Genomic DNA, 119829 nt, shown 5'->3' with positions numbered 1-119829 from the left:
GGACCATGAAAAGCCACACAAGAATGCTCAGATACCCACACCCAACTGAGCTGAAAAGCAGCAGCTCTTGGAGAGAAGGTCGAGACACCGAGGAGCAGTGCCTGCCCCCCACCTCCCTCCCCTCCACAGAGGTTCTGGCGAGAGTCCTCACTTGGCTTTCCAAGTGAAAGCCACTACCCACAGCACTGAATTACTGAAAAATGGATGTTTATTGTCCCCGTGGGGTGCAGCTGAGCGAGCTGCTGGGGCTCCTCACAAGACCAAAAATGCCTGTTGAATGAACCATGCTCCCGCCCTTTTTTTTCATTATTTTAAATTTTTTTTTTTAAGTTTAATTGAATGTGGGAGAGACAGGTTTGGAACTGCTTTTGGGTGATGGCAGAGGAACTTCTCTTAAGTAATCTGGGGTGGTTCCAAAAGGCATTCCAGTTCTCAGAAAAATAGGTATTACTAGTCATTGCTTATATGCTGTGAGTTGAAAGATTAATAATTTTCTCTGCCAAAGTTTACAGGCAGCCTTTACCATGACAGGGTAGATCAAATGCATGTTCTTGCCTGGGCAGCTGACCTGGTTTGAACTCTCTAAGTGTGGCTCTCAGTGATGACTACAGTTTTGGAACAAATACTCCGCTCTGCTTTTTAAAGCAGCCTTCCCCCTGTAAAGCATTAACCAGACTCCCAAGGCCATTCCAGGCACCTCGTGCCTTTGGTGCCTTGGCGAATTATCCAGACCCAGTAGGTGCAAGCAGCCAGATGTCAGAACTGGATTGAGACGAGAGATAAGGGAGTAGCTGGCCCGTTTTTCAGTCAGACCTTCCCCTCAATAAGGACAACTCCCAGCTGGTGCCAATGGGAAAAACAACTTGATCCTTTCGTTTATTCCTCTGCACTCCATTCCTCTTCCTTTTTCACTCTTGGCTTGCGTGCTGCAAAAAGACAGTTTAGAAATAGCTGTTCTTACATGCTCAGGCTGTTTGATTTTGGAATTTGGCATTGGTTTTACTGGAGACAGAAGAGCACCCACGAACACAGAATAAAACAGCCCAAACCCAGGCAGAGCTGCAGCAGAAGGGAGGAGTGAAAGGTACAGGAGCTGAGCATCATCCCCTCCTTAATCAGAGTTTCTATTGAAGTCAATGACCCAGATTTCCCTGACTTCAAATGGCTGCTTTCAGCGAGCTTGCCGGAGGCATGGTGCTGGGGAAGGTCAGGCAGAATTTTGCCTGAAGAATTCCACAAGCATAGGCTTATCAGCTCGGGATCTGTACAGCTTGATACTGCAAACCCATGCTCTGCAGCGAGCTGTCTCAAAGTCACTGAAGTGATTGCTGCCCTGGGCTTCAGGCTTGCTAGGCTGCCCTAAGCTTGGGATTTCTTTCTGCGATTACTTCTGTGACATCCACCTTGCTCCCAGGTTTCCCTCTCGAAAAAGCAAAATGCAGAAAGCACAGACCAGTTCTTAATTGTATGGGTTTAAATTATTAAGAACCCAGAAATGTGATAAACCTTTCTTATCTTTGGCAGAAAAGCCTGACCTTCTGTGGAAGACTGGGAAAATTCCAACAGACAAAAATCAGGCTTCTAAACATAAAGGCAATAAAAGTCATGGTATGTCTTTTAATGAAAGAATTACTGTTACAGCAGCAAGTCGTGCAGAAATGCACATTATTAATTGTATGCAGTTTATCCTGCAGGTTTATATTAATTAAATGTTGGTTTTGAGACTGGGGGTGTTCTTTTTCCCCTCTTTTTTAATGCACTCCCCCTCTCAGTTCCATGCAGTACCCGAGCAGATTCCTGACACTGCTGCCAGCCCACAGTGCCCTTCCTGGGTACCCCAGGTACACCCAGCCAGGGCATTCTGCTAAATTGCCACCACTCTTATGGCCCATTTTGTTCTATTTAAATCTCTCATCAGGAATTTCAGCTGGTAACTAGTTGCCATATCATATCAGAATATGTTAAATATCAGCCTACCAGGCTTCCCAGGTTTTTGAAAACCTGCTTATGCAAATATCAGTGCAACACAGAGACTGAACACTGACTTGAGAGGCAAATGCACCCTGGATTCTGAGTGTATCTCCCTACTTTGTTTGATATAGAAATGTCTAATCAGACCTCTAAAGATTACAGTTTAAAAAGGCCTGGAAAAATAGAGTAAGTTGGACTTTTTTTAAAATTTATATTCCAACCCAAATGCAGCTTTACTGATAGAAAGCATTCCAAGGCTGGATTTCAGCGGCATGGCTGGGTGTTTATCAAAGGAAAAGGTGATATTTTCCCATAATCATGTGTTGGCTTTGTCCTACCAGCATCCAGGGTGATGCAGGACGGAGCAGCTGCACCCTGCAGGCTGTGCTCCGAGGGACAGGGACAGAGCAGAGCCCTCCTCCCCTCCTCTGCTGGAGCAAGCAGCTCTGCAGAGTCCTGGTGGCTCCTCTGCCAGCCCAGGCTCACTGCTTGGGTCTCCTGCAAGGACAGGTGTGCACAGTGACTGAAAGAGACACCTCGTGTTTGCCATGCCAAGCAGCACTCAGCTGCGTAAAGTTTTTCTGCATTAAAGTGAAATGTTTAAGTTAACTGAGATGAATACAGTGATAGCTGGCAGCTGTATCTTAACAACCCCTCAACATACACAGGCACAAGGAAGGAGAGCAGCCCTGCTATTATTTGTTGCTTTGTTCTGCCTTTGACTTTTTTTTTTTTTTTAATGCCACGATTTCTTTTAAAGTTATCTGCTCTGATCTGCAGCAATGTGGGAGCATAACTGACTGTATTTGGACTAAAGATATTCTTGTCTGTATGTTTTCCTGGCCAGGCATTTAGACTACAAGCTGTATGGAAAGCATCAGGCAGTAAGTTATGCAGAAAACATCAGACAGAACTGTTTTAATATTAAACCAGCTTTGTAATATTTTTATTCCCATTAATTTTTAAAGCCTTTAAAAAAACCCTTTACTTAATTGGCTTGAAGAGTAAGTTAGTTTTGAAGGCTTAAAACTGGCTTTTTCATAACAAGTTTCTTGGGTTTGGGGTTTTTTGTTTGGTTGGTTTTTTTAACTGCCAAAGGGCATAAACATATAATTTTCTATAGCCACCTGACAGCATCCATGCAGGGAGATAAAGATGTTCTCCTCCTGTGTTTTCCCTCAAATGACTTTGACCTGGAGAATACATTATGTTGATTGGCATGAGAAAGAAGGCTGTGATCTTATTTTTACTGTTTGTTATAGCGGCTTCAAACTTATCAAAGAAAGAAATAGAGGCTTTTTAGATGGCTGCTTGCCAACAGCACTAATCAGAATTTTAATGAGATTTTTTGAGGTCTAAATTAGGTCTAATTAACAATGTATAAAGCTAATGTATAATGCGATATAGAAGGATGTAGCCTACTGCATATAGAATGGGTTCTGATCTCTTTACAAATAGAAATGTTGAACAAAGTGCACACTTTTATGCAGGTTTACATATATGTAGCACCCTGGTATTTCTACTGCTATGCCTTATTAACAAATTGCCTTTGGAAAATGTGGCCCTCAACTTCACAACAACTTTGCCATCCCTTCAAGGGGATACAATGCAGGTTCTTATGGCTGAGCCCCCTGTGTGGTTCCCGTGACTGACACAGACTCCCGGGTCCTGCAGTGCTCCCTTTGCTGTCCTCCTGTCTCCCTGTGGCCCAGTGTTCCCATTGTTTGTGGGAGAGAACTGGCCTGGGACTCCCATTTCCCAACCAGCACTGAAGGCAGGGTTATATTTAGTCCACACACACTGTTTTTCTGCAAGCATTTAAGACAGAAAATTATTAACAACTCCAAAACGTCATCCTCAAAGCATGGCCTTGTTTCTGCCCCCAAAGGGTATTTTGTGCAAGGAGAGATGAACTAAAAGGATTTTTCTCTATACAGGAGTTTGCAGTTATTTATGCTACCGCAATTCATTTTTCTCTTTGTCTGGCTGAACTGTTACATATAAACTATTAAAAAAATAAATCTTGTATCCCAGTTGCTCATATGAAGCTTAATGCAATTAAACACCTCAAAGTATGGAATTGTTGCTTCTGCCCAAGTAAATATTTTTATTCACATACTCAGACCATTAACTGGGAACCTTCTTGTAAAGCCTCTTTCCAAATTTCATGTTTAGTAAACAAATCTCATTTCTTTATGCCAGAAAAATCAATACCTCTTCTGATTCATTTAGCTCATGACAGATGACCAGCAGCAGTAACAATGGGGGCAAAGAGCCCACTGAAACAGGCCAGAACAGAATGAATACAAACCCCAAAATAAACTCTGCCCCTCTCACAAACTCAGGCTCATCACTGGGCTGAAGTGTTCAGAACATTTGAATGGGACTTTAGGTGCTGCTCCAGAACAGGTTTATCTGCAAAGCTGCAACCAGAGCTTACACTAATTAATAGAATCTGTCGTTAATGAGGCAGTCTGTCAACTGACCATAAACGTTGAACCAACATCAGACACACTCCAAGGAAGCTTAAATAGCCATTTCAGATGTGTATTTCTTGAAGTGTTTAAATAAATATATTCACATCAAGTTTAAGGAAAGAGCCAAACCACAGGGCAGAGGGAGCCAGAATCGTTTTGCATCTGTTACAACACTCAGAATAATGTTTGGGTTGATTTATAGGGGAAATATTTGTTTTTGAGCTGGAATTTTGGTAACTCGGAACAGATGTTCACAGTGTTGAAATACTGTCTGCCCATGCAGCTCTGTTAAATCAAGTGCTGTTACACATTTAAACTAATCTAGGAAAAAAATTAATATACTGTGAAATTGCTAATCCTACAAAAGGTACATACTAATAGGATTCCAATTTGGTTATCTTTCCATTTTATTGGAATCTCAAGCCATACAATAACACCTGCGAAAAATTACCAGAGCAGTGAGATTTCATCTGGTTTGTGACCCCGAATGGAGAGGAAGTGCTTGTCTATCACTATTTTTTTTTCAAAGCATTTTTCAAAGTGTTGCACCAAATCAGCTTTCTGACTTTTTTCCCACCTTCGCCGAGCCAGGGGATATTTAAACAATGCGGAGAGAAGAAGGTTCTTGTAATGACAGCGTTATTTGTGCCTCCTAAAATCATTAAGAATTCTGTATAATATTTTTTAAAGTCCTATTTCTATCTCTTAAAGACCTGTGACTGCAGAAGCCGTGACCGCAGCTGTGTTTCCCCAGGGATTCACTGACACCCATTCACTGACACTGATTCACCACCAGCCGGAGCAGCGAGAGGGTCTCTCCAGCCTCGCTCCCTTGGCCGGGGGAGGAGCGGGTCTGAAACCCAGACACGGCTTTGCATGAGCCCCTCAGCTCCCAAGCAAATGGCACTCCTCTCGCTTTGCAGAGGCTGCCCTTTTGCCTTTCCCCTTTCTTCCTAGGCAGGCAGGCTGCAGTCTCTGCAAGCGCAAGCATCCCGAACTATTTGCTGATGCGAATTCCAGGCTGCCAGCAGAGCCCTGCCTGATGTCTTTACGAGGGCTGCGATTCCTTCTAGGAACTTTCAGATATTCTACTGCTGTGTTCTGCCTTCCCGGGAGAGATCCAGGTGAGGTGGTGTGCAGCTGTTTAATGGCTATCCCATTTGCAGCCACCTCTTCCTCCTGTGCCATCACTCTGTTCTTAGTGACCGATGGCACTGCCCTTGCCAGGGGCTTGTTCCTGAGTGAAGCAAACATTTTAAATTACTGTAAGCTGAGCTCTTGCAGTTGTACCCAGCCACCTTCCCTCCCTGCTCTGGTGCCCTCGTGGCGTGGCATGATCCCTCCCTCGGCCCGGGGTGTGCTGCCACTGCCGGGGTGCGATGAGCAGGGGGACTGTGGGGTCTCTCCTGTTCCACACCACTATGTCATAGCACTGGGAGCACTGGGAGAAATGGTGTCTCAAGCTTGTTGTGCAAACACGGTACAAATGCAGATTTTACTCGTGTGCTCTTTGCAGGCAAGTTTGTATTTATAGTGGTGCCATGAGTCACCTCCTCAGCTGCCATGGATACAGAGTCCCATCCGCTGGCTCCATTCAGCACATTCAGCCCCTCACAATACTCTGCATTTGTGCTTCTACAACTCGGGGATTGTTTTTCTCCTTGGGGAACTCCTTCCTCTTTGTCCTGGAGCCATCGGGCAGGGCAATCCCTCCATGGCCAAGAAGCTTCCATGCAACAGAAACAAAACGTCGGCTGCTGCAGACTTTTAGACAAGATTTTGGGAACATTTCTCTGATGCTTTGCTCAGATATCCAGCATCATTATTTTGTCTTGGTCATTATCTAACTGACTTGTCAACTATTCTGTTTGAATTCTTTCCTGGAAAACTTGTCCTTTCTGCAAGAAGCTCATATTGTCTTATTATTTTTATTTTCTTGAGCAGGAGATTAAAAAGTTATAAACCCAGTTGGATTTGGGGGTTTTGATCCTGACAGGTGCTGGGGGTTGTTGAGAGCTGAGCCACCCTCAGCCCCTGGGAGCAGGGGACGTGGCTGTTGGGGGTCCGGGGACACTGTGAGATGCTGTCCTGCAAGAAAACACCTTGACTGGTCTGTGTTGTGAGTAGGTGAGACTGATTTACTTAAGAGTTGCATTGAGGTCCTTTGGAAGTCAGTCAAAGGCTTTGTTATGCTAAGATTAGTTGCTCTTGATCTCTACTACAACAATTCACTCTCACTGTTAAAAGGCAGCTGCTACAGCTCCCTGCCACAGCGACCGGGTTTGAAATGCAAAGAAATCTGTGGAAATGTCTTATTTCTGGCATAAGGGCCAGACAAGGGTCTAGGGTGGTCCATACCACTGCAAAGGGAACACTGGGAACACCGGCTTTATAATAAACACAGGATTTGCTGTCGTCTGAGTGTGCTTGTCAATTTGAATAAAAAGTAAAACATGCACGAGTCCACGGGAGAGGACCATGTAACTAACACACACTGTGGTTGCAGACATAAAATGCTGTGGTTTTGCTTTATTTAGAGAACAAGGTTGTCAGCAGAGACCCCTTTGTGATACAGCAGCAGCACCAACAGCACCAACAGATGGGAGTTTGAAATCAACTGAAAAACCCATTAGGCTTTCCTAGGAGATATAATTTCTTTTTAATATTTTTAACACTTCCCCTCAAAATTACAAAAATCGGACTGATTTTTATTCCAGTTTGCAGGTTCTCCAGGCAAAGGACTCTGTCTACAAGAACTGAGAACCCTGGCAGCCTCTCCCTGGCTCACGGAGTGGGGCTGAGACAGAGGATGGCAGGAGCTATTCTGAGCTCAGAAGTCCTCCCTAATGTCACTTTCATTCAGGCACAGATTTCTCTTTTCTGTTGCACTAGCTGCTATTCCCTTTTCAAAGAAAGATCTCAGCTGGGTTTTCTGTAGCAGAGCTGGCTCTGCTCGAGCCCTGTGTGCCAGCAGTCCCCTGGTTTTTAGGTGCTGTTTTACAGATGTTCAAGTGGCTGCTGTAAAGACCAGAGGGACAGCCTGGCACAGGGCTAATCCATCAAAATATTGGGTTTTTCAAGAGCAGTGAAATCTCACTCCAGCTCTGGATCTCACCAAAGCAGATGAGGTTTCCTGACTTTGTGTGCCTCAGTGTATGGATGATAAAGATAATGTTTGCCTGCCTTGAGAGCTGCAGAGGAATGATGGTGTTCCCACGAGGATCAACCTTGCTGAGAGCACGAGTGAGGCTTCCCTGGAAATGTGCTACCATTCCAAGTGGAGACTCCGGGGAGAAGCCTGCCAGCAGCCTTTTCATCTTCCCTGCAGCCTGGCTCATGAATAACCATAGGCAGAGAGGGAGGAGATGAAAAGCAGCCCGGACGGCGTTGCTGTGGATCTTCCCGGGCAGTGCCTACACGCGGCTCCTCTCTTTCGGGGCAGCCCGGGGTTTGTGCAGGTGTTCCCGCGGCTCCCCGAAGGAAGCAGAGCAGCCCACGGCACCCACGTGCTAAAGCAGCTCCCGCTGATTTTAGCTCACATTAACAGCAAAGCTGGGGATTTGCTCTGCTCCCTCTGCCGCCGCGGCTCCGAGCGTCAGCCGCGTCTGATCTGCCTTCAAGGGAGGCTGGAATCTGCTCCAATGCCACTGTTACCTGCGATTTTAACACGTACTGCACCTCCCAGAGCTGTGTGAACCGGCACACGGCTATTGTGTGCAATAGTCTTAAGAGTGTTGGCAAGTAAACTTTGAAGAAAATCTCTGGTTAGGCAGTAGTTCCTGCTAGCAATTACCAGGCTTTTATCTGTAGCTGTCAGTGCACTGTAAAAAGTGGCAGTTACTCCCATTTTACAGAAGAAGCAGATGTTCTAGGGACATCTGAATAGATTTAATGCAGAAATTGCATGCCTAAAAGGTGTTCTAGAAAATCCCATCATTATCACATGACTGATTTTATTCAGTGCACCCAGGAATTCAGATCAGCTGGCTGTGCTTTGCTTATTTGTTTTAAAGCAATAGTTCTGAAGTTTTAATTTTGTTCCCCTGTTGAGGCAGAGGAAGAGCTGCAATAAGACTTTTTTTTTTTTTTTTAGGCAAACTTTCAGGTATGGATTTATTCAGAACTTCTTGAAGTTTAATTTGGTTTTGTGATCAAGAGGCACAGAAGTCACATTTGTGAAATCCAATTAGGCTCCAGCCCTGGCAGAGACACGACATGAGGCACGTACATCCATCCAAGTCCCTGTGCCTCCCTGCTTCTAAAGCCTTCAGCCTCCACGGCAGAGCTGTGCTTCTTATCTCAGGTATTTGGGATTACTGCAAACTCAATTTACCCACTTGGGAGCTGTTAGAGCTGCAGTCCTTCCCTGGGAAACACGGCAGTGACAGGGAGAGTGAGCTGAGCACTGCTCTGCTCCAGAGCAGGGATCAGATCAGAACTGGGCAGGAGAGCTGTAGATGGAGGGATCCAGGAACAATTTTTGGGTGCAGTGGGCACAGAGGGAGGAGGCTGAGCCGTGGCCTTGGCTTTGGCCAGGAATTACAGCCTGCTCTGCCCACCTCTGCTCATTCACCTCCCTGCCTGCAGCTGCAGCTTGTTGGTGCCTTTGCAGAGCACACTGGTTTTTGGATTGAGGGCTTTCCACTACAATGAGCTAAAAGTTGTCAGAGCAAGGAAGAGCTCCCCTGGTAACACTCCCTAGGACCCAGCTCCTGAGCTCAGGGAGGTGGTGGTGCCCCTGGCAGGGTGCCCTTGTCCTCACTTCAGCCCCTGAGCCCTTGGCTCCAGCCACAGAGCCCTTTTCCTTCTGGCTGTAGCAAAAAAAGGAACTCAGTCCTTCTCCTTACCTGGAGGGCTCCAATTTCCCTCAGCCACATCAGAAGCTGAATTGCTAATTCCCCCCATGCTCCAGGCAAGTGTCCTGGGCCCAGAACAGCTCTCTGGGAGCAGCCATTGGTGCTCTTCAAAACGTCAGTCAGGATGACTACTGAGTTTTCTTATAAAGGAGAACCTGCATTTTTATGAATGTGGTGAAATTACCAGGGCCTTTTCCTCCAGTTTCCTGTAGGTGGGTTGAATTGTGTATCCAAAACACTGGGACAAGCAACAATAACAAACCTGGTCTGAAACAGACTTCAGGGTTTTGTACCAAACAACCTCTGAGCACAGCAGTAAAACATGTTTCTGTTATCCTCAGCCAGCCACAGGAGTTTTCCTGTTAGTGAACATTTACTATTGATTTCATTTTTGCCTTTTGTATCGTTCTCTGCAGGGCTCTAAGTGGTTGTTGGAAACAGCAGAGCCTGCAGGACTCTGCTGCTTCAGCATCTGCAGCCAGAATGGGTGAAGCACAGCAGAGCTCAAGGGGCTGGACTGCATGCCCAAAGCTGAGCAGGGAAAGGAGTAAGATATAATTACATTTACACATTTTCAGTTAGTACCAAAATTCCTTTTGGTTGCATCTTTCAATTAGCCAAATAACAAGACAGCCATACTTCAACAGTTAGGGCCTATTTCCTGATCCTCTGTGTTTTTATTATTTACAACAGTTCTGCATTTGATTGGTGGTGTAAGATGTCTGAGGGTGCCAGGCAGGCTCTTACTGGGCCTCTCTGGTCCTGCTCATGCCATGCCATCAGTGATGAGCAGCTGTCTTTAGCTTGGAACACATAAGCCCCACAGTGACCAATTACAGCCCCTCAGTGACTAATTACAGCCCCTAATGATGGGTCCCCAGTGGCTCAGTCTGGAGATTAAAATGTGCAGCTCAGCCAGGGCCTGAGATCTCCCCTGTCCCTGGAGAACTCCATGCTCCTGCTGTTGTCAGGAACAGTGGGGCTGGAAAGGAACAGGGATGCATCGCCAGCCTTTGGAGTGAAAATGGAAACATCAGCAGGCACCCCAATACTTTGCTTTCCTTGGATCCTTTCCCTTTCCCATATAAGTGCTGTTATTGTTACATTTCTATTTCAGGCAAGAAACATAATTTTATTTCTTTTTCCATTTCAATAATTTTTAATGAATTCTCTTCACATACAAGAGCAAGGATAGTTCTTGATGATAACAATAATTGGACCACAGGGAAATACTGCCTTGTGGGTAGGTGACAGGCAGGGTACTTGAGAGGAGATGAAGACATTTCTGATCAGAGTGTGGCTTTGGGGGGTCAGGGTGAAACAGTGACTTATGCGAAACAGCAGCAAAACTACTGATTTTTCATGGTTTGCTTTTAGCCAAGAAGCCTAACAATAAAACCAAAATTCCCCATAGTGACTGGCTGGAGAAACTGCATTCCTCCTCATCAGGATGAGGGGTCATTTCAGCAGCCTCCCTCACTGGAGCCCTCAGTGAATAATAAGGATTGTGTAGCTGCAGTTCAATGTCTCTATCAACACCCTTCTTAAGGTGAAGGAAGAACACAGCTTATGCAGTGAATAATGATTGTGTAGCTGCAGTTCAATGTCTCTATCAATACCCTTCTTAAGGTGAAGGAAGAAAGCTTTCCAAAGCTTCTCTGTGCTTTGGAAAAATGCTGGACTAAATTCTCTGGAGTCTTGAGCACTGCTGTAAACAGCATATTATCTTGCAATAAAATAACTAAAATAACAGCTGTATTATCTTGTAATAAAATAACTTATCTTAGATGAGTGTTGTGAAAGTACCAACCTATTAAATCCATGCCAACATCAGCACAGTTGGTGAAAAAAAAATCTAGAATGAGCAATAAATAATCAAGCCACCAGAAAATATGAGCAGAGGCTGGATGGTACAACCTGTGAGCTAGGCTGGAGAAACTGCATTCCTCCTCATCAGGATGAGGGGTCATTTCAGCAGCCTCCCTCACTGGAGCCCTCAGTGAATAATAAGGATTGTGTAGCTGCAGTTCAATGTCTCTATCAACACCCTTCTTAAGGTGAAGGAAGAACACAGCTTATGTGTGCTTTGGAAAAATGCTGGACTAAATTCTCTGGAGTCTTGAGCACTGCTGTAAACAGCATATTATCTTGCAATAAAATAACTAAAATAACAGCTGTATTATCTTATAATAGAATAACTTAGATGAGTGTTGTGAAAGTACCAACCTATTAAATCCATGCCAACATCAGCACAGTTGGTGGAAAAAAAAATCTAGAATGAGCAATAAATAATCAAGCCACCAGAAAATATGAGCAGAGGCTGGATGGTACAACCTGTGAGCTAGCTGGTATTTTTAGTGTCATATGAAAAGAACCCTCAGGGAAAGGCAAAGCTGGTTACAGAGGACAAAGGTCAGGCTTTAGTCACTGGTATTTGATTTTTGGTGCACTATCACTGCAAGCAGCCAGGGGAAAGATTTACTAAGGTATTTAGGTACCTAAACATGCCTAGCAGCATTTATAGCAGCATCTAAGTAGGTTAGGTGCCTAATTCCCATTAACTCCACGAACTTGTTTAAGCTGCTGAACATCTCTGCAAAGCTGGCCCCAGTGCCTGGCCTGCCAGGTGCCAGTCTGAACTGGTGTGACTGGGCTCAGGACTCCAGGGCCTCTGGGTGGGGAGTGTGGGTAACACACAAGGACCACAAGCACAGAACTCAGCAAAGGCTCCTGAGCTGACTTAAATTTTTGCTGCTGACTTTAAAAATAGTCACACCAAAGTCACTCAGAGCAGCACTTGCAAAAAGGCCACTGAATTTTGGAGCTGGGTTTGGAGTCCTGTGTGTCTTGAGCTGAGGGTGAAGAATCCCATCAGCTCCCAGAAAATGGAACATTTTACAACCCAAGCCAGAGCAGCATTTCCTGAGCTCCTGGAGAGTCTTGCCCACAGTCAGCCCTGCACAGCCCAGCCTGCTCCACAACCACAAATATTTTTCTTAAAGGATTTTCCTTTCCTTACCTCAGTGGCACCAGGTACCTCCTGAGTGTCAGAAATGAACCAAACCATTCCTAAAGCAGTCTGTTACAAGAGGCTTTTCAACAGATGGAGAATGTTATGTGGGACAGATTCATTACAATAAAAAGGTGTACTTTTATTAATTTAAAGGCTGTCACATGCACTTTAGTATCTTTTCCACTTAATTTATTAATTCAGGAATAAAAATGAAAATTTGCTGTTTACAGTGTTGCCTATGTTGAAAATTGCCCTTTACAAATTCTGTTCCAAGTTATACTAGAACCATTTTCTCAATATACACAGTTCAGCTTAAGCAAATAATTTTCACAAAATTATTTCACATAAAGGAAGAGATAAAGGGAGATCAAGAGAAATAACCTAGGAAACAAGTATACCAGTGTACAAAAATAGATTGGAACATTTGGAGATTGTAGGTAAGAAAATGTATTCTCAACCCCAGAGAATGTGAACGGGTGGATTATCTGAGGAGGGAAACGCTCACTGGAGCAGCTGAAGAGATGCAGAGATCTATTTCTAACATCTTTAATTTCTAGGCAAGTTTATAAGAGAGAGAGAGAGGAAGAGGCTGCAGGTTTGTGTCACCCTGGGGTCTGGGGGAGGTGGCAGTGAGGGCAGCAGGCAGGTTGTCCCCATGCACAGCAGCTGCACACCCGGGAAGGGCAGAGCTGTCCCCAACACGAGGACAGCTCTGAGCTGCTCCCCAAGGAGCCCTGCTCGTGCACAGCCTGCCTGGGCCACAGTCCCCAGCCCTAAGAGCTGCTCCCCTTTGGAGCACCCACCAGGCTGCAGGAGGCAAGTGGGGGCTCAAACCTCTCCTGAGCAGAAGTGGGGAGCTGGAATCTGTGTGCAGGCTGGATATCCCTGAAGCATGAACAGAAAGTGCTGTCACAAAGCATCCAAGTTACTGCTACAGCAAATACCACAAGGAATTCAGATGACATCTCTGTAGGTCATGAGTCTGTGCCAATCTGAGAAAAGGGTTTTAAATAAAAATGATTCTGGAGTGTCCAAGTCTGAAACTGAAGCACACACTCTGTCCCTTTGGCTTGAGCTCTCTGGGAGCACAAAGGAGGCTGTGGTGGAGCATGCAGGAGCCACTGGAGCAAATATGGCTAAACCATTCATGTGTTATTCCTAGGAGAAGTTTTCTTAGAAATGTAAGTTACTGTGGGTCTGCTGAGCAAGCTTTTTTCCCCTAATCCACACCACCTGTGTAGATTCACAGATAATTTGGGTCTGACCTAGTTGAAAGTACAAAACAAATTTTTCCTATTTGCTTATTCAATATACCCTGACATCTACTTCCTGCAAAGGCCTCTTTTGTGAGCTTCAGGAAGAACATTTGGTGATGTGCTCTCCAGCTCTCTGGCCAAGCGCAGGAGATTACTGGGCTGCTATTCAGAGGCCTGACTTGGATTTCAAAAAAAGGTGAATTATTTTGGTTCAAAAGGATCAACTGTTCCAGTGAGCCTGACCTGGCACAGCTCTGCACTGCTGAGGACAGGGAGCATGGTCAAGGCACCAGAACTCAGAGTGAGTCTGGTTTTGATATTCATTCCTCAGAGGACAAGGATTCTTAACTCCAGTGCCACACCTGCTGAATGCCAATGCCAGACCTCAAAAAATGTGACTGCAGCCTGTGCCTTCCTCACACTGCCACAATCCCTTCTCCCTCCTGGACTGAAGCAGAGATGAAGATTTCCTTTGGCATATCCATCAGTGCTTCTGCAGCTTCAGGTCTGTCTCATTCATTAGTAACACCCACCATTATATACAACACACATATAAAGAGCCTCCAGAAAAATGTAGCACAGAATCATACAAAGCTGACATCAGACATTGTGCTGTGAATAATGAGATTTAAAATATCCTGTGCTACTGAGGTACACAGAAACCTGTTCATTTAACTTGCACTAGCACCCCCCATAATTTTCTTTATCCTCTTTAAAACATCACCGATGTGTACAAAATGATTTTGTTCTACTTAAAAGACCAGTTCTGAGGAGGTAAGTGACTTCTGCTGATCCTGGAGGTGGTTTCACAGGTTTCATTGTACTTGAAACTTCACAGCTTCCACTGAAGTATTTGATGTGTGTTTGTATCAGTTTAGCAGAATACAAAAGTAGAATAATTTTCATATTGCCTCATCTTGTTGTCAGAGTATGATGTCCTCTATGAAAACTTTCTTTTTACTTGACAACTTATCAAAGACACATTTTCTAAAGCTCAACAACCAATCTTAGTAAGTATTTGTTTAAAAAGTCATCAGGGCTCCAATATTTGTAATAGATCACTAAATTTCCAGTAGCAAAACTTATTTGAAGATTTCTCCCATAGAAATAAGAATTTTCAGTTAAGTAATGTCCATTATTCTCACTAGCATTGGCTCAAAAACCCCACCCCCAGACACATTTTCTAAAGCTCAACAACCAATCTTAGTAAGTATTTGTTTAAAAAGTCTCCAATATTTGTAATAGATCACTAAATTTCCAGTAGCAAAACTTATTTGAAGATTTCTCCCATAGAAATAAGAATTTTCAGTTAAGTAATGTCCATTATTCTCACTAGCATTGGCTCAAAAACCCCACCTCACTTTGCATCTCTCAGTCAGCTGGAATCTACCACCAGTGGTCCCATCTTAAATCTCATATTGCTCAGAGCTGTGAAAATTTCAGCTGATCTGGAAAATTCAGCTTCAGGTCAGGGAAGTTATGGGTCTGTGGGGAAATCATGTAAAGATGGGACTGGGCCCTAAGGTGAGATTGCCCCACTCCTGTGGCACCTGCATCCTTTGTAGCACACATCAACAAACCCATCTCAAAACCAGCAGAACTTCCTCCAGCTTGCTGAGGAGAAACGTCACCAGGTACTCCTACATCACACTAGGAACCAGGTAGACTAAAACCTGTGCATCTGCTCACTAAGGGACTAAAACCAGACAAATACTCTCTGTGCACAGCTGTCCTCAGCTCCTGGGCCCGGGGAGGTCTCCGATGCCATCCTCCTCCTCCTGGGAGCACAGCAGGCTCAGAGCGCTGGTGACCGGATGGATCCAGGACGTTGTCTGGGTCACGTGGCTGAAAAGCAACAAGAAATGCTATCAGCAACCCAACAGAGGCTTACCCACCCCAAAGCAAGGAATTCCAGGTGGAGTCTGGGGTTGTAACAACCATTATGACACCTTCAAACACAGAATTGTCTTTTTCTTGCTAACTGCAAGATTTTTAAAAACAAAATGTGGAGTCTTCAGACAGCCAGAACCTGGAGTGGAGGTTCCAATTCCCCATGCAATAAAGAGAATGCTTTTGTATGAGACTCCTGACACAGACTGGTGACATTTCTTGTTAATTACTGGAGCTGCAGACAATTAACACAGCAGGATATTAACATGGCCATCTCACTGGTTACAGCCTGAGGTAGGCAGGGTGGTCAAGGGGAAGTTGAGCAAATGTGGAATCACAGCGGAGAAACACACTCAGCTCTGCAGGACATGAACCCTGCAAGTGTCCAGGGTCAGGCTGGCTGGGATGGTGGAAGGAGCCCCTGTCCATGGCAGGGGGTTGGAATGAGGGGGTATTTAAGATAATTTCTACCCAAACAACTCCATGATTACTATTCGAGCATCATTAACTAATTTCTCTTCTTGCAGAAAGAATTAAAAAAGTTTTTTACATGTCCTCTAGCCCGAAATCTGGACATGCTCCCACAGCCTTTACCCACACCATCAAAGGCCATCAGTGCTGATTTTTAAGGTTTAAACCCTACACTTGACATGTCTAAGCTGCTTTATAGTCTCTGGAAAGCTTCTGTGTGAATGGGAAGAGCCCAAGCAGGGCTCAGTAAGGACAGACACACGGACAGCTTTGGAGTGTGTGGTGAGAACACTGCACACCTTGTGAGTGCTGTGTGCATGTGAGCCATGCTGTGCGTGGGCAGCACACTGCCTCTTCTCCCTTCTGGAATAATGTGTTCTTGGGAAAGGAAATAGCTTCTTTTCACTTGGAAAAAAAAATCTCGCTAATAAATTCACAGCTTTTATAGTAAAGTCAGTGCAAAGATTAATTTTGTAATGTAAGTTCACTACAAGAACAAGCTGAAAAATATTGTAGGTATAATAAATGCCACAAAGGACAAATGGCTCTTCTCACATGTCCTAAGTGTCCCTAAAGCCCAGCTCTGTATTCACTTTCCAGGTGCACTGGTTTAATTAAATTTGAAGGAACTACACTGGATTTACCTTTTCAAGTGAGAACAGGTTTTGTCTTTCTCAGTGTGAGAACACTCCCTTGAATAACTGATTACAGGAACAGATATATTGAAGTAGGAATTTGAGTCAATGTTCCACCGCACTGAGTGATGGGTTTGAGATCACTGCTCTCACCACCAGGATCAAACTATTCACACCTTTCAGCTGAGGGCACTGAGCTTAGAATCACCTGGGTGTGATGAGAATGATGCTGTTCACCAAAATAGGTAAATATAATCCTAATGGAAATCCCTGCTCTGAACAGGCAACCTGGGAATTCAGGCACCACTTCAGCTGAGGCAACACCTGAGCAAGGAGCACACAAGGAACACAAAGTGGAACACAAAGGCCACACCCTCTATTCTCATAAATAAAATAAAATAAAATAAAATAAAATAAAATAAAATAAAATAAAATAAAAATCAAACCCCAAGGCTGAAGCTAGGTGTAAAACCAATTCAGAAGTGCTCTTTTGGTGGGGGCAGCACTGGATGGACTCCATTCCTTCTTTTGTTACAAAAATATGCATTACTGGGGTTGTAGGATCAGTTTCACAGGAGTTAAAACAAAAGAAAAAATGAAAAACACATTCCTACAGAAAACACACTGCAGCAGACAATGACCACTCTTAAGGACAGTAATTCTTTCATTCCAAGAAAGCAAATGTACTTTTTTTACTAGGAATAAGAGCAACTTGCCAAACATTTCCAGTGTTTACCTTTAGAAAGTCAGGTGACAGCCAACATGAACATGAAGAGTTGTTTTACAATGTTTCATGAGAGACTTGGTAATAAAGCCTGTGCAACCAAGAACACTGTTCCCATTATTCCACAACACAGGGAAATGTATGCATTCATATTTATATTATGAATATATTTACATTTGTAAACATACTCAGAAAAATATCTTTGCTGCATATTTGTGCGATGGTTTCTACAATGTCAGGAAATGCCTTGTTTCCCAATTAATTTATTCAGTCAATATGGCTTAGTTTTGGAGATGTGCTCCCAAATGAAGTCCCAGCATGTGATTTATTGGTATAACACACAGAACTTCTTCCAATACCTGCAGAATTATGGGAGCTGAATGAACTGGAGTCCATCCATTCCACCTCTGCCAATGCAAGACTTATGCCTCCAGCACTATTTTAAGTGTTTATATTGCCTACTTTTATCAAACCATTTCTGAGCAATCCATTGCTGAATTTAAATAAGAACAAAATGATTTTAGAGTATTTTTCTTTTTCCCATTTTATTTCCTCATGTGTACCTGAAGCCCTGGCTCCATTTTCTCCTGAGCATGCAGCATCACCCCTGTGAAATGGGAGAGACTGCACAGGAGTGAAGAGTTACATGGAAAGGCATCCACAGATCTTTGACATATCCAACTAAAAATTCTTTGTAAAGTGTATCTTTTTCAGAAGATTTTTCTCCTACATTCTTCAGGGCCAGGAGGCAAATGACAGCATGCCCAACTTCCTGCTACTGCTGTAAGAACTTCAGTCTGCTCTCACACAAATTAAATGCACAGAATTCCCAGATCTTTAACACTGCAAAACTGTGGCACTGAAATCTGGGTTACCTTTCTCTGTATTTGGTGGCATAAGATGGTTTCATCACTGTCAAGAAAGAAAAGAACCAGTTTCCATTCATTTTCCAGACACGTGGGGCCCAGTTTTGCTCTGTTGTCAAGCTGCTGCTGCAAACACTTCTGGTTTGAACCCAGCTCCTTTCAACTTGCTCTAGACTTTATCCCATGGGTGATTCTCTTAAGACAGTTTGGTTTAAACCCTTTGCCAAAATCCTTCCTAGGAAAAGAGCTCTTATAAATAAACACTAAGTCCAGATACCATGTCTCACATTGTAGACAGACACACACAATACGTGCAGATTATTTAGGTAGAGAATAAATGTATAAACCCTGCTGCTGTTTATTTTTAGCTCTCCAAAAGTGCTGTGACTAAAGAGCTTTGACATAATCAGTCCGAAGAGATAATCCCAGATTTACTGGTTTGGAGAACATTCTTGCATTAGAAACACATCCTCTCTGATTTGTGTGTTAGCAATAAAAAGTGAGAGGGAGTCCAAATCTACCTCTAGGTTTTGCTTAACTGATTTGAATATTAAAGGAATATTTGGAAAACCAGCATTACAAAGTTTAAATGTACAACATCTTCCATTTGCAAATGTTCCTGTTCACAAGTCTAATTTAACATTTTCAGAGCAATTAGCAACATTTAAAGATTTTTAGGTTTTCAAACAAATCACTGCTATCGGAGGGCAGCCAAATTTATTGCTAGAAAACAGAAACATTTGATCTGGAAATATGTCAGTAGATTAGTCTGTCTTTTTAACATTAGCAAACTGCAGGACAAATTTCAGAGCTTGGGAAAACAAAACATGAGAACAGAGGGATGTTTTGGCAAAGAAATAGTAGTGGATTATTTCAAATGCCATTATAATTACTCTCCTTATGGCTGTTCCTTCTTCACATGGAAAATTATTTCTTTTAAAACTACAACCTCAGACAATCTTTTAAGAAAAGAATAACTCAAAAATTCACAAGTAAGCTAATGGAAAAATATCTGCACTTTTTTTTTTTTAAGATTTTTAAGCATTATCAAGACATCTTTTTCACCTTAAATTGTGATCTCCAGCCAGGGCCAAAATCTGGAGCCTAACAGGGAACTGTGAAGTCTTGCAGACACCACAAGTGCTGTGGGTCTCAGTGCAGGATGTTGCCCTACAACCTGACATGCATTATTGCAAGTTGCTTTTCCCCCCTTTGGACATGGGACGACATTCACACCACCTGGCTCAGTGCTTCCACTGCACCAGGGCTCCTGAGCTTTAAAAGGAGCCACCTTGGGCAAGACCCATTTGTTTGAGATCATTTCAGGAGAGGAGATGCCACCTTAAGCAATTACTCAGTCAAACTCTCCTAATGAACAGGGACCAAAAAGGATTTAGCTGTACCTGAACTTAAAATGCCAAATTCTGGCCTCAGATGAGGCCTGTTCTTCTCTACCAAACTGAGAAGTATGGCAGATGAAAGTGAAACTCTGCTCATGTAAAACAACACAAACCCCATGTTCTCCTCCTTAATGAGCATACCCCATAAACTAAATCCATGTAATCCATAGCAGTAATTTCACTAAACTTTTAATCTGCCCTTGCTTTTTGATTTCTCAATCTTCATTAGCCCTTTAATGTACAAGAGTGCTCAGCTGAAGAACACTGATGCTTGATGAAGCTGTTCCTGATCTCTCAAAAGCTCTGCAAAGGCTTGGTGGCCCCCAGTGCTGCTGAGAGCCAGGGACACTGCACACCCTGAGAGCTTCAGCTTTTGGTGCTTTCACTGTTGCTACACACCCTGAGAGCTTCAGCCTTTGGTGCTTTCACTGTTGCTACTGCAATAATCATTAAAAATGCAGCAAAAAGCACTGCTAGATGCAGATGCAATGGATTTGAAGGGGACATGCTCTACACTACCCAGGAATATATTCCACATTGTGCTTTGGAGTTGCTGTGAAAGGAGTGTGTGCCATCTGCCAGAGGACAGGGAACACCAGCTCCTCACTCCCTCCTTACCCACTGGCATGCAGCACTGCTGGACTGGAGGCTAATGAGGGCCAGAACTGCAGGAAAATAAAGAACAATGCCTCTGAATGAAGATTCTGAAGATTAATCCATCATGCAGAGGCTCTGCCACCCTCCCTGCCTGCTCTAGCACAGGCTGTGTCACTCTGTGCTGGACTCCACGTGGCTTCACAGATTTGCAGGAATTACTGCCTTTGGCTTTTGTTTTCAGGCCTTTCTGTTCCTGCTCCCCTTGTGCTGGAGACAGCCCTCCCCTTTACTCTGCAAGGATCCTTTATCCCTTTCAAACCCACTGTCTCAAATTTCACACCTCAGAAAAGGCTCTCAGCTCTTATTCTCATTCTTCTCTAAAGCAACTCTCTTAAGCCATGATCAAAATTCCTTGGGCACATTTGGAAATGTTGCATAATTAGAAAATATACAATCAAACATAGATCCTGCACAATAGTGGAGCTGTCCCAGCTGGCAGCAGCATCTTGAGGACCTTCACATGCTGGCAGGGAAAGAGAATCACCCTTCCCTATCAGAGCAGGGCACAATGAGCAGAGGTTCCAGGGAGCTGCTGCTCCACAAGTCCATGGGCTCATGGCAATAGCTGGCCTTCAGTTACAGCCAGGCTCCCTCACATGGCTGTGGAGTTCAGATAAATACAGCAATGTTTGGTGGGCACGATGGCCAAAGTGCTGGAAATGGGTCAATTCTGTCTCCCTCAAATCTCACCTGCTTCTAAATCACTCTACAATTCTATTAAATATAATATGGAGCTGCTGGTCTGCACCTTACACATTTTAGGAATGCACTCCCAACTTCAACTATTTCTCAGCTTTCCAGAGCCAGTGCTTTTAACACTTTGCTGTTGTCCCTTAGGAATTTAAACCTGGTATTCATATTTTGTTTCTTCAGCCCTTGGAGGCAGCACACACCTGCAGAGCCAGCCAAGGTGTCTGGAATCCCCTTTGGAAAGGCCAGTGGTTGGAAAGCAGATACTAAATGCTGTCAAGCACTGGAAAACTCTTGCTATTTTGAAGAGCAAATGCTGGGAGGATCTGCCAGGAATAACTTATTCTGAGCTGTAACTAAAGCATTTTAATTTAGCGGGTAAGCAATTAGAGCAAAATAAAACAACTGAGTGACTTTGATGCAAGTATTATCTATCAATCAATCAATCAATCACTCAATCAATCCTGAGAGCACCTGAGGATGACAGGTACCAGACACAAATCCTAAAGGCAGCTTGAGAAGGGTTTTTGCACTGCATTTATCAAGATAGGATTATCTGAACAGAAACATTCAATTTTTCTTTTTCCTTTTTTGTTAAAATTCATTTAAGTCTGTACCTTCTTACAAGACATTTCAAAAGGAACATGCAACCTCTAATAGTACCCCAGGGGATGCTGGGCAGGTCCTGGAAAATGTCAGTGACCTTAATTTTACTGGTGTAATAAGATCAAGAGCACTTGTCACCTCATGGAGCTGTGTCCTGAGGCAACATAAATGTTTCTTGTATTTCCCTCTGGGATTGCAGATTTTGCTTGAGTATTAATTAAAGATTGAGGGATATAAAGTGAAACCCCAGAAGACAGTCTTGCTATTTATTCCTTGATTAAACCAATTAAACCCTTGTCTACTCAGAAAAATCTATGAGCCATTTCAGAGGGCAGTAATCACTAGGAAGAAGATTTATCCAGCCAAATAGTGTGTGCTGCATCATTAAAAATTGTCAACAATAACAAATTGCCCAAACTAAAATAAAACTGTAACAACAGCAGGATCTCAGCCAAGGCTGAATCAGAACTAAGGTTTGAGTGACAGCACAGGCACTTCTCAGCTTGACAGTACTACCTGAAATCTGTCTCCCCCAGCATCACCAAGTGCAGCTCCTCTGGAAGTGCTGGTTCAACGTGTGCCGTTACTCACAGTCCTGTCTCTGAGTGAGCTGCATAAAAATTCTGGTGCTGTGTACTTGCAAATGCATCAGAGCACGTTCAAGGCTTTTGTTTAAACTCCTTGTGCATTAAACTGATATGAACCTGGAGCAGTGACTGCTCCAGATGAAGCACATCCTGAAAAACCTTGCTGTGTGCTTTGATCTGCTTCCGATGGCCCTCCCAAAACCCAGGGAGCAAAATAATTTCCCTTTCTTGTGTTTTCTCACAGAAGAAATTTTAACAGATGCCTTCTGTGACAGGCCAGAAGCTGGACAGAGTGTGCAGTATCTGTGGAAGCTGAAAGAATGTTTCTCCATTTTGGTTCTTGATATTAAAAAACAAACAACCTCCCAGGAAAAAAAAAAGATTGCCCAACCAAAAGCAGCTTAAGGTCTTAACATTCTTGTATTACAAGCTCATGTTATCATAAAATCCAATGCCAAGTTTCCTACTTCTACATCTGAGATTATTTTCCTCGTAGCCATGCAAAATGATTTCAGTGAGAATCAGAGAAACTGAATTCTAAAAATCCAAGAGAAACATGTCAGGACTACCCAGATTCACATGGCTTCCTCAGAAGGTGTGTGAAGATGCTAAGCTGATGGATGGAGACAGCTCTGGATCCCTGCAGTTTAAACAGCAATAATAGCAGATAGCCCTTGGTCAGTGCTCAGCCAGTTCCATTTAAATATTTGCCATTTCTTGTGACTATATAACTATTTTTTATTTTCATTCAGGAGAATTTGAGGATGACAGGTAAAAGGAATTATTTTCAAAAACAACCTCTTTTTTAAAAATTAAATGTAAAATAGGAAAAGTCCAAATTTTATGAGATGCAAAGTAACTGCAGCTTTCTTTGAACTTGGTGGAACCAGAACTGCATGCCTCAAATCACCCATCCCTACCCACAAAACATCAGAGTTAAGATGGGGACACCTACAATGATGACTTGATAACTGCTAATTTTGGTGCAAGTAACTTGCCAACTGCTTTACCAGGAGCTGGGAGCAGAGCTGGCACTGGATTCAGTCCAGGGGAATTTCAATTCCATGCTGAAATCAGTATGGCAGATCATGGGTTTTCTTAGTTTGCTGCTCTGAAGTGACTGAAAACTAAGTGGAACATACAGAGATTTACTTCTACATAAGGTGTGCTGTGATTTGAACTTAACTGATTTCTCCTAGCAAGGGCCACAACCCTTGCCAGAGATAACCTGCAGATAAGCAGGATATTGCAATACACCAGAGCACTCAGGAATGAGCTGAACACACCTCAGTGTGCTGGGGTTTGCATCCCTCATTTATAAAGCAGTAGAAATGTGCAGAGAACATTTAGAAACAGAACAAATTTATATTTTCAAGTTACCATGCAGTAAGTAAAATCAATTGTGACTTATTTCCTTTTATGATGATACCTTTAACTCCAGTGCTGTAAAACATCAGTGTTTATACTACAGAAGTGCTTCATCTATCACACATGCTCTGCTATTCTTAGCTCAGCTAAAATGATAAACACTTCATATGAATGCCCAGGTTTCAATAAAGTGAATGGTGTCTCTTTCCTAAGAAAGAACAAACAAAATAAAATGATATAGTATCTAAATAGAATGTGTTTGCTCTCCAAGTAGAAACCTGATTTGTTAGGCATGATTTAAAAATCCACTGGAACACATAATGTATGGTTTTTATTAATCTCTATTTTCTAAGTATTGACTTTAGGCTTCTACTTAACCTGGAGCAAATTCTCTCCTTCCAATGGAGCACCTGAAGTACACAATGCCTCCATGGGTAACTTCTGATTTTTAGATAAATTGCTGAAAGATAACCCTAAACAAAGCATTACTGTTTCTCCTTTGTTGCAAGGTAGAACACATCACAGGCTTTAATACATCTATGGGGAAAGATGCCAAAAGTTTTAAAATATTTAAAATATTTGAACTTCTACTGGAAAATTTAAGATAAGCATTCTTGAGGAAAATAGCTGCTAATGTAGAATATTTGAAATCTAGTCCTATTAAAATGCTAGAGAAGCAGTGTTTACAGGGGCAAAATTCACAGCTGGTCCTTACAAACCACATACATATGCAAGGAGTGGGTGGGAGTGGGAGGGAGCATAGCAAGGGCCTGCCTAATTTTAGGTGCCAGCCTTATGATACAGAGCTGCCATATGTTAAAGGTGAACACAGTGGGAGGATGGAAGAGATTAACTAGAATGGGTTTTCTGGGGAAAAATTAGTGTGTCCCAGCTATGGGGTTTTATGCTCTTCTTGTGTGATTTTAAACTATCAGGATGAAACCATTAATTAGCAGATATGGTGCCTTCCTGGGAGGGCAGTTCTGCATAGAGTCTTTCACCTATTTGAACATCAAACCCAGAAATTCCTAATTCACAAAATCAGTTCAGTGGTAGAATGAATAGACACTTTGCACTGCTGGATTTTAGTGCTAGAGCATACAGCAAAAGTGAGATTTTGTTCTAGTGGTGGTCAGTCACAACACTGTAAACTCATTTAATGCCTGAACTAAGCCTGGGCAAAAGCAGCCACATGAAAACTTTAAAAGTGAATAAGATGGCCTTTCCCTCTTTACAAAACTTTTCCCATCCTAATGTCTCCCAGCTGACTGTAAGTGCTCTCACACTCAGCTGGGTGTAGGTGATGCTTTATGAGGACTCATTAGCCCCTTTGTGTTTCTGGGACAGAAATGTCTATTAGAAAATCAGTAACTTAAAAAACGCCTTCATTAATCACCTCATAGTAAAATTAATTGATGAACCTTTTTACCTTATTAGGTGGGGTCTCTTCAATGCACTGATCCTCCAAGTTCAAAAGAGAGAATAGAAAAATGGGGGAGGATCCAGGAGGGTCACCAAGGTGATGAGAGGGTTGGAGAACTTGGCACATGAAGAAATGTTGAAGGAATTGGGTTTAGTCAGCCCACTCTTCTCATAAAGATGTTGGGCACAGTCAAGAAGCAGTGAGCACAAGTTGCTTCAGGGGAAATTTTGTCTAGGTTAACAAAATATTCTTCATTGTGAGAACAACTAAACATTAGAACAGGATACCCAGCCAGTATAAAAAGGATTGAGATTCCAAATGTAAATTGGTGAGGAAATAGGCACCAGTGCTCTGCTTCTCTTGATGGGGCATGAATCTGGTGCCATGTGTGAATGACTGGTAGCACTGCTACATAAAAATACAACAGTGCTTGTCCTCTGTGTTATTTTAATGTACAAGTTATCTTAAAACATATTTGGGCCCAAATTCCACCTTTACTGCCTGGCAGGAGGGAAGTTTTATTTGCAATGAAGCTGATCCCTATCTACTGTTGGAATTTTTGTAACTGTTAATTTGATAACTGTTAATTTATTTTATTTTAGTAAGACTTGAACTTGCTTTTTTCCTAGTGCACACTGAGTTGTAACTCAGAGAGGCTTCCATGTAAAAATGACCTCAATGCCCAGCCCAGGCTCAGGTCAGTTTTAGCAGTCTAAAGGGTGGTTTCTCACACTTGCAGCTCTGCTAGTCCTGACAATCTGGTTGATTGAAAATAATTTACTGAGGCAAACATGATTTGCTGGATAAAAGTGGTGATTTCAAAAGTTTTCCTGAAGTCAAGATTATGGACAAGATTCAGCTTTCCCTGGTTGGTACAGGGAGCTGCTCAGCCCGATGTAAATGTTTTATTCATGTCAATTATTCACATAAGTGGGTTTCACTTTAGTGTGTAACACAAGCCAGCTGGTTTGCTTCTTTTAAACTCTGATTTCTCATGCACCTCATATTGCTACACCCCTTCAGAGATATTTATGGAAATTTCACAGCAAGCTGTCTCAAGCTTATGTGCTATTAAGATTCCTTTCTGGGGTGTTTACTGCATTAGATTTATAATGTATAGATTTATGGACTCAGCTACTTGATGGCCCAATAAAGCATGTTGGAACTGAAGGCAACTGCTAATTAAAATAACATTTGATTGTATATTTGTATACAGGGAAGTGGGTAGTGCTGAAATACTCTTATGCCCCTCATGGCTTTGGCTGGGCTAAAAATGAATGAAAGGATTCTAAAGTAGAATAAAAGGATTGACATTCACAGCCAAAGAGAACAAGGAGGTTACAGCATTAGCACCAGGGCTGTGAAGTATCAACTATTCTGATAATCCCCATTTAAACAATTAAGATTAAATCCTACTGGAAAGGATCAGCTGATAAGATGGCCCCTCAAGCTCAGTTCCTTCTAGAAAAAGGATATTTTTAGTGTTCACCCTGAAATCTCCACCATTTGCTATTAGAAACAAGGGACTGTGCAAGCCATGCTCCTTGCTCTAAACAGTTGACAGCTGATTTCATATACATAACACAGTGTAGTAAGAGGTATGGATTGCCAGGCATGCAAACAGCCTGGCTTACACTCCGCAGAGGCATTTGGAAACAGTGATGAAAGCAAAACAAGGAAATAGTTAAAAATAATATTAATTACCGTGCTGTGTTATTGAAATGCTCAGTTAATTCCATTTTAATGAGCTGCATTAAGAACTCTAACACCACCTCAGTGTGGTGACTGCACTCAGAAGAAGTTTTTAGCCAGTGGTCATGAAGGGTGATTTCACACCCTTCTCTGCCATTAAATGGAGAAATTTCCCTTGCCTCTCTTCCTCACAAAGACTGACAGGCAGATTTTTTAGGACAGATAACAGAAGGTAACAGCAATGGAAAACATGGGCACCGTCACCAAGAGCAAATGAAGACAGTCACTAACAGTGAGATCTACAAAAATTCCTGAAAAAGCTTTTTCATGTGAACTCCTGAGTTCCAATCTGTAGTTTCAGCAAGTGGGGATAAGCTGCAAAACATCTGAATGCTTTCTGCAAATTAGGCTTGCACCACCTAGAGTAGATGGGATTCTACTGTTGCTAATAAGCATCTGCTTGTCACATCTGCAATGGTTCAGCATCCAAGTGCAGAGCTCAGAAAGACATGTCTGCACATGTCCAGCAAATCCAGCTTTCTGCTGAGCCACTGAGACACATAACTGTGACAGACACAGGAACAAACCCAAAAAAACTCCAGGGGAATGTTTCAAGAATGTGTCATCTCTTCTGTTCTAATTCTAAATTTTATTTGCTATTATTGATAATATCATCTTCAAGCTCAGTTTCCAGTCACACAGGTACAAAGCCATAGTATTACCCAGAAAAGAGTCCAACATCCACTTTAAATTCCCAACTGTCCTGTCATGGCTCCCTGCATGAATAGAGAGCCCAAGGGAGCTTGGCTCTATTTTAATAGTTGCTCTTGTATTTATTTCCATTGCTATGAAATTAGCTTTTAATTCACTTTCATTTCCTAAGCTATTTTTCTACTTTTTTTTTTTTTTGGTATAAATCTCATGTAGTAACCTACATCTGCCTGAAAATAAAAGGCACCCTTTGATTAGAGCTGGAATGCAGGATCATATACAGTGTGTTTGGAAACCTCTGCAGAAAAAAACACGTCTGCTTTAATACATCTCGCTCGAGGCAGCACGGGGTGAGGCAAGGACAACTGAGCAGTGTGCTTGAAAAAAAAGGAAAAAAACTCTGCTTTTCTTGGCCAGTTAATGCATCAAGTTCAGTGTTATTTACGTGACTTTCAGAAGAGTTTGGGATAAAAGTAATTTATTTGCTGCCCTTCCTCTTTTTTAGTAGACTGCAGAGTTCCACCTGCAAAACTGTGTTTCTGGCACCTATAAGAACTAAACAGTGTGGAAATTTCAGCAGCTAGAATAACTTACTATTAACTAGATCATGATATATATAGAATGGAAGTGAATTATATTTTTCACAATTTCCTTCAGTCTTTTAGAGGAATAATAAAAAAAAACCTATTATATAAATTAATCTTCACTATATTCTAGAAAAAACAGCATACAGTGCAATGTGTAATAATTTTTTTGATTAATTCTAGGACTGAAAATGTGTTTACTTTGATGTACTTCTATTTCAACTCCGACCTGTTTTCCCCAGAACTACTCACTTGATAAAATATTTGATTCCATCAGCTGTATAAGCTTCTTCCCATCCATAAGGCAGACCTAAGATGAGATAAAGAAATAAGAAGTCTCTCAAAACTCAAGTGACACAGAGAATGTAGTTTTGAGATACTGTAAGTTACAATACTGTCATTTCACACAACGTCATAAAAAGTTAATAAATCAATTCTTACTTCTGTAACAAATAATAACAGATAACAATATAAACAATACAGTTTAACAAATACTTGCTGTGCCTTGATGATACATTTATTATCAGATGATACTTTTTGATAAGTATCATTTGATGATACTTCTATTACTAGAATGATGAGTCATACTTCTAGGAGGGTCCTATTCTATATTCCTTTAAAAATTAAATTGTTCTAGCAAATCTTTACCTTTTTAATAACTATTTGTTCAAAACTAACTCTTTGTAGGGTTTGAAAAGTGCAGGAGAAGGAAGCACCAGTCCCTGTGTACAAAGGCTTTTGTGCTACTGTACTGTAAAGTACATAATGGCAAGTGCAAGGTCCTGAAAAACTGTGAGATTTTTGAGACTAGAAATATATATTAAATTTAAATATACAAGAAAAATTGTTCTTGAAGTGTTTTGCCTGAAACTCATCTCAAAATGTTAGTGTCTTAGGAGTTAAACTATTTTTGTTCAAGTCCCAGTGTATCTCAAAGACCAGCTCATTAGAACCATCTGTGAGCCTGCTTTTGGTTTAAAACTTTTATTTGGAAAATGTGCTGGACTGCACGCACCATCTGAGCTTTGAAAGCTGCCTCCTCCCAAGGACTGCCCTAAGTGCACATGTTTATTTTTCTAAATGTCTTTTTTAAAAGGCTGATTTTCTTCTGTTGTCACACCTTTGTCCCTAGTGTGGTTCTTCTTAAAAGTCTGAGGAGGGGTAATTTCAGTTCTCCAGTATAAACAGAGTTCATTACAGCCACTGAATCAGGACTGGGCACAGTGGAGCTGGTACAAACCTCCTGGGAAGGAATTATTCCTGCAGGCACCCAGAGGGGAACAACAAGGAACCAAACCTGCAGAACTCAGGATGGAAACTTGAGAACTGGGAACTAGAACAGCACTGGGGTCAGTCAGTACAGCTTTCAAAAGAAAAAACCCATTGGGGATTGATTTTTTTTTTCCTATCAGTTTTACCCCCATTAGTCTCTTATCTCAGGCTTCTTACCATTTTCAGTTTAAAACAGATCTATACAATCTGTTCCTCAAAACAAACTACCCACTACCTTTCAAAGAGAATAATCCACAGCTGCTTCCCTTTAAACACAAAGTAGCTGCTGCATAGCAGTTCTCAGGTTCTGACTCCATTATGAAGGGAGGAAGAAAAGGATGTTTTAAGCTATAAATATGCTAGACATGCTCACTGCTTCTTCCTTCCTCTGCCATGAAAGATGGGATCTTTATTCAGTATGGATATTTTCTGATTATTTAAATGGCAATGGGATTCATCCCTCAATGGCTTCCATCTGCCCAGGCCTTTCCTTTTTCCTGCATGAAGCATTCAGGTCCAAATAAATGACAATGGATTTGCTCAATTACAAGTGAAAGCCCTGCTCTGTACTCACATGGATCCCCTACATCACCTGCTTCATTTATCAGTGCTAACTGCACTTTTTTCCACTGGTGATTTGATTAAAATTTTAGCCTTTTTTCCTCTCCTAAAGGAAGAACTATACATAGGTAGCAATAACTGATGCTCTGTATTCTTCCCTTACCCACTGAAGACTTTGCTTTTCAAATACACTGAATACATTTGTCACCTAGAAATGAAACTCTGGAAATATCTCCAGTGCTTTATTTGCCTTTTTGACTTTGTGTGCATGTGTATCCCATCCATTCTTTGTATGCTTCCACATTCCACCTACATCTATAGGTTTTTTAGTGCTTTCATTTTCCACATTTTCTACTTGCTCTCCAGTAGGTTTTTAGTGCTGTTCTCTTTATTAATTTCTTTTCATTTCAGATTTGTACTTCTATTTCTTGTATTTCCCCTGGTAGCTAGGAAGCTCTCGTGTTTTGCACCATATTTCCCCAGACATCATCTCCACTTCCTCCAAGCTCATTGTCTCCATGAATCATTCATAAGTTGATCTACTTCCTCCTGCTTTATTTTTTCACACCCTCCAGGGTCAAATTTGTTGTTTGTCCCAGGACTTGCTTTGAAAGGCTGCTAATTTCTCACCTGGAGTAAATGGGAGGTAAAGGAGCTGAAAAACAGTCAGAAAAACAGTCTGAAATATACAGGATTTAGCCTACATAAACTCCAGCAGTCTCAGTTTTCCTGCATATTTATAATTTCTAGTGTGAACTGCTACAGTCTCCTTGATGAATCTTCATAAATAATATATTTGGCTTCAGTTGTCTGCATAGCTCATCTTAAGAAATCACAGATTTACAGTATTTAAAAACTAGTTCATTTTAGCAGAAAATAGATGGCTTCTTGCTATTCAAATACCAGTGACTATTTACCTTCTGCAAGGTAAAGAAAAGGTAAAACTGCAAAAGCAATTGTGCATGCAAAAGCGAGAGCAGTCTCCTGAGAGAGAGCACTTTAGTCAAAATACACAATAACCTACCAGCATTTTGTTCTGAGTATGTGCATTTAATTAGGGCTAATGCCAAAGAAACGTCTGTAACTCTCTGTGACAAACACAACCAAGAAGCAGTTGCTGTTTGTGCCCCAGCACTGCTGCAGCCGGGCAGGGTCCCTGGGGACTGCTCCCCCTTGCCTGAGCTGCCTGCTGGGATAAGCACTGCTCTGGAGTTAGAGAAAGCTGAGAGGAAATGAAGCCCTGGGGCAAACAGAACCTTCCTGATCCCTGCTAAGTGTGGAGCTCATCGATCTTTATCACCTCCTTGACTTAACAGGACAAAAACTGCACCAGCACTGACACTGTGGGTCCCAGAAAAAAAAGAGATGAGCATCAGCCCGAATTATAAAGCTGTAGGAAGTGACAGACATGGAAGACTCGGCCTGCAGCTCCCCAGAGATAATGTGTGTGCTCTCCCTCAATAACACTGCACATGGCACGATCCCTCGTGTCTCTAAAGGAAAAAGGGGGAAATACAGGTATTAGGGGAAAAGCTTCATTTTCCTGGGCAGTTATCAAACCTAGAAACTGCAGCAATGTAGTTGGGTGATTCCTGCACCAATTATCTAGTTAAAAATTATTAAAGCAAAAGATATGTGGAGATCAGCAGATGAAAGTACTAAAGCTGATACAACAGCAGAACATTCAGTTGACTCAAAACTGCAATCCTAACATCAAAATGCTGCAGTCCATAAATGCTCTATTTTGCTTAATTTTTGACAAAATTACTCAAAGGAAATGAGAGATTTAGAACCTATAGTAAGAATCGCTAAAAAAAAAAAAAAGTACTGTGCACTAGGATTCTATCTAGATTTGCCCTATTCAGATGCTTCAAGATAAGTACGTCTTTAAGTGCTTTCTTTTGGCCTTGGGGCCAGAGTTTAAAACCCTCCTTCCATTACAGCAGGCACCAAACAGCACTGATGAACCTGGAAGGAGTGCTTAGGGACAACTGCCTCCCGGAGGTGCTAATCTCACCCTAAGTGCTCTTCCCTGAAACACAGCCTGATTTCCAGCATTGTTCACACCTTTGTTATCCACCTTTAAAAGGGTCTCTAGCTGCCATTCCCTTCCTGTTAAGAGTAACAGTCAGTATCTGGAATATTAATTCCAGAATAAGTTTAAGGGATGTAGTATCTATCTGCAATGCTAAAGCCACATTGTACACATCTTCTGTAGCACAATGAACCATTCTTTGATCAACAACAGAAACAAGGGTGTCTTTGTTGAATATTCTTTTATGACTTTTACAGTTGTACATGTCTTTTTTACATACTAGAGTACGGGCTAGCTCATACCTTTTATTTATCGCCTGATAATTTATTTGTATTTAGTATCAGAGTCTCAAAAATGATGGGCTTTTTTAAGAAACAGGAATTACCTGCTAAAAGGGTTTCTGATACAGAAGATTTGCTAAAGGACATTAAAACCAGTTTCCTCTATCACTTGATGTATATGGGTTTGAATTCTGATCTCTTTTCAATAGCCACCAATTCCAGCTCTTATCAACATTTAAACCTTCCTCCAGTGGGTTCAATAATAAAGGAAAAGGTGCTAATTAAGATCCCCAATGCCCTTGGCTCTTCTCTTCTGAGCTCCTTAAGCAATGCAAAGAGGATGGAAAGCTGAAGGTCTGATTTGTTGGTTCTAAGTTGCCTGGTTTTGGACTCCTGAATGCTACTGGAATACAGGAATATCCCAGAGATGACACCTGAAGTATCATGGTGTGAGACCAGCAAAAGAACTCCTCTGTGACTTATGTAATTTGACACAACTAAAGCAAAAATCTGCAGAGAAGTATCCACCCTTGTTTGTCCAGAGTGTTCAGAAGGGTGCAGGCACAAAATACTTTTATTTTTTTTAAGCTATCAATAATATAAGCTGTTTTTTATCAACAATATTCCTGCTTTTTTGTGAATTAAATTATAAACACTGAGGTTCAGGAAAATAGCTTTCAGAAGTGAATATGCACTTCTGGCATTTGCTTGTGTGTCACTTTAGATCATTTCAAGTGCTCTTCCCAAAACCAAATATGTTTCCTTTCATAAATAATACTCTGCTGAGGGGACATTCCATTCCTTTTTTCACATATCAAATTCCATTTTAAAGAAACTGTTTTTTTCTTTTGTTTTTGGTCACTTAATAAAACAAAGATGACTCAGTAGTCTTCCAGTAGAGACATGTGGGGAAATAGTAGCAACTGAAACTTCTGCTGATTTGGACTCTGGTTGGCAGATTGGCTTGTGTCCCTTCAGTCTGTTCCTAGAAACCAGGCTTCAGGACCAGGATCTGTCTTACTTTGAACGCTCAGGGCGTGGTGAAAGATGAACTTGTGTTTTTCCACTGCCTATTAGTTATAACATATTGACCCATCTATGTTGAAAAACTCATTATATAATAATCTTGGATTAAAACAATTACAACCGGGACATTCCATTCCTTTTTTCACATATCAAATTCCATTTTAAAGAAACTGGTTTTTTCTTTTGTTTTTGGTCACTTAATAAAACAAAGATGACTCAGTAGTCTTCCAGTAGAGACATGTGGGGAAATAGTAGCAACTGAAACTTCTGCTGATTTGGACTCTGGTTGGCAGATTGGCTTGTGTCCCTTCAGTCTGTTCCTAGAAACCAGGCTTCAGGACCAGGATCTGTCTTACTTTGAACGCTCAGGGCGTGGTGAAAGATGAACTTGTGTTTTTCCACTGCCTATTAGTTATAACATATTGACCCATCTATGTTGAAAAACTCATTAATCTTGGATTAAAACAATTACAACTGAAAATTTAGGAAGAGTTTTAAACAGCTTGTGTTTCACGCTGAAGCATCATATGAACAACTTTTAGATCTTTTTGGTAATTCTGAAATGACATACTGTTATAAATGTCTTTCTTCTATTCTAATATTTGTCTGTGAAAAGCTTGGTACAGTTAATTGGAAACAGTTTGAATACAAGAGCAATTGCAATTTACGAACAATGACCAGTCAAGCGACTAAAATTTAAGGAAATAAGAATGACCTCAAACAGCACATGTGGTCAGACATTAGTACAGACATTTTCCTCTCCTAACAAGGAAGGAAATCCAAACTCAGAACAAACTCTGCTCAATTTGAAGTTCTTCAGAAATAAGTGAGAACTACAGTCACCTGAGCAATGAGGTTCCTGCTGTGTCTTTAAGAAGGATAAAGAATTACCTTTTAAATTGTACAATTTCAGAAGCTGAATATTGGAAACAGAAAAAAACCCCCAAAGTACATATTTTTAAGAGAAAGACTAATTATCTACTTTCACAAAAACTCTTAGGTGCTGCAGGTTCTGAACAATTTGGACAGTTAACAAGATAAGAAGCAAACAGAGGAATCAATGCTGATTTAAATCTGTACAGGAGATTAGTAGTAGTCAAAATAATACAAAATAATCACCTCTTGGAAAAAAAGTAATTCTTTAGAAACTTGGATCAAAAAAACCAAGCTTATTTCAATATGCTTCTAATCAACTGGCTTCCAAAGTCTTTCCATATCACACATTTAACAATCAGATGTTAAAAAAAAGATTTTGTGGGGGCCAAGACACCATGAGGCTGCTTGTCCCTCAGTATTATCACATTTCAGTCATGGGTGCAATACATGTGTTAAAGCATTAGCTCAGGAGAGCATAAACCTCCAAAAGTAAGGGGCAGTGGAAGCTGGGAGGGGTTTCAGACCAGTTTCTTCTGACCAAACACTGGATTTTGCATAATCCACTGGCTTTACTATTTGCTTTTAAAAATGCATTTAACATACTGATTATCTGACGCTGATTTTTGTAATTTTCACCTACACTGCTATTTTCTAAAATGCTACTGGCTATCCAGTGAAAATACAAAAGGATGCAGTGATCAACCACTCCAAATTATTTGGCTTACTGTGATCAAGAATCTGTTGATAAGGTGGAGGCGATACAGAAAAATCAGAAAACTGCAGAATGCAGAAATCCACCTTTTTCACAGAAAAGGCTGCAAAGGAATAGAAATCATACCAGCATTTCATATCCTCCAGTGGCTCCCATCTGTTTTGTTTGCCATGTCAAAGATGTTTTATTTTAGTGTTAAAGGCTTCTACAGCTGAGTCTCAATTAGTGACACAGTGAGGGAAATGCAGTATCTGAGGATCACAGGGCAGCTGCTGCTCCCTGCTAAGGATGAAAAATGGAAGACCATTTGTTCCCCATTACATTTTTCTCAGCCCCTTCCAGATTTTTTTTAAAAAAAATTAATTTCTATGAATTAATTGCAAGCTTTTTTTTGCAGTTTCCCACTATTGACTGTTAACATGATGCTGTCCACTTGGGATGAGTCAAGAGTGCACTATTGCTTCCATGCTGACTGAACACCCTGCAAGTTACAAAGTAATTTTTGAGAAATATTTGCATAAATGAAATTGAAATTAATTTTGTTTATACCTATGAATCTTGAATTGATGAAGAGAAAACAGGGAACACATAATTAATTCTTAAATTAGCAAAGCAGTCCTGCACTGGGGAATTTTATACCATATAGGCTAAAAAAAAGTTAAATTCATGGAAGTACTCTCTGGGGAACATTCTTGTTCTGAATTGGTACAAGCCACTTTCAGATGATTAAAAAGGACCTGGAATAACCCATTCTTATTCCAGAAATCCAAGGCTCTGCACACAGGGCATTCACCACCAGGACCAGCTAATTAGGAATAGCCTGGAATACCTCACTGTATGTCCCAAGAAATCATTTCTTTTTCCCCAGCTTCCCTCTTTTCTGGCTCCCTTGATTCCTCTGTTCCGGAATTCACCCATCTCCTTCCCTTCCTGGATCAAGGTCTCTTGTCAGCATCTATTGTGCCACCCACCCACCTCCATCACTGTCAGCTCCCATTGCTCACTGACGCATGTGATCGTTAAATGCAAGTTTAATTAGAAAGCATTCATTGGTAACAAATTAAAATGGCTGTCTAAAATTAGAATTGAGCAGAAATTGTCTGAGATTTAAAAAGCAATAGTATTACATGATATGCCTTTCTTGCTAAGTAATATCTCACTTTTTTTGCACTGATGATGAAATTAAACTGCAGAAGGGGCTGGCATGAACCACCTACAATTGAGAGACAGAACCACTCTCTGCTCAGCTCATCTCACAGCAAGGACTGACCAAAGTAATATTTTTTTCCTTTTGAAGCAAGAATTGTAAGAATACATCAACTCAAGACATCCTTTTAGCCTGATATAAAAAAGCCTGTAGCTACACATAGGTAAAAGAAGAGATTTCAGAAATAATTTAAAACATTTTAGAAATAATGTTAAAAGTTCTTAAAATCTAAGATAGATTTCCTTTTTTGTTATAAATCCAAAGGGGGGAAAAATCACCAAGTGCCTCCATTTAGCATACTGAACTTTACCTGAAGTGTAAAGACAACATTTACAGTGAAAGGAAAATTTCTGTTACTAAACACAATACCCAATCACTAGCAATCACTAACACAAGGCAAAAATGTCCCTCCTTAACTCCCAGTTAATGATCCAAATGCCTCATGCTGTGAGGTAACACATCTAGTGTGAGCCATACATACATTTTGTACCTCCTTTAGGTCTCCTTTACAAGCACCAAGTAATTATGTTTTCCTCTAGCAAATTCTCCTTAAAACTCACTTTTCAAAAAGCTTCCTCTCTCATTCTTGGCAATCAACTTTCCTTGTGCTTCTTTCCATTTAAATGAACACTGTATAAGTCTGAGGAGCTCTGCTGGCCCTCAGCTTCTCACTCCTACCTACTAAGGAGAAGTGAAAAAATGTGACAACTGCAGGAGCTGACAGCAAAGCCTACGAGCCCTCTGAGACAAGATGAGCCCTGACAGCTTCAGCACACACTGATTCCCAACAAAGGGAATGCTGCTCATCCCCCTTCCCCTTGTCAGCATGAATCCAGATCTAGATGCTCAAAGAAAATGAACTCAGCAGTGCCTGCCAAAAGCACACACAGTGCTTTGGGTCAGCTCCACTGCCATGGTCACTTTGGTTCTGGTCACCTTGAATGAAGAGCCAGGTGCTCAGTGACACCCAGACTCACTGGGGCATCCCCCTCTGCCCACAGCCAGCTCCCCAAATCTGAGCTGTCCCTGCCAGTCCAAACAGAAGGATGTCAGACTTGGATCTGGGACTGACCCTTCAAGGATAAATTCCTGTCTCACCAGGGTATTTTCTGCCTTTCAGACACTGATCTGGGGCCGAGACCAATTCCTGCCTCCCCTGAGTATTTTCTCCAACTTGGGAACAATTTGCATCTCTGTGCCACAGAATTTCAAAGTTTGTTTCCTCCCTTATGTCAAAACACCATGTTATAATGAAGGATTAATGTATCAAAATTCTAAGCATTATGTCAACAGAAATTAATAGAGAGACAGTTCAGGAAGTATTTACCATCCAGTAAAATTGTTGAATCTGGAGAGTTTTGACTTCAGTCTCCATAGTTACCAAGAGCAAATATAACTTGTATGGAAAGAGGCACAAAGTCAACTATTTTTTTCATAGAGGGGTCACAGTCTGAATGACACAAGTCCCTAGACTTTTAATGAAGTTTTTCTTTTCAGAGATTAGAAATGCTGAAAATTATCCTAATGAGACTACACTAATCTTGTTAGGTCATCTGTATTTTAAGATATAATAATATCACTTGTTTTTCATTATTAAAATGTTTTGATTTGAAAGTCAGGACAGGCAGTGCCTATTCAAAAGCTGACTCATCTTTTCTCATTAAAGGTAAGTGAATGGAGAGAGAATAATTTGCTTTTCTAGCAGCAGCAACAGAGTTCTGAAATCTAGGTCACTTTAAAGAACTGTCTTGAAATACTAGCTTTAGACACTGAATTGTGTTTTTCCTTGCTGTGAAACATGGGGATTAACATGCATATTCAATCACCAATAAATCAGCATGCAACTTGTTCATAACTGATATTTAAATTTATTTTCTGATTTGATCAGGGTCTAAAATTATTCTGTCCTTATTAGTGTCAGCTTTTATCTGGCTTCTGTGCTTGTCCATAATTACTGTAATGTTCTGATTCTCAGACACCAAATTAAATAAGCAGGGTCTAGTTCCTGGGCCCTGTAACAACACCCCCAAGTAAGGCCAGTTAGGTGAAAACAATGTCATTCCTCACTCACACTCAACAAAGAGTGGGTTTAGTCTAAGGAAGGGGAGTTTGGGGATAATTCAGGATTTAAAACCCATTGGTAAAAGGACCTTTCTTTGAAATGCCATTGAAAAACAAGATTAGAATTTTTAAGGGCTTGACTAACTGGATCAAATGTCTGAAATAAAGAGGGTGCAGCTGGATAAGGACAACAACAAAGTGTTGTATTCAAGGTGTGGATAATCAGCTGCCCAGAGGGAAGTGGGCACACCCCAACGCCTTTGGTTCTGGGAGCAGAATAAAGTCCAGACTTCACAGGAACCAGTACCATGGAGCTACTGGGGAAAGGAAGCCCCATTTGGGACATGGTGTGAGCTCATATTAAAGCAAACAAGTTATTCCATTTTTGTCTCCTGCAGGAAGCTCTCAAGTACAGAACTCAATATAACTTTGATGAACTGCAGAAAAGTCAGAGAAATACACAGGTAAGGAAGTGGCCAGGAGAGATGTGGGGTAGAGAAAAATTCAGCAAACCGGTGTAATTCATTTGGGGGAACAGCAAACAGGGTGGAGATGCTACAGGCTCTTCAAATATTTTAAATGCTGCCACTAAGAGGAAGTAGCAGGGTCAAGACCAGCAGTAACAGGCTTTAACCACAGTGAGGAGGATTTAAGCCAAAGGAAAGGTATCCAGTGGCAAAGATAACTAAGGATAGCAATAGCTGGTGCACAGAAGCAGTGGGATATGCTAGACAAATACCTGTTTGTTTGTGCTAATAATTACCTGTGTTCCTGGGGGCACTGTCTAATTGCTGCAGGTCCTTCCCTGCTAAATCTTTTCTGATGCCTTGTTGGCAAACTACTGAGTGCTACTTTTCTACACTTTTGTGTAATTTACATTATATGCAGACATTTGTTTCTGCTTCCCATTTGCAAGGCGTTTTTATGTCTTGTGTTCATGGAAGTGATACATTTTAATTATCTAATGCACCAAAAAACTCGTCTCTTGTCTCCTTTAAAGTATTTCTTGTAAACCTAAGGCAATCCTCGCCAGAGAAACAGGGTTTAGGGAATGTTTTTAAGGCTTGTCAGACAGCAGCTGTATTCACACCCCAACATTAACACCAAAACCTAACAAGATTACAAAACCACAGCCGAAAGTGAAACAGCAAAAGGGTTTTTTTTGGTCTTGTTTTCTTTTTTTGGTTATTATTTATTGTTTTTTCTGTTATATTTTTATTAGTCTTGATTTAGCTGCATTGGCATAACTTATTTCTCTAACATTATAGGCACTGCTTTTTAAAAGATAAACTCTTAAGTATTACTGTTTCATCAGTGATGATGCTTATAGCTTAGCAGCCTCACTTTTTTCTTTTTCTTTTTTTTTTTTTTTGAGTCAGGGATCATTACCCAACATCAAAACCTCTCCCAGCTTAGCATAATAAATCTTGTAATTGAAAAGAATATAAGAGTCCAGGTCCTGCAGACAAGGTGTAAATCAGCCATGAGAGTCTTGCAGTTCAGTGGCTGATGACCCAGCACAGCCTGGAAACCACAGCTGTAAGTCTAAATCACCTAAAAATATGTGGATAACCACACATGACAAAATTCATGTGGATCCAGCACACAGCACTGAAACTTTGCATCAGACCCACAGCACTGAACTGCAGCAATAACGATAAAGAAGGCAAGAAACCCAACTCAGAAATGTTCTCAGAAAACTGAAAGGGAGCCTATGGCTGTCTGTGCTCCCTCATCAGTCATCCCTTTCCTAATGAAGATTTCCAGGTCAGACAGGGCAAAGGTCCTCCCTGCTTCATAGTCCAGGCACTGCATAAAGATCACACACAGTAAGGATAAACCAGAAGCAAAGAATTTTTACAAGTCACTAACAAACCTGACAGATACCAAAGGCTGCTGGGGAATAGCATCTCTAGTGCAACAATAAATTCTAGTTATTGTAGGATACTGTCCAGGGAGGGAAAAAAAAACTGCTTTCAGGATTTCCTGTCAATAAGACACTTAATGAGAAAAAAATGTAAATATTAAATTCAGAAGACTTTTGTTAAATCCTTGAGTATTTGTTGTTCTTATCTATGAAGGAGCAAGTCAGCTGCTTCATGACTCAAATTCCTTTTTAAAATTGGGGTAATAATTTTAATCAAGGTGTAGGAATCATGTCAATGAAACAGTTTGTATCAGATTTACAGACTGGAGAGAGAATGGACTTGTCTCAGAGGTCTAGTGCTCCCTTTTCAAATTTATTTTATGCACATTCAATTTCATTTATATCAGAATTATTTTCATTACTGCACAGTATTACATTTCTTAAATGCAACATTTATTTTCTGTAGCAATTAAACATATTCAAATTCTTGGACAGATTTTCTTTTTGAAATTACAGTTCTATGAACACTGAGAGAGTTATAACTCTTCTTCTTTTTTTTTTTTTTACCAGGCAGGCAAAATTGGACATTTAAATGATTTCCAGAAAATTAAAAGTCTTACTGCAAGTAAACAGTTATGTAGAAAAAAAGCTTTTGCATTCTTGACTGCATCCTTGTAAAATGATATTAAATATGATTGGATTTTTTTGCATGAGGATTACAGGAGCCATTTTCCTTGTTATGCAACTTTGAATTTTAATTTTTATGCAAGTTGTTCACCTTTGGGTTTCTTACTGTGGTCTGATTCGCAATATATCTAAAGAGTTGCAGAAAAGCTATCAGATTTATAATGAAATATTCCCAAAATAAGGCAAAAATTTAACAAGTGTGTAATACAATGTGAAATAGATCCACTTCTCATCTTGTATATATCTGATGTTTATTGTAAGAATTAAAATAACGTCATTCTGAGATGTCTATATTTTCATTTTAATGTCAACTCAAATAAGATTCAACAGCAAAAAGTTCATTGAAAAACTTAATATTATTACTTTTGACAAACATGAAACTATCTTCCCATTAAGTATTTTTGTTTAGAGGAGAGAAAAAAAAAATCAACCTTCAGGGACAAGCAAATAGTGTGAACTTTTCCTTTGAATAAAACAGTTGATAAATTCTATTTTGGGATAACTCCCTTCTTTTGCTGTTGTTAGAAGTTTCAAAGGAAAAATACATATTAATGTCACCAAATTAATATTTTCTAGTGGAAGTACTGTCTCAGCTAATGTTTAGCTGACAAATATAAGCTTTTTACCTTTAAAGCACACAGCAGTGATATTAATTCTTTTGCTAGCAAAAACTATTAAAAAGGGAGCTGTACAGCTGGGTTCAGGATATACTCTGTATAATTCATCAGGTCTCTTCTATTTCTGATTTCAGTAATCCACTGAAATATTTATGGCCTTGCCAGAACAATGAATACACAGAGTTATCTCTTTAGTTGTCATTATGCTGCTCCTTCCCAGGCAGCTCTTGCAGTGAGGAAGGAAAGGTCCAGCTCCAGTTCATCAGCTGAAAGAATGTCAGAGGTGTTCCCTCAATGCACACTCCTCCCACAAACTGGACCTTGCAGGAAATAATTTTCCCTAATACTAAAAATACAAGATACAGCATCTTCAATATCAGGAGCCAAACTGACAGAAGTTAACCACGACATGCCTGTCCATGTCACAGTTACAGCTGAATTTCAATGTAAATGAAAAAGGTAAAAAGGGGAGAGGGAACAGCTGATGTTCTGGCTGATGAACTACAGCCAATGCACAAAGTTATGAACACTGCTGTGTTCATAAAATACAAGATTCAAGAACAAAATAGCAAAAATGTATAAACAAATAATGTATAATAAATGTATACATAAATAGCATTTATTCTGTTGTAATAAACAAACACACCAGGCCTGCAACAAACAAAAGAAATATGAATACGTAATAATATTGGCCCTTTTCAAAATAGCAAAACTGTTATTTGTGAAGGCTTGTTACTCTATAGCTGAGTTCCACCCACACTGTCAAAAGAACAGGAAGGGATAACTGACACTTTCCTGACTATGGAATGGTTTTGGCATTTGAACACAATACAGCTGAAAAATCCCTAAACAGAAGAAATGGATAGATGCAATGTTTCAGCTTTTAATGTCAAAGATGTAAGGCATTGCCCAAAAATCAAAAGCAATTTAACCATCAAGAGAACAGGCACTAATGGATGCTGAGCAGCAGTTTCTAGTCTCTTACCTAGTCAGCATTCAAGGAAAATGAATATAAGATCCAGGCAACTAAACTTCTGTCTGTAGGATCTTCAAAATCAAATGCTTAGTGACTGCCAAGATCAATATGAGTAAATTAAGTAGGAGTTTTGGAATCTATATTACTTTGGATATCATTTGAGTGAACTTCAGCATGACTGCCTTGTGTCAGATCCCAGGCTGAGAGCAAATTACAGGAACGTGATGGGATAAAATAGCTCCAAATTCAGTGCTTGAGTTCCCACTGAGTGGAGAACCTGGCTTCAGAGCACTTCCTGGATGTGGATGGCTGGAATTGTGTCAATTACAGCAAGATTGTATTTTTGGACAGAAGTACCAGAGGCAGAAGGAGAAAATAGGCAGCCAAAATACTTGAAAGCTGTGTTATAAGAGTGCCCATTTTGAAATGCTGATTGCCTGCTCTTTGATGAGGAGATAAGTATGTTCCAGGGTTAATCAGATTTTGGTCATTACCAGTGTATTCCTTTTCTAAATTTGTAATAGAAAAGAAGAAAATGCTATCACTATTCTTTTTAGCATGATTTGCACCATATGGTCTACTAAGTGCAGGCAGCAACTACTTTTAAATGCTGCAGTTCTTTACTGAGGCATTATTACCCTGTGTATGATGGAAGGAATTTCAAGTGTTCAGGAGATGCTCACATTCTGCAAAGCAGAACGGCCTCTCAAGACTTGGTTTCTAAAAAGAGCTTACAGGCTTTAAAGAAGATGAAGAATGGCTCTTTCACGGGATGAGCTTGATGATTCTGTTTATTACTTCATTATTTGCATTTTGGGATCTGGAGGATCCTGAAGCAGTAAGCCCTGGAAAATGAGCTGTTGTTCTTTTTCCAGAGTCTTCGCTCGAAGAATCACCAAAGTGCCTTCACAGAGCTGTCACTCAGCCTGCAGAGCTGAAAGCTGATCTGCAGCAGTATCACAAGGCAACATGTTCTTGAAGATTTTCAGGAATACACTGAACTTCTTCAAGCTTCTTCCCTCAGGCAAAACGTCAGGCTATTATAGAGGAAGGGGATAGTTTGTGCGGATAACTTAAAAATATGTCATTTTGACCTGGTTGTCAAGGAAGATTTTTTACAAAGGAAGCAGTTTTCTGTTGGAAAAACACTCTACAACCTTTTCTTGGCACCCAGACTTTGCTTCACATGTATTGTAAATGAATCAAAGAGGAATTTTGGCTGGGGCTCCTTTACTTCATATTTACAAGAATGAAGCAAATAATGAAAGAGGAGTTCTAAATAGAAGGTAAAATGTACCACAAAGGTTTCCCAGCCAGACATTCTGATCCACTGAGCAACATCAAAAATATTAACTCCAGTTGTCTCTCTAAGAATTCACCAACAAATTATTATGCTGTGGACACCTTCCTGGGAAAAAGAAAGCCCTTCAGTCTGCACTGTAGTCTCTATTACACTTTTCTCTTTGATGGAAGGTATTTATGAAATGCCACATACACAAGAGCCCCCTTTCTATGACAGTCCATCTGCAAGAAAACTTCAGATCACATGGAAAACATTTAGTGAGAAGCTGGCAGAGAACACTGCAGACAGAATGCTATTACACACTTCCTTTCCCTTAACTACTTTTTTTTGGAGGGGGAGGGAGAAAAAAGCCAGTGAGGTTTAAAGCTTTAATCTCATACCCAAGCTTGTCAGAGCCCAAATCTATCTGTAATGCTCTCCAAATCAGAATGAACTCGGAAAGATGACGTGCAATCTTTAAATCCTTCTCTGCAGACCTATTTTTAATTCTCAGGTTCATAAAATGGATCCCAGCTGAGCCTCCAGAGCTTTCTAACATGTATTTTACCTATTATGTTTGACATAACCACATGTTAGAACTCAGCTGCATTTAGAACCAAAAGTTTTCTTTGCACAATTTCCTGTGTAGTGTAATAAGACCAATTCAGTGTGACAGAACTATGATTATCATAGGTGGAAAACCAATTATCTCCTCTCCTGGTCACTTCTATTCTTTTCACTCCACCGGTAACTCTAATATTCTGGACACTTTGGAAAAAATTTTATCTTCTTATTTTGCTTTCTTTGACACAGAATGAGTAATAAATTAATGATTTTTAAATAACATAAACTATTTTTCATATCTTATTTTCTCAACAACAATTTTTTCAATCTCTTTCTAAATTAATTCCTGAACAGTCAAAACTATTCCAATATTTGATACAATAATTATGGACAACCATAATTAATCACCTTTCCAAAACCTCCTGTGATGTACCATTTCTATTCAATTTTTATTAATCAAAAATGGATTAGAACTGACATGCCTGCTCAACTATAGGCAAATACCATCAAAATACACAATCATTTCAATGATCTGAACCAGGAATTATATGACAATTCAAACCTGTTTCTTAGATTTTCAACTGATGCAGTTTCTTACAGTCACTCTCATGAATTACCATCATTTTCACCAATGGGAAGAGATTTCTGTTCATGACCTGAGGAAATACGTGGATATCTCCAAATGGAACTGCTGCCTACATTCACTCCCTACAGCAACAACATCCTCATTAAAACACTTTGATACATGTTCATGTAAATCCAGCAGAATAACATTTTGTAAATATTCCAGTATGAAAAACAGAGAATTAAAGTAATGAAATTCTGCTAGTTTTACATGATTCTGGTAATTTTCATATTCCTCACTTTGACATTAATTTTGTGCTTTAAGTTTTCCTGTGAAGAAATGTACTCTGGAATAACTTTATATTCTAATTATAGTTTGATGAAGATGCAGCCTGAGCTGACACTGAACCAGCTCTGTCCTTCCATGCTAGGAATGATTTATTCAGCCAGTTCACATCCAATTTTAAATGAAATGATCCATCTTCTTGGCTGATGAACTGATACCAGATTTCAAAGCACACAGAGATGGACACACTCACTCACAATCTACTTCCAAAATGGCACGGACAGACTTGGCAAGGTCCCTGGCTTCTGCTGCAAGAGCTGCTGTGACAGTAGGTCCGACCCTTCCCAGCCGAGCCAGAAGTGCTTTAGTGGACAATGTTCTCCTGTCACTAAGATAATAAAAAAATAAGTGTTTATTTGGAATATGATAAAGGAAACTGCTCCTTTCCATAAGGTAAACTTTTCTAAAGTGGTTTTGTTCTCACTGTATGAAAAAAAAGATTCACGCTCCCAAATCAGTGAGTTTGCCCCAGCAGCAGTCCTGGCTGAACAATGAAGGTTTTTGGAAAGTTCAATTCAAATAACATTCAGAACTCAAAATGCAGTGTCAAGGACTCAGAGGGTGTCAGGAAGAATTTTCATACCAGCATTTAAGAAGGGACACTGCTTCATGGGACCCAATTCTTATCTTCTCTGCTGTTAGCCAGTCAGTTTGTCACCTTGGCTTAGTATTTGATAATTAATCCATTCACTAAAATAAATTGTATGAACTTCATAAAACAGACAACACTGTTGTTGTGTGCAGTGCCAATGGGAACTGCATCTCACTGATTATCTATGATAGCCTAGCTGGTCTGAGCCTGCCTAGGTTTTTTGAAATAAAGTTCCAGTTCACTTCACTTAAATACATTTGATTTTCATGAGAGCTGTATTGAAAAAACTGCAGGAAAGAGACTGAACAATTTTACTGTTACATAAATATTAATGAAATGCTATCTGCAATATATAGGCACCATCATGCCAATTTTCTGAAGGACCAAAGGCTGCTTACACCTTCTTGAATATCCCCAGCAGCTTTTCAAACAAGAAAAGTAACAAAATGTAAATGGATATACATTTTATCAATTTATTTTTATGCTACTGTATTCATTGTGATGCAAAATCACCTAGGAAAATCTAAAAAATATATTTAAAAATTATAACCCACTGTTAAGGTTCCTTGCATTTTAACTAATCATTAGTACATTATAATTACTTTATGGAAACATCCAGACAATCATAGCTATGTAATTACTAACTGTTTTAATTTAATTCAGAGGTTTTTAATGAAGCTGTACCCTGAAAGCCTAATTTATAATTCATGCCATTCCCTCTCCTTCAATAAAATGACACCCAGAACTATACAGTAAAAATATAGAGAAAACCAGCTACAAGGCAGTTCTTTGAGACTTGGAAACAATAGTAGAGTTTTCCACTATTAATATTGCCATTTCATTACCTTAAAATAGTTGAAGAAGTAGAGTTATCTGAAAGTATTTCATGCACAACCTGTTGGTCATAGTCAAGAAGTTAACAGTTTATAAATCAACACAGTCAAAAACTTAATACCTTATAATTTGATGTTCTACTTGGGAGTGGGGGACTTGGTTTGCAATTAAAGAGTCTAGTGTCTCCCAGCTAGAAGTGCACAAGTAAAAAACCAAAATACTATAACCCCTTTAAACAAAGTAAATATAACAACATCACTTTTTTGTTATTGTTTCATAACATGCCAAAGAATTATCAACTATTAGCTTTTGTGCCTTTTTCTTCTGAGGAGTTTTACGGAACTCGATAGAGTTTAGGTGGAAAAAATTATCTGATCATTTTCATTTGCCCAGTACAGCAAAACACAAAGATTATGTAAACCTCTGGATTAATTTGCACACTTACACATCATCTCTATTTCTAGGAACAAAAGAATCTCTGCAAACTGGTTTATAGCCATTTTATTATGCTCATTCCTCACAAACATCAACAAAAAAGAAATTTCCAAACAAGATATTGTTAAAAATGAAAGGCAAAGTTACCTCTACAAATTGTAGCAATTTTTCAGTGGCCACCTCAAATGTCTTCCTGGCCGACTCTGATTTCCGCAGCTGGCAGTCAAGCACTGTAACCCTCTTTCTCAAGTCATGAATGTTCTCCTGGGAAAAGTATTTTAAGGCTTTTATTCTAATAATTTTCCTCCCTTGGATCACACATAGTGTGAACAGTGTGTTTGGAATGTTTAACACGCTCTTTTCTACATTTCTGTAAAACATAAAACTGGAATGCCTGAGCAGCTGGCAAATCAGCACCAAACTGCAACAGATTTTGGCAAATGATAGAAAGGTAAACTAAAATTCGAAGACAACAGAAAACAAAGAGAGCTTGAACTGACTGATGAATGGATGAAAAATACCAACCTGATGGTGACAGTATCTCAGCAGGGTGCATAAACAGCCAGAACAAACTCAGTCCCCTGGTTTGCATCCATACAGTAATTATGGCACATCTTGGAGGAAATCACCCCCTAGGATGCCTCTGCATGCACTTGTATAACCTATTGATCAGTGTTATGCATCCCTTCCTCCCTCAGCACAGAAGATGTGAGCCCTGTTAGATCCAGCTGTGGAGGCTCTGGGTTTCATTAGAGCTCCTGGCACCGTTCCTGTGACAGGACCATGACTAAAGTCCCCACGTGTACCTGGGTATGTCTGTTTAGCACAGCTGTCTGCGGGACACAAGATCTAGAAAGATCTCTCCAAAATACAGAAAAACCATTGTAGTTATAAATAAACTTTTGCATCACACTGCAGGTGATCATTGTGAAAGCCTACAACTGTGGTGTTCGTGAGGCTCTCCAGGACAAGGGAAGAGATGAATTTTGACTCCATGTTCTCAGAAGGTTGATTTATTATATTGTGATATTATATTAAAAGAAACGCTATACTAAAACTATTCTAAAAGACAGAGAAAAGGATATATCAGAAAGCTGAACAAGAGTGAATAATAAAAACCTGTGACTGACTCCTCAGAGTCTGACACAGCTGATGGTGATTGGTCATTAAAACAATTCACATGGAACCAATCAAACAATCACCTATTACATTCCACAGCAGCAAAACACAAGGAGAAGCAATCAGATAATTATTATTTACATTCCTCTCTGAGGCTTCTCAGCTTCCCAGGAGAAGAAATCCTGGCAAAGCGATTTTTCAGAAAATATTACACTAACACACAACCTACTCTAAAACCCTTACAAAATAATCAACAAAACCCACTTACTAACTTTACTGGAAGCAAATAATTTGTTTGTACACACTGCACAAAGCAGCAGAACCATCATCTCCCTGAATGTCAAAGAATCTGTTGATTCAAACACCTATTTTTGGTTATTTCACTGTCCAGTCTGGAGAAGAAGCTGGTGAAAGAACTCACTCTTTCACACTGAAAAAGTGAGAGGGACCAATCTGATTTTTATTTATGCATCAACATATGTTATATTCTGTTTAGTGAGTGTGTTTTAGGGGAAGATTTACTCAGGCATTAAATTAAAAAAACCAGGTGTGACCCTGCCTGAAACTTGATACTGCTTCTTTTGGGTAAGAAATGCAGAGATTCAAATCTCCACACAGGTACTGCAGTACTCAGCCAGAATTTCAGGAACTCAAGCTGGAATCTCTGGAACAAATGTCCAGGGAAACAACCCATACTCTATGAATTTCTTAAAATTTGGCTATTTACAGAAAACAAACAGTGATGCAAGAACACTTCCATAAAAGATGGAACATCTCACCCAGATGTTCAGAAAGAACATCCAGGGTGTGATTCACCTTATCACTCACAATCAGATGACAGGAATTCCTCCTGGGAGCCACAGCTTCCTAAGCTGTTCTCTGCAAGCTTGTTTACCCCAGAGCTGGACTCTACCTTCTAATGTCTTGAAATATTAAATTAATTCTCAGGATGAAACAAGGAAACTTTTCAGTCAGTTTTCTTCACCAGGTCATATGCACATTGGTTTTTCATGAGAAAAACAAGGTAACCTCACAAATGCCAACCTGCTTGCACTTGTTCAAACTGTGTCTAAAACGTAGGTCAGGAGTTATGAAAAAAAATTTTGAAGTGCATAAAATATTTTATTTCTTAGCCTGTTCTGAAATGCCTCGCTGGAGATGAAGCAGACTTAAAATATAAGGCTCAATTAAATTTTTTTTGCAGGATTAGTAGCATTCAAATGATTACCTTGAATAAATTTAAATTTACTTTGGAACAGGACTGGACTTTACATGGTTGTTATTTGCCTAACAGAAACATAAACCTGAAGGCCATTTTCACATGAGTACAATAGCATACAAATATGTGCAAGGTGTAGTCTTCAAAGACAACATATCTGCAGCCCAGAAACTATTCCATGCTTAAGGTTTGAGATGTGCCATTCTGACCTATAACCCACATATGCTGGGAGCTCCTGTTTTCCTAGCCCAAAGATGTCTGGATAAAGGAAGCCTTGTACACTTCACATTACCCTCTTCAATCCACATCATCCCAGTTATTGAATAATAAAAGACAAACAGTGACCTACTTTAGAAAAGCAGATGAAAAGAAAATGAAAACCAGATACATGACAACAGCAAGGAAACCATGGTAACTCTGACAGGCTTTGCTTACTTTATTTTGGCCGGAATGCTCAGCGAGCTGAGCCTTCAGCTCTCCAATTTCAGCCTCTAACAGGCGAATCACCTCTTCATAGTCCATCTCCATTCCCCGGGCCTGCCTCTGAGCAGCCTCTGCCAGGTGAATTCTGCTGCGCAGGGCTCTGCTCTCCTCCACAGCTGCCTTGGCTTCCTGCAGGTTGTATAATTCAGTGCAGAAGTTACAACTCCAGCGACCAAGGAAAAAACAGATTTAGCTCACAAGTATTGCAGTTGGCATCAGGGCTACCTGTTAGTGTTCATGGTTAGAGGGTTCAATTGCTGATTTTTAACATTATGTGCAAATGAAAACCAGGTATGTACAGAGACAAAATTTTATTAATAAATGAAATATCAAGTTCTATAATTACTGAAAATCTATTTGAATGAAAGGTTTTCTTGAAATGCACCAGATGCTGTTGATCTGCCCCATTGCTTCCACACCAAAAAAGTACCTTAATGAGATGTTACTTAATTTCATTTTTATTGCATGAATTCACACTCTAGTTACAGCTCACACATCATGTAGACAGACTTTTAATGCAAGTAATTCAGTCCACACTCTTTTCAGAATCAGTGCTTCTTTTATAAAATCAATTTTTCTGCCTCATTCCTGGTCCTACTATGCTCCTAATATGCTGGATTATCACAGAAGAGTGATAGATAAAATTTATATCTATATCTATATAGAGAGCGAGAGATAGACAGATATAATGTACAGAAAACCAGAAACTGTTAGCTTTTAATTCAGCTAACATAATCCCTAAATGTTGCAAAATCTCCTTTCAAGATATTGCTCAGTTCATTTTAGGACTGAATATTAATTGAAATTAACTGATCAGTAAATTAGAAAGCCAAACTAAAAGTCTTTACAGTGGATCAGTTTACACTCATCCAGGAATAAAACAAACAAACTGCTCATACAAAATGTACAGGCTCACTGGCACTAAAATCACTGAACCATCTTTTCCCTCAGCTATTAATTAATCTGTAAGTAAAGTCACTTTGCATCAATTTTCTCAATAATTAAAGTTATCAGATTTAAATACACAAATTCACATAGCTAGAAGTTTTTTGTAGAAGTTGCTCAGTTAAGGATACTTAGGTGAATATTCTATTCCTGGTCTACCTACTGCATCTTATAATTATAATTATATCCTGGTTGGGAATGGAACTAGAGGGAAAACAGGTGGGTGTTTCTCCTCCCATTGAGAAGAAACACATGATGACTCTTTAACATGGAGGAAATAACCTTCTAGAAGCTAGGTTTGAAATTGCTGTTTCTAAAAAACCCAGATGACCAGATCTTCCTGTTTTGTGGAAAAAACTGCATATAAAAGGTGTCATAATAGAAATGTCTAGAGAGGTCAGTTAAACTTAAAAATACAGATTTAATTCTTTCCTAATGTAGAAGCATTTGTCCTGTACAATCAATATCCTTCAAGTCAGGTTTTCCTATATTTTGTGATAATGGTCTTTCTGTAAAATGCTCCATCAATCTCAGCTTCATTAGAGCTTCATTCTCTACACTGTTAGTCTTAACAGACAATATATTGTGGGCCATAAATCAGCTAATCTCAGTGACATATAACCAGTACATCATCTTCCTCATCTCTGCAACAGAATACCAATTTGGACAATGGCCAGGGACATCCTGGTCTCTCAGAAAATAGAGCAGTGGAAGTAACCACACATGCAGAACAGTAACCCCATTAGTGAACACAGGTGACATTGCTGTTGCATAATTTAGAGGTTTCTGTTACAGGGCACAAGCACTAAGAGATCCATTTAAGTGACCTTCATTTTGACAGCAACTAGAATAATTCTCTTTTTCCTTTGGAAGCATTAGGTGAACTGCACAGGGACCACCTGCACCTGGAAGCACAGACTCATCCCAAGCTTATTGCTCCATGTGTGCTTTTCCTCACACTGGTGTCACTGCTGTGTTCACCAAGAGCAGTGTGAGGGTCATTACTGCTCACACTCCCTGACAGCACAGCAATCACCCCTCCTGCAAGCTGCTCCTGGCACTCCTTTTTCCTAGAAACAACTCAGGGAACACAAGGACTTCTAAGAAGTTATCAACCTACAGAAGCAGAGGTCAAATTACTGCCTTTGGGGAGGCACTTTCTTGCCACTGTAAGAAAAAAAATGAGTCAACAGCAAGAAGAGCTGGGTCCTGCTGCTACAGAGGATGAGTTGGGAGCCTTCAGCAGCAAAGGCATCCTTGGGAAACAGGCTGGAGGTGGGAAAAAGACTCTTGGAGACAAAAGTGAAAAGATTCTGTGACGTTAAGTTTGACTAATATAAATGAACACAGAGGCCTTGAGAAAGGGTGGCATCTTAAAAACCCACACTTAGGAATTATTTAAATAAACTGACATAAGAAAAGTGAAGAGAAAATTGCTATTATGAAAAGGGAGGTCTTCATTTTGAAAGAAGACATCCTTGAGATAAAGGTTTAATCTCTTATAATCCAGAATTGCCTTTACTCCTCCATTGTTTTTTCAGAACCCCAGTTGTTGAATATTAATTTCTCTGTAATAGCAGACTAAGTATGACCAGATTTCAACAGTGAAAGACCTAAAGGAATAATTAAGGAACAATGGCTTCTTACATTACAATGAAACAATTACACACACTACAACTGAATTAGCAAAATTGTCTGACACACCAGAGCTGTTTGCTAGAGCAGAGGGGCACAAAGGGAAATGATTCCATCAGGTTTTCCCATTCTCCAGTTACTGGAATTGGTCCTGGGGGGGCACAGTGGGCTCTCTCACCTGGCAGGTAAGGGCGCCCCACCAGTGAAGAACTGATGGGTCATACCCACTTCAGCACATGAGCTCTTGTCCCACTCAAATGTATGACAAAGTGCCCAGGGCCAGGCTGGACAGGGCTTGGAGCAACCTGGGATAGTGGAGGGTATCCCCTTCCATGGCAGGGGGTGGAATGAGATAAGCTTTAAGGTCCTTTCCAACCCAAACCAATCTAGGATTCTAAGACATAACAGAGAGGGGATCTGCAGCTGCTAATATTTCATTTATATGAACACCTCATGGGACTCATTGTCCTGATCTGGTATGAAGCCACTACAACCAATAATGAACAACAGCTGGAGGAGAGAAGCTGAATCCTTAAAAAAGCAACTTCAAGGTAGGTGTTTCTTCCTAAGCCCTGTTCTATGTCTTCCTTGGATAAATTTGAGTTGTAAGAAGGTTTCATCCAAGTTTTATTCCAGCCACCACAAACACCAGAACTAAGATATTCTTTTAAACTACATGAAATTGTAGTTAAAAATCAATTGTGCTTGTTGGTTAATTCTACAAAAACTGTATATTGAAATAATCCTTTAAAAGAACTTTGAATATCTTTACTATGTATTAAAATAAAAAACCTAATGAAATGAACCAAACTTCTTTCAAGCAAGGTGAAATACGTTAGATACTGCTTCCAAAAAATAGCAGTCATTCAAATCTCCTATTTTCCCCTTAGAGAAAGCAACCACAGAGTAGCAAATCTCAGCCCTATGAACCAAGGCCAGGAGTTTGGGATACCACAAACAGTGGTATCTCCCATTTTCTACGTTTAGCTGAGTGCTGCAGCTGACAGAAAGTGCCCAGAAAAAGCTGTAGTACAGAAGGGATCATTGAGGCTGAAATACCCCAGGACTCTCAGGCAGCACAGGATCCAGTCCAACTCCTCCAGGAAGACAGAAGACATCATTACAGATTTCACATTCATGCTCTTGGCAAGACTTCAGGTACTCAAAAGTGCCTTTCTGTGTCTTCTGCCAATTTCAGCTTACGTATGATTTCAAGGAAGCCCCAAAGATATAGTGCTATATCACAACTTCAAAGCAAAAATAGATCAATTAATGACTTTTAATTGTCTCATACCAATATTAGAAAATAATTCCTACCTCACTGCAAGTTTAGCAGCATTTCTAATCTTAAGAGTTTATTCATGCTGTTCGTTACTGAGTCAAGCACTGTTTAATGAATTGGTACTAACAAAACATGTTCATTAACCAGAATGTTTGTACCCCTGTCTTAATTAATCTGTAATCTCTGCAATTCACAATTAGTAGAAAACAGAAATACCACAAAATATACATCAATATATGACTGGTAACCTAAATCCTCATTTAAAACCTTGTTTTTTTTCAGGAAAGCAGTCATTTAAAAAAGTGTTTAAATTATGCTGAAGTCAGACCTGAAGCACAGCCTTAAATTGGGTTTTTTGTTTAGTTTGGTTGTTCGTTTCTTTTAATCAGGCCATTAGGGTTCAATAATGTACTCATTAACTCCTTTCACTAACGAGCTCAAGCAGAAATGCACATCAGAAGTTAAATGGCAACTTGTACTATAAGTAGCCTATTTTAAAAAAAACTTATCACCATGAATCTCAGTGCCAATACTGCTTTTAAACAACAGAAATATATATATATATAAACACTTGAACATGCACCAAGTATAAACAGAACAAAATGTCCATTAAAAACCCACTTTTACCTCTTAAAATAGATCATACAATGCTGTAATTAAATATAATTTAGTATTTCTCTTTCACTTCGCTACATGGAACCCTTTCAATGCCTACAAGAAAATCAGTATTTATCCCTGGGAGGTTTGCAGGGCAAAACTGAATTTCACCACCACACGAGAGTACCTGAGAAAAATAAAAGTGGGAGGACCTCGAGTGGTGGCAAATGGGCACTGCTGCCACCTAAAACATCTTAAACCAGCCCTGTCCCAGGCTGCCTTCCCAGGAAAAGCAGGTTTGTACTGGGGATTGTACTCTGTACCAGCTCTAGTCTGGACTAATGCACTGAACAAGTGTTCTGGTCTAGAACAACACAGTCAAGCCATTAGAGAATGGGAACTTCAAGTGCATTACTGGAACAATCTTCCAGTTAAATTTTATCCAGAATATAACTCAATTTATTTCCCACAGTGTACAGAAGGAAACAACACAATACTAATGGAAAAAGCTTTCAAGCAAGCTCTTGTATATTCAAGGAATAAAAAGTGATCATGAAGGTGTTCAACGACTCTTAGGAGCAAAATATAAAACTAATCTTAATACAGGGCAATTTTAAACTTTATCTTGCATTTTCACATGACATCTGACATGAGAAACCTGCAAAGAATAGGTGCAGCAGTGCAGGAGGGAAGGAAAGCAGTCAGCTCATTAGAAGGAAAAGCTGACAGGGTGGTCAGGAGGAAGAGGGAACAGGAAAGTTCCCTGGTTTTGAATCCAGGCTATAAATGACAGGAGACTTACATTTAATTGGGAATTTCCTTTAAGAGACACAAGGAAGCCAAATACTCTGATTTATTGGCTCATAATTATAGACAGATTTGGAAGCAGAAACAAGACTTTCCTCAGAAAACCCTGACTTCAACTTTTTTTCCTGGTAATTTTTTCACATTTTAGACTGGTTGACATATAAAGTAGTTAATGTTAGGACTGTAAATTAAGCAACTGTTGCCTAAGAACAGCAAAATCTCCTCAAGAACACTTCAGCCTAGAAAGGTTCTACTACATCATTATCCCACTTCATTGATCCAGCTGGTCTCAGGATTCCTATCTCAATTTAATAGCAGAGAAATAGATTACTGCTCTAAAAACTGAAGAATCAATTCTCTGCTTTTAATCAAAAGCTCTGTAGTAACACAAGAACCACCTTTGTGTTGAAATCAGTGTGAAAGTATAGTCCATAGGAGCACTAAGAGAAAAAGAAGTGCTCCTTTCTCCCTTCCACAAAAAAAATGTAAAAATTTTAAAATTATTATAATTTGTAAAGACTTCAACATACTTGCTTGACTACTTGTAGCTGCTCTGCTAACTGCTTCTGTAAATTCACAGATTCAGACAATTCTTCCTATTAAAAAAATAAAAAAGAATAATAAATAAGTTTAAAGAGAAAGAGTTTTGGTCCTAAAGCAATTAGCTCTTTCAAAACTACAGATAACAATACTTAACTTCTATCAACAGCTTTTATAAAACCATCTCTAAAAGCTAACTTATCTGTGAGTTCATTGATGCTGTTTAAGTTTCCTGAGTATTTTAGAATTATTTACTGAACATTTCTGGGATGTGTGTAAAAGAGTGTAAGAAATCAGGCAATTAATTATAGATGGATCATTGTCAGTTTTCCACATCAGCAATTTAGGGACACCTGGTCAGTATTCACTGTGTTTTATGAAAATGAGGTTCTTTTTTCATTTCAGTGCAAAGCTCTCAGAAGAAGAATCATGCACAGAACAGAGAACTGACCTCTGGCCATTTCAACCCAATGCTTCTGTAATTTACAGCAAGAAATTTTTTGGACCAAGGGGCAATTTTTAAAATTGTCTTTACCCCAAGCTCAGTAGTCCTGTTCAAGAACCAGAGTTATGTATGCTGAACACAGAACGTCCTATCTTATGGTTTGCTAAAAAAGAAATTCAGGACCATAAGAATTTGGTAGCAACCTGCAGTATTAAGAAATAATATTTGTTGCTTTAGGACTTGGGAATTTTGTAATGCCTGGGAAAATATGTATTAATTTTGCACACAGATTAATTTATCCTTCAGTTCTGATTCTTTTCAGAAGTATCAGCACGCGTTCAGACTCTGCAGTTACTAGGATCACACATTTTTAAATAAAATTGCCATGCAAATCAGTCATTTCTCCAAATTCACTTTTGTGAAATGTTTGCTTAGTCTCATTCCTCTATAGACCAGATCAAAAAATGTGTTAGCATTCAGTATAATGGCTAAAATTCACTGTCTCCACAAATATATTGTAAGCAATCTTCAAACATGATTAGGACTGTTTTCACTGCCATTTTATTTATCTATGAAAAACTGCACATGAAATTCAAAGAACCAGTAAATTCCTATATACATTCAAAAAAGCCTCTAGTCTCTTGAATAATTTAAAGCAAATAAAAAACAAGTGTTACCTTTAATTTGCTCATTTCTTTTAAAGCTTCATTTCTTTCTTTCTTAAGTTTTTCCACATCATCCTCTAAGGAATCACAGGTTACAAACTGTGTGTATACAAATACAAAAGGTTGGAATGGATTGCTAACTCTGCCTTCCATAATCTTTAACATCTTATATTAAAAGTTCTTGTTAGTAAAACAAGAAAAAAAAAATCTTAATTTTAGGATGATTTATAGATCTGAAAATGCTAAAAATGTTTAATAAAATTTTAAACAGATTATTTTCCAAATGAAAATTGCTTTTCCTTTTAAAATTGATTAATAAAGTGTTTTTTGAAGTATCAAGAATACATCACTACTTTAATATTTTAAATAATAAGGCATTTTATTTTAGTGTTCATATACTAAAAATGCTCTTTTTTAAAGTCACCTCTAGAATAAAATGATTTTCATTGCAGCAGCAGTTCAAATCACTGGGCCCAGTAATTGTTTCTCACTCACACAGGTTGTAGCAATCCAAATTCTATTAAGAAACCTCAGTAAATCAATGTTGTCCAGACTTACAACAAAGGACAATTTAATTACATTAACTACTTTCTACAAATTAGGCTGCTTAAAAACCTTCACAGAAACTAGGTTATCTTAAAGAACCCCATGCTGCAGAGCTGTTTTAAACACCTGCCCAACATTTGGAGTTATTTTACATACAATAAACTCTCCGATAATCTCCTCCCAACTGTTAAAACACTGACCAGGCACACATTTTACCTGTGAGTCCTGTAAGCTGGCAACTTCACTGATCCCAAAGGTTTCAGATTTGTGGCCATTATCAGTTGAATTTGATTGCACAGACAACAGATTCCTTGAAACTTCAAGAAAATCTAGGAAAAAAACAGTTCAGATTTTGCTGCTGTAGTCTGGAAGTTGAGTTTAGTAACAGATCACCATGAACAGCCACTCTGATAAATGCAGTATTCTAAAGGAAAAAAAGAAAATCAGAGAGGTATCTCCAGAGAGAAAGTTCTGGTAAAGCTGGTAAGAATAAAAATGCCCAAACATATTGTGGAATGAAATATCTTCAAATCAAATTGTGAAGGAGAAAAGAAAACCAAGGTGGTGTGAAGCTCACCTGCGAAGTACCTGAGAGTTCTGCATTTGGCAGGTGTCTGTGAAGAATGAAATAAATCTGCACAACAGGTGTACACACCTGCCCTTCCCACTGAGCTGACCTTACCAGAGGAGACAGGAAAAAGGAAAAATTTCCTGCTGGCTCAGAGCTCAAGGTTTCCTTTCTAGACCCTTTAAACCCTTGATAGAGGCTTGGTAAAATTGATGTTGACCAGGTTGAAAATTTTAAATACAAACAGTCTCTAATGCACAATCAATATGACTTAGATTTCCCATACATTTTGGATTTAAAAATTCTGCTCCAGAGTTTTTAAATCCAAAATGATTTTATGGCAGAAAAGTGGAAATATAAAGGTCTGTTTACTCCATATGAAATCTGACAGAACATCCAGTATTTTTCTTGCTGATCTTTTTGGATGTTTAAGTACAAAATACTATTTTTCACACACTCGTGTTTTTCATAGACTTTAGGAAAAGTAAAATTTCCATCAGTTTTAGCATCAGAACCATCATGTCTCACAGTTTCTGAAAAATATTTTTAAATTGTCCATATCATCAACCAAAATTGTTACAACCACAAGAAGCCACTCATTCTGATCAGAATTAGGTTTAACTGGAAGAATTGTGATGGTCTCCCTGCAAACCTGTTTCTATCTGCAACAGCTGAAATGTTCTTGCTTCCCACACACTAAAATTAAGTGATCCATGAGTTTACTTGCTTCAAGAAGCCTCTTTAACCATCAAAACTATCCCAAGTGATTTCTGGAAAAATTACAGCTCCCCATTGTCAGAACAAAAAATTCAAGATTTTGTGAGCACAAAATAAAACTTTCCCAAGGCTGCCCTTAATAAAATAAATTTGTGATTTGCATTCCCACTACTTAGTTTCAAGTAGAACTCCAAGCTTATTTTTATACAGCAAAATAAGGTTCTTGCCTCAAATTATCATTTTATTTGCAGCAGCAACCCAATACTGACAAGAATTATATTAATCGTTATTATACATAATTTCTGTATTCCTACTTTTCATTATTTTCTATGGTAATTAACAAATTATTACCTCCAAAAGATACTGTTCCTTTAGAATCTTTATGAAGTTGCTGCCTTAGGGCTTGCTGCTGTTCATCTGTGAGCTGAATCCCAAGATAATTCAGTGCCTGGAAGGAAAAAACTTATTTTGGAGTGAAAAAAGAAAGGACTAAGGATAATGACTGCAGGGACATGGGGGAGTAATTAAAGAGCTACACTTCAAAGAGCCTTTGTATCCTGGTACACTCTCACTGACAACACTTTTATTCCAGAGCCACTCAGTGACTTTTCCTCCTAATTGAGAGATGTTCAGATATTATTTAACCTTGAATACAGATGAGTGTAATAAGCAAACCCCTTTGTCCTTAATAACTGCTTTAAAAATCCTGAGGGATGTTCTGATTCCCAGAAGAGTTAATCAGTAATTAGATTAACAAAAACAGTAATTTGCCCAATACATAAACTGAAATATTGGCCTGCAACATGAAAGAACTACCCAAACAGAAAATTCTGTCTGTCATTTATACTTTAAAGTTGGTCAGCCTAGCAGTATTGCCCAGATGTTTTACCTGCATCATGAAGGGGGAGGAAGGAGAACTCAAAAGATTTTTAAGTTATTTACCCTCTCCAGCTTTTCTGTTTTGAGATGAATACTCAAGTTCTTTCCTTGGAGCTCATAATCATCATTCTGGCTGGGGGCAGTAACTAAGAAATAAAAAAATAAAAAAAAAGTAATAATGGTGTAGTGGTAACTATTGCTTTGAAAAAATTTGTCCTGAAGCTCTGCTCATCAAGTGGATGCCAGCTAAATACCCACTTGCCAAAAATACATGTTAATCCTTAGACTGACTTAATTTTTTAAAGGACATAATTGTAATCAACGAAAATTATGTCTATCAATCACTTCCACTGTTTTTTTCACATAAAAAATGACAAGTAGGAAATTAACAGAAAATAACCAGGAATAGCTTTGAGTGATCCATCAAGCATATGGCTTCTCCTTGTGGCATTTTCTCTTCTCTGAGAGATACACAGATACTCAGGAAACAGAAGGGGAAACACACTTGTGAATTCCAAGAGAGACCTCCAAGGCACACCCTCAGTGTAAGTGACAGCTGCCACTGGCACATGGAGTGATCTAGAAAACACTGGGGAAGAGAGGGAATGACCTGTTCCAACATGGGAGGGAGCTCAGGCTGAACTCTGCAGGCTCCTCGGTATTTTTTCCTGGGAAGGAACTCTTTTCCAAGAACTCCTGTCCATTAAGCCATCACCCATCAGCCCCTTCTACCCTTACAGTCAGAAACACAAGTTTACAGGGGTTTTTTGAAGTATCACTTTGGATTTTAGATGTATACAAATAAAAAAATTCATTGTTTGCATTCTTTATTTTAGAATATAATGTAGGTCTTAAGTCATCATTTTGGTCTTAATCAAAACCAGTGTTTGACAAGTAAAGAAAGGATCTTGCAGTTTGAGATTCTCTCTAAAGGAACAGAAGGAATCACAGAGAATTATTTTTTTCATTTTTTTTTTTAGTTTCACAGCATATCTGTTTCCAAGCTCAAAGTAATTTACATTCTCTTTACATGCCAAAAGCATAAACCAAAATATCTTGAAAATCTCTGACATTAACACCTCTCACATGCTATATTAAAGTCTGAAGACAGTGGGCTAGAACCTTGATGGAATTGGCTCAATTTCCCTTCAGCTCAGAATGAAGAAGCTTTGTGTGTGAGTTTGGGCAAAAACTTCTCCAAATTATGCTGATTTTTTCATAAAGTGTTAAAAACAAGAGTATCCCATCTAAGAGATGCTTTAATTTTTCAAGGTAATCTTCAAAAATTCATCCTCGAAAAAGGGCAGCATGAAAGAAGTGTCAGATTTTTCAAAAGATGTTCTGTTAAATAAGAAGAAAATGAAACATGACTCGAGCTGCAAGTATTTGTGCTTTCTGCTCTACTCCCTGTGCTCTTCAGATGTGTTCAGAGACTGTGCCCTTCCTGGTGCCTTCAAAAAAAGAAGCTCCTGTGTACTGAATTACATTAACCAAGAGTCTTACATTCTGAATATATTAAAAAATAAGACTTTTGTCTTGTTCCTTTGATTCAGTTGTAGTGTTTTGCATAGCCAATATGTAAAAACTGTGTGAACATTAATCTCCAGGTGCAGTCAATACTAAAACTTTGCCAGTTTCAACAGCCTACATTTGGTCAGCTCACCCTTCAAGAAAGGGAACCAATTGATCAGATTTGCAATATATGGGAACTGTTTCATTTTAAATTTGAATATCTAATATGGGGTATAATAAATGCAGGTACAATTTAAATAATATCAGTGGAGAGATATCTGGAATGGATCAGATCCTGTGTATTTGTTCTTCCTCTCCTCAGTATGTTAGACATGAAATTGAGAAGTTCAGCTTATGCTTAATTGCTACTGCCTGAAGAAAAAAAATATTCAGGTCTCCACAGAGAAATACTGAACAGAGTCAGTTCTATCAGTGTGCCAGTGGGGACTCCCATTATTGTGTCACTTGCATTTTCACTGTTTCTAAATACAACGTATTAGTTTCCCACAGGAATTGCAATTGTTCTGCTCAGATTTGGTTCTGACCACATTTCACAAACCCTGTTTTTCCTTAACTGTTGTTTTCAAAATAGATATTTCAAGATGTGATCAAAGTGACTCTTGTCCTTGTTACAATGTCATGACTCTAAAACACAAATATACATGATATATTGTATTTGTCAGTAACTGAAAAGCTGTTAAGAGGGCTGCATGTTAATTCTATCCTTTCAATATGCTGCCCTGATTTAAGCAAAAAAACCATGCAAGCAGCACACATGCCCAGAATTTCATCAAATCAAGAAAGCACAGTTTCTATGGCAACCTAATCTTGATCTATATGTGAGTCTTCATTATCTGGTTTCTACTGAGTCTATTATCATGACTGCTGTATAGCAAATGTTGTGATCACTCATTTTTGTTTGGTTTCAGCTGTTTGTTAGAGACAATGTAAGTTATATTTGACAGAAGCTACTAAAAATCCATTGATCTGTGTTTTATTTAGGAGTATAAAAACAGTGCAATATTCCCTTTTTTTTTAAAAGACTACTGAGTCTCACTATGCACTATGTTCTGTTTGACTGTTATTGAAAGAACAAGGAAAAGGGTGGCAGGGAATTAAATCAGCACTTGCCCGTGGCAGACACATCAGCAGGATTGCTGTCTAGAGCAGTAATTGGAGATTGCTCTCCCATCTTGACTCCAGTTTCCATCTACGAGAGGAAATGAAAAGTCATGAAATACCATTTCTAAAGCAAGCCAAACCAGAAATACAGGTTAATGAAAAAAGGGACAGGAAGGAAGACTGGGGGAAGAAAAAAGGGCTGGAGAGATCAAAACAACCCCAGGAGAAAAAGAAAGGCATGGAGGGGTGGTGGTGAGAATGAACAGCATTGGAAAAAATCAGACTGGGGCCTCATCAAAACTTTGGGTTTTGAAAACCTTCACAGATTAAGATAGCACAGTCTCTCTAGGCAACCCACTTCAATGTTGATATCCCTAATAGGAAAGAAAAATGGGCAAGAATTTTAAGTACAAATACAAGAAGATTGGAGAATCACCTGTTTTGACTTTGTATTTGAGAACATTTTATACTTTCTTCTTCTAAGGCAATACTTTATTTAGCTTAAAAAATATGATAACCTGAAAATCTACTATCAAAAATACAAATATTAGTTTTAAAATCTTCTTTCTCATAGTCAACGTTATTTCTTTACACTAATGCTGAGCTGTATGAATTAAAACAATTGCTGCTTAGCCAAATGAATGGGGAAAAACCCCACAAACTTCTAGGACTTTTTTTAAGCAAAAAATCTCATTGTCACAGAGCAAGTATGAGATTGTACTGTACTCACACATATGTAGTAAGCAGGGAGCGTTTTATCTCTGAAATACATAACTATTTATATCTAATTCCAAAACTTCAGAGAAATAGTGAAGGAGAACTTGGTATCTCAGAACACAGTTAATGCTTGCTTAATTTGTTTTCTTACCCCAAGTCAACTAATTCCTCTCATCAGTGTGGTTTACTCTCCTGTTACACAACACGGTTTTTTCAAAAGTTTTCATATTCCAAAGACAATATTGTGCAGGGAAACAGACAGTCATTTTCTTAATAAAATGGAAACTTAATTACAATTAGGAGAAAGACAATAATTTGCTCAGTTTTTTACAAGAGGAGTAATAAATACACTCACAGCATCTGGAGGGAATGCTGAAGCCAGCCTCCCACTAGGAGAGGGAAGAGGACCAAGTGGTGCAGCCTCTTGCTCTCCATGTGCTACAGAAGATGTTAAGAGGCTGAAAGGATGTTGCAGATTCTGTGGAAGGCTAGGTATGTTTTTCTGCCTAATAAAAGCTATCTCCCAAAAATTTTCAAACCTAGAATACAAATGTAAGAAGTTTCAACATATTGCATACTAATATTATTAATAAGATTATACTTCTGCACAAATTACATGTTTCCAAACACCGTGTGTGGGTTTATTTAATTATTTTTCTAAAAGGATGTTCTGTTACCCATCATTACAAAGACAAATACTGTAATTTTTTAAAATATTAAACTATCATAATTTTGCAGGTCTAAACAGTGCACTTGAATCTTTTCTATGAAATAATATTACAACTGAGTATTAAAAAAAATTAGTGTCCCTCATTTCCTCTAAGCACACAAAACCACATTTCACATTAATCCGATCATAAATATCATCTATTAAACCATTTTGGATGGTTGGCTGTTTGACAGTAACAGATACCTCATCTTTGTTCTGTTGATTATGCTTTTTGCCTCTTCATAGGAGACTCCAATCATGGACTCCTTGTTGATGGACACAAGCTGATCCCCAGGTTTCAATCGTCCATCCTAAATAAAAATGTAAAACCCACAAACTTTATATTAATTGCTAACAATACAGAAAGAACTGCATAGTCACAGCACTTGGACACATTCCCCTGGTTCTGTTAGGACAAAAAATACCAAGAACAGCTCTGCATTCTACCTGTGCTTGACAACTCTCCAGAAATAAACAGCTTAAACAATCATCCCTTACCATTAAAGCAGTCATGATAAAAAATCATCAGAGAAAACAGACCTCAAACTGTATAAAGAAGAACTTTGAACTCAGCTAAACATTTCTATTTAAAAAAAACCAAACCAAAACAAAACCAAGGAAAGAAACAACAGATTTTTCCAGCACTGACCCATCTGACTTTAGGAAGCTTCTTTACTAATTAATTCAGCTCTGAGCTGGATTAATTTGTATTTCAAAAGCAAATGTTCATGGCAATACATGGAACTCTTCAGACACTCACTGGCCATATTAATGAGAAAACCAGATTGGTCTATTAGTACTCACCAGGCAAAACCATGACAGAAATAATATTGTCAGCTTTGTGCTTCTGTTGAATTAATTGCAAACTCTCTACCAGCAAAGAACATTTCACATTTCTGTCCCAGAGACTCTAAGACAAGACTTTAAACATGCTAGGCTAGATTTCTCAGTAAGAGAAGCTAAGATAGAGCTTTTTTTGCTCACATTTTAACAGAGCCCTTAACAATTCAACTGGAAATTCATGTAATTCACCTATGGTTACAGAGTTATGACATTTGTCTAATGTAATACACATCATGTAACACAGAATATGTCTCTGCTCTTCAGCTCCTAAGAAATCAAACACAAAATCACCCTATGTGAAAAAAAAAATTGTGTGCAGAAGATGATACATAGGAAATAAGTAAAATACCTTCTCAAAACCAGTATAATTTTACCTGCTTAACACCCACATACTATAATTTCAGCTGTGTCATTTCAAACCTATGCCAGTACTTTACTACCCTTTTTTTTTGTCACTTAGTGTTTTGGTTTTGATTAAACAATAAAGCTGTAGATCTTTCATTTTGCTTTCATCCAGCATGTTCTAAAATATCCAACAGTGCCCTCACACGGCAGATGATTAAAATATGCTTCCTGTTTCACCTTCCCAAACAGGAGAAGCAGTACTGGAAAATCACCTCTATTATTGCTAATATTAGAGCCTAATGGAAATTGATGTCTAAGCCTCAGTCTATTGATTATGCATGATAGGCTTTAAATTACATGTTCACAGTGAGAAAAATATTTTAGAAGCCACAACAAAATAGGAGAAAATAAAAGAGGAATGATTACCATTTATCTATTGAAAGAGGTCTTTGAGAAACATGGCATTTTTATCTTCCAGCTTGCATTTTAGGATTAAACTAGTCTACAAAATTCAGTAAGAAATAGTTATAAACTGCCTGGGGACAAAACCCACTGCTCATGAATTGAGCTTGTCCCTTCTTGCTGGGTCAGAGGCAAAGGCTGATTATCTACACTTCCAAATAACCATAATTACTCAGGATGCCAGAGGAGACACTTGGATAAACAGTTCTGTGTACCTGAACCAGGCAACTACATTATTTATTTACTTTGTACACTGACAAATCCCCCTGATTTACATACTGCATTCGTCACAAATTAAAACAGTAATCAACACCAATTCATACATTTTATTAGTCTGCACTTTCTGAATTTATTTTTTCTGATTTGCCTACACAATGATTTCCAACTGCAAGGATCCATCTAAATTAAGTCTCAGGGAAATACGATTTTTTGAATGTCCAAGAAACAAAAAGAGGTGCAATCTGTAGCTCTGTCCCATCATTCCTGATTTACCTTGCATCATGCAATCTCTTATAGAAGTCAGTTTTGTACCTTCTCATACATAAACTGAGGAATAAGATCCTCATTTACCTCAAATGAACTTAGGAATAAATTTTCATTACCGTGTAACTCTGTTACAGTGTAGTGAGGTAATTCTGTTAAAAGAGAAGGCAAGGAGGAACACAAACACATTTTGTATTTAAAATATGACTGCAGATGTAGCTTACCAAAGCAATTAAGGCAAAAATACAGGTGTCTGAAGGGGAAGGAAGGGAAAAAAGGTCTTTACCTTATGGCAATCACCACCAGGGATAATTTCTTGAATATATACCAAAGGCCCTTCATTTCTGTTAATTCCTCCCACAATATTCAAACCTAGGCTTGTTCCTTTGCAAACAGAGATAATCTGAAATGCACTGTCACTAGAGGCACAAAGAGAAAGAAAAACAGAATTACTTCACAGAACTAGATAATAAAGACTGAAGCAGTGACTTATTTTATCTTACAGGTTTTGCAAGTATGTATTACAGTAACAAATAGGAATATTAGAAATTTAATCTCAGTGTTCAAATATTACACTATTTACAACAAAATCAGCAACCTCTGATTTCAGGCACTTCTGACAATTACAAAAATAATTTATACTCTATTTTACAAGGCTAAAAACTCCTCTCTACTACATACAGATATACACTATATCCCAAGGCTTATGGGAGTATCTGGGTACACATAAACAAGGAACATTAATTCATTAGAAGACACAAAAAAAATTAACCTGATTAAATCTCTTCTTCTGCCACATAAACAATAAATAAATAGAAAAAAAAAACTTATTAGTCTGCAATGTTGATGGTATTATGAGCTACAGGACTAGAAGTTAAAATATAAAACCAAACTTCAAGACTTAGGGCTCAGCCCAAATTTTCCTGACTAGCCAAACAACAGCATTTCCTGCAGCTCCCACAAGAGAGGCACAGTCAGCTTTGGAGATTACTTTGGAAGCTTTGGGGATGGTGGTGGGACAGAATTTCTGCTGCTGCTGCTGCTGATGTTATCCTTCGGATGCAACTGAGGACTCTGTGACCTTGAGGATGACCCAGAAGAAAGGCTGTCTCTAGATTTTGCTTTAAAAAAAAGATATAATAATATAAATAACTAAATAAAAAACCACATTTGGGAAAAAGCACAAAATTTCAGCTCATGTAAGGAAGTTCAGTTCAGTAAATAGAAGACTATTTTAATATTGGAGAACAGACAAACTAAGCAATCAGACAACCAAAAAAATGCCTGCACAGTTAAGAACTGAGAACCACCCAGAGTTCCTGGAATAATTTTTAAAAACTTAACAAGTGATGATTTTTTACAAATTGGATGCAAAATACAAAACAGACCAATCCCCCATGCTATATAAAGGCATCCTAATTAGGCAGAGGTTTCAGAAAGATTACAATTTATAGTGTTCTAGATCAAATTTTTATTAGCATTTTGTGGCACAGCTCACCACATAATACCAAAAACCTTCCACATAAATAATTAATTAAAATTGAAAGTCGATACCAGTATATTTATTTAAAGAGCTGGGGAAACTAACACACAAATTCCTCAAGGTACATGTGTGTTTTGTCTGACTTTTAGCCACTTCCTCCAATACACCTCCCCTAAAATAAGGAATTTTAAGTTCAAGTTTCTACTCCACCCAAGGCTGATTTTTGCCCCCCAGGATTGTTTCAGGCTGGGAATTAATCTCTCACCAGCTAACTGATGTGTTGGAGAAGTTCTTGCAGATGTTGTGTCACTGTGAGAGCCATACTTATCCATTAGGTCATGAAATTCTTTCCTGTGCCAATAAAAAGATTTTATTTGTCAGTTTGAATGGACCCTGTGAAACCTGCACTGCTCGTACTGAACAACAGGTCCTCCTCAGAGAAGGAAGCTCAGCCTCCACTGAAAGAGGAAAGCCCTGTCAAATGGTCAGAAAAGGCAAAAAAAAATATCACGTAATGCATGATAAAGATGGGAAAACAACAGACTACGGACAAAATGGACTGTTGGTACAAAAGCTTTATTTTTTACCTCTCTTTACCCTGAATTACAAAACTTTAAAAACTTGTCATATAATCAACTACAGATAATAAGAAAGTGGTACTACCAAGCTCCAGAACAATTTATTTATATTAGAGGGAATGAGATTATACACCTATAGCATAATCATGTTTTTAAAGAATGCTTTTAGTTCAAATACACTGAACAAGAACCCAGAACAGACTGACAAAGATATAGCTCCTTACAAACAAGAGGACAGAGAAATATTTGTTAACTACTAAAAGTCAAAAGCAGAAATTCCATGCAGACACCAATCATATTGTAACAGGCAGGCAAAGATTACATCTTGTGACAGGCATTAAAGAGAATACAAAAACACTTGATTCATCTGATATTGAATCCAGCCTAATTTAAGATAAATGTTTATAATCTGAGCTCTGATTACCACAGTGATAACTGATTTAAAAGATATAAATAGAGTGATGTAAGTTAGAAACATCACCAAATTAATATTACAGAATTAGTCAGAGAGAAAAGAAATTAACTGACTGAAAGGAAAGTATTTCCCAGGTCATTCCAGTTTGACTTCTGAAGGTTGTTCAAAAACAACATTTATTGTACTAATGCTGGCTGTGTTTAAACATAAACACAGCTGAATGTAAATCAAATAATCTTTAAGCACAGAATGTACAGTCAAAAGGTGGCTGCTGAGGGACTGCATGGAGTGGTAAATTCTGCCCAGGCCACTGCACTTCCCCCGCAGAGTGGTTAAAGGACTGATGGATTTTAATTATTCAAGGAGTTTACAGGAACTAGGCCAGTATGCTTTAGATAAAAGCAGATTAAGAGTGGACCTCACATATATCTAGGCAGTCTGAAAAAAAGGAGAGATCAGAGGCCACATAGTGATTGAGATGTCTGTCAAATACAAAAAAATGAAGGAACAGAAAGAGGAGGCTTAACTTGGACAAAAGGCTAAAGGAATTTAGAGAGAAATCCTTTATGGGGAGATTACTCTGGAAGTGGAGCATCTCAGGAAAGGCAAATAACAGCAGATATTCTTGCAGTGATTATAAAAAAATAGTTACATAACAGCTGTTTTCTCCTGAGATTTAAGTCGAAAGGGGATACAGATCTGGTTTGTCACATTGCTGATGACTCTCTGCCAATATTGGTTTATATGCTTAACTTTCATCAGCCAGGTTAAAGCAATATGTAACATAAATGTCCTTAAAATGAATATACTTTAGACTGCCTGCTGCAGTGAATAGCTTAACCTACTTATCCAAACTATTCAAAGCACATTAGAAATTGAAAATCAAACTTCTGAGGGGAAAAAACCAACTGAATCTGCCTTTTGTCAGAAGGCAAGACAAGTTTAAATCTTATAGTTTTGTGGTAGCTCTACCAGATGCCTCATTTTTCATTATTTTAAAATTATCACAGCAGATAATTTTAATGGTATTAGCTGTAAACATAACAAGCCTCCTCTTTAAACTGAAGTTGGCCTGAGCTTGCTACGTGAAGTGATTGATGCAAGTGATCTCAGAATGAACTGGCATCAAAACACACAGAAAAATGTGACATGTGGTGCAATTCTGCAATTAAAACTAATCTGAAATAAAAATACATGCAAGCCCACCCACCCGCCCTGAGATACAGCAGTGGACTTTTATCAGTTTTGAGGTTAAAACCATTTTTCACTTACTTTGCTTCTTCATCTCTAGCAACGAGCAGAGACATGTGATTAGAGGCTGATGCTGTTCTCAAGATGTCAACAGCCCTAGAAAGGGGCAGAAAAAGGCCAAATAAATATACCAGGGTGTAGGCAAGAAGTAAGCAGTGCTAGAAGAGCAGGAAAATGGACAAATTGCTAAGGTAGTTAATAATTTTCATGGCCAGGTACAAAGAAAAGAGCTTGGCAGCAGCATAACTTAAGTGAGTGCCAGGGAATGGAGCAAAACACAGGCTGTGGTGCATCTGCTGACAGCAATAAACTGGGACTGACCTCTCTTTCCCCCCCCTTCTGTCCCCATCCCTCCTGGGGGCACTCTGCTGCCTTCCTGAGCCTCCCTCAGGATTAACAGCCCAGCCCAATAAAAGCTACTGCTCAGGAGTGCCTGGCTCAGAATCTCCCTCAGCAATACACATAGCAATTTTCCTTGGCATTTTCAATCTCCATCTCCAGCACTGAAAGCTGCACTGATCTCTACAGATCCAGCTACAAAAACCATCTACAGCTTTTTCTTTCCCCTTCATTGTGCCATTACATGATTGCTGCCCCCATTTACATTCATCAGTACAGAACCAGCAGATAGCTGTATTAACAGCTTCTACTGCTCTTTTCACACACATTCTGTAATCTGTGTCATTAAGAAACCAGCTGATTCTGCTGTTACAGAAGCATATAAAGTCCTTCACTTTTCTACAACAGTTTTGCTGAATTAGATTTACAGGACAAATTACTTGTGAGTTGAACTCCAAAGATCTCATGGGAGCTGTGCTCTTCAAGTCACTGACAGTGTCCAAAAGAATCCATGTATAACATTCCAAGCTCCAATGAACATTCAGGAATCAGTACCTTTCATTTGTTACTCCAACCAGGTTTTCTCCATTGACATCCAGAATTAGGTCCCCAGTGAGCAAACGGCCTTTAAATGAAACCAACAGTGACTGATGAACCAACAAGAAAATGGTGAACATATTGTATAAAACCAGGTATTAACCCAGGACTTTTCCTTTCAATTTTATGTGACTTAATGCATTAAACAACTTTATGACTCCTGGCACCTGATCTTAAGTAAGACAGATAATTGAGATAAGACTAGAACCTATAATCAGTCTTACTAACAACAGAACAGCCAGTAAAACTAACTGTCATTTAGCTATTTGTATTATTTACACACAGCATAAATATTTTTGAGACTAGAATTTATATTTTACAGTCTTAAAGTTTTACTATATTAAAGTAAACTAAAACCTCAGAGAACCTGACTAAACCATACTATTTTAAATATCCTTACCCACAAAGTAAAATAAAGACTTCTTCTGACAGCTTTTTATATGCAGTGTATTTGTAGCCAAAAAAGTTAAAATTACTTACTATCTACGGCAGCCACCCCCCCAGGTAGAATTCTCTTTATGAAAATCCCATAATCTTCTGCTGTTTGTGCCCGATAACCTCCAATAATTTTAACTCCTGAACAACAAACAAAAAGACAAAAGTGAAAAACTGGTTATTCCACCTGTGGTTGGAATTGGTTATTCTATTGTGCTAAATGTATTTGCAGTCAAATCCATGAAAGCCAAATAAACTTTCCTGATGCCAGGTATGAGCTGGCAAATGTGTTTTTAGGTTTGATTTACTCAGAATAACAGAAGGTGCAATCTCAGTTACCTAATCCATTCTGGCAATCGGAGAAAGAGATGCGGTGAACAGCTCGATTAATTCCATGAGGGCCCATGATGGTCCTATGGAATAAAATAAAAGGAATTAAGTTACAGAAATGAGACAGAGCTATATTAACAGAAAATAAATGACAGTGACTGTGTTTTCAACTCAAATACAAACCCAAACCAACTTTCTCCACTGACAACTTCATACTGTTTGGTATCTCGAAGCCACCATCTCCCCAGCCAAAACTCAATCTGTTCATCACAAATATCAGATGCAAAGGTACAATAAATATACAGAATTTACTTCCTTTTCCCCCAAAGCACTTCAGGCTTTGAACTGTGAATCCCACTTTGTGTAATAAAAAGATTGTGATTAAATACAAAAAAAATTCCACAAGCTGGTCCACCTTTTCTTACCTTTAGGCAAGAAAAACACCAGTTTTCATTAGGTAATGAATATTTGAACAAAAGCACACCTAAGCCAGTGCATGAAATTATTTCCTAAGATATCTAAAATATAATTTTTTATATTTATGGACATAATATTTTCCCAAATCTCCTAATTTCTTCACTCAACATTGATTTCTTTCTCTGTTGTAAAAAAGGTTTCTTTCCAAACTCTTTTGCCTGATCCTCTGTGTACCTTCCCACCCCAAGGGAAAATAACAGGATGGCACTTGGAATTGTCTAAAGGCAGAGAAATATTTTGATGGCAGTTGATCATGAAACAGCATTTTAAAAGAATACAAAGTAAAATTAGAGCTTTGAAACCTGAATTTACAGTTTCATCAGACCCATGACCAGCACACTGCTCTGAGAACGCAGAGTATTAAGAATGGAAATAAATCCAGATTACCCTTTACCAGGTTTTATTTTCATGTAGATGAATTATGGGTAAAAAAAATGTTAGTTATATTATACGTCCTCTGTCCTTTCACTGCAACATTTCTGGAGAAGACCCAGCAGATCTCTTCTAGAAAAGAGCAAAAGAACCACAGAGGTTTTTCTGCTTTGACCTACATATTGTGCTACATTAGAGAGAGAGCTGTATTTTCTAGAGGGTCCTAGTGAAATGGAACAACAAGAATTCATTAGCAGGGTGGGAAAGAAGATCAAAGTGGAGGACACAGTGACCCAAATCCTTCCACACAACCTAATCCAGCACACAGCCTGAACTCTATGCCTGAAACTGGGTACATCTGCAAAAGCCAGAGTACATCATTAAAAGGTGCTGTGCCAGAAGGAAGACAGAAGTCCAGAAGTTTCAAATGTTCTAAAAATTCTAGCACTGGCCAAGAGATCTGGCTTCTAAACATCTGCTGTTCTTTTGGTTTTTAGAAGAAAACTGAATGGGATTTTTTTATTGAAGGATAAGCACTAGCTCTGAAAAGCAACAATTTCCCAAAACCTCCTATTTCCAAGTATTTGCAAAATTAGCTTTTGCTTTAGAAAGGCCGGCCACAAGAAGAGACCTAATAATTCTAATAACCTTTAGAAACAAAAGTAAACCTATGCTTCAAGCACTATATAATTTTCACTGTCGTGTTTCTTATTTTAGCCTGTTTCACAAGCTAAAAAGAAATAACAAAACCCAGTGTATTTGGTGTGTGTTTGACAGGACTGCACATGACCATACCATGACATGTCAGGGCATAAGGTATCCTTTGTAGGGCTAAAAGTGAACCAAACTGCTTTTACTTAATCACAGCCTGAAAGGAAGAACAAATCCCCAAGCCCAACATTTCTTTAAAAATATCCTTTGGACAACCTCCTACTCCTTGACAAGAACAAAGTATCTTGCATTACTACCCAGTACTGTCACTGCAATTATCCCACAAATTTGTTCTGAGGCTGAAGGACAGCATCCTAGTCATGCTTTGTCCTGACTTGTCTCAGTCTCTGAAATCTTAAACAAGGTACACTGATCTTTAAAATAGGCAATTATTCAATTTTTTTCTCTCTTGCCTTTTGAACTACTGCTATTGGTTTTGCTCTGCCATTCCCTCTCAGCAGTTTTCACATGGCAGTTTTTTTGTTAAAATTAAAAAGCAAGAACAAAAGTTACCTCAGCCTTGCACAAACCGACACTGAGGTTTTACTTTCACAAAATCTGAAAAGATCAAATCTCAGACTTTAAGTCTGAAGTTTAGAGTTTGCCAGAAATTGTAGAACCTCTTTATATACTAGCATATAAAATAATGAAATATGATCAAATCTAAGAACAGGACAATTAATAGGAAAGTATCTACATTTCCAGAAGTAACTGGCAATACTTTCAAAAGAGAGATGCTAACGAAACTATAATGGATTCTGACAAAGAGGACACAGAGAACACACAACTAATCATTATTTTTAGTCAGTGGAGAGGAGTAAGATATCTCTGAAACACTGGAATTGTGATGCTGCCACCTACAATTAGAAAGAGCTGACACTTTGGACAGACAACTTTTACAACTTTTACTCCGGTCTGTTTAAACCTCTCCAATACATGCAGTTTAAAATTTATTTTATCACATAAAAGTAAAGACAAAGATTTTCAAACGCCCCAAATTTGTTAAACATATCACATCTAGTTGACTTTCAGTATTAGGGGATTTTTTCCCATATAACATAGGTCTTCAAGTCAAGCTACTTGTCATAGTCATAAAATAAACAGAGCTTTAACAATTTCACTGTAAAATGACTTGGATTGAGCAACCATCCAACATTTATTTTATGTCATCAATTTCAGTATTCGTGAAATGTTAGAATATTTCTCCCAGAGCTTTAGAATCATGCTTAACAGTATAAATAAGGAAACAGCCTTCTAAACCAGTTGACAGTAGTAACAAAAAAATTCGATGATTTTTGCAGAAAAAAGATGAAAGTTAAATAATCTGATGTTGCTACTCATTTTTTGAGGTCAGGCAAAAGTACCTGTAAGGGAGGTTTTAGCACATAGAGAAGATGCGAGACAAGAGATGAAATAAACAAGTAAAACTCACCAAAACGTACACTATAACCTTCTTATACTAAAAAATACTAAACTCAACACTCCAGCTGAAGTCCTGGAATGCTAACAGACTAAGTGTGCAACATTTCATGTAAATGCTGCAGTAAGGGCAATTAAAATGAACCTGCTTCTATTACTTTTTAGCAGCATACACAAAGAAGTTCAACAACTTTGGGGTTTATTTCTTTTAGTACTTATCAGAACATACAGCTCCAGATATTCTTCTGTTCTCTATTCCTGAGAAGTTAATAATCATTTATGTGCACAAAGAAAACATTTACCTATGTTTATCAACGGGAGAATAATACACTTTACTCACAAAACACGTATCACTTGACACACAAAAATCTAAATTATAAACTCTGGCTGTTGATGAAAAGAAGCTGAAAATTATCAGCTTTTAAATGATCTTTCCTGTACTTTGCCCAATTACAGACTAGAGCAATGCCCTCAGAACTGAATGGTTCAGCATACCAGTATAAGAGAGAGAGACCATCAAAACGCTCTGGTTCATCTTCAGCCCCTGGAGAAAGCAAGGACATCCTTCAGCACAGCAGGAAAAACAAGGACAAGGCAACCAAAACACACTGGAGGTTCCCAGTTCAGCTGGATAAAGGTTGTGAGCAGGATGATTTCTGCTAACAACTAAAAAACCCAAACACAGAGCTCCAGCTGAGCGTTCTGCCTACTTAATCTCCTCTGAAAGCCTCTGCGTCACACGCACTAATTCACCTAGAGAGGTAATGCTTACTTTTTCTCTTTGAAATGGCCATTTAGAGCAACTTTAAAGACTGATAAATGCAAAGGGGAAAATTTACACCACTGTGATTAAGCAACCTAGACCCAGCAGCCAAAGGCAAATGCAATGATTAAAAGCAACTTATTTCCTCCTGTTCTTCTAATAATTTATTTACATGCTCCCTGCAAACAAGGTCAAAAGCAGTAACTCATGACCTTTCTAAAGCAATCTTCCTAGCAGACTGCATTATGCACAGCCACACAAAATGGAAAGCCAACAAAGCAGACAGGGAGCATTAATGAAACAAATGCCATTATGCTATTACTTTTCATTCTCAATCATGGGACTGGCTTGTACCATGATCTAACTTGATTTTTAGACTTTCAAGATACAGTGGTCAAAAATCAACACAGAACCCGGGTTATTTATTTTCTCTAGAAATGTAAGCTGACATGTACTTTGATGACAAAACTGTCAAATTTATGTCATTACCCTGGGAATAATGTAGTTTAAGAAGTCAAATGTATCACCCCTTTCCCAGAGGTCAGATCCTGTGATAGGATACTCGATCTTGCAGAGAGATGCACATTTTCAGAAATTCTGAGCATTGACACCAGTTTGGTTAATGAATGTTTCCTTCCAGGCTTGCCTCAGAAGTACCCCTACTACTCCCCCTCTCTCAAAAGATCATAACAAGACTTCAGCTTGAAATGAAAGCCTACTACCCTGTGTTCACTGAGGGCTTTAAGTAGAAAGGTGAATCCTCTCTAGCCAGGAGCAACCCTGTGATCAGACAGCATCTGTCAGGTCTGGAGGTGCAGCAGGAGGGCTCGGCTATGCCAGGAATGCAAAAGCTTATCTCAGGCATCTTTTTTTTTTTTTTAAAGCTGCAGTGACTGTGGTTTCATTAGCAAATAATCCTTCTAGAGAAAGGATCCCTTTGCTGAGAGACAACATGCTGAACAGTGTTCATAGAGAGTGGTCAGTCCTGAAAGCCTCCAACACACACAAAGAAGGGGCAGAGTGACCCACCACAGATTAAGGAGCAGATCAGAGATGGAAATGGGAACATAAAGCAGCCTTCCTAGTTCCCAAATAGTGAGAAGGCCCACTGGCACAGTGATCACATCCATCCAGAGATTAAAATTTGCCCCTTTGCAGCATTTCCTCAGTCAGCTCACTCTGCTGCTGTTACCAGCATTACAGAAAAGCCACTGATATTTTAAGTCTCATATCAATTAGATTTGCTCTAGGCAAGGTTACAGAAGATAAAGTACCAATAGATTTTCTCCAATAAAACAACCTCTGTTTTATTAACAACTTAACACCAGTGGAGTTCAATTTGTGGCATCAATATCAGGAGCATCTGTCAAAATACATCACTCAGACTAACCAGTGTCACATTTTCTGCTATAGAAATCCACCTTTTGCTCAAGGCTCTCCAATTTCCTTGTTAAAGAGGAAAAAGTTATTTTGATTAAACCAGACATGACAAACTTCTACACAATTTAAGCAGATATAAAGTAGTATTACCCTTATTGCTCTCATCTCATTAGAGTTATTACCAGTAATACATGACTTGTTGAGAAGATTGTTCCTCCACTCCTTCCAAGTAAACTGTGCTTTGTTCAGCTTCCTGAACTCATCCCCAAGGCTTCTATCCCTCTTTACCTTCAAATTCTGTTGCTGTGCTGCTTTTAATGAATGACAGCATTACTGCTTCTCTTGCAAGTGCTCTGCCTTTCAAGCATGGGCTCAGAGAAACACAAATTACTTTTTACTTCCAGAAAGATCTAGGAAAATTGCAACTCAAAACTCCATGAAATTTAGTATAAATAAGTAAGACTAAATCTTCAAGAGTTGTTATTTGTTGTTAAATAAGATTAATTTCCAAGCAGCTGGGAAACTATTCCATTCTGGCAACATTTGTAATTACAACTTGTTTTTCCCAAGGGAAGTTTTGCAATGCTTTAGCAACTGAAATGGATTACATGATAATTTAGAAGATGACAAAAAGATCTGCAGAATCTTTGGAAGTTCGATTCACAACATCTTTTTTGTTATGAATAAACCAAAGGCCTTCCACAAAAATCCTATACAAATCCATTATACTACTGTAGCTTTTCAGCTTCACCAACCTCAAATTCAGATTTTAAGGACCGTGGGCAAAGGAATGCTGTATCATACAGCATGGATGAGCACTCGATGTGATCCATCCAAACCCACTCATTATTCAAAATACATTCTGCTGATTAGGCTATAAAGTTTAAAAGAAAACATAAGTCATTATACAGCAACTGTTAAGCCTAAAAAAAGCTTGGGCAACATTGTAATTTTGGAGAAGCATGAATGGTTTGAGGCTAAGCCCCTGCACAGAGAAGAAAGGTATGATTTAAAGTTCAGGTAAACCTCAGTTAACATATAACCAAGTCCATTCTGGGAAGCATCATCTCCTACAAGAAATAAAAGTACAGAAAATTACAGCCTGCCATCAGCATGCAGCTGAAGTGCAGTTTTAGGTGCCTTTCCTGTTCATCTCTAATGTGAAAAATCAACTTTGGAATACAGTGAGCTAAAAACTACTCATCTTTCACATGACTCTAGCAAGCCACAGCTGTCTGAAAGATGTATCTTTGAGATCACACACCCTGAATTTCCATCAGACAAGCAGAGTTTTGGCTTCTCCAGGTCCCAGTAAAAAGCAAGTTAGCTTTTTTAATGTTCTGTGGTTTTTCTTTTCTAACCCATCAAGTTATTTAAGAGGTGGCATAATTCTAAATCTATGTTAATTTTTTTTATTTTTCTTCTGAATACTCTTTGCTGGATTCTATTGCACAAGTACAGCAAACATGGTAAGTCCAGCAAGAGCTGCCTGTGCCTGGTTTTAATTCTGGTTTTGATGACAGCATTGGCATGGTTATTTGGCAATTTGGAGAGGGTCTGGAGTTACACTTTTCAATCATGACTGAATCCATGTTTGACATTTAGAATGTGATCCAACTCTTAGTGGATAAGACTATGTTTCTTAGAATGAACATATTTTTTTATATCCTGTGACACTGGTAAAAATATGATGGTTCCTAAGTACTACATATAAAATATTAAAGGCATAGAGACAGAGTATTCTGAAAAACTAATGCACTGTAATACAAAACCCCCAGTCTTATGCTACTGCAGGTACCCCAGATGTTATCCACTATATGCAAGTATGTTTTCATAGTTCAGAAGCAACAGATTAAGAAATCTCTATGCAGGATTTTATCTCTACAAAACTAGTTCTAACCAAGTGCAGATTAAATTAATGAAAAGCTTAAGGGACAATTCCTCCCTTAAAGTGTAAATTCACTGGTGTTGGTGTCAACTTTCCTACAGTGTTACTGCAGACTGCTTTAATATGCAAGTTATTTTTCTTTAAGTCTTCATCAAGACTAATGACACGGCAAAAATTTTAATATTATAATCCATCAATTGTATTTCTGCATCTAGGGAAAAAAAGTACTTACTCCTTCTCTGTATTTGTGAGGGGATCTGCACTGGACATCTTCTTAGAAGCACTACTAAAATAAAAGTTCAAAGGAAGAGTTCTGACATATGAAGAAGAGGCTTCTACCCAGGATCAAAATCTTCTAAAATAGGAAAAAAAAACAGATTACAATTCTAGGATTATGTAACATAAGTGCTAAAGGCAAAGACAATTCTTTTGGTTTTTTTTTCATTTAAAGTTACTTGGAAAGGGAATGGTGTTTTGTGTGTCTTGTTGTCTCATGGTTTTTTTTTTTTTTTTACTTACTCTCTGGTATTTAGTGTCTCTGAACTTCTCACACAATGTACATGGAACAGGCCAAAACACACAAAATGAGTTTACATACCACTAATGTAGCAAAAGCCTCCAGAAATTCACACTGTATTTCTATTAGTACATACAACAGGTTGACAGGAAACACAACCCCAGATGTACTGAACTACAATAATTTCATAAACTGCTAAAAAAGCATTAATGCAAAAAATATCCATTTGTATCAGCAGCAGGAAATCTTCCTGACCTTGTGCGGTGCACGGCTGAACCCTCACATGCCACAACCCAGAACAGGAATTATTTCCAAAACAAGAGGGGCAAGGAACTCTCCCAACACAAAGCAAAGCCAGTTCAGGTGCTCCTGGCACCAATGTCACCCCACAGACCCTGGCCAAGATACAGCAGAACCCCCAGGTGCAGTGTGAGCCTCCACAAAACCACTCCAATTCCTGCATGTCTGTACTTCTTGGGTGAAAAAGATGTTAAATCCACGCTGGAATGCCACAAATGCTCCTGCAGCAAACATTTTCAGGTTTTGCTCACTGAAGAGCCAAAAAATCATCTGAAGACAGGGGAAATAACACAGTATGGCTACACTGAGCCTGTATCATTCTCTTATTCAATATGGAAAATGAAGTACCAGGAGCTGCCAGTCTTTGTGTAATTCACCTTACTGGAACCACCACAGAAGAGGTACATAGCTCTAAAGCAGTAAATACAAGTAATGCTACAGCAAAGTTTATTACAGTGCGTGTGAAAAACTATTGTTTGTGAACTTGCCCCACTTTGCCCGTCCTCAGGTTACTGCTGTTTACTAACAGCGCTCGCTACCTTTGCAGAGTGTCAGTATCTCTGCCTGAACAAAACCAAATCCCTAGAAATGAAAATAACGAGAAGCAGAGCACCGGAGGGGGAAAAAAAAAAAAAGGAACAAACAAAATAACGAGTGTTAAGTGTCTACAAAAGGGAGAAACTGCAGGCCCCGGAAGGACCACCCGGAGCAGCCCCGCACTCTGCCTGAACAAAACCAAATCCCTAGAAATGAAAATAACGAGAAGCAGAGCACCGAAGGAACAAACAAAACAACGTGTTAAGTGTCTACAAAAGGGGAGAAACTGCAGGCCCCGGAAGGACCACCCGGAGCAGCCCCGCACCCAGCGTCCGCCAGCGCGGAGCCACCTGAGGGACACCCAGATACCTGAGGGACAACCAGATACCTGCGGGAGCCGGGTGATCCCTGCGGTACCAGGCACCTCCGGAGCGGTGAACCTGCGGGAACACCGCCGCTCCCGGTGGTCTTTCGGTGCCACTCCCGTCCAGCACAGCCCAGCCGGTGCGGGACCGGAGCCGCGGAACCCCGCCGGCCTGTGGGCTACTCCAGTTACCTCGTACACAACCTGCGCCCGAGCCGTCCCGCTGCCGGGCGAGGAGGGGGCGGCTCCGCCGGGACCCCCTCACTCAATGCGCTCTGAGGGGGCGCAGAAGGCAAGGATGCGATGGCGGCTCGGCCCGCCCCCGCCCTCTACCTTCCCTCTTTCTCCTCCTCTTCTCCTGCCCTGTTCCCACCCCCGTCCCGCCCTATTCCCTCCCCGTTCCCCGGCCGCCCGTCCCGAAAGCCCTCGCGCTGCGGCCATGGCGCTGTGCGGGCGGGGCTGGGCGCGCTGTGCCCGCGGGCTGCGGCTCGGGGCCTTGCCGCGGCCCGGGCTCTGCGGGGCCCGCGGCGTGCGGGGCTCCAACCCCTTCACCCGGCAGCAGGAGGAGGAGTGGCGCCGCCGGAACCGCTCGGCCGTGGGCTACATCGCGGCGGCGGCCGTGGGCATGGTGGGGCTGTCGTACGCGGCCGTGCCGCTCTACCGCCTCTACTGCCAGGTACGGGGGGCCCGCGGCCGGCGCCGGTTCCGCGGGCGCGGGGCCCTCACTGCCCTTCCCTGACAGGCCACGGGGCTCGGCGGGACGGCGGGCACGGGGCGCGGCGCGGAGCAGATCGAGCGCATGGAGCCCGTGCGGGACCGGCTCATCAGGGTCACGTTCAACGCCGACACGCACGCCAGCATCCAGTGGAACTTCAAACCGCAGCAGAGCGAGATCTACGTGAGTCGCCGCCTTCCCCCCGCGCGGAGCCGCGGTCACGGCTGGGAGAGGCCTTTAGGGTCACTGCAGCCACAAAACAGCACCCACAGCAGGTCCGGATCCCCTTGAGCAGCTCGAGGGATGGGCACTCCACCACCTCCCTGGGCAGCCCTTTCCAAAGCTGATTACACCAACAGTGGAAAATGTTTCTAATGTCTAATGGCAGTCTCCTCTGTCTCATCCCAAGGCCGTTTCCTCGGTGCTCTCAGCGCAGGCAGGGCAGAGGGGCTGATCCCCAGCTCCTGTTGGCAGTAGTTCCAGAGAGCAGTCATGTTCCACTAGAGCCTCCTCTGCTTTGAGACTGAACAACCCCAGACGTGTTCTCTAGAACTTCCACCAGCTTTGTTGCCCTTTGCTGGACATGCTCCAGCACAGCAATGTCCTTTTTACAGGACATTGTGTGTAGCTGTCCCTCTGCCACCCCATTAAACTATGGAAAGTTATTGAAACTATAGTTATGTATATACTTTATGGTATATACATCACATGCACATTGTACATACACCATAAAAGTGTGCGTGTATATATACATATATACTTAAAAATATACAGTATAACAGTATATCTAAATCTGTACTGTTTCTCCTATTGCCCTGTCCTTATAGGAACTTTTTCTTACTATTTAAAAAAATCACAAATTAACTTTTCTGTTTCAAATTAGTTCTCAAAATAAGGAGTTGTGCTTCGTAATAGTTTCTGAGTCCAGTACTGAAAGAATAACCTCAGAAATTAAATGCACACCATATCTAAATCAGCATATTAAAAATGCTCTGTGTGCTGTTGAACTGCTGAGGATAATAGAAGACTCAGGCAAAATGGGTAAGATTAAAAATACACAGAACAGTATTGAAGCTTTTAATTTTGAATATAGGTAAATTGCATGTAATCAAAAATATATGTGAAATAACCAATTTGAAACAGTAATAGAGAAAATTAATTCTAGATAAAGTCTAAATAACTTGGTTTGAGGGGTGGAGGGCTGCAGTGAATTAAAAAAAAAAGAAAATCACTGTACAATTATGTTATACAGGTGGTACCAGGAGAGACTGCACTGGCATTTTATAAAGCAAAAAATCCTACTGACAAACCAATAATTGGAATCTCCACCTACAACGTTGTCCCCTTTGAAGCAGGACAGTATTTCAATAAAATACAAGTAAGTGTGAACAAAGCAAAGATTGCATTTTCCTTTACATAAAAGAAAATGGTTACCCATAAATTGCATTTTAATCCTGGACAACATTCTTCATATGCCAGCATTTTAAGAAAACACCTTTTTTTTCCAAATGATAAAGTGCATCAATTCATTCTTAGCTTTACTGCCCTCACACCAAGCTGCTCATCCCATCAGAGTGGCTCCAAAATCTGTTGTTATCACCACTCTGAGGGCAGGCAGAATGATGTGAGCTGGCCTGGCCCCTTGACACCTTTACACACTTCATTAAAAGCTAATATTTTTTTTTTCCTATATCACCACACTAACAAAATTGCTATCTTGTTGCTCATCTTATTGATCCTTCCCAGGATTTTAGGGGTGTAAAGGGAATGAGAGTTTATTTGAAACCATTAAGATTTCTCTCATGTTGGCAGAGATAAAATTTGTCATCACTATTGTTGTCTAATTGTGGATTTTTTTTTCCTCCCACCTGCAGTGTTTTTGTTTTGAAGAACAGAGGCTAAATCCTCAGGAGGAAGTGGACATGCCTGTCTTTTTCTACATTGACCCAGAGTTTGCAGAGGACCCTAAAATGGCTAAAGTTGATTTGATCACTCTCTCTTACACCTTCTTTGAAGCAAAGGAAGGACAGAAGTTGCCACTTCCTGGGTATCAGTAACAGGCCTTCTCTACAAAATCTGATTTCTGCTACATCTCAGTGCCAGTTTTGATGTCATTCTTCCTTGGAAGAAAAAACTGCAGGAGTACTGTGCAGTATGAAATTATCTTATTAAACCTCCATGGGCACATCCTGTTATTAAAGTATATGTATATATATATATTTTTTTTTGGAAACCAACTTAATGTATCTCCATTTCTTATGGATAGTATTTGTTCATCAGACAGTGGAAGGGAACACACTGTTCTTGAAGTAGAGAGGGTTTTCTCAGGCCATCTTTTTATTTGAATACCACAAGGCAAATTTTTAAACCAACGTGTAAATGAAGATCTTTTAAATACAGAAGAAAAAAATCAGTTGATAAAGCATCTAAAATTCCATTGCTGACTCTGGAAAATAACTTCCATGTTAAGTTAATTTAGAAAAAGGTAAACCCAGATGATAAATTAAGGTAATCTTATAACTAAACAGTTAGACTGTTATTTCTGTGTAAGCCTCCCTGGCACAGGAGGGGAAGATGATTCAGAAGGTGATGCACTCCCATGTTATTACTGAATCAGTAGTTCATTTGGTAAGAGCAGACTGCTCTAAAGCTATTATCATGAGAACAGTAATTTAAGTGTAAGCATATCAGATCTGTGGGATGGTTTTCATTTGGAAACACCATTTATTTCTGTGTTGTGTCCCACTCATGGGAAGTATCTGTACTGGTGTTGAGTGCACTTTGCTCTGCAGAGGGCTCTACACTGGGCACCTCCACAAGAGACAAGCTTGGCTTGTGTCTGACATGCTTTGAGTGCAGGGCAGGGTGTAAGAGCTGCTCTGAATTGCACTGAAGGAACAGCACAGGTGTCTCCTCAAAAACCAAGAGCAGCCCATTCAGGCTGAGCTGGCCTGAGCCTGCCCAGCAGTGCAGCAGCTCTCCAGGGGAACTGTTCCCCAGCAGAACGTGCAAGTGGTGGTTATGGAACTTTTGGGCATTATCTGTGCAGTAGGTCTAATAACACTTCATCACTGCCTTGCAAACCAGGAGCAAGCTGCAGAGCAAGTTTAACTAACCTGCTCATTTTCAGACAGAAAATAGCAGCCAGTATCTCTTCTGCTGGGTCACGTCTCTACGCCTTCCAGCAGAGAAGATCTAACAAAGTAAGGGTGATGTTGGTTAGCTTGGACTCTGAAAAGGCAATGGTACTTCAGAAATAATTTCTAGTTACTTAAGTCTCAACTATATTTGCATACAGTAACTCAAAAACTGCTTTTTTGAAAATAAGTGGATGCTACCTTTAAAATCCATTATTGTACCAATTACTTGTGTTGGTTAAACAGATTTTGAATGACATACAGGTCTTTACTGTATATTAAAGATGGAAAACTTCATTCTTTCATCTCTCTAATGCATTTTAATCAGCAGAACATGTGGAGCCCACACAAGTGAAATATATCTGTATGAAGATAGCAGCAAGCTTTATAATTCCAGTATGCTTTAGGGAAAAAAAAAAAGTAACATCAAGACAAATCTTTGAATCCAGGCTAGGGGAAAAAAAGCCCAACTTCTTACCTCAGTTGTCTTTAGTCCATTGTCCTTCTGAAAGCTGAACTGAATATGGCAGTTCTCCACCCATTGCTTTATTCTGGCCACATTTTTTAGAAGAAAAAGAGTATCCCCAGGCAAGTGGCAGTTCCATAAATACGTGGGTTCTCTGCCTGAGTTTGAAAGCCCAAATTTGCACAGATACTGAGCACATTCTATAATACAGGCTCTAACCTTGGTAATTAGCCAATTCCCTTCCATCTCTGTGATCATTGTGCTTGTTTAAACATGGAGAGGTTCTGTCAGCAATCGCCCATTATGGATTACACTGCAGCAGCCCAGTTTGATTTGTTACCCTTCACTGTGGGGGTTCTGCCAATACAGCCCAGCTGTAGGGGGAAAAAATAAAATCAATCCACCTCCAATCCTATTTTCAGCTGTTTTCTCAGGCTGCTGTCCAGACCACTGCAAATTTGCAAGAAAAAAAGAGAGTAAAGCAACTCACCTTTTCACCTCAACTTACAAAATTCCCACACTCCTTCAAGGCTGTGTTTTGGATAGAAGGAAGTTGTTCTAATGGTCCTGCAGTAAACGGCTTAGTTTCACACTAAAATACTTCCAATGCTACCTACATTTATATTTTAGGGAATACACAAATAGAGAAACACTTGGAAGCAATAAGAGTTTACTTTCTCAGTAAGCATTTGCTTTTATTTGGAATTTTATGCTATAAAAATTGCAAAAGCAGCTGAGAACTTCTTATCCTTAAACAGTTAACATAAGGAATGTTTAAAATGCAGTTATTTCACAAAAAAATAGCTTATCTGGTATGAATATGAACTAAGTTCTCAAATTTTGTATCAGCTATAAATTCAGAGAACTATACCTGTTAAAGTGCACAGTTTACATTCAGCATTAAAATAGATAAGGCACTTACTAAAAGATAAAACGGTTATTAACAGGATTAAACAACTTAATTAAAGTAAATGGGTAACTATTGCTCATCTGCATTGTAGATAATTAATTTTTCCTTCACCAGAAGAATCTCTGCAGGGCAGGAATATTGAAAGAAACAATTGATCCCCCTCCAATATTTACTCTGTAAAGAAAAGCAACAACAACAACACAGGAACAAGCAGGGTTTTTTCCTGTTCTGTTAATTACTGATGACAGCACTTTGTGTCCCAGCTTAGGTTCTTCCCAAGACAAAAATCCAACTATTCTGTGGGTTTTTAGGAAGAAAATAATAAAGGAAAATCTGTATTAAGGATGTAGGCAAGTAACACTGCACATCTTCAGACTTCAGATTAATTTTTTGGGAAAAAATATCTCAAAACGCCCTGATAGATTTCTAGGGAGATGAACATAATGGTGAGGCCAAAGAGAAACTGGATTCTGCAGCTTCTGTGAATGTCATGTGTCTTTTTTTACAAGTGGCAGGTGTCAAGTCTTACTTCATTCACAGGTGAAATTTGGAAGTCACATTCTACAGGCACCCAAAATACTTTAAAATAACAATGCAAGTGACCTTAGAGAACACACAGCTGAACATTTAGGACAAATTGTCATGGTGTGGAGCCAAGTAACTCTTCTACTTGCACACAGCTTAGTACTCCAACACTAATTACTGTGTCAAAATGCAAAACCTCTTCTGTTATTCACTTGTAGTTACAGGAAGCACTGCACAGGACCAGCACTAGAGAGTGTTCAGGAAAGGATTCCACCTCCACCTTCAGTCTGTGTTCTTTTTAACTTCTGTCTTCAGCACAACATCAATTTCTTCATAAATAGCTCTGAAATAGAAGTAGGGTGACTGCTACAACACATTTCATTTTGACAAATGGCTCCAGGGAAATCCTGCCCAAAGTTTACAGTGTAGCTTCCCTTGCAGGATGCCCAGGTTTCCATGGAAACAAAGAGCCAACCCAGCTCTGATTATCTGATAGTACATTTAATGAGGAACCTTGGATACTGTCACTTTTGATCAAACAAGATTGGGAACAGAACTGCAAAACACAAATGGCAAGTGCACCACTGTGCAATTACTGTATTAATTAAAAAAAAACAATGGAAGCTTTGTTGAGATTTCCCTACCTCAAAATACAATGGCTCCTTAGAAATAAGTTTTGTACAGATAGCTCAATTTTTTTTTTCTTTTTGCAATTTACTGTTCAAAAGGGGAGTTCTGCCATTTTATTTTAATTTATTTTTTTATGTTTTATTTTTTATTTAATTTTTTTTAAATTTTAGGTTTTGTATTAGTTTGCTGTCTCACTATTTTGGCCTTCTGGAGTGACACAGCATCTATTCCCATTTGTAGTTTATATTTAAATTAAGGATTTTTTTCATATGCAGTAGAAAAACAACCTTTAAAAAACACAATTGCTATGAACAGGAATTCCTTTGGTTATCTTGTTCCAGAACTACCTGTGCTGAAGTTCAATCAGCTTCCTTCAGCAGGACCCTGACTATATTTCCTTCACCTTTCTGTATCACTGGATAAGATTTTAGTAATTTTGATAGATCATTACTCTTCCATTTTTGCAGATGCCAGTTAATGAGCACACTACATTTTATTCATTAATTGGTTATGCCAGAATTATTTGAAGAAAAATACAAAATGTATGTACATCAATGATGCAGCTGGTCAGTTAGCTTAAGTAGAGTGGTCTGGTTTTCCTCTCAGAAGAAAAAGCCATTTTGCCTTTGGTAACACAGAATTTAAAATTCTATTTCAAAAGTTACTTACTCAGTGGGAGCCAAGGGATCGAATTCCATTATCTCATAGTAATGAGGTGACTGTGACTTGTTCTTTGATGTAGCTGAAGAATAAAGAGACAGACATATCCAGATTTAAATGATAATGAAAAGCATGATTCCTACACATTTTTTGTGTCTTCCTGAAAGTGGCACATTATCTGCTACGGATTGAGCTGCTTTACATGCTAAAATGGACAGATGTGTAATGGAATCCATGTGCAATATGACTTTGACAATGTTGCTGTTCCTAGTCACTGACAGCCATTATGTAAAGGCCTTAAGTTCTAACAAGAAAAGGAAGCATGCAGGAGGTGATTTGCAGTATTTATTACCTGCTGGTGATGGTCCATTTGATGGCACAGTCTGTCCAGCCTGCACATTTATTGGGTTCAGAGGCACTGGGCTTAGAAGACTCGTCAGCTGAGGACATCAAAAAACAATGCATAAACAGATTGTTCTATGAGGACTGGTTTGACCTAACTTACATTAATTGCTGGCTTATCTTTAAACTCCCTGACTACTGCAGGGAAAATTCCAAGGCCAACAGTTAGCAACCCAATTAATCTTCATTCTCCACACAACCTTCAAAGCAACATTTAGTGTTCTATATATATATATACAGCACATGTGTATAATTTACTTCTGTGTGACTTGTTCCACCACACAGATTCAAACATCTGCTTTTATTTGCAGTTTGAAATAAAGACTGTGCATGTTTGTTTGGTAGCTGCTTCTTTTCTATTTCATACTGCCTTCATAACATTACCTCAAAGTCCCTTCAGGCTCTTTCCACTCCTTCTGCCATGGGTGTTTCTCTGCAGCATGACATTTGTCCTGCACTGTCCTTGGGGTTTGAGTGATTTTTTCGTGGGCTGTGTTTTTGGGGGGGCTTTGAGGTTTTTGGGGTTTTTTGTATGTTTGTTTTTAATATCTTATTTGTGATAGAAAGTACACCAGAGTAACATCATGGCAACAGAAGGAGAACTCAGCTTGCTTTGCATAGCAACAAATTAAATACAAATAATAGAGCAAGGGCTTTCTGCAAATTCCCCTGGAATTGTGCTGGACCCAAGGAAACAAGATTCCACATTAGGACCTGTGGCAGCAAAGGAGGGAAGTTGACCTGGTTACCAAGTAGAATATTCCCTGAGGTATGGAGAAGGGCCACAGAAGAGATCTTTGCATCTTTGCAGTGGGTGTAAATCCAGAAATTCTCATTTGACAGCTGCCAGACAAGAATGATCATCCTGAACATAAGTATTACTCACATTGCTGTATGTGTTCACATTGCTATATATGTGTCCAGCTGGGCTGCTTAAACTATTGTTTTGTGCTTCAGCAGCAAATCTAGGAGAGAGCAATACAATGAATATAAGTAAGAAACGATCAAAACTGTTTATTCTGATTGTTCCATTATTTTTTTGGCTGGTCTGTCTTTCCTGTGTGTCACAACTGAGAGCAGCATGGGCAGATGGACCAGTGTCCCATGCACACTAATTATAAAGACACCTCCCCTGTCCTGAACTCTTCTCCTGACCTGTTTCATGTTTCTCCCTTTCCCTGCCAAAAGTCAGGTACATTTATATCTACCTATGACAAAATAGTGATGCAGGCGTAAGTGCATTATGAACCCTCTCAAAAAATCTCTAGCACAGAGGGAATTTTCACTTGCTTTACTGGACTAATAGGTAAAAGAAGTAAATCTGTGTCCTCAGAGATTCCTATATTAGATGAATTACAGAGCACTAATACCCCTAAGGATCTGTTATCCATTCCCATTCCTTGATAAGGGACTACTCACGGGGACTGATGAGCTTTTCTGGGAGTTGCTGCATCCAGCTGTGGGTAAATTGATGGATGAGACCTGGTTTTGTCTTCAGGGTGTGCGGATAGGCCATCTGAAATTCAAAGTGATAATTAATGGTAATTTACACATTATTATGCAAAAGTAGCTACTTCTACTTTGAACACTAAAAGAGTAAATTTTTTCTTTGGAAGGCCTGTATAGCGCCTGAAATGGATTGCTGTTCATCATGTGAAAGGCAAAGTTTTAATCACTCTGAAAAGTCTTAGATCCAAAGTATTTATCTCTGTACTTAGAGCATCAGCACAGCTCTACATGATAGATAGCACTTAAAACTCTTGTTGCTATTTGTAAAGGACTAAAATGAAAATCTGGGGGTTTATTCCCAGGGGGACATTCACACCTTTAGCTTTAGTATATGGAGTTTCCTAAAGCAGGTAAAGGAGGGGCTTCTGCAAATAGTAAATCAGGGTACTTAAAGCCAAGTCTAACACTCCTGAAAAAACTGTTTCTTCCTGCCAAGTCTACAGAAGAAGCAGCTACCAGAGTGTTTTACAGGCCTCACTGCAGTAGAAAACATTGCTCAAATCTATGTATAAGGGGAGAAAGATTATTGTAAAAAAATCACAGGCAACCTTGCAATACTTTACAATTTTATTCCTATAGACACACATCAATTCTTCTTTTAAGAAAATTTAAGGAACATCTTTAAAGTTAAGGAGTATCTTTTTTTATCTTGCTTACAAGGAACTTCTTGATTCCTCCACTAAGCTCTTGTGGGTTTTAGGGAATCAGAGAGAAACGGAACTTCCTTCACCACTTACCTCCTGAAGGAGACACTGCAGGGTCCCTTTGCACCACTGCAGACACAGAAGATGGAGAATCTATGGAGAGGCCAAGTAGATCACTTGAGGGAGCAGATGGCTGTTTCCTGTACATCTTAACATTTGAAAAATAATAAGTTATGTGGGGTTTTTCCCAGTGTTTCGGGTTTTTTTAGGGAACTTGCATAGTTTTAAACAACTTGATGTTTTCACAAAACATAAACTTTTTAAATCTTAATATCAGTAAGTGTAAGAGAAGATCGGGACTCTGTATGTGTGAAATGCAGCTAATGAAATAAAAATATGCATTTCAGAAAAGATCAATTGCAAAAAATAAAGAAAACCAACTCTGAAACAGAAGACAGAAAGGACTCAATTCTATAAAGACATTCTGAATGTTTAGATACAGGTTTTATATTGATTTTCTCACCAATCCTGTAAAATTCCTTTCATGCTACTTACTCGTGTTAATGAGATTTGATATGTACTTAGGAGATTGATTTTTTCCAGTCCCTTTTTGGACAGAAAAAAAATCAAAACCACAATAATGTTTCCTAGGCCATAAAAAAGAGCTCCCTTCCTTTCTCCTGTGAATGTGTTGGAATTAAAAACATAGCCAGCCAAAGGCCTTGTTATAAAACAAAGGTTTTATAAAACCATATGCTTGAATCATACAGGTTTGGTAACACCAGATGAAAAATAAATAAACAAAAGATGATGCATTTTAAAGTCAGAGTCTGCTTAATAATATAAAAATGCACAGACTGCACCATTTGGATTATTAGCTAACCCAACAGTGGATCCATCAAGCAAAACCATCCACCTACATAACCAGAATGTAGTAATAGTGGCTTTTCAAGGAAAACAAGACCATCTTCTACTTTTTTTAAATAATTGTCAGCAGTATTTCAGCATTCACAATGCATTTTCATGTTGAGTCTCAAATGGCTGCACAATTATGGCTTACAAGAAGGTGAAACATGTGCAAAACTACTTTGGGCAGTATAATTAACAACCATAATTATCAATCAATAAAGGACAGTCATTAAAGACTTGCTACAAGCCATTATTCACAATTCAGAAAAAGCTTTGACTCAGGAAAAAAATCAATAGAAGAAGTGAATTCTCACAGTACAGCAGTATTTCAGTCTCTAGATCATTAACAGGAAACAAATGAAAAGAACCTATGGTTTCTCATTTTTTGCATGGCAGATCATTGTGCTTAGCTGGAGAGGCAATAAATCAGCATTTGAATAAATCTCTCTCTCATTTTTCATGCCCAAGATTCCCTCTTACATTTGACATTATTTGCTACTTTAGTTACATGAATTTGCATCAAATTCTGCAAGCGAGACTTCAGAAAAATTAGTAAGAGTAGTGTCACTCTGTTGTCTCCTGTACCTCTCAACTAAAAAACAAAATTCTGCATGTATCAGAAGTGTGCTTTTCATGAGGAAGAGCAAAAAGAATGTTTGCAGTCCTGCAGTTCAAGAGCTCATCCTTAATTACCTCCTCCCGCTCCCGCTGTATCCTCTGGTTCTCCAGGAAACGAACTCTGTTCCGTGAGAACCTGTTGAAGGAGCAGAGTTAAATGCTCATTCTCACATTCCTGTGCTGTGCCTCAGAAGAATATGAAACCAGTTATAATCAACGTTTGATTCTCAAAAGACTCCAGAAGCACCAAACAAGCACTCCAGGTGCTGTCCCTGGGGCACTTGGCTTTATGGGCAATCTGACTCCCATTCCAGGGCTGTGGTCCTGGTATCTCCTACAAACAACATCAGCTGGTTTGTTCCTGGCCCCACGTTTGGAGACAGTCATCTGCTTGTTCCTAAACAAAACCAGGGCTCCTCTGAGAGTGGTTTGTCTCTGTTCACACTAGGCAGGTAACTGTGAACATCCACTGCGCCAAATCCAATTCCTTCTGACCAGAACACTTCCAGCTGAGTCCCAGGAAGCCTCCTGTCCTCAGAGTTCTGGCCATTCCCTCATGCCCTCCCAGGACAAACCACACTAGAAGCCCTTTGCAATATTTTTTTTAGAAATGGAAACAAACAAAAAAATCTACCTGCACAAATATGTATGTTCTAGGACTGATAACAGTGCTACTGTGGGTCCCGAGCAGACACACACAGGTGACATTGAGCATCTGGAAGGTCACTGTGCTTCAGCACCAGGAGCCCTGAGTTGCATGGACAGATGTATGGACAGTTTATCCAACTGCATTGGCTACTCAGGGTCATTTTTCCTGGGCATCCCTAGTACAGAGTATAGATGCATGAAGAAACAGCAGTAAAAAAACCTTTCTAACTATAGAGTGGAAAGTGTTTATCTGAAATCCAGGAAGAACCAAGAAGCTGCAGAGACACTAGAGGGAGGCACTGTTACACATATGAGCTGTTGGTTGCACAGTTGAGATCGCTTTGGATTTAATTTGGATTCCACATTAATAATCAGAAACAGAAAATGCAGCACGACTCATCCTCCAACAACAGGCACAGTGTGAAACAGATGCAGCTCATTGAAATCAGCTGGCCCTTTATACACCTCATGGTTCAGAGGGAAATCCACAAACCCTTTGCAATATTTTTTTTAGAAATGGAAACAAACAAAAAAATCTACCTGCACAAATATGTATGTTCTAGGACTGATAACAGTGCTACTGTGGGTCCCAAGTAGACACACACAGGTGACATTGAGCATCTGGAAGGTCACTGTGCTTCAGCACCAGGAGCCCTGAGTTGCATGGACAGATGTATGGACAGTTTATCCAACTGCATTGGCTACTCAGGGTCATTTTTCCTGGGCATCCCTAGTACAGAGTATAGATGCATGAAGAAACAGCAGTAAAAAAACCTTTCTAACTATAGAGTGGAAAGTGTTTATCTGAAATCCAGGAAGAACCAAGAAGCTGCAGAGACACTAGAGGGAGGCACTGTTACACATATGAGCTGTTGGTTGCACAGTTGAGATCGCTTTGGATTTAATTTGGATTCCACATTAATAATCAGAAACAGAAAATGCAGCACGACTCATCCTCCAACAACAGGCACAGTGTGAAACAGATGCAGCTCATTGAAATCAGTTGGCCCTTTAGACACCTCATGGTTCAGAGGGAAATCCACAGAACAAATCTTATGCAACTGAAAATTACCCAAATACGTTTTTATACTTATCCACTCTGAAGTGCAATGGATCTGCACTTGGAAGACCTATACCATACAAACCATAGCATTACATTACTAGAATACAGTAGTTTTCTGTCCAAATCAATAATTTCCATCACCATATCTTTAGTGAGGAATCTGTTGAATTATATCCACAAACTCCTACTCACAGCTTGACATTCCTGGCCTCAACAGTATTCATCACTTGTAACAAAAATGTAAGCCCACATCTGACTTCAGTGGATTTACACAAAAGCTGAATAAAATTCCTTTTTTGCTTATTAAAAGGAAAAACCTCCTAAAGGAAGAAGTGAGCACACAGTTCTTTCAGATAGCTGCTGTAAAATCCACCAACACTACAGCAGACAAGATTAAAGAGTAAATGAAAACTTAATATTGTCATGATGCCCACAAGCCCAACGTTTATGCATGACACTTAGAAGAATTAGTGATATCTTCAGTGCAGCACTCAGAAAAAATGACTAAATTCTATAAATTTGCTAAATTTAATACAGACCAATTGCACTTGATGCATAATGATTCCTAGAACACTGTTTAGCTGTGGAAGAGATCAGCTTCTTAGTATGGAAGGGTATCTCCTATTAAATCAAAACATTCTCCATAAGTAAACTCATGTGATATTTTGCGGAACAACACTGGAATTTCAAGTTGAAAAGTAATTTCAGTTTTGCCAGCATCCAGTCATGCTACCAGTGCCATAACAGACAAATACCCAGGATGTCAACAGGAGTACTGCTGTGCTTTCATGTGTGAAGGAAAGAGACATTTTCTGCTGTAAGACAAGCAGAACACTATGTTTCAATCCAGCTGAGAACAGCAAGCAACTCTCCTAAGCATGCAATGAGGCAGAAGGCTGCTCTATGGCCAATTCCTGCAGTAAAGGTGTCAAAATTGTTTAGGAAGGAGGACAAGTATTCTTTTCTGGAAGCGCAGACACTTAACAGAGATAAGCACCAGCACCAAAGGATTTGTAGCAGCTGTTGACAAATTCACTGGACTGTGCCAAAGAGGGATGTCAAATTCCAAATTATTTTTGTGTGCCTCCATCTGATTTTCTACCTATGCTGTTAACTCACTTTATACCACTCTAATGTTTCCTAACTACTTTCCAGAACCATTTCTGAGGTGTTTAGGAGGCAACAAATATGTAATTTTCTCTTTTTGCAATCATATTTCTTTCCTGAATTTTAGGATAAAATCTGTCTCCATGGAGAGGATCAACAATAGGCATAGGGAGCATCTCTCCAATAAGTGCATTTATTCAGGTAGGATTCCAAATGTGAGGAGAAAGGCCCTGCACTTACCTTTCATGTCCCAGGAGGACATTATTCAGATCTTCATTTACTTGTATTAGCTCAACAATCACATCTTCATTCTCCACTGTCACCAACAATTCCATGATCCTCTCCTGCATCATCCGACAGGTCTTGTACAATTTCTGCCCAAGGCAAGGGAAGGAAAAAAATCAGGATTTGTGACTGTGGTCTCTCAGTGTGTCCATTCTGGAGATAATGATAAGACACTCAAGCACTGTAGAATCACAGGTAACATTCCTTAATTCACACAAACCACACAGGTACCAAGCACTGCAAATAGAACAATGTCCATGTCCTTGATCTCTGCAATGCAAGGTCACAACTCCCACCACTGCATCACTCCTACACAATCCTTACCTCTTGACCCACCTTCATTTCTAAAGATATATGTGTCTCTGGAGTGTAAATTAAAAATTGCAAAATAACAGAGACCCCTCTGGGTGATGTAAAGCCAATGTGATTTGATCCTGCTTGAAGCTGATTAAACTCAGCAGGATACTTGGACATAATCCTGTTCAATGTCTGCTTGAAGAAAAGAAAATATTAGTCTAAAGGTCAGAAGTGCTCTGTGACAATCTCAAGCTCCAACGATTTGTTTAAGTGGGAAGTCTGGATAAACTTAATCTATAGATTTTTGAGAAAGTAACACAAACCTTACAGAAGCAGCAGATAGGAGAATTATGAGAGTTTATTAAGCAGAATTTTGCATTATTGCCTAGTGAAATGGAAGACAGTCTGTTTATATTACTTCCCTCTGCAGATTTTGCATGTTCAAAGAAACAAATTCTTTAGCAACAGGAATTTTAACTCAGCCAACATTTTTTCTCTTTCACACTACATTTGCAAACGCAAGCTGGCTCTGCTTAAAGAAAGAAAAAAAAAGAGGGGGGAAATGACTCTATTTGCACAATACTATTCAGAAATTGCTTTGATATTGTAAGTGATCTGATTTTTCCTCAAAAAAATACAGTGTTTTATGTAAATCAATAATTTATTTAAAAATAAATTTGTACCCCTTTGGTAAATCTGTGTCAGGATTGCAGAGTGCTGTACTTTTCAGTACTGTAGCTTCACAACCCAGGATAAACCACAAAAAACTGTGTTCACCCTAATGTCTGTAATTACATTTAAAATCTCCCCAACTGCACATTTTACTACACGATCCACATTTAAAAAAAGTGTATTTCTAAAGCTTGTGTATTACACAAGCAGACTGGCAAGTGTCAATACTCAGAGAAGGAAATTGAGATACTAATTTCAGGCATGGATTTGCCTGAAAACTGGAGTTTTACAAGGATGGAGTAGCAGCTGGAATAACAGCCATCAGTGATTCCAATACATTTGTGCTAATTCTTACCAGCTGCTGATCTGGACCCAAATTCCTGCACATCCATCCACTATTTGTGCATTATGTCTATTCACCACCCAGTACAAAAGTTTGTTACTCTTTGGCTGATCCTGAACTATTATTTAACTTTAGTTATTGGCCAGCACATTATTTCCAGTGAAATATGATATCTTAAGCCTTCTCCTAAACTGGGTGGGGAAAGAGAGGAGCTGGCCACTAATGAATATAAAGAACTGTAAACACTGATCAAGTTCACCTTGTTACAGTTTTTATTGAGGGACTCCAGATAATTTGAAGTACTAAAATCAATACCTCCAACTCACTCAAAGTCTAAACAAGCAGCTCTTTTAATAAAGGATTTTGTTCTGTGACAACAGAAGTCCAATCCAAGCATTCTAGGTAGTGTCACAAACAAAAAGGAACATTAAGCATTGTTCAAGGAATAAGTTGGCCATGTCTGATGTTTTACACCACTCTGTGCACAGGGGAAAAAGAACAGAAAGAACAACAGTGAAAGGAATGAGTTTTCATTCACTCTCCTACATATGGGAACTCCACACCCTGTCCTCAACCTTTTGCCAACAATTTTATTACTGGGAGTGTCAGTAAGAATCCACTGGTTTAATGTGGGCAGGTGAATCTGTGCACCCACATACAGAAGGGCCATGGCAGAAGGCAGGAAATAAAAGACAAACTATTCCTACTTCCCAACCCTGTGTCAGGGACTGGACACAGCTGGTCAAGAATAATTAACCAGTGTATTCTCAACAGCACCCAGTAAGGGCTCATTGCACAGGAAAATTTCTACACTGGGGAGGAGAAGCACACTCAAGGCTTGCAAAAATTAGATCAGTTCTTCAAAACACTTAATGCTGTAAAACTGTCTCAAAAATGGTTCCTCATTGGAGGAGTTTGGAGGTAACGCTGGAAACAGAAGGATGTAGTAAAAGCTTTTTAAGTTCTCAGAGACAACATGAAACTAAATAGCTTCCATTAACATAGGTCACTATTTCAATGCTGAATAAATACTGTACTTTTAATTTCTAAACTGGAAAATACAGCATAAGCACATAATATCACAGAAGGAGCATTTACAGGCTCACTGTTCTATCACTGGACTATTGCAATACACTTCCTTCAGGCTACACTTAAAGAGCACATGAATTCCTCTGTAGCAGAGCAAGCTCCCAATCTTTGAGGTCACACACATAAAGCCAATGCTTCATATTCTTCACTGGCCTCCAGTCTGCCCCTAAGGGACTGGTGATAATAAAGAGAGCTCTGCAAACTCCAGGATGGATATGAGTGACACTGTGTCACCATCTCTTCTCCAGCTGGAATGTTCTCGGGGCTGTTTGACAGAACATGCTCAACAGAGAACGCTCCATTATGAAATTCCTTTGCCATTGGAATTCGCTAGAGCTTAAATTTGCATTGCAAGCTCTATTGTCCTTTCCTGACCATTGAGATGTCAAAGGGAAGGTGAAAGAGATGAAAGAAAGCTGAGCAAAATGAGAGATAGAAACCTGTTGTTGGGTTCCATTTGTCAATCTGAAACCAGATGTTAAAAGACAAGTTATAACACTTTAAAAAGCAATGACAACAAAACCAATAGCCCCATCAATGGATTATCATGTACCTGTAAAAGATTCATATCATCCGGATTTTCAGAGCCAGGAACATTTTCTTTCAATATTGATGACATGACTCTCACATTCATTTTTGCCATATCCAGTTCACTGTACAGTTTCCCAATCTGTTGGAATTCAACAGGAAAATATTGTGTAGGTGAACAGAGCAACCAGAAAAATTTTTACCTCTAATACAGACTTTCTTTCCCATTAGGTATAATATGCATTATTATTATTAAGCAATATTTTACTCTGGTAACAAAGCATGAAAATGAATAGAATTAGTTCAGCTTTTAAATGTGCACTCAAACTAAGACCCAACCCTGATAGCACTACTTGTTTTCCTTACAGTAAATCCCTCTCACTGATGTTACTCTTACTCCTTTTAGTTACACACTGGACAAGCAGGAATGCAAGAGAACTGTCCTTTCCTTCCTGCTTTTTATAATAACCTCTTCACACAAGCCTTATGTGAAACAAGCTTGGCTTTCTCTCTTATCTCGGAACAAGCTTTTATCAATTTGCAGAAGAGCACCGTAAGATGTGACTGGATATCCACACACTCCAGTAACTCCACAAACCCAGCAGGAGCCCAGAGCACACCCTGTGCACCGAGGGTCCCTGCAGGGGCACCCAGGCTGCTCAAGCCACACACCCAGAGCACCTTTCAGGACCCACCCTCCCCTGAAGCTGCAGTGCTGCACCTGCTCCGGAGTCAACAACAGCGTGGGGCCTGTGGGAAGAGGCAGGAAGGAACGTTTGGCAGGACTGGCAGAGGATGGGGATGACTTTGCACAAGGCCGGGGTGAAATCTGTGAAAACAAAAAAAAAACCACAGCTTGGCCTGAACAAAATTGCAGCAGGGTTCCTGCTGAGAGAGGAACATCTTTCAGACTACAGAGCTTCCTCATCATCAGTGCTGTTGACTAAGTCCTATTTAAAAAAATAAATCTATGGCTATTTTGTAATGGAATGAGGCTTGGAAATCAAATATTTTTAGAAAGGGTTTGCAAATAAGTTCCATCACAGAATGAAGTGGGAATGGTTAACAACAGGTTAGCAGGGAATAATTAAGGCATCTAAGAGCAAAGAGTCCTTCCCAGAGTGCCACTGCAATTTGGCAATGAAGGACAATTTGGAATGTGATCACTCTTGGAAGGAGTAGAAAGGCTGGAGGGTTGAGTCTGGGTCTCTGCAGAAGGTAAAATACAGAAGTCTCCTGGACTGAAAAGCAGAAACAGTCTGAGAGAGCTTCACATGCATTGCATCTGAACTGACAGCTAAAAAAATTCAAATATAAACCCCAGCCTGCACTATACACTACAAACCCTTTGCTTCCTGGAGACTAAGGTAAAAACTGTGTTCAGGTCTGCTAAGACAAACAGAAGGTTTGCCACTGATTTTTACTGGCAAGTACATGAAGTAGACAAAATAATCTCTAATGCACTAGGTGAAGGAAAAAATTAGTATCTATTGAGAGCATTCTTCACACAGCTTGTTCAAACAACTTTTAAATACATAAGCTTTTGCACACTCCACTATTTAACCAGAAGATCAAACTCAGGAAAAATCTGAATTATTCCTGACTGCACTGATTACAGACATCAAACTCTGTAACTGCAAGATTCCACACAGTGGTGGATGGCTTTCGCACTGCCCAAAGCTCTTGTGAAAATTCATCTAAAAAAAAAAGAAATTTAGAAAGAATGGCATTAAACCATGTACTGTATTTCCAGCTGCTGCACAATGTTCAAACCATACTTATATTTAATGTCCTAAATTCCACACAATACTACCTATGACACAGGCTTAAATAACACTGTGCAAAGCTGGAGAGATATGCAGACAATAATATTTTCTTATAGATTTATACCTCTCTCCATTTAATCTTTAAGACAGATGATGCTCATATTCTCAACAGTATGTGTTTTGAAAACCTTATGTATGTGAAAACCTTACTCATTTTTGTTGAGGCTTTCAGAAGCTGACAAGTTTGGAGCACTAAGCACTCATTTATTTTGAAGTAAACAGCATGCACAGATCTTTTAAAGTCTCAAGACAGAGATGCTTCATTTCTGAGAACAAATCCATGAATCTGTACTTGAAAATGAAATAAACTACTATATAGGTCAGGTTTCTTCATTGTTATCTTAGCTGTTACAACTGAAACAGATTCCTGCTCACGTGCTTAAGTAATTTGGTCATATTCTGCCCTGAAGCATTTAAATAAAAAAACCCAGATCAAACACGCCTTCTGTGCCCCATAAAATTAACACATCCCATTTCTGAAGTGTCCTTGTGTATCCTCACCTTACATCCACCACTGCTATTGTCAGAGGATGGAAACTCCACTCCCTTCTTCAGCAATTCTAGGTAAACTTCTTTTACTTCGCTCACATCCACCATGCCTTGAAAACCTCGTGCCCAAACCTGTTTTGAAATATCAGGGACAGTAACAGTCACAGAAATGGCCAAAACTTTTATACTTTTAAAACATATGGTCCTAAAAACAGGTAATTCCCTTCTTCTACTTTGGATAACTCCATTCAGTGCAACAGGAACCACAACAGCTCCAGAGTTAAGGTCTGCTTTCAGAAGAAGTTCCAAGAATTTAAACAGCTTGCACAATTAAACATTTACCCCATGGCAAAGACACTGTGAACACTCACAGTGTACTCCAGACTCACCATGATAAAGGTCAGGATTTTCTCCTGCATATCAATGGGCAGGTTGTATCTTGGGTTCAGCAGTTTCACCAGCTTGTCTTTGCAGAAATCCTTCTTCACAACTAAAGACTGGAATCTTGGGCCGCAGTTCTCCATACACATCTCAAGCAGCTGCACACACAAAAAACCTTTGATTACACAAAGAATGGGGGGAAATCCCCACAACTTCACAGCTTTCTTCTTTTTTTTTTTTTGGGTTTTTTGTTTGTTTTTTTGGTTTGTTTTTTTGGTGTGTTTGTTTGTTTCAAGGAGTTATAGTGAAGAGTAGGAATGGCTATGAACAGATAACTGCTCACTAGAATGCCTGATGAGGTCACTTGAGGGAAACAGCAGCTCCCTGTGTGCTCTGTTATACCTGCACAGTTCAAAAGAGCTGTGCCAGCCACAGTGACACTATTTTTAACAGAGAAGCATGGTCGCACTTGTTTCTATGTCACAGCACTTATTGAACACACAGTACCTTAACAGCAGGAAATCTGCCCATAGCTTAAAAAAATTACTTGTAGAGGCTCAGTAATAGAATTAGTTCACTGCCTAGCACATAGGTACCCTGGTCTGACAGATTCTGAAGAGCTCTGCAAGAGAAAAATCAGATTACTAAATGCCTCTCCTCCAATCTGCCCTGTAAGTGAGGGACTAATGATAAAATAGGAAAGAACAAATTCACCAACTTGGAACACAATTTCTCCACGTTTCAAAGGTCACATTGATTTGAAACAGATGAGCTGAAATGTTCCAATTCTCAGATTCATCTTCATGAGGGAAGTCTACTTCAAAACCATGCCTCAAATGCTTAGAGCAGGATCCCTGCAAGCACTGTGCCTGCCCCATCAAACACAGTAGGATGTGGTAATGACATAATACTTCTCCCTTGTACATCTGGAGGTGTCTGATTACAATTCTCATTTTGCAGAAGAGATGTCAAAAACTGCCATTACATCCCAGTCACCTGAGACTTGACAGGAAATTGGGATTAATCAGATCAGGTGCAAAAACAGGAACAGAACTCATCTTGCCTGGCCCAAATCTGAAGATGGATGATGACCCACACAGGGTAAGATTGTCACTCTTGTGCTTCTTTCTCTTCAATTGTGGCTTCATTTTCCCTCCCAGCATAAGAGGGAAGATAGAAAGGTGAAAGCAAAGGGCTGACATTAAGAAAAGACTGCAAAATTTCATGGGTTTTGAGACAAAACTTCCCCGGAATCATGTCAGAGAGAGAACATCTTCTTAAAAGGATACAGGTATTTAAAGGGATGATTTTGTGATCTTGATAAAAGTAGGTTAAGTATACTTTCCTATTCAGAGCAGACTACATTTGACTAAGTGAAATAATTTTAGTAACTCATTTTTGAGCCCCAAGACTCAGGGATTTTTCTCCCAGTGTGATCAGGAACTTACAAGACAACATGTTGAAGACCAGAAGAAAATATATTGCCAAAATGAAAACAGGGAAGAACAAAGAGACACTGACAGACTGCTGTGCAAAAAGCTAACTGAAAGATAATTACAAAAACATCTTGGCTCAAAACATTACTTTTCATAGAGAGTACATAAAACATATGCTAATAAGTCAAGTTATTTGCCTGTGCAGTACTTCAAAGATGCTTTGTGTAAAATATTTTCAACCCAGTGCATGGGAAACTTGTTATACTACGCCCTATTATTAATTCCCTACTTAGGGGACTGAGTATTTACCCACTAAATGAAAGTACTGAAATAATGGTCTGGATCTTCCACTCAATTATACCAGTCCAGCCCACTCACTCAGGGAAAAACTAAACTGGTATAAGAAAAAGAAGAATTTGACTCAATTATTTTTAACTGGACTGTTCATGAACAAGCCACTTTCATGCTAATAACACCTTTCATTAGAATTTCTGTATGGGTATTTATTGTGCAAATAAGACTCCAGTGCAAATAGGACTTCATAGTCCCAAGCACTGCACTGGAAGGAACAGATCCAAGCTGGCCAAGGCAACCACTGCTCCACACAGCACAATGGAAACTCAACAGAAACATGTTTTAATAATGAAACTGGCAAATTAACTTCAAACAAACCATTAAACTTCCTGTCAATGGCAAACAGGATGTGAGAAGTGCTGGAATTGACAGAGCTGCTGTGTTCCAGGATAACTGATCCCAGAGATCTGCACTCAGCAAAAGATGCAAACTGTGTAATCCAAGGCTTCTGGTTTACAGGACTGAATCACAAAACTCAAATGATAAGAGGCACCTACAGAGAGGTGAGCTAAGCTGTGAAGCAGAAAGAAAAAATGGGAGAAGTTGGTGAGCATAGCAGAAAGTCAGGTATGTTCCTTATCAACAGAGACCTCACTGAGATTTCAGGACTCACTGCACATCTAAAACAGTCAGGTTTGGTGCATAAAACTGAGCAATGGGTGCAGCTTGTGAGGGACACTTCTCTGACCCAAGGTGGCTGCAAGAAAACCCAGAAGAACAGCTTGCTTCTTCACATTTCTGACTCAAGGAGAACAAGCCATTAATCCATCTCCAGGATTACACTCCACTGAGCACATCCTGATGCCTGCCCAGCTGAGGTTTGGAACTGCAGTGTGCTCTTTCCAAGGCCAGCACTTAAACCAAACCGGTATGAGCAGCTCTTTCAGCTGCCACTCACCAATTACAGGCAGGGGCTGGGGACACTTGATCAAGGTTCAGCATTTCAAAAACACTGAATTTTCAGAAGTCTTGAATTTTTCAGATTTCACATTTCAAACGCTGAGATTTGGATTTCTTTTGCTCCCACTTGATGTCCTCTTCTTTTCTTCTTTGTCAGCATATACCATAAAGTATAATAACATAGAGCAGTACTCTTTTAATTGAGGAGCTGGAGGACTCAGGGTTTTGTTTTTTATATCCTCTGCTTTCTAAAATGTTAATTTAACAAATTAAATCTGAAGGCCACATGTGCCATGCTAAATTTTTTCTGCATCGGAAAAATTATGCCTGATTAAAAGGAAAAGTAGAAATATTCTTAGAAAAAAATACCTGTCGAAATTTAATTCTAGGCAATTACAGAATGGCTTGTGTTGGAAGGGACCCTGAAAATCAACTAGTTCAAATTCCCCTGCCATTCACTAGATCAGGTTGCTAAAAGCCCAATCCAACCTGGACTTAAACATTTCCAGGGATGGGGCATCCACAATTCCTCTGGGACAATTACTTCCTTTAAAATATTTTCCAACAATATAATACAGAGGTGAAACAGTAACTTAATCTTAAATTTCTGTCTACTGCTTTGAATGCAGGAGTGAGAGGGACACATTCAATAAACAATTTCCCCATGTGCTGCTCAGCTCCTGAGATCTCACATGGATCAGATCTGGGGCGCTGCAGCAAACGCTTTACAAAACCAAGGGAGCTCTGTGCAGCAGCTGTCTCAGTGCTCATTACATAAACAGAATTTATGTATCTAAAGTCTACCAGCAATAAAAAGCCAAGTAACACACAGTCTGTTGGATTCCTGCCTGAAAGTTCTAATCCTCTTCACTCTGATTGCACAACCTCCAGAGCCAGCCCAGATCTCTCGGTGTTATCAAAGTCTGGGCATGAGGCAACTCCATGGCCTGACACAAACACCTCCATCCATGTGACTTCACAGGAACTTCAGCAGCTCAGAGCACCTGAAGCCAAGCCAGAGCCAGCACATTATCCAGCTGGCACTCAGCCTTCTTCCTCCAAGTAAACAAAGCATCATCCAAGAGCGAGGAGGAGGAACACACTGTTGAGACTTAACACATCCCAGTAACAGAATCAGGGCTAACGTGTGCAGTTGAGCTGCCTCCATGAAGATTGGCACCCTCCACTCAGTGTGCATCCTCTGGGAACATGCTCCTTAAGCAGCTTCATCAGAAATATTAAATTCAAGGACGTCAAGGTCGAATAGATAGAAGTGGATCAAAGTGCACTTCTCGAAGAAATGTGATTTGTAGATACGTCTTACTTTTATCTAATGTGGGGAGGAGAGACAATCTGATGCAGAGTCTCAAAAGGTAGAGGACCACAATAACTGTAAGAAATACAGGCACTAACAGCTCATCCAAAAAGAACCCTTATTTTTGCAAAACTCTAAAATTTTTAAGAGATGAGAGTTGCACAGTGAGGGAAGGGCTTGTGTTTCAGGGATTGAAAATTATTTATTTTTTTCCATTTGCAATGAATTGCTATTGTCATCAAAGCATTTCAAAATGGAAAACAGGAACAATTTCATTAAGGCAATTAAGAAGATAAAAACAAGATATAGCACATAGGAAGAGTGATGTGGGAAAGGTAAAAGCCACACAGGGCCAGCAAAGAGGTCATCAAAGGTTTTACACATGCTAAAATTTTGGCAGTACTGGAAAAAAAAAGAAAAAAGAAAAAGAAATGAAGCCAGAGGCAGAGGGAGAAGATTTTACACATGCTAAAATTTTGGCAGTACTGGAAAAAAAAAAGAAAAAAGAAAAAGAAAAGAAGCCAGAGGCAGAGGGATAGGCAAAGTATAAAAGATCTTATTTGAGAACTAAAACTAGACAGAGAAAGAGTTAGAGGAAAGGCTGGAACTTATTTAAGTTAAAAAAAAAGGAGAAAAGATTAAGGAATACAGGGATAAGAACTCTGCAAACAGAAAACAGCAGCTGGGCCAAGAGGATGTGACTGCCTGGCAGGCAAGTTACAGGTGTGCATGGGAGTGGGTGAGGACAGAGAAAGGGGCTGGAACAGAACAGGAACTGCACTCCCAGCTGAACCTGCTGCATGCTCCATCTGCAATACAATGGAGTGCAATATCAGTGTGATAAAGTTCTTCCTTGGATAGACCTGGACCAAGATCCTTCTTCCACTTTTACATACCCAAAAGCTGAGCTATAGTGTCACCTTGGGTATATCTGCACTGTAAATACTGAAGGAACAGCTCCCAAACCTAAAGCCTGGGCTATCAGCAGAGACTGTGTCAGGTAATCACAACGGGACCTCGCTGCACAAGGGCTGCAGGAGACAGACCTGATACAGGGACTGCAGGTACAATGGAAAGCCAGTGTTCCCATTATGCAAACACACAGAACACACAAAAATGTGACTCATGAGACAGTGGAGGAGGAAGCCAGGGAAGAAGTGCGGAAATGGAGTGAGCTGAATGTCTATATTGACATGCTGAACAATTATCTGCATCTCCAACTTGTTAGGAGACACTTGGGCAATTGCTAAGCAACCAACAATTTGGCACTATCCATCACCCATCTTCTTTAATCACTTCTCAGCATATCTTGATATAGATTATGATTTTGCACAACAAATACCAAACTCGTGAGTAACAGTACTCAAAGTGATGCAGATAGGCCTCTAAAACCTCAAAAAAGGAAATGGTGAGGGAAATACTTTTAGCCAATTAATAAAAAAACCCTAAAATCCTCAAGAACTTGAAATACAAAAGATATGACTCTTGTCACAGTAGCACTGCTGGTAGTCAAGAGTAATTTAAGCCAGAAACTCAGGACTTAGGACAGTATTAGAACTTTCTGCATTAACATAATCCAGTAAATCTTAAATTGTCTGCAATCACAACAGCTCCCCAAACCCTGGGGCAGTTCAGGAACACTGTCAAATTCTAGATGTCAAGTGAGGATATTCCCAGGCACTCCAGCCTTTAGTCATAACATCTGAAATTCACACAGCTCACTCTGCCTCTTGCTCCCTTACTTAACTCACCTTTTCCTTCAAGTTTATCATTTATATGTGATAACATTTCCTTTTACCAAGCACGTATCACACATTCCACCAATGCTGCACACTGTGCTTAGTCTGACTAAGATCAGCACCACAAGGTGAGTAATAGAATGGTCAAATGTAGCTTTTATGTAATATCCTAACCTCTGTGTCTTTCACAAACAGGTGGGGCTCTCACAGGACAGTCACTGGAGCAAATAAGAACTATCCTACTTTTACACAGAAGAAGTTAGCTTCCTCCACCCCAACCCCAAAAACGATTTTGCATCATCCAGGAGTCCATGGAATGCCAACAAACCATCTGATCTGCACTGTGGCAGCGCTGTACACACAAACAACAAAGACTGAAAACATCCTGGAGAGTTGTGTCAGGGATAATTTGCATGCCACCTTATCGTTTAGACTGTTTGCCTTCTTAGTGTCTAATTAATATAAATATAGCTGTACTTACAGACAAGGTAAGCCTGATCTCCTTGTGGTTACAGTTTTTTGAAAGCTTCTTCTTCAGTGCTTTAACTGCATCTTTAGGTCTGTGACAAGAAATGAATGAGGAAAAGTTACCAGTGAAGTTTCCTAGTTCATAACTTCACCCAAGAGCCAAAAATATCAGCCTGAGATACAGGACCAAATCCACCCCTGTACTTACACCCACATAAAACCAGAGCAATTGCCCCATTGATTTCAACAAAATCTCTTCAGCACTGAAGTAGAGCAACAAAGCAGTGAATCAGGTTTGTTACTGCAGACCGTGCATTACTCCAGAGACTTGTGCAGAGAGATAAAGTTCTTCTCTTCTGCAAAGTTCTTCTCTTCTGCAAAATGATATTTTTCCACAGCTGTAGAACAGAAATACTTATCTAGCTTTTATTGCCAAGCAAGGAAATATCAACTGCCAGATATATCAAGAGTTGACTGGCAGTTTTCATGTATGATGCAATTAGAAAATATTCTCCTAGGAGTGCTGTCAGGAGCAGGGGTGTCATGGATAACTTCCAATCTTATAATTGCAGGATGCACTTAACTCATCTGAGTAACTACCACGGACACATGGACAACCCACTCCAGCCAAGAGACAGGGGCATTTCTAACCCAGCCATTTTCATTTCTATATATACACCCCATATCTTTTAACTATCTGTGTAGGAGGAAAAGGGTGGAAGATGGTATCGAGGTTATCACATGTGGGAAGCAGTTTTGCCTCTTTAATATGGACTACTTACAGTGTACAATTATTAGGGCCAGCCCAACACTCATGATCAACATAAACAAGATGTCCTAATGTCTCTTTAGGATCTCTCTAGAATCTAAGATGGAGCAATAGGCCCAAGTACAATGTTTCACTAAAAAAAAAAAAAAAAATCTTTGTTGAAAACATTTCAAAGTCAATGAAATTGTGGGGGTGTTTACCATTACTGCATTTCTTTGTTTGAAGTGCTATACTTCACAAGAAAAAAAATAGGAGATGTTTCTCCTCTTAATCATATGTCATACCTAGGCACATCAGTAGAGCACCAAGTGAAAGATAGGGGCACAGGAGCAGGGAAGTTTGCTTTGCAGAGAGCTGTACTACAATCCCACTCCTGCTTGCTTCCCCCACTGAAGCATCTGGAAATGCTCTGGTCAGGAGCTGGATATTACATTAAAATAACCATTTGCCTAATTAGATGCAGCAGTTCTGCTGCTCCTACTACCCTGTTACAGACTGTGACTAGTAGTAGCTGCCTAGGAGGAAGCTACAAGGAGCTCCTCTGCAAGCCTAAGCTGTGCACAAAAGGAAACAGTTTATTAAAGAAAAGGCTCTGTTGCATGGAAACTTTACATAAAAACTAACACTGAGGGTCAAAGCGTGCTGTTGCTTATGGCAATAACCAGAAGGAAGTCATTATTACTGACATTCCAAGCACTAAGAACCACGGGTGAGAGCATGGAATCCAAAACAAGGAGAGGAGAGAAAAGTTGACACAGAAAAAAAGACACCTGTGCAGAAAGCAAGCCATACCTCATTGTTCTGGGGAAAACTCTTTAGCTAGTGTTAAAATATGGCACTGCTAGAATGAGTTCTCACAACGCAATGCTGAAGCAGACCTTACATGAGAACAAGTTTCCGCTTTTCCCTTTTTACAGGTGGAAACAAGGAAGTTCAGAGCAGCAAGTGGCGGTGCAAGCCTGGATGAGGCTGTCCCTGCAAGAGAGCAGCTCGGTGCCGGGAGCACACCTGGCCGGGATGGGTCTTGCTGTGAGGATCCCAGCCCGGCAGAGACACTGCACGGGGGGCAGCTCGAAGGCAAAGCCAAGGGTATCGAACAGTGTTGTAAGCACCCAAGTTCTCAAAGCCTTTTCCCAGGCGGGTTTGCAGAGCACACCTTCAGCCTGACGAGCAGCACAGCTTGTACAAAACACAACTCAGATAAGAAACCTTTGTCACCACCTTTGTCTACGGGGAAAACCTCCGAGCCTAACCCGTAAAAGCCCCGATGGCCCCGCGACAGGCAGAGCTTTTCCTTGGGAACCAAAGCTACCTGCTCCCTGCGCTATTTCTTTATTTCCCATCAGCGCCCTACGCCGGCTGCTCGATGCCGCCCCGCAGCCCCCGGCCCGCTCGCTCACCCCTCCTCCGTGGCGTTGATCACGTCGCAGATGTGCATGAACTGTCCCCACTCCTCCGTCTGCAGCGACCCCAGCGTCGCCCGCTCTGCAAGGCCAAGGGGAGCCGAGGGTCAGCGCCCGGCGGGGCCGAGGGGGCGCGGGGGCACCGCTGCAGGCTACTCACCGACCAGGCTGCCCACGGCGGTGCCGAACGGGTCCCTCGGAGCCTTCCCGAAAGCCATGGCCGCTGCCGGCAGCGTCCCGCGGGCTCTGCGGGGCGGCAGCCCGGCCCCGCCGCCGGATCCGGCCGCTCCCTCCCGCCCCGCCGGGCGCTCCCTTCCTGCGCTCGGGCGGGGCCGCCTCCAGGTGCTGCCGCGGCCCCTCCAGCCTGGTCCCGGCACCGCCCTGCTGCCAGGGGTCCGTGCCATCCGGGCCCCGCCTGGGACAGAGCTGTTCCGGACAGCCACCGGGCTGGGCTTCCACCCGGGCATCCCCTGGCATAGGGCTCTGCCCGACACCCGCCGGGCAAAGCTTTTCCTTGGGAACCGAAGCTATCTTTCGGGTCGCTTCACATCAGCACCTTACACCTGCTGCTCGATGTCGCCCTGCCCTGGGGCGACGCCGGTGCCGCCTCCGCGCCCCTGACCCCGGCCCGCACCTAAAGCACCCCTGAGCTCGCACAGCCACGGGCTCATTCTGCTGCCCCATGGACCTGCGAGCCCCCCGCTCCGCCTGCTCCCAGATGAGATTTCACAGCTGAATCCACGAGGAGCTTGGTGTTTGGTGAGGCGAAGCTCAGGAACACCTTCAGAGCCCCTTGTGCTGCTGGTGCCCCTTGTGCTGCTTGGCACCACGCTGCACCCCGTGTGCAGGCACGGTGTAAACCTCTGCCCCCACCGGTACACAGCCCCCGGGGCTGCCCCTGCTCCTGCAGCCTCCCTGCGGGCGCTTTCAAACCCACACGTTCTTTTCTGATCCGCACATTCAAAAAGAACACAAGCAAAGGTCTCAAAGAAACGGGCAGAATTCCCAATGGCGCATCCAAGCTACACTCAAATTCATCCTCTTTGTGTCTGCAGGAACCACTAACAGGTTCCTCCTGCCATGCACACCTTTCCACATGTGGGATCTTGCCACAATTACTGCCAATGGCTTCCATTGTGTCGCTTCATCCCAAGCCTATCTCACACCTGTACAATACCTGGGAATGAACGATGAATGAAAATTAAGATCTCAGCTGTAATTTTTGTTGGCTGAGAGTTGTAATTATTTCAGTATCAAACACACACGGAATCATATTAACTAGCCTTTGAGTAGAGCTTAATGAGTCATACAGTCAAGACACGATATAAGCAAATAAATTATTTGCCTGACATTAGAATTTAATGGATTAACAAAGCTCTATTTGCACTACGAGTTCTTCTTAAGAGGAACTAATCTTTCTTTTGTGTTTTGTACAACTCTGTGGCCCCATCTACTGGATGGTTTTAACGCAAATGCAGGAGAAAACCACATTTTTTGTTCTACCTGCAAGTATCTATATGAAAAACAAGTTAAAGAACTCTTAAGCAAATTGATAATGTACCATGAATGTAGGAGTCTTTTTCTTACTCAGTCTGTAGTAAATCCATCGTGCAGCCCGAGGGGCCTGAGGAGGCTCCATTTGAGACTGCTCTAATGAACACATCTCAATTTTCCACACTTCTGTTATCCTGTTATTTTGGCTAAAAGCCAGACACCAGCTGTCAAAACAGAAGTCTGTTTATTTATTTTATTTCACAGAATTCTGAAAGATATCCTCTAATCTTAGATGCTGAATTCATTTGCTCTTTAACACTGGAACTGTAATGATGGCCTATTTAAATTAGCCCTTGTTAAACTTGCAACACAAGTCAGATCTTGTTTCAAAGAGCATATTTTATTGAGCTGATCGGGGGAAAAATTGCAGTAAAGCATTTTTTCATTGGAATTTACTGATTGAAGTTACTCATTGAAATCAGCTTTCGGTATAGATCTGTGAACTCCTAGTGGGCTTTGGGTTCTGCTTGAAACAAAATTCCTCTGGCTTTTCAGCCTTCTCAGGGCTGGAATCCTCAGAATTCATAAGTCGGTGGTCACAGAGTCCCAGGAGAGCCCTAGTGCACTTCTTTCAATTTTGCCTTTATTGAAGAGATACTATTACATTTAATTATTACTATTAATGGATATTTTATGCCTCTTGCAAGCACATAGAGAGTGTTATAAGAAGAAGGAAGGAAGAGGTTAAATAATTTCTCTTTGCAAAATGTTTTGAAACAAAAGTGTTGAGCGGCATAGCTTCCGTCTGCCTCAGCTAACATGTATTATACCAACATAAGCAGGATTGTCAATGTGATTTCATTTTTACCAGAGATTTTGATAATGTTATGTCAATTACAAATAAAAAAATTCCCAAATTTCTACAGCTATCCAGAGATGTTTTTAAAATTTAGTTTTACTAGCTTTACATTTCAGAGTTATATCTCATAAATTATTTTAAAAATCACACCTTTACCTCATTTAGGTTTCAGTCCTATTTTCAAAGAATCGCATATGTGCACAGAGGACATTGAGTGAAATACTTAAACAGCTATCATTCATAAATGGATTTATGATATGGACCTGTACTGCTTTTATTTGTTATGTGAAAATTAAAAGCCATTGCAATGATTTTTTGGTTTAGTTTAAAAATGACAGATCCTTAAAAGGTTCTTATTCATTAGACATTAAGTGAGGAGCTGCAAAGTATTCTCTCCTCCATCTCCCAAGGGCTGTATTTACTCTCAGTTCCTTCACCAGAAGCCTACTCCAGTCTGACTCTTCCTTGTTATCCAGTATAAGGGATGCAGTCGGTGGGATTCTCACTGTGGCTCATTAGACCAGATGCTGGTTATGGCCTGTGCTGGGAGCTTTTCTTGAACAAACAGCTCCAGGGTTAAATCAAATCCCTTCTGCATCATCTCCATTAGCTCGCTGCTTCAGATAACAGCTAACCTAATCAGGAGCTACTTGGGCAAAATAAATTAATGTTTGGGACCCAGTTGCACTAAGAATACAGAGCTGTCCCCAAATATCTATTTAAGTAATTACTATTTTATTAAAAAAAAAAAGGAACGTCCAAGTGCTGTTATGTCAGCAGCACATTTCATTTGCCTGTTTAGAAAAAGGAGCAAATCTGGCAGTGCCAGAAAAAAGGTAGAGGCCTGCAGAGGGCAAGCTTGGTCAAGGAATCTCCTCATTTTTCATGCAGCAGCTGCTTGAAGGGTGGCTTAGGAAAATTCCCTCTCAGCCATATTGGTTTTTCTTTTTTACTGAGCTTCAGATACAGCTCCTTAGCATTGCAATGCTCTCTTGCAATTTGAAATAATTTTTAAAAAGCTCAGTAAATGCAATGCCAAGAAATCAAAAGGTAGGAGAGGGTCAGAGAGGTGGCGTTGTTGTGGATGAGAGTCAGATTTTCCCACATGTAAATCCCACATGCATTTCCTGGATCACATGTGGATGAGAGTCAGATTTTCCCACATGTAACTCTGCTGCATTTCCTGGATCACACGCCCTAAGCAGCTCTCACTGCCCTGGGACTTTCAGGTGAAGTTAGACAAATCTGTATTTCTCCTGCTTCTAAAACACTGAGAACTTCCAATTATTTTTTTTCCCCCTATAATAATACACTACAGGAGTCTCAGCTAATTTGAAACTAAAATCATATCTACCTTGTTTTACATCAGACTGAGGCTAGAATCTTGCAGAAAATAAGTATTTGACATCTATTCAGGGGTTTATTTTTCTGGTTTTTGTTTGTTTGTTGTCGCAGGGTTGTGTTTTTTGGGGTTGTGCTTTTTTTTTTTTGTTTTGTTTTGTTTGTTTGTTGTTGCAGGGTTGTGGTTTTTTTTTATTTTTTATTGTTGTTGTTATTGTTGTTGTTGTTTTTTGGCTTGGTTTTGTTGTTGTTCAGTAGGTTTAGGATTTTTTTTCCCCCAAGATATTATACATTACCTTCCTCTGGGATTTTACCCTCACCACATAGTGTTAAGCCAAAAACTTTCCTCTCCTCCCTTTCAGGAAACAACTCTCTTTTTTCCCTGGATCAAACCTGGAGATAAATATTCTGTTGTATATTCAGGAAACTTACCTAAGCCTTTTCTGAAATTCACCTTCTCAGAGACAAAGAAGCATCATCCAGTTCCCTGAGCTTCTTTCCAGAGCTGTATCTTCCTCCAATGGATTCTAGATTTATAAAGAAATTAGGAAATTATTATTATACTGCAGAATATGGTGAGTCATGACTTAAGTTTTCTGCAGTAGGGTAAATATTAAATATATCTTATCCCCTGGAAGGTAGAATCCTCAGCTTTACTATCACAGGCAAACTCACAAAGAAATAAAGACTCCCTTAATCTTAAATTACAGCAATTGCAGATATTTTTCTCATTAATAGGATGCAACTGCTATATATATGTGTATATATCTATATATATAATGCTGCATAAAAACAAGCTGAAAATTGAAAATTAGGTAGGAACTTGATAATTCAGATTTTTTGCAAACTAACATATGAGAAGTTGGGAACTTTTCTATCATCAAAGGAAAGTGGCAAACAAGTGGTTCTCATTTAAGATTACAATAAAGAATGTATGAATTAGCCAAACATTTCTTTGAATTAGAGGCTACCTGAAAAAGTTTATTTTGTGGGAGGTCCTTCAGGAATTTGGACAGTTATAAAACACACTTGCCCAATTAAATCAGGAATGGTTTTTTGAGTTACATGGTACTGGTGGATAGCAGGACACTGAGATTACACATAGCACACATTGCTATTTGCTACAAGTTTACTTTAGTTTTCTTTTCAAATTATTTAAATTAATGATAAAAATTTCTTATATCTCACTCTGAGGTGCAATATAAATTTCTCTGCCTCCAACAAGTGAGCTTGAAAAAGCTTAATTTGAACACTTCTTAAAATTAAAAAAAATTACTTGATAAATGAGGTCTTCAGATTGATGTTTTCATCTCTAAGTGTGCTGAAATGCAATAAGACTAGAAATAATTTTGTCTGTTGTTCCAAAACAAAACAAATCAGCCACTCTCCAAATCCTCACATCTCGAGTGTGTGGTGTAAGAACTTGAGCTACAGGAATCAACAAGCATCAAACCTGAATCAATCTGATATTTTCAGTACCAGGGACAAGCTTGATTAGTTGGGCACCATTGCAATTATCAGTGTGGAAATCAATCCTGGAAGAAACTCACATCCTCAATCTCTGCCCATTAGCAGCAGGTATGGCCTTTACCAAGGAGTTCATTTTTCTCTTCGTGACACTCCCACTGCCACCTGAAGTGCAAAACATCTCTCAGAAAGAGCTTAATTCAGCACTGCTGCTTCTCATTTTCTTCGTGCTTAGAGAGAAACAACAATAACTGAACACAGATCCTTTAAAAATACACATACAGAAAATAATTTTTGGGCATTGCATCCAAATTAAATAATTTCAGCAGTATTTGATTGCCCACAAATAATTGTTCTGGCTGCTGGAACAAACATCCAGAAGCTTCATGGACTGGTAGAAACTCGTCACCCACAGAGCCCTGGTTCCAGTCCAAGCCATGCAGTGCCACGCTGCTCACACAGCCCCCTCCTGTCCTAATTAACCAGGAGTCTCAGCTGAGTTCTCTGCTGGATTTTAATTACAGCATTATTAGTTGGTGTGGGGGAAAAAAAATTGACAGATGTTTCAGGTTGGTTGTAGCAAATTAAAAGGCAGGTGCTTGGTAAAAAAAACTCAGGAATGATTAAACAAGTGAGTGGTGGAGGTTTAGCTGCTGTTCAGTGAGCAGTGTTCATAGTACCTGTTACTTTTCTGCAGTGCAAGGGGACTTCTCAGCATAAAAATAACAATTGCAACAGGTTTGCATTGGGTTTTTAAAAAAGGTTATAAACATGTGTTCTTAGTTTGGTTTTTAGCTTTTGCTGGGGCCATTTTGCTCCTTTCCTCTAAACATAAAAACAACTATTTTTTTAGGTTGCTAATTTAAGAAAAAATTGTATGATGCCAAGGTAAACAATAGAACTAGTTGATTACTCAACAATTATTGTTACATTGCACATCTCTCATAAAGAAAACCATTAATTTTCATCTCTTCTAAGGGATAACAAATCTCAAAACTTTACCAATTGCCTGACAAAGCAGTTTTGAAACAAGTTTGAATGAAATAAATGCATTACAGCAAATACAGGCAGGGCCTGACAAGATGCCAAGGTCAGGATTTTAAGAAGAACAAGAAGAAACTAGTGCCATGATTCTGAGCTCTCCATCAATTATTCTGTTCCATGGGAGTTTTATCGTGGTCTCAGTGAGTCTCATCCATCGGGGTGACATGGAGAGTGTCAGGTGAACTGAGGAAAGAGGCTTTCAGCAGACAGGGAGGTCACCTGGATGCAGGTTCTGTCTGCTGGGGTGGTTTTCTGCCTGAGAAGAAAAAGTTACAGGGTCTGTGTATGGTTTGTGTGGTTTGTGTTTTATTTTTTGTTTTATTCTGTTTTTTAAACTAACAGACATATGAAATTTATGGCTCCATCCTCTTCAGAAATCCATTTTGGGTTTTTGTCATGTGTAAGTTCCAAATAAAAATGAGAAAATGTTGGGATTTCCCTAATGGTTTTGTTTTTTCTTTAACAAAACAACAGTTTAAACTATTCTTCTCATCCAAGTGTATCCAAAAACTATTCAAAACAAAAAAATCATTTGGTTTCATTTTGAGCATGCAGAACCAGATATGCTGATAATTTCAGTACTAGAATTTTGGACAGTTTTGATTTTGACAAGTAAGTATTTGCTCATCAGGGGTGTTTTGTTGGAAAAATTTCCCATCAACTGCAGGTTTCATTACACATTAATTACCTGACAGCTAGGAAGTGAAAAACCCAACCCAAAACCTCTTTCCTCTAGGGCTGACAGTTATGGGGATGTGCCAAAAGACCCCACTTGACAAGCAGTGATTTTCCTACTACTGGAGTGCAGGATGTAGAGAAAATTTTGCAACTTGTTTAATGGAAAGAATCAGCCATATATCTGCCAGTTAATAGACAAATAAATGCAGATTTTAATGTTGTAACTCAGTGAAAGCTGAAGAACATCTTTTCCTGTTTCTAAGGGAGGTAAATGTTCACCTGGGCTCTTAATCTGGACGTAGAAACAAAGGCTGCTTGTGGTTGGGCTGAACCTTCTGAGTACAAACTATTCAGATTTCTTCAATTTACAGCACACCTGGGCATGGTCAGTGCAGGTGGCTCTGACCTGTGAGGCTGCTACACTGCCCCAGCTGTTAATGTGGGGCTCACAGATTAACACATGTGGACTAAATAGAGATCTGTGGCACTGCCACCCCTGTGCCATCCTGAGCCTCCAGTCTGTGCAGCAGAGCAACACACACACCTTTCTCAGGGAGTTCCTTTGCACTGCAGGTTTATAGAAACTGTTGGATGGTGACCTGGCACGGACCCTGAGCTCACTGAAGTTAGATTCACTAGGCACAGAAATTGCAGAAGGTACATTCTCTGTATCAGGGTGGAATTAGTGCTGGTTGCTGCTCTGAAACTTAAGGTCAGAATCTCTGAATCTCTATTCAGAACAGCTGTAAACCTCAGAACACACTCCCTGCTTTGGCTGCACCTCCACACGGATGTTTTTGGCAAACAGAGCAGGATATTTTACCCAGGGAGCTGGAGCCGTGGCATTTGCAAGACCATGCAGCTACAAGTAATTTAATGTTGTGTGAAACACTTATCATTATGTCTAAAAGGCACAGTTCATGCACTGCAGGAATCCCACTGCTATTTCCAAAAGTGGAGGATACTTTGGGATGCACTGTGCATACTCACTCTAAGAGACAGCACAAATCCTGTAGACAAACTGTAAATTCCTGCTTGTCTGTACTTCATCTTTCACCACAGCTATGTCTGGGTAATGATGCAGTATTGTCAGTAGTGGAGGTTTTTTTACTGAAATATTTAATACAGAATCATTTGATGATTTGTTTTTTCCACCGTTATCAATATGTCAGAGGTCTTCCCATCATACCAAGCCTGCTGCTGCTTGCTATTATGGTCACTCCTGAAAACAGGCAGTTCTTCCATCTTTTCTACTAATTCAGTACACTCAGTTTTCCTTGCAACAACACTCATTTATATGCTTTCCCTATTCCTGATCTTGTGAGCAGAAAGACTCCTAAATGGCACACATAGCTCTGCTCAAAAAATAAATGCAGAGTTGAACTGTCCTTTTCGCCTCTCATCTTAAGAGAATCACATGCCTTGGCTTTACACTAATGCTTCTTAAACACCACTGAATTTTGGTAGGGATTTACACATCCAGTGGATAAGGAAAGATGGCTGGTGCTCTCCCTGCATGTTTGGTTCCATACAAAGCCCAAAGCCAGGAGCTGTCCATGGTTTGGTGCAGGCTGTTCTCATCAGTAAGGACAGCCCTGGGCTCCCACTGACACTTGACAAATCACTGTCTTCTGGCAGCCCTGCTTTAAGGAGCTTTTGAGATCCAGCAATAAGTAACTCAACTATAAATTACCACACTTCTCTCAAATGGAGATTTTGTGTCAGAAAATGCTCCTGAATAGTCAAAGTGGATATTAATACCTGTCATGGGTCAAATGGGAAGAAGGGGAGAAGATGAGAATGAAGAAAATGCTATCAAGTGTAACAGGAGGCAAATAACGTTTTCGCTCATGGTGAGATGTCATCTGACAAGGCAGCATGCTGCAGGAGAAATGCATGAAACTTGTTTCCTGATGCACTGCATGCATGCTCACACACCTTCCTCAGATACTTGTCCCCTTGTATTCTGTGGAATTTGCCCCAAAACATTTCTCTCATTTCACAGAAGGTCCCCCCCACATTCCTTATTTGATTTAATATTTCCTCGCCTTTGTTCTCAGTTACTTTTGGCCTCTAGAATCTTTGCCAGGCCCACTTCTCCAACCTTTCTTCTGGCAGAATAGTCCCCTAAAGTATTTTTCATTCACTTATTCCTGGAACTATGTCCACAATAAAGATTTCTTCTGTAATGAACTGAAACACCAAAGCTACCAAGAGGCACTGACACCATTGCTTTTTTGACCAGGTGCTTACAGAGCACTTACACCCAGGCTTTGCATCACTGCTGTGGAAATGCTTGTTCTGCAGTCTTGTCTGCAGGGCAGACCTTTCCAGGCTGGTGTACCTGCACACAATTGCCCCCCAGACAGCTGCACCTGCACGGATCAGAGACCAGACCATTACCCCTGAAGAGCTCAAACCTTCCCTCTGCACTCACTTGTAACACACTCTGGTGCTCAAGTTCTCAGCAATTATAAATGACAGTACCTATCAATTTTAGCTGCTTAGATGTTCCCCATTGCTACAATAATGAATGCTTTACACTCCTTAATCCACTTACCTTTCAATCCCACATTGAAGTTCTGAAGCAACAATAGGAAGATTAAATGTTGGAGTTGTTAATTTCTCCAAAATCCTTCTTCTGATGCTTAGTTCCAGAGAACTGATGCTTGAAATGTACTCACAGCTGTGGCTTGACCAGAGACTGAAAAATTTTGCTTCCATGCCTGCCCACAAAGCTTTTTGTTGTGACTGAACTGAATTGCTTGGCCCCTAATTTCCACCTGCCAGTAAGAAACTGGTGCTCTGCTGTTACTGTAAACAGCAACAGAGGATTCTCACTGGAATATGGAGATTTATGCCTTCTTTCATAGAACTGGCTTCCTAAAGCACACAGAAATTACGTGAGGGTGCTGAGGATATCTCCTTAGTATGTAGCCACTGTGTTTTTAATTCTGCACTCCATCCATTAAGCCTTTCTCTCTTAAGCATCGTGTAGGAAGTCTGAGCATCATTGGGATTTGAACTTTGTTCCCTACCTGTAAACCCCTATATTTATCTAGATAGAAGGAATTTGGCCAAAGTTACACAGGAGACCTGTTGTAAATTAGAGAATTGAGCCTAAGCCTCTTATATCTTGGAGGAGAAGCCTGACTGCTGCTTTCAGAAGAGCTTCAGTACATTACACCAGCTAAGTGTCTGGCTCAATCACTATTCTGTGGATTACCAGAGGGCAGATTAACTGGAGTCTATTGAATTTTTAAAACATAAAAGAAATACCTCCTATAAGCTCTTAACAGGTTTCTCCTAGCAAGGTTTTGAGGAATTTCCACCTTACTAATTCTGCATGTGTATAAACGCACAGAAATTGATAGTACATGAACATACCTAGCAGTAGAGCAGAACCTCATAACATTATTTATGGCTAATGAAAGGCAATGTCATTCCTGACATCCCAGATAAATCATGTTTTCCATTGCTATACACAAATGGACTAGAATATAGTTAGCATTTAGTCTGCTAGGCAAGAATAACCTCAGCCCTCTCAAATTGGAATTCTCTAACCACCCATGAACGATAACATGTTGTGCATTTACCATCAATTTTCTGACTTTGTGGGGAACAGGGGCTGAAAGCAAGGCAGATAGAGCATCTCACACAGTGCCTTGTTACTTATAATTTCTTTACTGTGAGTCCATGCGTACCCCTCAGCTAAACCAAATCCCTTTGAGCTGCAGCTGATAATGCAACACCCACAGCTCACAGTCACTAAGTGGAAATTGGTGCTTGCTTTTAACTGGACTCACTTCAATGGTATTAAGCTTCAAGTGCTGCTTAGTATACTCTTAGCTTTGATTTGGTTGACAATGCACCATCCTTTTGTGAACAGGGCACTCGAGCTGCAGTTAGACCCTCATTGTTCCCATTTCTCAAGCCAGTTGCAGAAAATGTGCAATATTGTCAGCAGACTTTGAATACAGATGTGTTTACCTGCACACCAGCAAGGTGATTGCTGGCTTCTCCGTGTTTTACATCAGTTCTAATTTTTTTAAGTAACTCCTGTGGCAATGGAATACAGATATAATAAAGGAAATTAATTCTACTGCAACAACCTGAAATAGCAGTGCAATGGCACAGATGCAGCACACAGCATGCTGGCAGTGCTGAGGCTGCTCCATGGAAGACCAAAAAAAGGGAATCTTTCCACTCCTCTTCTTCTAATCCTTTTATTTCTGAGGCCTAAAGGCAAGCCCAGTAGAGCACAACTAATTACACCTCTGATCTTTAACCAGTGTATGGCTGGTGGAGTCCTCACATACACCGATGTGAAGCTGCTGAAAGTAACACCCCAATACCTGCACACCTATGTGAGGAAATTCCTTTCAAAGCCTTTCTGTTCAACAGAGACCAAGACCTTTATGTCTGCACACTAAAACTGTATTTAAACCCCCAGCTCAATTGCAATGTGAAAGAGACAAACTATTTGAGGAAACAGTAATGACCTTTGCTGGTGAATAGTTTGCTTTGCCCAAGGATGTTTAACTTCTTGATTTAGTCAGTCAGTTTGGACAACTCAGTTTGCCAAGGCCTTTGTAATTTCCCTTCTCCTTATGAAGCTGGTTAATATTTAGCTATCAATTGATTCAATGTTTATTCCCCTGTAATTTTTTTTCAGTTCTTTCTGTATTTCTAATGACTGGTTATAAACATATATTCCACAGAATGATTTTATATTTTTAACCAGAAAATCTTAGTGCTTAGCCCTTTTCAAAAAGAAACATATTAGAGGTTTCATTTTGATTAGGAGCATTTTAACCAGAAAATCTTAGTGCTTAGCCCTTTTCCTTTTTAAAAAGAAACTTATTAGAGGTTTCATTTTGATTAGGAGCACCATGCAACAAACCTCCACAAATAGTCACTCATTCAGTATATCCTCTACATTCCCAAATAAAAATGTTTTGCTTAATGTATGCTTTATCTAGTGTAAAATGTATTTTTTCTAGTCAATACACATTTCTGTAGCTGGGGGAAGCACTGCTGTGCCACTTAGGTGATACATTTCAGATATTCACAAGTTCCCACTTAGAGGATTGAGGAGCCTTTGGACTTTCTTCAGGATGAGGCATCATCATATAAAACTGTGGGACATCCATGAGCTTGGTAATATGGAAAACTATTTAACCTTTCAGCATTACCAATGATTTTCCAAATATTTCTCTACATTCCTGATGTCAAGGTAAG

At 39.7% G+C, this 119829-nt stretch overlaps 3 protein-coding genes across 9 annotated transcripts; 1 reads left to right on the top strand and 2 right to left on the bottom strand.

Moving 5' to 3' along the window:
• Positions 1-14947: 14947 nt before the first annotated feature.
• On the bottom strand, positions 14948-79782 carry STXBP4 (syntaxin binding protein 4). Of its 5 annotated transcripts, none has more exons than XM_039716064.1 (23): positions 79661-79782; positions 77983-78105; positions 70750-70823; positions 70456-70551; positions 69934-70003; positions 69061-69135; positions 67061-67146; positions 66304-66433; positions 65599-65731; positions 63384-63490; positions 62826-63009; positions 61763-61841; positions 59183-59265; positions 58592-58688; positions 57172-57284; positions 56422-56508; positions 55290-55355; positions 49446-49622; positions 46820-46936; positions 46249-46298; positions 45009-45139; positions 28130-28187; positions 14948-15418 (listed from the first exon to the last, which is right to left on the bottom strand). In XM_039716064.1, the coding sequence occupies exons 2-23, from the start codon at positions 78018-78020 to the stop codon at positions 15307-15309; spliced, it is 2163 nt and encodes a 720-aa protein (XP_039571998.1). In that variant the 5' UTR covers positions 78021-78105; positions 79661-79782; the 3' UTR covers positions 14948-15306. The 5 variants fall into 5 exon arrangements, with proteins under 5 accessions (XP_039571998.1, XP_039571999.1, XP_039571997.1 ...); XM_039716065.1 differs by having other exon boundaries at positions 77983-78036; positions 79661-79776; XM_039716063.1 differs by having other exon boundaries at positions 79493-79762.
• Positions 79757-82420, top strand: LOC120505485 (cytochrome c oxidase assembly protein COX11, mitochondrial). The gene is given in 5 exon segments (XM_039716070.1): positions 79757-79872; positions 79874-80144; positions 80211-80366; positions 81436-81561; positions 82058-82420. Coding segments are annotated over 5 exon segments (837 nt in total). The 5' UTR covers positions 79757-79771; the 3' UTR covers positions 82241-82420.
• TOM1L1 (target of myb1 like 1 membrane trafficking protein) lies at positions 82403-108005 on the bottom strand. Of its 3 annotated transcripts, XM_039716067.1 has the most exons (15): positions 107866-108005; positions 107703-107787; positions 105547-105625; positions 99330-99479; positions 98953-99072; positions 97347-97454; positions 96651-96767; positions 93652-93785; positions 90669-90729; positions 89160-89274; positions 88333-88429; positions 87800-87878; positions 86864-86951; positions 86521-86593; positions 82403-85564 (listed from the first exon to the last, which is right to left on the bottom strand). In XM_039716067.1, exons 1-15 carry the CDS (start codon positions 107921-107923, stop codon positions 85504-85506), a joined length of 1425 nt encoding a protein of 474 aa, XP_039572001.1. In that variant the 5' UTR covers positions 107924-108005; the 3' UTR covers positions 82403-85503. The 3 variants fall into 3 exon arrangements, with proteins under 3 accessions (XP_039572001.1, XP_039572003.1, XP_039572002.1); XM_039716069.1 differs by lacking the exon at positions 107703-107787 and having other exon boundaries at positions 107866-107966; XM_039716068.1 differs by lacking the exons at positions 107703-107787; positions 107866-108005 and adding an exon at positions 107095-107223.
• Between the last annotated feature and the right edge of the window lie 11824 nt (positions 108006-119829).

Source organism: Passer montanus, unplaced genomic scaffold (genome assembly GCF_014805655.1).
Source record: "Passer montanus isolate IOZ18808 unplaced genomic scaffold, ASM1480565v1 scaffold35, whole genome shotgun sequence".
NCBI lineage: Eukaryota > Metazoa > Chordata > Aves > Passeriformes > Passeridae > Passer > Passer montanus.
This window is presented reverse-complemented; position numbering and strand designations above follow the sequence as displayed.

What these genes read in the sequence shown, in the direction of transcription:
- STXBP4 (XM_039716062.1), bottom strand. Translation starts at nt 74,282, where the DNA reads ATGTCCTTGCTTTCTCCAGGGGCTGAAGATGAACCAGAGCGTTTTGAT. An exon ending in CAGCATTCCCTCCAGATGCT is followed by an intron (nt 61,842 to 62,825) that starts GTGAGTGTATTT and finishes TTCCTCTCGTAG; the next exon opens with ATGGAAACTGGAGTCAAGAT. An exon ending in AAACAGAAAAGCTGGAGAGG is followed by an intron (nt 58,689 to 59,182) that starts GTAAATAACTTA and finishes TTTTCCTTCCAG; the next exon opens with GCACTGAATTATCTTGGGAT.
- TOM1L1 (XM_039716067.1), bottom strand. Translation starts at nt 107,923, where the DNA reads ATGGCTTTCGGGAAGGCTCCGAGGGACCCGTTCGGCACCGCCGTGGGC. An exon ending in TGTTGTTGACTCCGGAGCAG is followed by an intron (nt 96,768 to 97,346) that starts GTGCAGCACTGC and finishes GAATTCCAACAG; the next exon opens with ATTGGGAAACTGTACAGTGA. An exon ending in TACAGCGGGAGCGGGAGGAG is followed by an intron (nt 89,275 to 90,668) that starts GTAATTAAGGAT and finishes TCAAATGTTAAG; the next exon opens with ATGTACAGGAAACAGCCATC.